Raw genomic sequence first — 144,179 nt, forward strand, 5'->3', positions numbered from 1 at the left:
GTGAAAACATATTATATCTGTCTTTCTCTGACTAACTTATTTCACTTAGCATAATGCCCTACAGTTCCATCCACGTTGTTGCAAATGACAGGATTTCATTCTTTCTCGTTGCCAAGTAGTATTCTGTTATATAAACCACATCTTCTTTATCCATTCATCAGTTGGTGGACATTTGGGCTGTTTCCATGATTTGGATATGGTTGAGAGTGCAGCTATAAACATTGGGGTGCATGTTCCCCTATGTATTAGCATTCCTGTATCCTTCGGATAAATTCCTAGTAGTGCTATTTCTGGGTCATAGGATAGTTCTATTTTTAATTTTTGAGGAAACTCCCCACTGTTTTCCAGAGAGGATACACCAGTTTTCATTCCCACCAACAGTGCAAGAGGGTTCCCATTTCTCCACATCCTTGCCAACATCTGTTGTTTCCTGAGTTGTTCATTTTAGCCACTCTGACTGGTGTTTTTGATTTGTATTTCCCTGATGATGAGTGATATTGAGCATCTTTTCATGTGTCTTTTAGCCATCTGGGTGTCTTTGGAAAAGTGTCTATTCATGTCTTCTGCCCATCCTTCACTGGATTGTTTGTTTTTCGGGTGTTGAGTTTGATATGTTCATTATTAATATGGATACTAACCCTTTATATGATAGATTATCTGCAAGTATGTTCTCCCATTGTGTCGGTTGCCTTTTAGTTTTGTTGATTGTTTCCTTTCCAGTGCAGTTTCCTTTGATGAGGTCCCAATAGTTCATTTTATGCTTTTATTTCCCTTGCTTTCAGAGACTTGTCAAGTAAGAGGTTGCTGTAGCTGAGGTCAAAGAAGTTGTTGTTGGCTGCTTTCTCCTCTAGGATTTTGATGGTTTCCTGTCTCACATTTAGGTCTTTCTTCCATTTTGAGTTGATTTTTGTGTATGGTGTAAGAAAGTGGTCCAGTTTCATTTTTCTGCATGTTGCTGTCCAGTTCTCTAAGCACCATTTGCTAAAGAGACTGTCTTTTTTTTTTCCATTGGATGCTGTTTCCTGCTTTGTCAAAGATTATTTGGCCATACATTTTTGGGTCCAATTCTGGGTTCTCTATTCTATTCCATTGGTCTATGTGTCTGTTTCTGTGCCAATAACATACTGTCTTGTTGATTACTGCTTTGTAGTAGAGGCTAAAGTATGGGATTATGATGTCTCCCACTTTGGTTTTCTTTTTCAACATTACTTTGGGTATTGAGGATCTTTTGTGGTTCCATATAAATTTTAGGATTGTTTGTTCTAGCTTTGTGAAGAATGCCTGTGAAATTTTGACGGGGATTGCATTGAATGTGTATATTGCTTTGGGTAGTATTGTCTTTTTAACAATATTTGCTCTTGCAATTCATGACCATGAATGTTTTCCCATTTGTTTGTGTCTTCAGTTTCTTTCCTACATTATAGTTTTCAGAATGCATATCTTTTACATTTTTCATTTGTTTTTTTCCTAGGTATTTTGTGTTTCTTAGTGCAATTGTAAATGGGATTGATTTCTTGATTTTCTGTTGCTTCATATTGGTGTATAGAAATGCAACTGATTTCTGTACATTGATTTTGTATCCTGCTACTTTGCTGAATTTATGTATTAGTTCTAGCAGCTTTCTGGTGGAGTCTTTTGTGTTTTCCTTGTAAAGTATCATGTCATCTGTGAAAAGTGAAAGTTTGACTTCTTCTTTGACAATTTGGATGCCTTTTATTTCATTTTGTTGTCTGATTGCTGAGGCTAGGACTTCCAACACTACGTTAAACAACAGTGGTGAGAATGGACATCCCTGTTGTATTCCTGATCTCAGGGCAAAAGCTTTCAGTTGTTTCCCCACTGAAGATGGTATTAGCTGTGGGCTTTTCATATATGGCTTTTAGGATGTTTAGGTATGTTCTTTCTATTCCTTCTTTCTTGAGGGTTTTTATTAAGAAAGGATCCTGTATTTTGTCAAATGCTTTTTCTGCATCTATTGACAAGATCATATGGTTCTTATTCTTTCTTTTATTAATGTGATGTATCACATTGATTTGTGAATATTGAACCAGCCCTGCAGCCCAGGAGTCAATCTCACTTGATGATGGTGAATAATTCTTTTTATATGCTATTGAACTCGATTTGCTATAATGTTGTTGAGAATTTTTGCATCCAAGTTCATCTGTGATATTGGTCTGTTATGCTCTTTTTTTGTGGGGTCTCTGTCTGGTTTGCGAATCGAGGCAATGCTGGCTTCATAGAATGAGTCCGGAAGCTTTCCTTCCATTTCTATTTTTTGGAATAGCTTGAGAAGGATAGGTATTAACTTTGCTTTAAATGTCTGCTAGAATTCTCCTGGGAAGCCATCTGGCCCAGGAATTTTATTTGCTGGGAGATTTTTGATAACTGATTCAATTTATTTGCTGCTTATGGGTCTTTTTGAACTTTCTGTTTCATCCCATTTGAGTTTTGGTAATACGCAGGTATCTGGGAATTTGTCCATTTTGTCCAGTTTGTTGGCATATAATTTTTCATAGTATTCTCTAACAATTGTTTGTATTTCTCTGATATTGGTTGTGATCTCTCTTTCATGTGTGATTTTATCTATTTGGGTTTTCTCTCTTTTCTTTTTGAGAAGGCTGACTAGGGGTTTATCAATTTTGTTTATTTAAAAGAACAGGTTTTAGATTCATTGATCTATTCTACTGTTTTTTTGGATTCTATATTGTTTATTTCTACTCCAATCTTTATTATTTCTCGTCTTCTGTTGGCTTTGGGGATTCTTTGCTGTTCTGCTTCTCGTTCCTTTAGGTGTCCTGTTAAATTCTGTATTTGAGCTTTATTTTTGTTCCTTGAGATAGACCTGGATTGCAATGTATCTTCTCCTTAAGACTGACTGCCTTTGCTGCATCCCAAAGGGATTGGACTGTCATGTCATTAAAGTCTCCTGAAGTTACCATATTCTTACCAATAAGATTTCTTATGTTTGTGTTAATTGATTTATATATATTTGGGTTCTTTCAAGTTGGGGGTGTAAACATTTACAATTGTTAGCTCTTCTTGATGGATGGACCCTGTAATTATGATATAATGCCCTTCTTCATCTCTTGTTACAGTCTTTGGTTTAAAATCTATTTTGTCTGATAAAAGTATGGCTACTCCAGCTTTCTTTTGACTTCCAGTAGTACGATAGATGGTTCTCCACCCCCTTACTTTCAATCTGCAGGTGTCCTCAGGTCTAAATTGACTTTTATAGACAGGATATAGATGGATATTGTTTTTTCTTTTCTTTTTTTTATCCATTCTGATACCCTGTGTCTTTTGATTGGAGCATTTAATCCATTTACATTTAGAATTATTATTGAAAGATATGGATTTAGTGTCATTGTGTTACCTGGTGTTACCTGTAGGTTTCATGCTTGTGGTGCTGTTTCTGGTCCTGTGTAGTCTTTGCAGTGTTCCACTCACAGAGTCCCCCTTAGGATCTCTTGAAGGGTTGGTTTAGTGGTCATGAACTCCTTCAGTTTTGGTTTGTATGGGAAAGCCTTTATCTCCCCTTCTATTCTGAATGACAGCTTTGCTAGATAAAGGGTTCTTGGCTGCATATTTTTCCTATTTAGCACATGGAATATTTCCTCTCATTCCTTTCTGGCCTGCCAAGTTTCAATGGACAGATCTCCTACTACCCTTATCTGTCTACCCTTGTGGGTTAAGTCCTGTTTGTCCCTAGCTGCTTTCAGAATTCTCTCTTTAACTTTGTGTTTTGCAAGTTTCACTATGATATGCCATGCAGAAGACCTATTCTTGTTAAATAAGAAGGGAGTACTCTGTACCTTCTGGATTTGGATGTCTGCCTCCTTCCACAAATTAGGGAAGTTCTCAGTTATAATTTGTTCAAGTACATCTTTTGCCCCTGTCTCTGTCTCTTCTTCTTTTATAATTCCTATCATATGTATATTATTATGTTTCAGTGAATCACTTAGTTCTCTAATTGTTCGCTCGTGGTGTAGTATATTTTTGTCTTTTTCTTGGCTTCATGGTTTTTGACCAGAAAGAGAATCAGAGAAACCATATGGCTTAATCCAGGTGGAGAGAGAGAGAGGGGAGAATAAAGAAGGAGATACAGAAGAGGTGTAAAAAGAGTAGATTCAAAATGTCTATGGCCTACCAAGTTGTCCTCCAATGGGCCCCTGGAGATGTTTCTGTCACTCCATGGTCTGGATTCCTGGAATTTCCACTCTTCTGGCCTCACTACTGCTGTATTTGAGGGATGAGAGAACTTTGACCCCCTCTGCCCCACTTCTTTGCCATGTTGACCCTAATCCAAGAATGTAGAGTCCTTGATTTTAGGTTTTGGATCCTTGGGTCCATGACGTTGACACTAACCAAAATGCATTAAGAAAAGAAAAGAGAAAACAAGTTTCAGTGGTAGGGAATGAGATTTTGACTATAACATTGCATGTGTTGAGTTTGAGGTGCTCATAGGCTAGCCAGGAGAAAATATCTCACTAAAGTATAGTTTGAAGATCAAAAGACATATCTAGTTTAGAGATGCAAACTTTGGTGTTATTATCTGATAAGTTATTAAATTCAGAGATTGTTATTCAAGATAGTTTCATTAATCCTATACATAAGACTTGTACTAGAATTGTTCTAGAAATCTTCAGGAACTCTCATCCCATTTCTGCACACTGAGTGGAACATGTGAACTTAGGCATTCTGTGTGATGATTTTTATCAAGAGGTTGTTAATATGATCTTAAAAAGCACAAATGACAGTTTACAATCTTTGGAGACTCACTTAAAGTATCTTGGGTGTTAGGGATCTTAAAGATAGATTTTAAGACCATATGCTGTGTATATGGGGTGGGGGTGGGGGAATCCGTAGTCTCAATTCATAGCATCCCTTCAAGTTTTATTCTTTTACTCTTGAAGTGTTGAAAAATTCTTGGGAACACAATTTTATGCATTTAATTTAGAAGATTAAGTTGGGTTTGTCTTCAAAAAGCAAATGGAAAGTAGAAGGATTACATCTTTTCTGCTCTTATTCTCATAAGAGTTTCTGCACACACCTGCTACACAAAGCAGTAGGCAAGTGTTTCAATGGAGTTGAGGTTTATTACGATCCATAAACCTCCATCCTTGGCACTCACACACATGCACACACATGCATACATGCTCACGTACACACAGTTTTTAGGATATGGGTTCATAAGTTTGACAGTGTTTTTCACTTTTCTGGAGGTCTCAAGGATGCCAGGGGATTCTAGCAAGATAATCAAAGAACTGAGAGACTTCCTATTTTACTCAAAGGACATAATTTTCATCTCTTTAATTTCCATGATGGGGTATGGATTAAGTTTTTGTATTTAAGTGATTTTACAACAACAGCCACTTGTGACCAATAAACCAGACATACTGTGACCCACATTCCTCCTATCTCTGCAGCCACTCACGTCTCTGCTTCTACTTGGAAGTAGGGGCCGCAGTCCCATTTGGCATGAACCTACTAGGACATTGCTGAGAGCGGCTCATTATTCAAGACCTGTTTTAATTTCTCCACTTGCACTAGATTCCCTTTAACTGGCCTTTCCGATAGCATAGATCATTTTTTATTTTGACTATGATCTGTCTGCCATGCCTCTCATCCACACTCTGGTAACAGGTTGGTTTTGTCCATTTTGGGATGCTATCTCAGAAACCTGCCCTTTATCAGATTGCAAAATAGCCCTTACTCCTTGTTTTCTGGAAATAATTAAGGTTCTCAGAATGTCCCCTGTAGTTTTAGGTATCCCCTATAATTATTAATATTACATAGTATTTTTTAATATTACTAAATGATCTTGAGACCATTAGTATTGTTATCACCTGGAAAAATTTTAGAACTACAGAATCTCAGGTCCCACCCCAAGACTACAGAATCAGATCCTGTATCTTAATAAGATCTTTATATTATTTGTATGCACAGTAAAATTTGAAAAGCACTGCTGTGGTGCATGAGCACAGCCTTTGCTAGCTGGTGGCTTTTATCACCTTTCTGCTCTGTTCTCTTCTTCCTCTTGTTCTGAGCAAGTTCTGCCTTCTATGACCCATCACTTAGTCACTGAAAGATATTAGCAAGCATTACCTATGGTTGAACTGCCAGACTGTGAATTGCTTCACTCAAACTAAGAAACCTGAACTATATTTCCAAGCATTTTGTTTTAATCTTATTGTTCTATAATATGGTCTTTACTCTTAACACGTGAGTGAACGTCTCTTTTCTAACAGTCTGCAAAGTGGGCAGGAGGCTTCACTACACAACTCTCTGCTTCTCTACTTTACTAAATCCTTATTGGAATAGTTGATGATTGTCATCAAGTGTTAGTCACTTTGAAACTAGAAGTGGTCTCAAATATTAGGCATGAAAAGCCTTCCTTAATAGCTGTTGTCTCTGCCTTTTAAATTCTTCACTTTTTCAAAAACTCATGCATCAGATAGCATGTATATACTATGTACTTTTTCAGATTTTCTTGGCTCATCTGTCTCCTGGAGCTTCAGGTGAAATACTTCACCCCAGCAATTACCTGAATGACCAACTCCTTGTGTTTGGCAAATGTTTTTGCCATCTGAAACCAATAGCATCTTGAGTCTGATAGCTCTCCTGACTTCTGAACTTGGATAAAACATCACATGATAAGGCATGGCTCTTTTTCTTCCAAATAGATATATTCCAACTGAAGGTGCTGGAATATATGACCCAAGACTATTACGGAATTAAATCCAATTGGAGAGAACTTTGACCAATTGGAAGACAGAAGATGAGAAGAAACTGAGTAGAAATATTATCTTTCTTTTGCTCCCTTTAATGGAACTTTCTTTTTTTTTTTTTTAATTTTTTTTAATGTTTATTTATTTTTGAGACAGAGAGAGACAGAGCATGAGCAGGGAAGGGGCAGAGAGAGAGGGAGACACAGAATGCGAAGCAGGCTCCAGGCTGTCAGCACAGAGCCCGATGCGGAGCTCGAACTCACAAACCGTGAGATCATGACCTGAGCCGAAGTCGGACACTTAACCGACTGAGCCACCCAGGTGCCCCTTAATGGAACTTTCAAAAGCACAATTTCTCTATTCGTTTTTTGAACGGATTTCTCATGAAGATAGGCATGTGCATATGAAGAACTTCTCGTTAAGCAAGACCAATGAATATATAAATCACACTGTTTCATTTCCTGTTTCTCTCTTTTTTTTCCCTCGGACTCTACCTTCAAATAAATGTCTAATAGTTAATCCTTGCCACAAGGTCTCTTTTCAAGGAAACCAGAGTGGTTCTAGAATGCAAACCCTTAGGACAAGATTTAGAAATAAAATGGTCATCTGTGTAAAAGGAGTAAAGAACCCTTGGCTGGTGATAGTGGTGTGATATTAACTTCTGACATTTAGTGGCATCACAATCACCTCAAACTTTAATGTTGTTAATTTGGAAGAAGTATAGTTACAGGAAAGGCATTTAGACATCAAGTACCTGTGGTACTTGATTGTTACAGGACAATGGTAATTATAAGGGTAATAAAATAGGGTAACGGCTTTTAATGTCACAGCCGACTCTGAAAGGAAAATGACAGGTATAGTGCAGTTAATTGCAAACTGAAAAGTACTGTTGTAAAGCCAGGAGGCCTCTAATGGCAGCTAAAAAGAGATTTTTATTTCCTGAAGCCACAGGGCAAAATTGCTCAACATCAGTCCTAGGGTTTGGTTATATACCAAAAGGGAGACTAAATTCTCAGTAAATCTTCTTTCAACAACAGGGTTCTAATGGAGAAGGGCTGGAATTCTGACACCTGGATAGTGATGTTTTAGTGGGTGAGTTTGAGAAGCTTGAACCCAAACTCAGTCTGCTGAACCTCCTGTCTGGTAGAAGAAGTCCTTTGCTCGTTATCAGAGTCTCATTGCTTATAACAAATTTTTGTTCTCAGATACATTCTAAGATGATGTTTGCTTTCCACAGGACACATTACCACCACCACTCATTGTTCCTGGCCCTGTAACAAAAACCAAGCCTTAGAACAGCCTAAGCAGGGAAGTATAAGTCCTTTGCCATTAAGAAATAGCCTATACTCCAAAGGAATTGCAGTACCTATGTAATATGAGCTGACAGGATCTGGGGGAACCTACGTAGAAATGCATTTTTATGGTGTTAGCCTGGAGAAGGGGTGAATATGACGTTCACGGAGGAAGAATTTGAAGTAAAGGTGTAGAAAATTTCATTTTTTTTCAAGATCCCCTATAGCTAGGGAATCTAGGCTAACATAAAGTGGTAACGAGGGTTTGAACATTCTGTGATAGAGTACAACATCCTGAGAACTCTTTCAACTTTTGATAGTGATAGTCATTAGTAAGAATATGAATAAATTATGGTTTTGAGGGTTAAACTATGGAGATTGCTCATAGACCTAGTCTAGAACTATTTAATAAACTGGTCTTGATACAACTCTTAGGTTTTTAAAAATACCACATTATTAGAGATAGGCTTATAGAATAATTTCTATGTTTTCAGTAACTTTCAATGAAACCTCATTTGACAGACAAATACTTAAGTAATCATGAGCGTGTCTACAATCTCTAGTCACAATACCAAACAGTAACTTTCCTAGCACCAAGAAGCTTGGACATGTATATTTCCACTTTCATACTGCTTCTGTATATACTCCTCTCAAATTAGGTCCAAGGAAGAATGAGAGCTGTACTGATTTAATCTAAGATTACTAAAATTACTTACCTACTTATTGGATATTCCTTTCTAACTGAGATGCCCACCAGGGTTCTAAATCCTAACACTCAAGTGTCCATGTATCCAAATTAACATGAAATCCAGTGTTTCCTATGCCTACCTCACTCCTGTCCTCCAGCCAAGAAAACTCTAAAGGTAGTAGTAATTGGGTTTTGTGTTTACTTCTTCTTAGTACCTTGAGATGAACTCAAACATTTTTCATAAATTAGGCATGATTTCATGACTGCTATTGGATATTGGTTTCCCCAAGATATGTTTCCTGTTATAAACCCCCTAGATGTATGGTCTAAACATATAACATTATTTAACATAGTCTATCTGAATGAATTCAAAACCCTTTTCTCTTTAAAAGTAGGAGTCAATTCTTGATCTCATTTGTCCCATCAGGTTCTCGGACTTCTTAGTCAAATTTAATCTGTCCCCTCCATCTTTCTTTAAACGTTATATACCCAATATATACTCTAAGGTAAAATGACAATGAAAAATACCTTCTTAGCTGTATAATAATTGCTATTTATTAGCTGTCTGCCCTGTGACATTTAATAGGCTAGAAGTTTTCCATATAGTCTCCTTCAGGTAGACATTGCTATTCGTATTTTGCAGACAGGAAACTGGGGCTCAGAATGGTTAAAATTGTCATTATCACATAGTCAGTAAATACCAAAGCTGGGACTGAAATACAGACTTTTCTAACTTGATAGCTTGAGCTGTTTCTGCTTATCACACCATCCCGCACTTGTTTAAAAAGATGAAGGTTTTATTAGAGTTGTGTTGAATGGAGGGAATGTCATCCTACACTTGGATCATTTAATGACTGAATTTATCTGGTGGGACTGAACTCTGACCTACCAAACTTTGTGTTACCCAGCTAACGAGAAACTTCTTTCCTTCTAGAGCAACAGCAAACAAGAGGGCACAATTAATGACCAGCCCCCAAATGGGAAACGGTGCTTTGCTTTGCCTTACTCTTTTTTTTTCAGCCTGTAAGGAAAGGATTCCTTTAGACTTCTTTTATGACATCAAGATGACATTTGAGACTAACTTGGAAGTCAAAATGCTAACAATTAGCTATTAGTAATGGAAAGAAAGGAACCTACACCCAAGTCTGGGAAAACGAATTCAGTGTTGAGCAGTTCTCATCCCTGGAGTATCTAAGAAAATGTCCAATCTACTTAACAGTCTCAATTCATAAGTTTTTTTTTGTTTTTGTTTTAGTTCAAGTGAGAAGTGTCAGATCCAGTATTGGAGCAAGAATGACTCAGAATTAGGGGGAAGAGCCGTAAAATGCTGTTGGTTTCTGGGGTTGGTTGTAAGAACAGCCCTAATCTTCATATTTTGGTGGAACAATATTAAACATTACAAGGTCACTTGACAAGTAGCTCCACCGCAGCATTACTAGGGAGAAAACAGAGACCTCCTTGAATAAATAAAAATGCACGTTCACACCCAGACAATATCTTTCGTGACGTTTGGATCTAACAGTCTCATCATCTTTCGCATTGCTTAGAGTATTAACTTTCTAAATAATTTGTCACATTTTCAGGGAAAATCTGATTGGAAGAAACCTGATAGAATTCAATGACATTTCCAGCAAGGGAAGTATTGCAGTTATGAAGCTTCTAGAAACCTATATCGTCTCTACTCTTCTCTCCCATTGAAACATCACCTATCAATCAGTTAATGAGTATTGACTGAATCCCTACTCAGTGACTACATTGCTGTACATAAAAAAATAGAGATACAAAGGAAATCGCAGGTCTGGTAACTACTTTCAGTATTCCTTTTAACTTAACAAATTTATGAAAGAAACGTGTCATAAAGGCCAACTATGTTTTAAGGCAGAATTTCTGAAACACTGGTAAAAACTGTTGAGGGCTCTCAATAGAGTTTTGAATGTAGTTTATATCTATTAATATTTTCTATGTTAGAATGAAAATTGAGGCACTTAAAATATTTAAAATAGCAATAATGAACCTATTATATGTTAGTGTAAATAGAAAGTTTTTATAAAAAATGTTTTCTGAAACAAAAATAATTAATGGTGAGAGTAGTCTTGTTTTGCATTTTTGCAAATCTCTTTAATGTCTGATTTGCAAATGCTAGCTGGAATCGCATATCTATTTCTATTGTAATATCACATGTAGCCTCTGTAATAGTTCACTCTGCACTCATGAGAAAATGAGTGCAAACCAGAGTGTATTATCTTAGTATTACTATAAAATAGTTTTGATATCATAGACCTGTTGAAAGGGTTTCAGGAACCCCCAGCGGTTCTCTGGACCACACTTTGAGAATCCCTGTTTTAAGACTGAGAGCAGTCACTCAAGATTATCTATTACTGTAAAGCTGAAAAATATGTGTATTTAGGCGTGATGGTATTTATGCTAAACTCTATCTCTGTTATTGAGAACTTTTTAAAAAAAATCTATATTAAGTATGACCAATATTAACAAAAGGAATACAATTTGAGGCATTACCCTGAATTAATTTCATGTTGGTAACTATAGGAAGGTTCCTTTGCAGATATAGATACTTTGCTTACAGTCTATTTAGTTAAATTTTCAGACTCTATGAGCAAAAGGCACTCAGTTGCCTTCTAATTTTCATGTTTTCATGCACAAGACTGTTTCAGTGTTAGACAGTTAGCAATGTTGGTGAAGAAACAGGCCATTCTCATTTAATAGCTCATTTATTACATGATTTTATTGTATACATCTGCTTTTAACATCGGATCTCTGAAGAAAGGTTCTCTTTTTAGGTAACACTAATCAGCAGAGCCACCCACTCTTTGGAGTCAAACGACACTTGAGAACAGAATGAACTCAGCAGACAGAATGACGTACGTTTTGCAAAGAATAGCTGACCAGATGACAACCAAGTAGTCTGAAATTGTTATCCAAAAGAAGAAAATATTAATAAGTATATTTTTGTTTCACAACATACTTTTTCACCTGAAATCTCACAATAAGATGACAGATTGCTTCTCTTGGACCCCCAGTTTCCCCCAAGTTTGTAGGTCACAATTGTCAGAATTTACAAGGATGAATGGAAAACATGCCTAGATGGCCCTGGAAAAGCCAGTAATGATTGATATTCACGGAATGCAAAGGATCAAAAGAATAAGAATGTTCTTTTTCCTTATCACATTTCATTTCTTCTGATACCACCCTGGTAAAATCCCTGATAAAACATTTTGGGAAGCAATGTATTTAGTTCTCAAAACAGGTTTTGCAACAGTGGGATAAAGGGCTGTTTATTTTGTGGATGGTTTTTCCGTACAAAGAACTGTGTGTTATGAATAGTAACACAATAGTCCAGCAGGTAATAGAAACTTATGAATAGAAGGAAAGAAAGTGGCAGTAGAAGCAGAAGATAATCTGCATTTCATGTCAAGTACAAAGGCAGCCCTGTTCAATCATGTAGTGTAGACCTCAGAGTCCTATTTGCTAGGGCATCTATGGCCTCATCAGTACAGGCCTCGGACATCCTTTTTTATCTTGTGTTTGAAATGTTCATGTTAAAAAAAAATATGTGAGAAGTAGCTAGTTTTACACCATCTAGAAAGATGTCATCTTTCTTCTTTTTATTTGAAGTGAAATTCATGGAACATTTGAGAAATCCAGTTACTGTGCAGACTCCCCACACGGCCAAAAAAAAAAAAAAAAAAAAAAAACTGTAATGAGAATGATGATTTTTGTGGAGATTTTATAGTCCAGCTTTAAGAAACTTGATCTTCATTCATTCTTCAGAATATATATGACCATTCATAATCCCAGCCAGAGAACAGACTGTTCCCAGTTGCCTAAAGATGATTATGATGGAATTTAGCATCCTGAAAGAAGAAAGATAAAAGGTGCATAATTCATGGATGATATAATACACATAACTGCTGGCACAGAAAGTCTTATGTAATAACTTTTAAAAATCTGATCGTGGTCACTATACTAACATTCACATATAGCATATGAGAAATACATAATTCAACTAAAGTTAAACACCTCCTTTATGCTAGGAAAGTGGCAAGGTGTTTAAAAAAATAAGATTAAAGGAGACACATGATTATACTTTAATCATTGTTTCATCTAAAAGTTCTGGTTAACAAAGTATTGCCAAGTTGAATCATTCATCTTTGACTGCAATTCTATCCTTGGGCTATTTGTCACTAAACTTTATAATTTCACATGATTCACCTATCTTAGAATCTTTTAACAATTAGCTTTCTTGCTAGTTACCTGTTTTGAGGCACTTTTTTTCCTTTCTGTTGTGCATTTTAATTTTTTAACTCCTCTACCATTATGGATGGGGTGTTTATGTGTATATATATGTGTATATATGTGTGAATAATAGACATTTTTTGTAAAAATAAATAGCAAATATGTATAGCAACTTGTGTGTAGCATATATGTATGTATACATAAATGTGTATTTGTGTATATATATGTATGTGTGTGTATACATGTATAATACACACATATGAGAGACCTACATAAAGGTCTGGAATGATAAAAATGAATCAATTAGTAATAGTTGCACAGATTACCCGGTTGAATTTGCATGAATTTCTTTTTCTCTGTCATTTTTTTGATTGTTTCCAATGAGATCCATAATCACCACTCAACTGTGACCTTTCTGTCTCTCTCTTTGTGGGAACCTCAGCCTTCTCCTGCACACAAAGGCTATGTCAGGCCCCTAGAATCTGGAATGCTTTGGACAATGGGCGAGCAGTCTAATCAATTTGCTGCTGATGGAGAGAAAAGGAGAACAGAGAGACTGCTTTTGAAGTTGTCTCCTTTGTGGGTCTGAGTCACCAGCAGCTGTAGGGTTCCAGCCTGTTTGTTCTAAGTTTTATAGGAGGAGCAGGAACTTCAAGTTGGATACTGTGTTTATTTTCTTCTGCCAACTTGAGAGATTCCTATAGTGCAAAGACAAACCTCGGAGATTCCTATAGAGCAAAGACAAACCTCGGCATGGCATTTTCATCTCTAAACCAAATGCTCAGATACCCACAGGCCTTACGTGAGTTGGCTGGCAAGGGAATCCACCTGTATCTGCAATTGCCTGAAAACATATTTATCTTCCAAAATAAAATCGGGGTCTTCATGCTCTCCTTTCTCTACCATGGGGGAAAAATTAATTTACTGGAAATACATAAGCTCCTTCCCTCATTCCTTTTTATTTTTTTAATTTGAGTGTAGTTGATACACCATGTTACATTATCTTTGTTCTTTTTTCTACACAAGGTGAAATAATGTGCTCTAGGCATCCCAAGTAATTTGTAGAGCAATTACTACCTTCTCACCTTCATTCTCCCTCCCCCTTTGTGTGGCTCCAGTAGGCTGTAAAGCTATAATGGCACTGAAGAAATGGAATCTTCCTTGTGAGCGCACAAGGAAGCCAGGGCTCCGTGCTGTGAGGTGCGTACCCTGCAGCATTTAGCACAGGGTTTTATTTCTTGTACCTTCGGAAGATAAACCGTCTTCTTTTAATGAGAAGGTTTTATCATTGTGTTTTCCCTCTTTGATGGTATTTAAAAATAATTTCTTGATTTTAGTCTTTTACATAATGAAAAGATACCTACTAACAGAAAAAAAAGTATTTGCATATTATCCGTTCGCCTAAATTTTATTTTGTACCATCTTCCTGTAAATTTCATAATTTTCTTATATGTCATTTTAGCAAATTAATTTAAAGATCACATGTTTGAGTTAGAGAGTTACTGTGTATGAAAATATAGACCAAATTTCAACATGTGTTAGCATGCACACATCAAAAGAACTGTTTAAGTGAGTTAATATTTGTAATTCTTGCATTTAATAGTTCTTTTTATTCTTGATTTTATTTCTAAATAAAGTTGCTTTGCAAGTATCAGTAAAGATAAAATATTTTTACAATAAAAAATCTAAAATGAATTCAGTACTTTCTCCTTTTATGTTGTTTCTTAAGTATAAGAAATAATGGTGTAAGAAATAAGCTTTATACAAAATTGTTGAGATAAAGATGAATTATGGATCTTGTGGAAAGGATTCGGAGGAGACAAATTGGCAAAACTATTATTTTATCTTCTCCATTACTTTGCATTGCAATATCCATACTTCTTCTCCTTATGTCTGCAAGCAGTGGTCAACTTTGTGTAGAAATTTTACCATTACATGTCTTGGCTAAAGAACAATTCAGATCTCTGTATTGTTCCAAGTTACCATGGGAGTCAGTGTATCATGGCTCAGCCATCAGAACAAACACACTGGGCCTTTTAGGCCTTAACTTTCCCAGAGGCTCTCAAACTAAGCTATTTTAAAGGGAAGGCATAAATGAACATTTTAGGTTGAATTTTGTTTTAATGGAAAAAATCAACAGATGTGGTTTATCCCTGTAGAGCCTTGGTCCTGAAATTCTGAACTGTCTTTCTAAACTTCATGTGAAGTTTTAGGAAGAGTGGTGTAGGAATTATGCTATGTGTTTGAGTAAATATAGCACCCAAACTTGGTCTTGCTTTTTAAAAGCTGTGGTTTGTATAAAGACAGCAAACTTCTCTTCCTTCCTAGGAATGCATTTGTGTTATAGGTATTTTGTTTTTGTGATTATGTAAATATTCTCTTGTGAGAAAATTTGAAAAATCCCTAAAACCACACCAAGCAAAAATTAGAATTTTTTCTGTTTGTATTATCCAGGGATAATTTCTGTTTTAATTCTGATGTTTATATGTGCATTTATTCCTCAAGTATCTATTATGTAATATTTTGATAAAAATTTGGAATTTCCATGTAAATATGGTATAGTAATATCTGTTTACACATGGAACTAACATGAATATACACGTGCTGTCATATGTACTTGTTTCCAGGTGTTCTATTTCATTATATGGATGTAGTATAATTTTTACAAGATCTTTGGTGTTTAATATTTACTTAGTTTTGTTTGCTTTTATAAATCTTTTTAGAGATAATGTTTATGTTAATGTCTAAAGGCCTGTATATATCTCTCATTATTTGCTGTCAGAAATTCTTTTTCGAATTAAGTAAGTAAGAGAGCTTGCGCACATGTGCATGTGAGCAGGGGAACAGCCAAGAGAGAGGGAGTGAGAGAATCCCTAGTGTGAAATTATGACCTGAGCTGAAATCAAGAGTCAGATGCTTAATCGACTGAGCCACACAGGTGACCCTGTTGTCAGAAATTCTGGAAAAATCTTAAAGACTTCATAAAAGTTTCCCTGTACTCATTCATGAGAAATATTTTTGGGATACTGACTATGGTGCTGGAAAGCATTCTGGTATTTTGGTTATACAGCTATGAACAAAAGAGACACAAGTGTATATACTCAGAAGAATATTGATTTCTGATGGGGAGACAGATAATAACTAAGATAGGGAAGTAAAATATACAAGAGCCAAGGAGAAAATTTAAGTAGAAGAGGTCGATAGAACATGAGTACAGTGAGGGCAAAGAGGGACAGGTGCTGCACTTTTCTACAGGTTGGCTAGAGAAAGCTCTGCTCTTTGCTTCCTGAAGAAGATATGAAGGTAAACCCAAAGAAAGACAAAATACCTGTACAGAAAGAGACTTTCTGCCAGAATGACCAGCGAGTTCAAAATGCCTCATCCAAGGAGGTACCTACTCTCTGGAAGGAACTGGGAAGAGGATAGTATGGCTGAAGCCAAATGAAAGGGAAGCAAGTAATAGAACGTGAAAAGAAGAAATGGAGATTGATTAAGTAGAGTCCTTTGGGCTGTGGTAAGAATGTGGCTTATACTCTGAGGCAGATGGAATGCCATGAGGGTTTGAATAGAGGAATGACATCATCTGACAGTATTCTGACTTCTGTGTTAAGGTTAATTATTTGGAGTAAGATCATCCGGGGAATCCAGTTAGGAGACTATTGCAACACCATGGAAAGAAATAATGTCAATTGAACACAAGTAATAACTGAAAATGGCAATAAGTGGTTAGCCTAAAGCTAGAACTGCCAGGGTTTACTCAAAGATTAAAAGTAGGGAGAGAAGGGGCACCTGACTGGCTCAGTCGTTGAACATTGGACATGGGCTCAGGTCATGATCTCACAGTCCATAGGTTTGAGCCCCGCACCAGGATTTGTGATGACAGCCCAGAACCTGGAGCTTGCTTTGGATTCTGTGTCTCCCTTTCTCTGCCCCTCCCCCGCTCGCATTCTGTCTCTATCAAAAATAAATAAACATGTCAAAAAATAAAAGTAGGGAGAAAAATAATCAAAGGTGACTCCCAGTTGTTTTGTTTGTTGTTTTTTTGGGTTTGTTTTTTTGTTTTTTTGGTTTTTTTTTGCACTGTGTAATTAGAAGTGTGTAGTACCAATAACTAGATGAACAAAAACGGGGAGAAACAGAGTTGAGGAAGAATGTCAGGACTTCAGTGTTGAGCATGACAAATTTGACATGTTAGAAATGTTGAGTCAGCAGTAGGAAGTGGACTTAAGGAAAAAAGTCAGGCACAGAGAAATATTTTTAGGAGTCATGAGCATTGCGTTGGTCAGTTATTGCGGTGTAAGAACCCCCACAGAATCTGAGTAGCACGCGGTAAGATTTTAGTTTCTTACATACCTGTACGATGACTTGAGGTTGGCTCAATCTAGTCTGGGCTTCTCTGCAGAGCTCCCCTTCATCTAAGGGTCAGGCTGGACTTTGCTCCTCCCCAAGGCTGGGTTTTGGCCTTCTCCGTGCACTTATATTCAGGGACGAAAGCTTCAGGGGAAGCAACTACCCTCTTCTGCGGTGATAGCAGTGGCATGAGAGGTAAGTCCAGTGTTCAAGCACATGTCTTCTATCATCCCATTGGCTACACTCAATGACAAGGCCGATCCCAAAGTCAGGAAGTGGGAGTCATTCTTCTTTCTTGTCCAGTAAGGGGCAAAGTTGCATGGCAAAAACTGTGATACAGAGACAAGTGAAGATGGAAGAAAATAATTCATTGCACCGTGGGCATATGCATCATATTTAAAGGCAGAAACCTGGATGAGATCTAAGATGATGGTGCCAATTTACTCTTTCTGTAGCCATAATGGAGTTTCTGTTTCCTTTGCTAAGGCCAGATCTTTCTTATTGTTTTAAAATGATTTGCCAGTGTTAACAATGAAAATTGCACTCTTGTTTTAACTACAGTAATTGTACTTTTTAAAGTTGATTTTTTTTTTTTGATAGAATGTGTGTGCTCAAGTGGGAGAGAGGCAGAGAGTGAGGGGGAGAGAGAATTCCAAGCAGGCCCCACACTCCATGCTGGCCTGATGCTGGGCCTCCTTATCACGACCATGAGATCATTATCTGAGCTAAAATCAACAGTCCGATGCTCAACCGACTAAGCTACCCAGGTGCCTTGCAATAATTGTACTTTTAAACAAATCATAAAACATAAAAATATTCGGAGTCAGTATGTGATTTTGATCTTCCAGTAGGATTTTCTTTCAATGGTTCATTATGCCATGGCCTAGTGAACAGGAAGAAAATTTCCCAGTAGATTTTGTTCCCTTTTGGATTCTTTAACCACCTTTATCCCTTGGTAATTACTAAAAAGGAATGAGAATGAATTTCAAATAAGTATGGCTTATAATTCTAATCTAATACCTACAGTATACTTGTAATTACCATTTATCAGAAGAGATCACTTCTTGGTACCAAAGGAAACAATAATAAAAATAGACTCTGAGAAACCCTATTGAATTTTTGACTCACACATAGGACATTGACAATATGATAAATTATAAAGCTGCCACAGAAAAAACTCACCATGCTTCTCTGCAGATGGGGGGGGGGGGGTTGCCTTCTTCTATAAAATCATTATTGTGAGAAAGTGACCCATGTGCCTGTCTGTAGCTTAAAGGCTCACATTGCCTGTTCATTCTCAGCAAAGAGCATTATGCACAAAATCTGTTCAAGCCTTTTGAAATTTATTATGCGTGGGCTGTGTATTTTTTTCAATGAGTTGAAAACATCCTTAAGATTTCTGAGGTACTGTAAATTACATGTTTTTAGTGACTAGAATATTTATCTTAGAAAAGAGATTGTAATATTAGAATATTACACATTGTTCACATGCAAGTGGCACGTGAGGTTAGCAATAATCCTGGAAATAAATACAGGACTGGGAGCCAGGGGAAAGCTCCGAAAGGAGAGAAAGGTTTTGTTTTCAGCATTTATACTGGAAAACTAGGTTTTCTTCGTGCATGTAATAAAGAGCACAGTACTCCATACTTGCAGGATAAAAATAGAAAATCCATTAAGAAATAAAAGCACTGTTGATTCTGTTCCTTGAGAAAAATATTCCTCTATTCATCCACAGTAGATTTGTGCTCCCAGAACAAGACTTCTGGTGTTACCCAAAAGAAATATATGGAATTGGACCCAAAGAAATATATGTGCTGAACTCTAACTAAAAATAGTAAATGAAAATTTGTATTTATTAAGCAATAGATTTATGATTTGATGTGCCCTGTTTTAATATTAAGCAGACTTGATCAAAATACACATGCTATATATAACTTTTGTAGTCTTTTTATTGCAGATGCATAGCTCCCCTTTCTTTGTAGTAAATGCCTTTTTGTACTTAAAATTTTTTTGATGTTTATTTATTTATGAGAGAGAGAGAACATGAATAGGGGAGGGGCAGAGAGAAAGAGAGACACACAGAGTCTGAAGCAGGCTCCAGGCTTTGAGCTGTCAGCACTGAGCGCAAAACAGGGCTCAAACCCATGAACTGAGAGATCATGACCTGAGCCGAAGTAGGACACTCACCTGACTGAGCCACCCATGTACCCCCTTTATTTCATACTTTTAGTGCTAAATGTTTGTTTTTGAAGACAATGAAAAAGTTGTTGGGCCTTTATGGCTTGAGGAGATCAGCAAGGGGAAGTCAAACACAACTGAATTCAAAAGGAAACCAGGTCTCTACTGGGAGAAATTTCCTCCAACGGAGGCAAAGAGCAAAGGCTTTATATGTATATGAAACAAAAACAAGATAGTTGCAGTTAATTTAAGTGTGTTAATATATTAATTGAAACTAAATATAAGGGCATGAATTTCCTAATATAGCAGGCATCAAATATTGCCTAATGAACTGAATAGTCAATTCTGTAGTGTTTTATATATAGACTATGGAAGATGATTACACTCTGTAAGATGTGAAGGACATTGAAAGCAAGTCGTTTTCAGCTTTGTTGTTTCAGCCTCAGTTTGGTGGGAGGTTACATAGATGGTGAGAATGAATTTTATAAATGGATTTGTTTAGCACCCACCTCTCATTTTTAGAGCTCATATAGGAGGAAACAGTGTAACAGCAATAAATATGTGGTTTTAAATGATACACAAATTCTCAAAGGTACTCTAAGATCAAAGATCATTGTTTCCATAAACGTCTTAAATGTCTGCAAATGCCTTTTTTGAAAGTCCAAGTGTCCATTTCATCCAAAGTTGGCAAGTGAACAGCTTATATTATAAAATAGAATATATATTTTATATACAGGGTGGATTGGTAAAAAATACAAATGTAATGACCTAAGGTATGTATGTATGTATATATATATGTGCATATATACATGTGTGTATATATATATATATATATATATATATATATATATATATATATCTCTTATATATATCTTAAATATTTTTAATGGCCTAAAGAGAATGTATATGTTGTATGCCTTTCTACAAGTATGCATACATATGAGAGAGAGAAATGTCAGTGAATTATCAATTACACTGTTTTATTGAACAGTAGGGATATGCTGAGCAAAACATTGAAAATAATAAACAGACCCTGCCTTGAAGTCCCAGGTACTTTCACACATCTGTCTTTACCAAGATGCTCTAAAATTAATGCTTAGTTCTGATTTGTGCGAAGGTCTATATGTAGTTAAAATTCCTCCTTTTACATCAATCATAATCTAAAATGCATGATTTTGGCTTGGTACATCTTCACATTTTAAGGCCATACCGTTCACAATATGTATATTCTCCAGTACGGCTTGGAAGAGAACATGGCATTTTGTTGTGATCAGTTGAGCAATTAATTCATTTTACCCAACTTGTTGACTCGGATAGCCCGTTGGCTTGGATAAATCTCAGCATTAAGCTTTACTGTTAAAACTGCAACATACCAGTGAATGGTATCTCAAACAGGATTTCATTATCTACATGTTAAATGAACTTTTTTTCTCTATTTGTTTCTGTGAGGGGATAGGGTAAAAAGTTCTCACAGCTGCCAGACAAAGAATGACTCTATTTAAAGAGTGGTTGGAAGCACAAATGTTGATTATCTGAATGAAAGAATTTAATTAAGTTTCCTAAAGAACAGGATACTACTGACATCATTGATTGGCTAAATGAAGAAGGGAAATACAGTATTTAACATTACAATATTTTTCACTTAATGATGCCAGTATTAGATCTTGGCTGGTGTCCTGGAATATGCACAATGGCTTGGCAACCAATTAATTATTTTGCAATTGCAGATGTGGAGCTTTGGGGTGTGAAAGTCTCTTTGCCAAGACGGTTTTGGGAAAATAACCAAAGCAATCATTGTATTTCCTTGTCTATGCGCACATCCTTGTTTATGAATATGGTTAAATTCTCGAGGTCACATGATCACAATATTATAAACAACATTCAATTAACCTCTGGAAATGGTTCTTTAACACAACAGACTGAGGACAAAAAACCCAACTGGCCTGGGTCATAGTCCATAAGAATAGCTTAATATTTGCATAAAATATCTTCCCATACTTAACATTTTTATAAAAATAGATAATCATTCCTGGATAATTTTTATTTTAATGAGGATATTTATATTTAAGGTCATACTCACTTTGACTGCAACTGAAAATTACTGTGGCAGTCAAAGTTAACCAGAGCCACAAAAAGCCATATGAGTGGGTAAGGAAACTCAACATTAAAGTCATCAACATAAAGAACATTGATAATGATATTAGGTCTTGGGTATCAAATGATAATTAACACAGTATTAATTATCATTAATATATATCCCTGTAATCAGTTTAATACTTAGATATGTCTCCAACTGAGAAAAATAAGGTGGCCATGCTATTTGAAAGTACAATTTCTTTTTTTTTTTGTCATAGACTCCAAAAATATCAGTTATAGTGAAGAACAATGCATTCATCTTTCTTTGAATAAAATTAAGTCCTACACTATTATTAACCACATAAGTGTTTCAGGGTGATATTTATTCTAGGACTGGCTCTACCACTTGTGGTGTGATGTCAAACAAGTAAAATAATTGATCTGAGACTCAAGCTTCTAATAAAAAGGAAATAATTAAATCTTTCTTAAAAGATTTTTGAAAGATTTAAAGAGAATAATATGGGTAAAGCATTGAATACATTCCCAGAACAAAGTTGGCATTTTTAAATGCTCGTTACATAGTTTTACATATTTCTTTATTCATAAATGTATCTGTATCCATTTTATATACATTTATAAATGCATAGTTAAATGTGTATGTATATTATCAAAATATACAAATCTGAATGTGTATTGAAATCTTGTAGATTTCGTATGTTTTGGAGAAAGCATCCATCAAACAAGTAGAATGTTGCAACAGATACGTGGGTCTTTGTTTACCCGCATTCAACCATCTATTCCCACAGCACCCCTCATCCAAAACGTGTAGTTGTTTATGTAATATTATAAATTCAATGAGAGTTTTTTTCAAGTACTTTGAAATTGTCCTATTTTGATTTTTGCTGGCTACGCCTTTAAATGAAACCAGAGATAGTAGAATAGCATCCATTTCAGAGTTGACTTATTTAAAGTGCACTGCACTACTTTTGTTAACATCAGGTTAAACAACATGGTCTCCCCTTATCAATTAGCTTATAGCATGAACTTGACACAACACTGACATAAAGGAAAATAAGAATACAGGATGAACATTATACTTTCATAGAAGCGTATCGACTACACATCCCCCAATAATGTGATGCTGGCAGAAACAAACTGATATTTTTCTTTGTGGCCTTCTCCAAAATTCTACCAAAGAATCACTGTTTTATCATAATTTAATCTGGGAGATGAAAGTATAATCTTTTTGGCCTGATTATTATTTGAAAATGACTTTAGATTCACTTGCTACCTTCCAAAATAATTGCAGACTTCGTTGTAGTTGTCCTCCAATCTAGTTCTGAGGGGTGTAAGTTCAACAGCATGCACTGTAATCATTGCTCAAGTACCAAGGCTACTAAAATGTGTGTGTGTGTGTATGTGTGTGGGTGTGCGCGTGAGCCACTTCTAGTGTTTATCTCCTACATCCTTTCTGAGAAGAGCTATTGTCAAGAATTTATCTTTTTATGGATATCCCAAATTATATATCCTCACATTTTACTGGAAAAATAAAACCACTATCTCTTACTGTCCTAATGTTTGCTAATGGATTCTCTATTGACATAATGAGTTTGGGCCTTAATGAAGATTCACATTAAAATCTAATAAATTGGAATAGGAAAGAACTAAAATTTCCAGAAGCATTTTTAGAAGAGTTTGTACAAGAGCTGTTGTAAAACAGAATTTATGAAAAAAATTGCATGGCTATTCTAAATTTAGCTAGCATATTATTGAAGCACTTGGGAAGAAAATCTACCTCTGTGTTGATACTAAGAATCCTTTGGTTTGCTTTTAAAATTGACCATTGTTCTGAGTTTTACCTCAGGGATATTGTGAAACTAACCTGAAAGTAAAAATGATGTAAAAACACCACCTCCTTGAAACTGAGCCAATGTAAGTTACAATTTGTATCTTTTCTGCTCATCACTTGCTTATACTTTTTTTTTTTAAGGTAACTGTTGGGTATCTCTGGAAATTGTTTAAGGTATCTCTAGAACATCTTCATAGTTAGAGTCCATTTTTTTCCAGAATGAAAAGGTATAATCCCAGCTTCATTTTCGTACCTTCTGTCTTGAACTAAAAATATAATTTAACTACATAACAACTAATGACTGTATGAAGAGAACTATATAAACGGAAAAATGTCTTTAGTATAAATAATGAGAGGGAATTCATTGTGAAGCTGAAATACATTGTATAATGAGTCAAAGTAGCTTTAAATTCTTGGCTTCTAACATCATTACTTGTTCAGACCATTATGTGATGAGACCATTGGTGGTTCCAAAATATTTCACGTTAAGCAAGGCTTCCCCAAGGATCTGTGAAAGAGTCATAACCTGGGATGTGTTCTCAATTAGAATCTCCTGAGGCCAGTCTTAGAATGTCTTTGAATAATTCTTTACTTGGTCCTTAATATGTAGATTCATCAAGTGACCTTTGATTTTTGGTCCCTACCAGGGGGATCTGGCCAGAAGTTATTCTGGGTTAGGGAACAGGAGACGAGCAAGGGAGCTATTTACTACGGCTGCCAGGACATCTTAGGGAGATGCTATTACATCTGGTTGTGTTTAATGTTTTTGTTATTGATATGGAAGACCTTTTTTTTAAGTGCATTAAATTATCCTCATGGGAGATACTGTAGACTACAAAGGCATATGAAAAACAGTACAAACAGGATAACAGGAAGGGAAGTGTATTTTCCTTAGACCATAATTCCCAGCCCCACTTTTTTTTTTAGTGGAATAGAGATACATAGACCCCCTTCCCAACACTTCCTCACCCCCAACTCTTGCAGCTTAGAGAACTATGAAGTCCAACTAAAATTTTTGATATTGGCAATTTATACAAATTTAACTGATTCTCCACAATAACGCTAAGAGGAGGTGATGTCAGGGTCATGTTAAAATGAGAGGGTTGAGCAAGCAACCTGTCCAAGTATAATCTAGCTACTAAGTGGCAGAAACTAAACCTGAGCTCAAGGCTCTCAGACATCAAATTCATTCATACTCTCCTTCCCTGGATGGCTTTGCTTCACCAAAATGTAGAATTCAGAGCACATACACTTAGCTGGGTTTTACTGGTAGATAAGGGAAATAGTATTTTAGAACTAACTAGTTGTCTCTACTCTATGAAGTCCTAATAGAGCTCATCTGGATTATTATATTTTCTGAATGCTTGTTAAAGCTAGAAATATCATGGTGATTGAATTTCCTAAGCTAATAAAATGGTAATTGGCAGAAGATATACAAGGAAGATATGTACTATAATATCTAAGGAAATATTAGCATGACTTGGATTTTTACGAACAAAAGAAATGAGGAATATAGTAACAAATCTATCTTATTGTCTATATTAATATCCTATTGTAAATTATTTCTAAATTTTCACAAGCCATATTGATGGTTAAGGGAGTAATCTCTGGAGTTAGACCACATGTGTTTAAACAGCTTACCAACTTTCAGCAAGTTGTATTGTTTATCTAAGTTACATAGTCTTCTTTTGTATTGTTTTTTCATCTGTAATATGGGCATAATAATTACAAATAACCAGTATGCTATGGTAAAAATGATACAGTTAATACATGTGAATCATTTTGAACCAGTACCCAGCATAAGTCAGCTGGGTTATAACATTGAGTAAGTGCTGGGTTTTGTTATTATTATTAGATATTACTGTATATTCTAAAATTTGTGGAATAATTACCGTGTTCCAAACTAGACTTGATAAAGTGCAAATATATTTGACTTGACTAAACTGCTACCAAATACGTTCCAACTAACCTATAGTATCATCTCTGTTGAAGAGCAACTGGGCTCAGTAAAGGCTAAATAAAAGTATGCTTAGCAGAGCCATACAACTATTTTCAGAATATTACAAAATATATATCCCAGGGAGTGGGCTAACATTCAAAGTAATCTCTCTTGGGGAGATAGATAATCATCTGCCAGGAGACATTGCCTTTGTCGTCAATTATTTTTGAGATATTCTTCTGGAATTTGCCAGCGGCATTTGCAAATATATCTACAATGAGTCAGTAATTGAAGATCTTCATACTTTGAACAAGAATTCAATTTGAGAAAACACATATTTGGAGCCAAACTTGATGAATAAGTTGGTTGATCAGGACTGGGTGATGAGATTGATTTTTGTGAGTGAGTCATTAATAGTTCTGAGAACAATTCCAATATTTGGGGTGTTGGCAGCAGTTATTCATATGTACCAAGAGCTTTGCTCAGGACTTGACATGCTGACTCTTGCCTATGCCCAGAGTGACTTTAGGGTGAAATCATACCTTTTTTGTGTCAATAACTTTGAAGTTTGTGTGGAAAAGCGATGTCCACTAACTTTTATTCACATGTTATTTTTGCAAATTGTATTTTAAACATACATTGGAAAGGGGCAGTTGTTGAGTGATGCTCTCTTAACAATTATAGTTGTCTGCTAGTGAGGAGGCTAGGAGGTGAGGAGGTATTTTATTTATCCACAAGTTTGAAGCTGCTTTGCCAAAGGGACCCTGTTGGGAGGGAATAGTATGAAAAGAAAGGCAAGCATCACCCCATAGAGACTGGGAAGAATTTTGCATGATAAAAACCAGTTTCCCTGGTCTCTGGCTAGAACACTTGTTAAGAGTGAAGCTTTTAGGCACATAGTGACTTGACCTCCCTCAGCTATGTGACCTTCTCCTTGAGGACACATTGTCTTCTAGCCACCTTCATGCTCAACTTGCGCTCTTTGAGTCTAGAGACAATATAGGTATGGCTGCTTCTTTACGTGGTTTTCCCAAATGAATGTACTCAATTTAATTCTTAAGACCTATAACTAAAGTTACAAAATAAAATACAGGTTAAAAATATCCAAGTCTGTTAAGAAACACACTAGGAAATACCAAAATATTTTATTACCTTATCTTTGCTGTATTGCTTTGCCTTTGGGGCTATGTTTGTAATTACCCTTCCAGTGACCTTCCTCATTGTTGCTCCAATAATAGTCTCTGTTTTCATGGGAATTGGGTAAAAGAAGTCAGACTGTGCTGTGAATGGAACACTTCTCCAACCTGATTAATTTGCAGATGGATGAGGTGACGTCTTTTTGCCACCTGCTGAGGAACAGTTAAGAGGCTGCCTCCTCAGTCACCCAGAGAGCCCCTGTTGTCCACAGGCTCTCAGGCAGTGATTATAAATGAGACTCCTCTGTGGCCTGTTTCTTTAAAGCCTGATCAAGTCTTTATGCGATACGCCATAATTCTTTTCTCTGGCCACTGGCATCAAAGTCTCCTTCTAAACTAGTGTCTCCACAGCCAGAATCAGGCTGGCTTTCTCTCCCTAGAAAATATGTTGGTTTCTATATAAAAAGATGATCTCAGTTCCCTACAGATGATTTAAAACTATACGTCATTAACATGTATATTACATCAGCTGCTGTTTGCCTCAATATGAAATACAGAATCTTCAGACTTCAGACTGCTTTCTTAGGTTGATTGTATACACATTTCTTCCTACAGAGAGAACCTCTAATGGAAGCAGAATCAAAACTGAACCCAGGTTAGTTATTATTTGTTTCAATGGACACTTTTCTTTATTACTTGCTTTTTTTACTTTTTTTTTTACTTTTGTTTTTTACTTTTCTACTTGCTTTTATTACTTTATATACAATGCCTGTAGGAGTTTAGTACTTATTTGTGTTTAGGGAAGTTATCTGAAAAGATATTTGTGCTAGTAGAAACTTTATGTGAAAAGGAGCGTTAACTTAGTTAAGTAATAACCTTGGAACAGTTCTTACTTATTAAACAAAACCATGAAATGGGGGCAGTACATGGAGGGCCGCCTATCACTTTTACAGCAGTGATGCCAGAGTTTGTTATTTGGGAGTCATAAGGCGAGCAGCAGCTGTTATAGTTTCTAAATGTTTGTTTTCTCTCTTGGATTGAGTCCACAGTGTTAGGGAGAACAAATTTTGCTTAAGCTGCATTGGATTGTAATGAGACTTTTTGGAATTAAAAAGACAGCAAGGGTTTGGGAGGCTACCCCATAGATTTTGTACCTTATTTCTGCTGTTTACATATTGGATGATCTTGGGAAAGATACAAATGACTTAAAACTCGGCTTCCTCAAAAAAGCAACCCAATTCAAAAGCAGACTGAGAATTTAAATAGACATTTCTCCAAAGATGTAAACTGGTCAAACAAGTGCGTGGGAAATGTTAAACATCACTAGTCATTAGGGAAATGGAAATCAAAACCACAATGAGATATCACTTTACACCCATCAGGATGGCTATTAACAAAAAAAAAAAAAAAAGAAAGAAAAAAAGAAAAGAAAAGAAAAAGAACAATTGTGTGTGGTGAGGATTAGAACACTTGAGCATTACTGGTAGGGATGTAAAATGGTGCAGCCACTGCAGGAGTTTAGCTCAAAAAGTTAAACATAGAATTACTGAGGCATCTGGGTGGCTCAGTCAGTTAAGCATTTAACTCTTGACTTGGACTCAGGTCATGATCTCATGGTTTGTGGGTTCAAGCCTCTCATTGGGCTCTACGCTGACAGCACAAAGCCTGCTTAGGATTCTCTCTCTCTACCCTTCTCTCTGGTCCTCCCTGGCTTGTGCTCTGTCTCTTCCTCAAAATAAACTTAAAAAAAAAAAAAAAGAAAACATGCAATTACCATAGGATCCAACAATTCCACTTCTAGTTATATACCTAAAATGGTTGAAAGCAGGGACTCAAATACTTGTACATCAATATTCATAGCAGCATTATTCACCAAAAGGTATATATAGCCAAAAGGTAGGAAAAACTCAGATGTCTATTTATACATGAATGAATATACAAAATGTGATTTATACATAAATGGAATATTATTCAGCCTCAATATTATTCAGGACTCAAATACTTGTACATCAATATTCATAGCAGCATTATTCACCAAAAGGTATTATATAGCCAAAAGGTAGGAAAAACTCAGATGTCTATTTATACATGAATGAATATACAAAATGTGATTTATACATAAATGGAATATTATTCAGCCTTAAAAAGAATGAAATTCTGATGCATACTACAAATGGGTAAACCTTGAAAACTATGCTAAATAAAATAAGCAGACATAAATGGACAAATAAAAAAGACAGATATAAAAGGACAAAGGATAAAGGTTATTAGGGAATGGGAAGAAAGAAATGGGGAGTTCTAGTTCTTGTTAAATAAGTACATAGTTTTTGTTTGGGATGATGAAAAAATTCTGTAAATGGAGAATGGGGGTGGTTGCAGAATATTATAAATGTATTTAATGCCATTGAATTAAATGGCTGAATGATAAGCCTTAGGTATGTTTCATCACAATTTTAAAAATCTCCTCAATTTCCTTCCCAATAAAATTAGAATTCACCTCATGTTTGGGAATTACATAAAGAAAAAAAAGAATCTCCTATATTTGGTAACCATCTTGGGACTAGAGAAGATTTCCAAAAATGTAGCATATGACTAGCAGACAGAGAAATGGAAAGAAATCTCTACTAGTTCTATGGAATGAATGACCAGATCAGGCAGGTTGTACTAAAAGCCAGTCCTATCTATGTATTTTTCAGTTGAGTAAATACATTATTCATTTCTTGCCTTTTTTTTCCTTGGCTTGGGTCATTTGGATTTTCATTTTCTATAATTATTCTTTATATGGTAGACATTTAATAAACATTAATATTATCTTATCTCGGGGCACCTGGGTGGCTCAGTCATTTAAGCATCTGACCCTTGATTATGGCTTAGGTCATGATCTCACAATTCTTGAGATCAAGCCCCGAGTCAGGCTCTGCACTGACAGCATGGAGCCTGCTTGGGGTTCTCTTTCTCCCTCTTTCTCTGTCCCTCCTCTGCCCAGGCATATGTTCTCTCTCCCTCAATAAATAAATAAACATTTAAAAAAATTAAAAATGCTATCTTACCTCAAAATATATTTATCTTATCTCAACATCTAAGAATCATTTCTCCCTAGCTCCATGCAACTAACTCAGGGCTAATTCAATATACTCTTAACTAGGCCTCTTAATTAAAAAATAAAATGTGTGATGATGGGATGGGATACTGCCAGAGAAAGTGAGAATGAGAACAGTAATAAACATTCTCATCTTCTAAAATATCACATGGATTGTCTGAATTCTTAAAGCTAAGAAAAGGTGCCGTTCAATCTTGAAAAAGAAACAGGTAGTTTATGTTTTGCTTATTGGTGACTACTAGTGAATCATATGCCTCTGTCCTAGTCTTCTTACCTCCTTGATGGCAGATAAAAACCACTTCAGCCTTATGACGTTATTAAGATTCTATAGTTAAGTGTCATATTCAGTGACCATGGCTACTCAACATATGTGGTATTTGATCCCAGATAAGAAAACCTTAAAAGAATGTGTTCTCTGTTAAGAAGTCAGTTATTTTAAAACCTTTAGAATATAGCTGAAAGTCAAGAAACAAATACCATGTTCTCAGCAATCAAATTGGATGCTAGGCCAATGCACTGATGCTCACTCTCAAAACCCATTTGTACTTATAAGTTACAGATGTTTTGACTGAGTATGGTTATCTGTTTTTTGGACATTCAGTGCAAGTTACCTTTCAGGTAAATACTTGCCGTATTGACAGAATGTTACCTGAGGTTCAAGATGGAGATGAGAAGATGGTCTAGTGTGTCAAAAGTATAACCATCTGGGACTATATTTCAAATATTCTCAGTAGATCCAGAGAATGGCTAAATTCCTTAACCGCCTAATAGCGCTTATGTTGAATTTTCTATATTCAATGATCCACGATTTACTTGGCAGCTATGGCAAGGGTACAAGGTGAAAAATTTATAGTTCCTGTCTTGAAGCCATTAAGAAAAAGCTGCTGTCTTGAGTATGTCTTTCCAGAATCAAAGCAAATAGGTTTAATTAAAATGGCTCTTCCGAAAATTGTTAATAACAATTGAACTCTGAGAAAAGTCAACTTTCTTAAATGTGCAATTCCTCAAGGATATCTGAGGTTTGGTTATATATTTTTAAGTAGGCCCCACGTCCAATGTGGTGGTTTAACTCACACCTCTGAGATCAAGAGGCACACGCTTTATTGACTGAGCCAGCCAGGCACCGTAAGGCTTTATAATATTTAAAAGTGATACACTGAAGTGATGTTTTTTCCTAAGGAGACAAAAGAATTTAGTAGTAAATATATATGTATACATATAACTGAATAGTGTTGGTCAGGGCTTTCTAAACATCATTTTTTTTAACCTGTCATCCATGAATCATTTCTATTATACTCCATGTTTGTTAAAAAAAAAAAAAAAAAAGATTTGAGAAACAGGCCTGGTAAACTGAATTTTAAATTCTCTTCCTAAAGGATTCTTAGGCGAATTAGAGCTTTAAAATCTCTGCTGTAGATCAAGATGAGCAAAATGTCTACATTAACCAATGTGTCTAGAGCCGACTTAGAATGGATCTACAAAAGATCTCAATATTTCTTTATACTTTAATTAGAAATTATTATCCTGACTTCTGTTTGTAAATCTTTTAGAGAGATAATACACTGGAAATCCTACTGTATTGTTTTCATCTGATGGTTAACATATTATCTATGTGCCACCCCACCTCTCCAAATACCTAGAATGTTTCCTGCTCATGGTCTTGGAGAAGGACATGATAGAATATAAAATCAAGGAAAAAGGAAAGGGTCTTCTCATTGATTTTGTTAGTTTATTTTCTTCTTTAAAAAATTTTTTTAATGTTTATTTATTTTAGAAGGAGAGACAGGGGCGCCTGGGTGGCGCAGTCGGTTAAGCGTCCGACTTCAGCCAGGTCACCATCTCGCGGTCCATGAGTTCGAGCCCCGCGTCAGGCTCTGGGCTGATGGCTCGGAGCCTGGAGCCTGTTTCCGATTCTGTGTCTCCCTCTCTCTCTCTGCCCCTCCCCCGTTCATGCTCTGTCTCTCTCTGTCCCAAAAATAAATAAAAAACGTTAAAAAAAAAAAAAAAAAAAAAAAAAAAAAGAAGGAGTGACAGAGCATGAGCGAGGGAGGGGCAGAGAAAGAGGGAGACATAGATTCTGAAGCAGGCTCCAGGCTCTGAGCTGTCAACACGGAGCCCGACGCGGGGCTGGAACCCACAAACTGTGAGATCATGACCTGAGCTGAAGTCGGATGCTTGACTGACTGAGACACCCAGGTGCCCCGTGATTTTGTTACTGTAAAAGCTAAAATCCACCGGGGGATCAAGCTAATCTTGGTTTACAAGAGCCTACATTAGTGGTTCTCAAACTTAGTTGTATAGAATAATATGGATACCTTGTTTAATCCTGGATTGCTCTACCTTTCTCCCATCCCCAGATACTGTGTGTAGACTTTTGGGTTTGTAGTGTGGAAGATTACTTTTTTTGTGTGTGTGTGAGTCTCAGGTGCTGCTGCCCTTGTTGAAGTAGCAACTTTACTTTGAGAAATGCATGAACAAATCATCAAGAGGAGGCAGCAAAATCCAAATTGGTTTGTGTGATCTGAGAGAAAAGTGGATTCTCTGCTCCAAGGTTTTAATGAGACCAAGCAGGCAGAACCTTAGGCACAATCACAGGGTAGCTAAATGACCTAGGCTAGCATGGCACATGCAACATGATTTCCATTGCCCAGCGTTTGGAATTAAGGAGAAAATCATTTGGATCGGAAAAGGCCTAGTCGTGACCAACAAGGGAAATCTTCATAATGACTCTAATAATAAATGTCAGGGACCAGAGGGGTGAATACCTGTTTTAGCAGATAGCATTGAGGATAGACAAATTTGAGAACCAGGTGATTCCTTCTCCAATCCTTTGAAACTAGATAAGGACCTTGGGCATGACACTTGACCTGGGAAAAGAGAGAACCCTCAATTGAGTGATACTAGATTTGTATCATTCCAGTAGTAGCTGAGAAGCTTCAAATAGAAACTAAGATAATTTTATAAAATTAAGTTTCATTGCTTGCACACCCAAGCAGTGTAATGGGTGAGTGCCACAGCCACTCGATGGGGAGGACAACTTGAAGTAATGATACGCAGTTGGTACATTTCATTTTGTAATCTCTTGGCCAATATTATTTTCTAAAATAATTCTAAACTCATTAGAGGAAACTAGATCTGAGATACCATATTTTCCTCTCAAATGATCATGGTTTAGACAGAAATGGGTTCACTTCACACCTGCTGCTGCTGCTGCTGAGTCCTCTCATTCACTTAATTTGTGAACCTTGTCTCACATTCACACGTACAATATTGCTAAAAAGGACTTTAACAGAATCATATGACATTTGCTTGCTGTTGTAGCATTTTGCCCAAGCTAAAGTAGTTTGGTTTTCAGAGGAAAAATAAAGAGCAAAGACCCATTTGCTCCTGCCAATTGAAGGGATTTTAGCCTGTGTAAGATGACTTTAACCTGTGAGAATTTATGGAGAACAAGTGTCTGTGCTTTGACTCAACACTTCTTGTCCAGGTTAAAGCTGACTTTGAGTGAAAATTCCTTCACTTAAAGATTTTGAGAGATGAGAAAGAAATTTGGAGTACGATTCTGTTGACATAGGTGAAGAAGAGATATTAAGCCATTAATTTTAAAAATGCAGAGAAATGATTTTTTTAAAAAGTCTGCAACAGCAAGTCATTTAGGGGACAAGATGAAGTCTCAGACTGAAACAATTAATATTGAAATAATTAAGGCAAAAAAAATAGCATTGCTTTCGTGATCTGTTTGCCATTAATTTAAATTGATTTTATAGCAGGGAGTGTTATTAAATTAGCCAAAGTCTGAGGACAAGCTGGAGTGAAAATCAGTTGTGTTATCAAAAGGTGGTTTTAAATATTTAGAAGTCAAAGTAGTGAACAAAGACGTAGAAGAAAACAAAAGCAAAATAAATACATAACTGCTAAGAATTTCATTCTTTAGCTGGTTAGCATTCCACAGTGATATTGCAGTTTTTATCTGTATTAAGTGATGAAATAAAATCTAAATCATCTATTTGTTGCCTTATTAAATTACTTAGTTAAAATCAAGATATAGTTGGGGCGCCTGGGTGGCTCGGTTGGTTAAGCGTGTGACTTCAGCTCAGGTCATGATCTCACAGTTCGTGAGTTTGAGTCCCACATAGGGCTCTGTGCTGACAGCTCAGAGCCTGGAGCCTGCTTTGGATTCTGTGTCTCCCTCTCTCCCTGCCCCTCCCCATGCTCGTGCTCTGTCTCTGTCTCTCTCTCTCTCTCTCTCTCTCAAAAATTAACTAAAAAATAAAAACAAATAAAATCAAGATATAGTTTGGTCCAGATATTGCACAATGATCAAGGAGAGGAAGGTTTACTTGTGGGAAATCTATTATTATGTCACATTTCTGCCTTAGGTAGCCAGAAATTTCACTTTGTAATTGTTTCACTCTCCTAAAAAGGGAAAAAAAAAGAAAGAAAAACTATTTGAAAATAGTCATGAGAAGCTTTATGTTCAATATTTTAATATATTAAAACATATGGTTTTAAAATGTAATCATTATGTTGAGCCCTGGGTGTTGTATGTAAGTGATGAATCACTGAATTCTACTTCTGATACCAATATGACACTGTATGTTAACTAATGAGAATTTAAATAAAAAATTGAAAATAAAAGAGTAAAAGAAATGAAAAAAATTTCTAAGTCTGAAAAAAAATGTAATTGTGTAACATTAGTCACTATCTCCGTCATTGCCTCTTCTCTCTAACTCTTTATAACTATCCACACTTTCTCGTAGCTTATTTGCATTCTTCAGGTTTTTATTTGTTGGTTGGTTGAAGATGGTTGTGGTCATTGTCATTGTCAGTGTGTGTGTATGGGTTTTACTGTTATGCTGTGTGCCATTTTATTCTGAGATGGAGTGAAGGTTAAAATAAAGGCACAATATGGGACTAAGTACTTGCATACTTACTTAAAAAAAATGTTTTAATGTTTATTTTTGAGAAGGAGGGAGGTGTGGGGGGAGGGAGGGAAGTAGAGTGCTGCAAGCAGGGGAGGGGGAGAGAGAGAGGGAGACACAGAATCTGAAACAGGCTCTAGGCCCTGAGCTGTCAGCACAGAGCCAGACATAGGGCTTGAACTTGTGAATCAAGAGATCATGATCTGAGCCAAAGTTGGCCACTCAACCGACTGAGCCACCCAGGTGCCCCTTTGCATACCTACTTTCAAAGAACTGGAATCATAATATTAAGGGGGAGTTCATTTCCTTTGCCATCTCATGTGCATATTATTTTGCGAATTATTTTAGATGTCTGCTTTTCATTCCTGGATTTTCCATTTGGTTATCGCTTGTAGTTTTTATTTGTCCACTTAGTTTCCATATTTATTGAACCATTATCATTATATTATCCTTTATTTTAACATAGTTTTCTTTAACATAGTTTTCTTAAATAGTAAAACATATTTGTAATAGCTACTTTGTAACTATTTTGTAGCTATCTTTAATAAATCCAATATCTAGGTCCATTCAGGATCAGTTTCTATTGGCTTCATTTTTTTTCACATGTTTTGAAAATACATAATCCCATGACTCAAGTATTTGTTGAAACCAGACATTTCTACATAATGTAGCAAATCTGGGTTTTGATTGCTTTTTTTTTTTTAATTTTTTTAATGCTCATTTATTTTTGACAGAGAGGGAGAGAGACAGAGCATGAGCAGGGTAGGGTCAGAGAGAGAGGGAGACACAGAATCCGAAGCAGGCTCCAAGCTCTGAGCTGTCAGCACAGAACCCGTTGCAGGGCTCAAACTCATATACCGTGAGGTCATGACCTGAGCTGAAGTCAGACACTTAACCGACTGAGCCACCCAGGCGCCCCCTTTTCTTTGTTTTTTAAGAGTTTAATTTGAGCAATCTCTACATCCAACGTGGGGTTCGAACTTACAACCTGAGGATGAAGAATCACTCTATTGATTCTATTGACTGAGCCAGTCAGGCGTTCCTGATTTATTTGTTGTAAGGACTGCTGTGTGCTGTTTTTTTATATCCTCATTGTATGTAGCTGCTGATGTCTCCTTACCATGTTTTTCTTCCTTTCCTCCCCCTTCCCTTCCTTCCATCCTTCCTTCCTTCCTTCCTTCCTTCCTTCCTTCCTTCCTTCCTTCCTTCCTTATTAGCTTTCTGGGAGCCCCTCCTTTGTCTACATGTCAGTTATCAACCAATGATTTGGGCAAAGATTGTGTTCAAACACCTCAAACCTGTACGGCTTTGATAAACTTTCAATATTGTGATTTTGGATAGGTAAAGAAATATAGTAAAAGGTCCAGCAATTTTCAAGTGTGTCAGCTCTGACTTTTCCCCATGCCTTTGAGTCTCCCATGCACATGGGGGTAGTTTCTAGGTCAGTCAGGGATTTGTACAGAGCTATGTATTCTTTCTATGACTGTCTTATTTATATAGTCTTTTTGTCAAATGTGTAGATCATCCATCGTTTACCCCGAGTAGTACTGCAACCTCATGGTAGCAAGCTGCAGGCTCTATCATTTGTTTCTAACCAACTGCTTCTTTCGTCAAAAGCAGTGCTGGACATTTTATTTTATCCTCTGCTCAAAATCACATCCATCCTCTATCAGTGATACTGCTGGGTTCTCCAGCCAGTAATGCCCCAGTAAAACATCTGAGCTGATGGATCTGGGGTTGTGTCATGAGGGGAGGTAGCATGTCACTGCAAACTCCCACTGTTACTGCCCAAGGATCTAGTACACCGTTTTCGCGGTGAACACTTCTAACTTCATGCTTTGCCTTGGGTCAAACTCCAGAGTCCTGAAATGAATTTTTCTCCATTTTTCTACATTGTATGGAGGAAAGGATTCTTTGACTTACACTGACATTGTTGGAACTCTTGGTCCATTCTTTTACTTTTTAAAAATTCTTTTCTGAAATAATTTTAGATTTATAGAAGAGTTACAAATACTGCAGAGGAAGAGTTCCTGTATACCTTATACGCTGCTTCCCCTAAAGTTAATATATTATGTAACCATACAATGGAGAAATTAACACTTGTACCATCTTAGACTTTCCTTGAGTTTCAATTATTTTTCCATTGATGTCCTTTTTCTGTACCAGGGTTGAATCCAGGGTGCCATGTTGAATTTTTGTTGCCAAGTCTTCTTAGTCTCCAATACACTGAGATTGGTCAGATCTTTTGTAGGTTGTCCCATAATCTGGGTCTATCTGATGTTTTCTCATAACTAGACTGGAGTTTTGGAATTTTAGAAGGGATACCACAGAGATGAAGTACCCTTCTCATCACTTCATTTTGAAGTGCATAATATCACCATGATTTATTACTGGTAATGTTACCCTGATCACTTGGTTATAAGGTGATATCTGCAGGTTTCTCTTCTGTAAACTTCCCATGTGTTCCCTTTCTGTACTAGATTTATTAGAAATGAGTCACTCAGTTCAGTGAAGACTTAAGGGAATTAGGCCATCATTCTTGGAGGGAAGAATATCAAAATGTGGAGATCCATTCCAACTACACAGTATTTAATAAATAATTTGAAGGAGGTCTTTAAGGCTATGCAAAAACCATATTTCTCCTTATTACTCTGGTATTTAATGATATTTCCATTTTTTCTCATTCCTTTAACATTATTAAAATTCTCCTAGAAAGAAGCTTTTCCATTATTTTTTGAAACCACCTTTTCTACCTTATCGACTTCAGAACAGCATTGTCCAGATGCACCATGATTTTTACAATTGGGCAACTTCATTTCTTTGCCATTAGTACTGTATAGAATACCTTTCTCTACCTTCGTTAGCAAACATTTTCTCCTTAAAGAAGTAAAATGCTGCTTTTGGGGCCTATACTCTTAACCCCTACATCATATTGCATCTCCATACACAACCTTATTTGTTTTATCCCTAACATAAGAGTATTACAGTTTTTTATGTCCTCTGGAAAATTCTTACGCCATGGGTTGAATTGTGCTCCACCAAAGATGTGTTGAAGTCCTAACCTGCAGACCCTAAGAATGTGACCTTATTTTCAAGTACAGTCACTACATCTATAGTTACATAAGATGGAGTTACATTAGAGTAAGGTGTTTTGATAAGAGGACACAGGAAAGTAACAGGAGAATGCCATGTGACCTCAGAGGCAGGGGCTGGAGTAATGTAGACAGCTACCAGACAAAGGATGCCAAGGGTTGCCAGTAAACCACCAGAAACTATAGAGGGGCAAGAAAAGATTTTCCCTTCTAGGTTTCAGAGGGAAATAGCCCTTCTGACCCTTTGATTTTGGGCTTCTCCTTTCCAGGAGTGTGAGACAATGAATTTCTGGTGTTTTAAGCCATCCAGTTTGTGGTAATTTGTTATGCATTCCTAGAAAACCGACACGGCTTGGGGCACCTGGGTGGCTCAGTTGGTTGAGCGTCTGGCTTCGGCTCAGGTTATGATCTCGTGAGTCCAAAGCCCCATGTGAGGCTTGCTGGTATCAGCACAGAGCGTGTTTCAGATCCTTTGTCTCCCTCTTCTTGCCCTTCCCCCACTTGTGCTCTCTCAAAAATAAATAAAACATTAAAAAAAATTGATCAAGGTTACAAGAGAGTTTAGACAGAAATGTGAAATAAGTTAAATTTGTCACAGGCTCAATTTTAGGACCTTAGAGAAAGGTTGGCTTTTGTTTGTTTTTTGGCATTGAGTTCTGTTTTAAACATCAGTTACTAAACTCAGAAGATCTGTAGTATATGCATGTGATATGCCAGTGAGAGCACATGCCGTTCTAAGACGTATATGGATTTTGGAAACTTCCTAATATGGGTTTAAATTATCAGTAGTATGAAAGGTGACTTCCTTTGACATCACTGTGAAGGAAGAATTGAAGGAGAAGTGAAAAAAATGAGTATGCTTTAAAAACAGGAAGATCATTTATAGTGGCTTGTTTCAATATATTTTTGAAACAAGAGACACAGAAGAGATTATAGAGTGCTTCTGTTTTTTTTTAATTTTTAAAAAATGTCTTATTTATTCTTGAGAGAGAGAGAGAGAGAGAACGCACCTGAGCGAGGGAGGGGCGGGGCGGGACACAAAATCCGAAGCAGGCTCCAGGCTCTGAGCTGTCAGCACAGAGCCAGACGTGGGGCTCGAACTCATAAACCGTGAGATTGTGACCTGAGCCAAAGTCAGATACTCAACCGACTGAGCCACCCAGGCACCCCTAGAGTGCTTGTTTTTAAAGATGGATTTATAAATTTTATATTACTAATTCTAACTACGAATTACTAGGTAATTCTAGTATTAAATCTATGCATTCTTTAATGTAACCAACATTTATTGGTTATCTAATTATGTACCAGGCACAGTGCAAGAAGATGGAAATATAAAGATGCATAAAATGATCTTATATTTTTCATCTTCTGACTAAAAAACAACTTAAAAGTAGAGAAAGCAAAATAAGAATAACAGCCAGGGTGCCTGGACGGCTCAGTTGGTTGAGCATCTGACTTAAGTTCAGGTTATGATGGCACAGTTTGTGAGTTCGAGGCCCTCGTAGGGCTTGGCACTGACAGCAGGGATTCTGTTTTGGATTGTCTCTCCCCCTCTATCTCTGCCCCTTATCTGCTCACCCTCTGTCTCTCAGAAGTAAATAAGTAAAATATTTTAAAAATTAAAAAAAAGAATAAAAAGAATAACAGCAAAGTCACTAATATTTGCCATCATGTGTTTTCATGAATGCTTGAAGTGCATCCTTTATTTAAGCTAATACATTCATAAAACTGCATTTCAGGGAAATTCACCAAAGTTAGATGCTGCAGAAGGAAAACTAAAAAAATACAATGATTTGTAATTCTATAATGATTTTAGGTCTATTTCAAACAGACCATTCTGATGCTGATAATAATACAATATTAAAGTGCATTATGTGCAATGGTGTGAAAATACATGCAATAAAAAAGGTTCAAATTGATACAGAAGTTATTCAGGCTACATAGGAAGAACTACAACAGAAAGGCAATACACCCTTCGAGGGAAACACGAAGTAAGGAAGGTGGATGGCTGGTGACCAAGGTCTGATGGAACTGGGTGGTGTCACACTTTTCAATGATCAGGGTGACAGACTTTGAACAAAGTTAGTAAAGAATTGAGAGAGTAAATTACGCAGAAATCTAGAGGAAGAACTTTCCAAACAGGGCAACTAGTAACAAAGTCCCTGAGGCAGGAGCCTGTTTGCTTTTTTTGAGGAATTGCAAGGACTCCTGGGAAGCTAACACAGAGTAAGCAAGAATGGAAGAAGTAGATTGAGTCAGGGAGCGAGTGAATGGCCGGATTGTGTAGGACTTTACTATCATAAGGACTTCTGTTTGACTCAGACACAGGAAACTGTGAGAAAATTTGAAGAGAAAAATGATGTGATAATCATAGAAATGATAGTACATGTAATATTAGAAAGAGACCGGTTTGTTTTCTCTGGACATGAAGCTCAGGGAGAGAAACCTAAAGGGGAGAACTGAGGGTTAATTGCACCCCTGTGTAAGTGACTTTGTTGTCCTCCTTTTAAATGTTCATAACCTTTCAGGAAGCATGCTTTTTTAATTTTTTTTTGTCACTAAATCACAGATCTGGGCTCTGCTAGCCCAAGACTATGTTTAAACTTGATTATAAGACAGCTACTAGATATGACGGCTATAATAACACCCTATCACCATTAAATATAAAAGCTGACGGTAATTACCACCCCATCTTGGCATATGCTGCATCCTTTTCTGCAAAACATGTTTTGTTGCTTGCTGCTTTAGGAAACCAAACGTGTTGGATTTTGGACATCATCATCAAGATGTCATTTTTGGATAGTTTAAATATTTTATGTTCTAGGATTGGTTAAGTAACACGTCTTAATTTCCATGAGTCACTAAGTTTAACAGAGAAAATTCTTTGCTGAGACCCTGCTAACCTTGACTTTGTTAATGTCTGCCTTCTTTTTCTATCACAAGTAAAGCAGTCTGAGCAACCAGTAGTGATCTAAATGTAAAAGAAGGCATTGAGCCTAATCATCTTCTGTTAAATTTCCAAATATGTAGTTTGAATTGATAATTTTTGTTCAGTTAAATGAGTAGTGGACTTGGGTATGACTGAATGCACATAGAAGTCGGCTAGTGGAACTCAGGATGGAAATAGGCTATTCCTATAGGCTCTGCGATGAAGCATCTCCAAAATGAAAAGGATTCCCCACTTTTTTGCCCCTGTCTCAAGTTAACGTTTTTTGCCAATGCACATAGGGAAGAACTGGTAGCCAGGAGATGAGTTCTCAAACAAGCACTTAGGCCCCTTAAGCCATTTGATGTATCGAGGGCAAACAATGAGAACTCAAACATGCAGGGTGTAGATTACAATAGAAAAAAATATACCTCTTTTCCTCATCCTTTACTCATCAGAGACATCATTAAAATAAGGCTATTTCCCTTACGGTTGGAAATGGCCTCAAAATCTTTCTCAGGTGCACCTGGGTGGCTTAGTGGGTTAAACATCTGACTCTTGATTTCGACTCCGGTCATGATCTCATGGTTTGTGAGATCAAGTCTTGCCTCTGGTTGTGCACTGACAGCACGGAGCCTGCTTGGGATTCTCTCTCTTCCTCTCTTTCTGCCCTTCCCCACTCTCAAAATAAATAAATATAAAAAAAAAAATTAAGGAATAAAAAAAAGAAAACAAAGAAGAAGAAACACTTCGAACAGCTCCCACCTATTATTGTGGACTCTTAAGATTAAAATTTATTAGAGGTACCTGGGTGGCTCAGTCAGTTAAGCATCTGACTCTTGATTTCAGCTCAGGTGATGATCCCAGGGTCGTGGCCTCGATCTCTGTGCTGAGTGTGGAGCCCTGCTTAGGAATCTCTCTCTCTCTCTGTCTCTCTCTGTCTCTCTCTGTCTCTCTCTGTCTCTCTCTCTCTCTCTCTTTCCTGCTGCCCCTCTCCCTGGCTTGTGCTCTCTGTGTAAAATAATAATAAAAACACACGACAAACAACCCTTTTGTCATTCTTGACCTAGAGCAAGTTCTCTCAACATACATACTTTTGGCGTTATGCGCCAAGTAACTCTGTTGGGGGGGGGCGGGGGGAGGGTCTGCTTTGCACATTGTAGGTCATTTAACGGCATCTTTGGCCTCTATCCACTAGATGCCAGTAGCAGTTCCTTCTCCCACCCCCCCCATCCCTACTTGTGACAGTTAAAATGTTTGCAGACAACAGCATCCTGAGTTGGCAACCATTGTCCTAGAGATAGATATGCCTAATAAATAAAGGAATTAAAGAGAAGGCATAGAACAAAATTCCTAAACTTATTTTTTACGAAGTTGCTTTAGTTTTCCTAATTTCATATCTAGGCATAATCTCCTTAACAGTTTCTGCTTAAGAATCTCCTGATAAAGTATTGAAAAAAGGCATTACATATTAAAAATAATCATTACCTTGTGCATAAGTCTTGGATTGGGTGAAAATCCAAAATGTTCCATGGATCCACATAAGTACATTCATTTCCAGAGATACAAACACATACACAACTAGCCCAGTTTGTTAACTGACGTGATCGTTTACTTAACTATTTAATGTAGTTTTTAAGTCTAAAATTTTACAAAAGACAATTCAACAATGATTGTATTTGAAAATCTTAAAAGATTCTAAAGGCCAACAGAGAAAGGAGAAGGTGAAAGCTTTACAAATAACACAGTTTTTCTTTTGCCATTTTTTTCTTTTGCCGTTTGGAGCTTTTACTGCTTTTAAAAAGCTAATGTTTAGTAAAGAAACAGTAAAATTAGGGGTTAAAGGGAATGAATATTTATCCTCTCTTCAATAGCACCATGGTTCTTCCACACATAAAGCTGCTTATGCAATCAATGGGAGTTCTGTGCCAAGGAGAGAGTCACAATGATTGCAAAGAAAATGAGCATCAAATTGAAATATACACTTGTGGTTTTGATCATTTTGGTAACCATGGTGATGGAAGACTAAAATAGCACTTGAAAGTAACACTCAAAAAGGAATTTGGGAAAAATTTTATTTATCGAAATGCTTGATAAGTATAATATTGTTACATTTGAAATACCAACATTTTTGTGGCTGAACATTTTGGGCTTTAACTCATTGGCAGTTTAGTTTTTCACCTTTCTCTTTCCCAAACTACAGGCAGCAACCTTCACAAAAGATAAAATATTTTTAAAGAATTCAGTTATTTAAAGGAACAAGTAAAAATTATAAATAAGGATTGCAGAAAGCAAAAATATATTAATAACACAAGTATATACAATTAAATTTGTTTTTCAACTTCCTAGTAATCAGGGTATAAACATATAAAATTCTTTAAGCTGAAATTATGCAGAACATTAAGAACAATATTCTGAAAAATAACCCTGACTTTAAGGTATTTATTTAAAAATTTTGTTTTGTTTTGTTTTGTTTCCTCATAGGAAGCCGTATTACAAAGATAAGAATAAGGTTATTGACATCTTTACTATTGTTTCTTGGCGTAGAGATAAAATGCTCATTCAAAGACATTTTTCATATGTTTTAAAAACTTTATTTTTATTTTAGAGAGAGAATGAGCAAGGGTGAAGGGCAGAGGCAGGGAGGGAGAGAGAGAGAGAGAGAGAATGAATCTTAAGCAGACTCCACACTCACAGCAGACCCAACACGGACTCCATCCCACAAGCCTGGGATCACAACCTGAACTGAAACCAAGAGTCAGTCAACTGACTGAGTCACATAGGCACCTATATTATTTAACTGCACATTCGTGCTAACAAAATATTTGCGATGTAATTTGGTAAATGTCTTTTTCTAATAACACATTTTAAAATGAAGCATGTAACTTTACAGAAATATATATATTTTATATATATATAAAATATATATATTTTATATATATATAATATATATATTATATATTATATATTATATATATATTATATATTATATATTATATATTATATATTATATATTATATATTATATATTATATATTATATATATATTATATATTATATATTATATATTATATATTATATATTATATATAATATATATATATTTACCAAGAAGTTTGGGCCTTACAGCTTTCCATCATCCAAATAAGGCTGTCATTCAGACCTTCACCTGGGCTGGGAAGCTAGCAGTTTATGGATTGGATAATCATTCTATTCAGTACATAACTCTCAAAATCTTTTGATTAGATTTATTCTAGAATATATAAAATATTCAAAGCTTTATTAAAACGCTTTTTCTCAATGACTATTTCAATTTAATTTCAGTAAAAACTCTGTGATACAGTGTAGTAGGCATTGTCACTGCTTCAGGAAACAGAAAAAATACTGAGGCACAAAAAGTGAAAAGTGGCAAAATAGCATAGATGAACTTAGAGCTCAGGGGTTCTGACTCTCAGCTCTTTTTCACTATGTGACTCTGAGTGAGCTAGCTAATTGATAGATATAGATACAGGTAAATATACATACATATATATTGTATTCATACATACATAGGTGTTTTAATTTGGACAAACACATATGACTTTTATATTCTGTTTTAAATTTGATTTTTTTTTAAGCTTATTTTTGAGAGAGACAGACACCGTGAGTCGGGGAAGGGCAGAGAGAGAGGAAGACTCAGAATCCAAAGCAAGCTCCAGGCTCTGAGCTGTCAGCACAGAGCCTGACATGGGGCTTGAACTCATGAACCACGAGATCATGACCTGAGCTGAAGTTGGACGCTTAACCTACTGAGCCACCCAGGCGCCCCTGTTTTACATTTGATTTAGTGGGTTCATACCACAATGAAATTTTTTGAAAATAATAAGAACTGACGCCTCCTTTAGTAGAGGAGCTTATTGAACAGTATAATATGTGATTTTTGTTTAACATTTAGGGCTCAAAACTCAGTAAAATAGATAGATGATAGATAGATAGATAGATAGATAGATAGATAGTGTTATACCTACATACTTAGGTTGACCAAACATCCTAGTTTGCTTGGCATAGTCCAGAGTTTTGCCTGTATTCCTGGGAAATTATTCATAATATTCTTTCCACTTAAAAAAATACCTTGGTTTGAAAAAAATAATGATATGGTTATTTTACCAACTTTCTCAAAACCTCTGGAGAAAATGGAACATTGCAAATATTTATAAAATAGGAATTTAATCAATTCTAAAGTGAAATGAAGACCAACTTGTTCTTTAGGGACCAGAGATTTACCAGAACAGATAGTGGAATGGAATTTTTGAAAAGGAAAAAATTACCCCAATGTATTGAGCTATTTTGAACAGAAAAATAGAAGCTAACAACATTGTCAGTCTTTGCAAACTTTATGACAGAAATACCATAATCACCTTCTTTGTGGCTGTTCTTCCTTCTAACATTTTCAACATGTTAACTTCAGGCTCTCATCCTCGGCAAGACCATACCAAAAAAAAAAAAAAAAAAAAAAAAAAAAAGAAAGAAAGAAATCATGACTCTCCCACTTTACATTTTATGAAATACGTCATTAAGTTCAATTTATAGGACTTGTGATGATTTAAAGAAGTGAGCGCAATTTTTACCCCAGGAAAAAATAAGGTTGGGAATATTATTTTTTTCATAAAGAGGGAAAAAATAAGATGAAATAACATTTACTCTTTACTGGAGAATCCCTCAAACCATGAAACAATTTCATTAGATATAACAACATCATGTGATTGACTTTTTCACCGAGATTTTCTTTAAATGATAATAGTACCTTACATGCATATGTGGAACTGATTAGTACAGGATAGAACAACAACAACAACAAAAACTTTAAACAAGATTCAACCATTATAGCTTCTCTGGTTTGTTCACATTAGGTAGAATTATACCCCAAATGCAAGGGTAGTTTTAAAATAAATGACTAAAATAGTAGCAAAATCTCCAGCAAACTAATATATTGAATTGTTTGGGTTTGCATTAGATGTGAAGATAACTAAAGACAAAAACCTGACAACTCTCAGTCGCTTGGTTTGAGCACTTAGGGTCTTTTACCGCCTACCTGGTCTCAATTACTCTATCCTGACACATATCCAAACTCCAAGCCATCCCCAAATGGATCCTTAAAAACAAATCCCAAATCTAATAATGTTTCCTTTTTGCTTGAAAATCCTTCACCCCTTTGCATGAATACCTTTACCATGCTGATAAACAAGGCAGGAGAGAGATTGTACCAGAAAAAAAAAAAAAAAAATCCCTTGGGAAGAGCAGGAATGTTAGAAATGATAATAACAAAAGCAACCACACCTAGTTTGTGAATTTTCCTTCTGAAAAAAATTTTCCTTCTAAAAAAAAAAATACAGAAATGGTGCAGAGTTCCTGGTTAAACTATCTCTATCTTGCTAAAGTGTTAACGTCTATATAGCCGAATTTTAGTTATGTACGTTATTACAGTTATTAACCAGGAATATAGCATGCTGACTGTTTTAATTGCCTAACGCTGCCACAACAATTCTTATAAAAGTAAACCTATATCTGCTTCTGACCCAATAGCTCCATCCTTAGATATTTATTCAAAAATAATTAAGGCATATATGTACACAGACACCAAATAATGAGTGTTCATAGCAACTTTATTCATAATAGCCTCAAACTGGAAAAAAAAAAAACCCAAAATGTTAATAAGTGACTTGAAAAACTGTATTATATTTATCAATGGAATACTATTCAAAAATTAAAAAAGGGACAGACCGCTGATACATACAACACCATATACGAAACATGATGTGCTTCGGAAGATAATCGACACAAGGTTGTATATCCTATTTGATTCTATCATATAAAACTCAAGGTAAGACAAATCTAATATATTGTAGAAAACAGACCAGCGGTTGCCTAGGGCTGCTAGAGTGTGGGTATGGCAGAGTAATTAACTGCAAAACACAGAATTTTGGGAAGTACTGAAAGGTTTTATATCTTGATTATGATTATAGTTACATGGGTGTATATACTCTCAAATATATGCTTAAAATGTATACATTTATTCTATGTTAATTGTCCCTAAACAAAGCACTCTGATTAAAGAAATAACCTATGATAATAGAACTTAGATAAGCTGAAGTTTGACTCCTGTCAAAATAAAAGTTCCATTTAATGCAATGATATTAGACAACTCTTCAGAGCCACTATATTTTTTTAAGTGTTTATTTATTTTGAGAGAGAGAGTAAGAGAGAGAGTGCATGTGTTAAGGAGCATGAGCCGGGGAGGAACAGAGAGAGAGAGTCCATGCTGTCAGTGCATAGCTCGATGTGGGGCTTGATCTCAGAAAGCATGAGATCATGACCTAAGCTGAAGTCAAGTGTCAGACACTTAACTGAGCCACCCAGGCACCCTAGAGCTACTGTATTTTTTAGAAAAAGAAAATAAAATAGCATATTGGCAAGAGAGAAATAATTGTTATTTTCAAGGATTTAGCATAAATGTACAAATAATTGTGCCGACGAATTTTTTTTAAAAGCTTTTCAATTAGCACAGTTTTTTTTTTTTTTAATGTTTATTTTTGAAAGAGAGAGTGAGACAGAGTGGGAGTGGGGGAGGGCCAGAGAGAGGGAGACACAGAATCTGAAGCAGGCTCCAGGCTCTGAGCTGTCAGCACAGAGCCCGACACGGGGCTTGAACTCACGGACAGTGAGATCATGACCTGAGGTCGGACGCCCAACCGACTGAGCCACCCAGGCGCCCCAATTAGCACAGTTTTTAAAATGTGCTTTTTTACATGCTGAGGGAAAAAAAAAACTAGGTAAGGTTATTTGGAATCAGATCAACTCAGATAAAACACTAGGTTTCTTGGTTTCTGGGCAGTGGAACATTTCAGCTTAGAATGGTATATTTACACAATGTAGTGTAAAGTGTCACTCGTGTGAGCTTTTTTTTACTCAGTCATATTCTTTGTGAATTTTTTTTAAAATTACTTTAATTTTTCATTACAAAATATCCCCAATACGTTAAAAAGTATAGAGAAGAATATCACACATTTGCATTTTCTTTAAATTTGATTAATAATATAAATTTGCCATATTTGCTTATTTTGTAATTTTAAAGAAGAAAATGTTATAGACAGAGCCAAGGCACTGGGCTCTCTGTTGTTCCTTTATTTTCTCCCAGGTAACGATAGTCTGGCGTTAATACCTATGCTCTTTTTTTTTTTTTTTTTTTGGCGTGTTCTTATATTTTATTAAATATATGTACCATGGAAATAGATTTGATGCTTGATGTGTCTTTGCTGTTTACATAAGTGTAATTTGAATGTTTATTAACCTGTTTGATCTTTTTAATTTTTTTTCAAGAAGTACTCAGTTCAGTAGGTGCATATCTATTCATTCAGCATCATTGCTTATACAGTGGGATATTGCATCATAATACCCCAGTGTACAAATACATTACCATTTATCATGTCCATCAGTAGAACATTTACTTTTATTTCAGATTTTGTTATTTTGTTGCCGTTGCTATTGCTATTAAAAAGCCTCAAAAATGAAACAAAAAAATCTCAGTAAATATCTTTGTGCTTGTCTGCATGAGTTTTTTTGGACTTAGACTTTACACCTGGAGGTAAAATTACTTTCAGTATTTCTATTGAAATACTACCATTTGAAGTTACAGTTTTTTTCCAGCTTTATTGAGGAATAATTGACAAACGTCATTGTAGGTAGTATACAATGTGATGATCTGATATATATATGCATTATGAAATAATTTATACACTGAAGATAATTAGTACATCTATCACCTCAATACATAGTGAAGTCTTTTTTTTTTTTCTTTTGGTGGTGAAAATGATTAAGGTTTACTCTCAGCAGATTGCAAATGTACAATACCTTATTTTTAACTGCAATCACCATGTGTATTTTAGATCCTCTGAATTCACTCATCTTATACCTGAAAATTCATTTTATTTCACCTACAACTGCCCATTAAAAACAAACTGTTCTTTGCAGTCTAAGGGCAGAAAGTCAGAGATCCCATTGTGCCTCAACCTTACCCACCTTGGATGTTACTAGACTTAAAACCTCTTGCCAGTGAGATACGAAATGGTATATTTATCTCAATTTGCATGTCCTTGATTACCAGTAAAGTAGCATATCTTGTGTTTATCGGTCTTTTGGATTTCCTCTTTTGTGAACAAACTGTTCTTAATATTTTGCCTTAGTAATTTTTAGGGTTTTTTTGTTTGTTTTTGTTTTTTTGTTTTTGTAGTTTATATGTTAAAGCTTCATAGGACATATGCGTTGTGGACATTTCCTGTCAGTGGCTGTGTTCACTTTTGTGTATGGTGAATTTTATTCTGCTGAATTTTTAAATATGAATGTAGCCAATTGAAAAGCTTTAGGGGCACCTGGGTGGCTCAGTCGATTAAATGTCCGACTTTGACTCAGGTCATGGTCTCCCAGTTTGTGAGTTCAAGCCCCATGTAGGGCTCTGTGCTGACAGCTCAGAGCCTGGAGCTTGCTTCAGATTCTGTGTCTCCTCCTCTGTCTGCCCCTCCCATGCTCATGTTCTGTCTCCCTCTGTCTCTCAATACTAAATAAATGTTAAAAAAATTAAAGAAAAGCTTTAAACACTTTTTTGTGTGTATCTTTTTAAATTTAATGCTTTGTTTCTCACAGTCTGATTTTTAATCTATCTAGAGTTTTTTTTGCAAATGGTATGAAATAGGGTTATGCTTTTTTTTTCTGTATTGATGTACATTTGTTGAAAAACCATTTAGCTTTTGTGCCTTCAGTCGACATCTGTCATCTATCACGTTTATGTATATCCATAACTTGATTTCAGTACTCTGTTTTCTTTCGGTGACCTTACAGTTCTCTCCCTCAGTACTACACTGTCCTTTATTCAGACTTTCCATGAATTTGTGGCGAGAGGAGGGGTAGCAACTAACTGCCACATTTCCAGAGTTGAAAACTGGGTCATTTGCATTTCATAAACAAATGCCCTTATTATGCATAACTGCAAAGCAAGCAAGAATTTAAAGGAGACAGAAATCAGCTGTCTCAAGGGGAAAAAAGGCAAATCTTGCTTTTGAAAAATATTTACTTCTAGAATGCAATTTGATGATGGATTATGAGTACAAGAATCATATGCCACTGATGTTTATATTGCTTTGGTGTCTCTAGGCAATGTCCTTTATTTACTTCTCTGCTTCCCATCAGTATTTGATGCTTGACTGCACAGTCATCTGTGGGCATTTGGTTTATAGGAATCCGCCCATCTCTTTCACAGAAAACATTTCTTTCCATACAGCCTTATGGGCTATGTGTATGTGTATTCATGTTCATTTCTCCCTTTCTTCTATATAAGACTCTACTGCATATAAATAGCAACACTTAAGATCTTTTACACCCTGAGTTTCTTCCTCATTGAGGACAGCCTCTAATGGCTTTTGGACAACTTAGATTTTGCCTGGTAAACCAATGAATGAATGAGAAAATGAAGGAGGAATGCACACTTTTTTTCCAGGTTTTCCTAGAGCACTGTGTTGTTGAAGTCAGATCACCAACTAACTTCCATGAAAATCTGGGTTTAGGGAAATCATTTATTTTAATTTAATAAAATAATATGCATGTGAAAAATCTTAGGTCTTTTAGTTTTGTTCCTTATGGTGACTTAGATCTCAAATACCTACATATCAGGAGCATTAGGGTAAAAATTCAAGGCAATATTTTTATTTGTTTGCCTGTTATTTGCTTTTGCCATTTGTTTCTAATTAGAAAAATTAAAATTCACAATGCCAGTATTTGGCATTGTGATATAATCACTAAATTATCTGTAATCTGTGTCTTTCTGTTGTAGTTATTTAGAAGTAAATGAAATTATAAAAACTTACCTTCATTAAAAAAATTACTGGGGCATCTGGGTGGTTCAGTCAGTTAAGTGTCTGACTTCGACTCAGGTCATGATCTCATGGTTCCTGAGTTTGAGCTCTGCGTCGGGCTCTGTGCTAACAGCTAGGAGCCTGGAGCCTGCTTCAGATTCTGTGTCTCCGTCTCTCTCTGTCCTTCCCCCGCTCATACTCTGTCTCTCTCCCTCTCAAAAATAAATAAACTTAATTAAAAAGAAACAACAAAAGATGACTCACTTAACTCCTACCTTAAAGCAACATGAAATAAAATTTGTTTCACTCTGACTCTCTGACGATGTCTCATTTCCTCCTGCAAGATAACTCCATGATATGAAAAGTGGTCCTGATACTGCAGAGATTGAAGTGTGTTTGTTCAAGTTACTCTTTGGTAGCTCTTTTGTATGTCTCCTGGTTGCAGCCCAAAAAGCCAATATTAGGAAATAGTGATGTTCTGTTTTAGTGGGTGGCAAAACTGACATGCTTACTATATGTCGAGTTCATTAACCAAGATACAGTATCCTATATGTGTGTTTAACTTTTCCTTCCTTTGATAGTAGTAATTTGGAAACGAGGACTGGCATCCTCTGATATTGTGAACAAAGGCTTGGTTTGTGTGCAGAAATAATATTATAAGTAGTCTCCAACTTCTATGCTTAACTTGCATTAACAGTTATTTCACTTCCGTGCTTTTGCTGCAGATTGCCCCCTATTCCTCCTTATTTATGCCAGTTGCTTCCTGAGGATGTCCTTTTCCCTGCTGCACAGTCCATATTCATGATCTCAGGTGCCATTTTCTGGTACACCTCTACTGCAAGTCAGCTGTGGAAGGACTAAATTGCCAGTGTGTGGTAGGAAATATTAACCCCTATGTATGTTAAATCTTACCTGGTTTTCTGTGCTGGGGACAGTTAAATCCCAGGCTTTCTCTGATTTTTCTGATTCCTAGAACCAAACTTAATTTTAAGCTGGGAACAACTTAGAAACTTTAATCCTATCCACTGGGACTCAATAAGGCACTTCCAGAACAGTTGTGAATTTGGTCTTTTGTCTGATCAAAGGGCTCTGGCTTGCTTCTCTCTGACCGAATGTCTGTCTTAATGAACTACCAACTACCACATTCCCTCTAAGGGAGGTTTCTACCTCACTTACCTTGCTCTCTTTCTATTCTTGGCAGTGATGTGGAGTTCTGGATAGTATTTGGGGGTCTTACTCCCCTTAAACGGCATCCTGACATCTGAGAGCCTATTTCTTGCTGAATTCTCTATTGTCATAATCTATCCACCAAGTGCTGTGTGAAATTCCATTTGCTATTTGTTAGTGGTTTGGTAAGTCTAGTTGCAATCCACAGCCGTGTATGCCTTCTTTCTTGGCCTTTCCAGAATGTCTGCTAAAGCACAGTGTATGATGGGTAGCTAGTTTCTAAGGCCTGGTTAAGTTAACTTCATCTCCCTCAATCATGGCTGTATCTAGGTTCCCCATGCAGTAGGCTCTGGAAGGGGCTTGTGAACTGGAAAGGGCTGTGTGTTTTTCAGTTCCGTCCACACAGAAGAAATATCTTTTTTTCCATGTTGTTCACTCAGATGAGGTACCATTTCCTAACGTTTCCCATTGTGCAGTAAAGGCTGTTTAGCAGCGCAAATGCTGCCCTGCTTCCCCAAGGGTCTGCCAGCTATTGTTTCAGTAGCTTTCAGCACAGTTTTTTTTTTAAATATGAAATTTATTGTCAAATTGGTTTCCATACAATACCCAGTGCTCATCCCAACAGGTGCCCTCCTCAATACCCATCACCCACCCTCCCCTCCCTCCCACCCCCATCAACCCTCAGTTTATTCTCAGTTTTTAAGAGTCTTTTATGGTTTGGCTCTCTCCCTCTCTAACTTTTTTTTTTTTCCCTTCCCCCATGGCCTTCTGTCAAGTTTCTCAGGATCCACATAAGAGCAGCACAATTTTTTTTTCTAAAATGTAAGTTAAATGTATTTTTTTAAACTTTTATCCTCCAGGTTGATTTTTCTTAACAGTTAAAAAGTTAGAAGCATAGAAATACTCATTCTTGCTCCATGTCATTTTCCCTCTGGCTCATTAGCTATAAAAAGTTCACAGAAATTTCTAAAATGGAAGTGTGTGATCATTCTCTTTTGTTGTGGAAGCAGGTTGGAGTAAAATGAGCCCCTCCAGTTAGAAAAAAAAAAACATGGTGATAAGGAAAAGAAAATATTAAACCAACTCTTGGAAACATGAAAAAAAGAAAAAAAAGGAACAAAAATTGGGCAACTATGGAAGCTGATTAAAAACAGAGGAAATTTATCATGCTTCACATCTCTACCTTCCAGCTTCATTCATCTTGGCTCCACAGAGATCTTAGTCCCATGATCCCCAAACCCTGCAAAGTTAGATCTTGCTGCTTCCAGAGTGAAGAGCTCTGCTCTGCAGATTGGGGGGATTTATCAAGGACAGGGGTTGGAGGCATCCTCAACACACTGCTGCTCATCAAGATCCAACTCTTCAAACTCAAACATACAGTATCTCATGTTATTCCAATTCTTTCTGAAACCCAAGATAAAACTACTCTTTGGCTGAAAGCGATTTGAAAGCTTCACATTTATATTAACAGGAAATTCATACTTTGGCATTGTGATTGCCATGTTGCATAGCTAAGAAATTAATTAACTTGTTTAATTTTTGGCTCCTCGACAGAAAGGCAAGAGGCAGGTAGGCAGGCCATGGTTTTATTTCCCACTGTATCTTCAGTGGTGAATATACATGGAAAAAATGAAACAACTGAAGAAAAGAGAATTAGCAAATAGAGGAGTGTACATTCTCATTGCATTATAAAGATGAAAGATGACCAGTTTCCTCTAGCAAAATTGTTTTTACCTGTGATGTGTGTGGAAGTAATGATGCTATCTTATATATGCTTACATAATGATTTCAATCATGGACTAAATTTATTTTTGTGAAATCTGGGAACTAAAAATTGTCCATAATATTTCGGTAGTAATATCTATAGTGATTTTTATTTAAGTTTTTAGAGATCATATGCACACAGGTACAAGCTGAGGAGGGCCATAGGAAGAGCCTTAAGCAGGCTCCCAGCCCAGTGTAGAGCCTGATGCCGGACTCCATCTCATGACTGGGAGATCACAACCTGAGCCGAAATCAAGAGTCGGACGCTTTACAAACTGAGCCATGTAGGCGTTCCTACAGTGATTTTTAGATACATGAATGACAGTCTTTGAAATGTGGTTTCTTTTATGATAGGCATACAGTCAGTGTCTAGTTAGAAAATCATAAACCAGAGACTTAAAACAGGAAGTTGGTTCTAAACATGTTGAAAGGTCTGGAGAAGTAAAGGGGAGGTGTGGTTGTGGAACTTGAAAAGCAGAAAGGGGGCACTGAGAAGCAAATAGGAGAAGAGGGGGTTACCCAGAGACCAGGAAGCCAAGACTACTTCTGGGATCAAACTCATAAACTCACAGTTACTGCTTATCTTCTAGAAGTGCTGTGGTTACTAAAGACAAATCCAGCCTCCTGATGCTGCTGAACCAAGAATTCAAATTCTACAGCCTGCCTTCACCTGCACTTGCTGCTAGACACACATTTGCCCAGAATAGCCCACCCTCTTTCATTGCTGTTGTTCCTGAAGCAAGGCCTGGGAAAGCAGAACAAAAAGTAGCTTCTCCATTCTTATCTCCAGGGTCCCTGACTGTAGACTCTGAGAATTAGCTGGCAAACATCTGGGGAGTGTAGTTTGCACTTCTAGCCTTCTGAGATACACAGGGGACATTGAGAAATAGAAATGCAGATGAGAACCACAGGACACCTAACCTGTACAGTCTACACCTGTGTTCATTGGATAGCTGCCTATATTTAGATTAATTTTGTTAGGACGCATTTTGTTCAAGTTTTTCCAGGAGGAGAAACGGACCCTGGATATTTTTTGGAAGATGGACTATGTTAGAGAGGTGCTGCTGAGCATTCAAAATACTTTAGTGGGTCTGATCATTAGAATTGTCTGATACTAAATGACATAAATAATCCCAGATGCCTGACCTTGAATGTGAGGACTGGAGGGACTTCCATAATATTTGTGTAGAGTAATGTAGTCTTTCACAGGATTTTCAGGTAGTCCATATAGTCAGCTCTGTTATATTTTATATATCAGAAGTCATCTGGAGATTTGAGAAATTATTAAAAGCACTCCTCAAGTTTGTGATGTGTGACCTAATTTCTGAAGAATAAAATATGAGAGAGTACAATGAGAGAGAGGCTAAAACAAAAGCAAAGCAAATCGTTTTTAATGACAATTATGTTCATTTGCTACTCGAGATAGTGGGTAAAAGAAATTATGTCACAGCTAAGACACGATTTTGCCAGAACGTCAGATCATTGTTTCTCATACGAATTCTGGTGAGGTGGTAATTGGGTAACACTAATAAAACCCTGCCCAATAATTAAGTATTTGAGTGCAGCAGTCACAGAGAATGTGGTCGAGTAGCGACAGCACTTCCATTTTTTGGGGGGAATAAGAAAACAAACAAAAACAAGGTAGCCAACTGCAGATCATTTTGTTAAAGGTTTGGATTATGGGATTTCCCTGGCAAAAATCTCTTTCCTCCATTTCAACCATACAAATTGGATGGTACTTAAACTTACCAGCTTCTTTCCGTGATCAGTAACAGCAAAACTTTGAAGGCAAAAATTAAAATATCCCTCTCCCTTCGTGCTGTAAAGAGTCAACTGCCCTGTCTTCTGGTTTTCAACACTTCATTATTTTCTAGTGTAAAGTGGGTGGGTACAATGCAGGTAACTCAGTCAACAGATAATCATTAACTTCAAAAACTATATTAATAGTTTACTTTCTTATTTTTTAAATTTCTTCCTGAATCTACTAATTTCATAAATGCCCTGCCAGTGATGATTATTTTACTTGTTATTTTACTAGTTTTACTTGTTTATTCTATGCATCTGAAAAAGTATCCGTGGTGCATAATATTTTGTATTAGTGAGAATTTGCTCTGTGTATAGCACAGAATCTCCAGGGTTAATGGTTTATAAGATTGTAAGGATGTCAGTGCAACAGTGGTAAACAAAGATAAGCTAGGTGTTGTGGGATCCAAGGAGTAGGACCTCATGAGGGAACAGGAACCAAAGTACCAAAACTGGAAATGAGTTATTTATGAACCAAAAGATTGGGGACATTGAGCTTCAGCTAATCTGATCTCTGTTCTCCCGGCCACAGTGAGGTTTGTAGCTAAGAAGTAGATATCTTCTCCTCTCTCCTGAATAGCTTTTTTACAACTCATAGCTTACGTCTATTCATGACTGTAGTTGCTTTGGAACCCATCAAAGCTCCTGTCTCTGGGGCCTCTCTCTGCTTATCTTTATACCTTCAGCTCCCACTAATTGTTTATATCTTCCACTTCAAAGTCAGACTGAAGAGAGAACTTGATTGATCTGGTGTCTTACCACTGGCTTTACATAAAGTGGACTAAACCATCTTAAAGGCTTTTCCCAATCATCTCTGGTTGCCACGGATAAGAGCATGTTCTAAGTTAGACTCTAGCATTGCCTTAAGCTTCCTTGTTTGCAAAGACACGGTGTGAAGTAGTTTCCCTTAGAAAGGGCTCCAAATATGTGGAATCACAATGAGGATTTCAGCCTCTCTTCAACCCACTTCAATTGGGCTTTCTTCCTATGCACTTATTTGAAACTACTCTCAAAGTCATCAACCACCTCCATTTTGCCAAACAAAATGACCTCTTTTCATTATTTCTCGTATTATTGGCTCTTTCACCAACAGACACTTAGTTGACCATTACATTCTTGTAAAATATTTTTCTTCTACTTTTCAAGACTTCACGCTCTGCTGGATTTCCTCCTCCAATGACTTTCGCTTGGTCTCCTTTACTAGGTACCCCTCCTTTGCTTAACATCTAATTCTAGGACCTCAGGCCTAGTCTCCTATTTTGAGAGAGAGAGACAGAGAGAGAGACAGAGAGAGAGAGAGAGAGGGCACAAGTGTTTGAGGGGCAGATACAGACAGAAGCAGAGCTCACCCAAAGCAGGGCTCATGGTTTTCTTTGTTTTGTTTTGTTTTTTACCTGCAGTGGGGCTCATGCTTACCAGAAGTGGGACTCGAAGTTACAAACCATGATATCATGACCTAAGCTGAAGTCAGATGCTTAACCAACTGAGCCACCCAGGTGCCCTTCAAGCTTAGTCTTAAACTCTATACCCTTTTCTATCTGGACTCTCTTTTTGTATAATTCTCTGGCTTTAAGCAACATGTATACTGGTAAACAATTGTGTACCTCTAGCTGTAAAACTCTCCTCAATATTAAACTCCAATTTGATACAGTCACTTGGATTCCAATCAGGCATTTCAAACTACATAGATCAAAATTGTGCTGTTTATATTACCCTAAATCCTATTCCTACTTTCTCTGTTCTACCCAGATGCCCAAGTCCAAAACAAAGAAATAAGAGACACACCAAAAAAGAAACAGTCTTGATTCTTTTGTCATTCCACATGCAATCCATCAACAGGTGCTCTCAGCTCTGCCTCTCTCCATTTCCACTGCTGCCCCATTAGCCGGAGAAACCATTATTACTAACCTCTCTTTACGTTGTAGATTTTTAACTAATCATTCTTTCCCCCACAATACATGCTCCGCAGTCAGAGTAATAATTTTAAAATGACAATCAAACTGTATCACTCTCCTGAAAAAAATCCTCCACTGGCTTTCACTTATATGTAGAAAAAAATCCAGGGGCGCCTGGATGTCTCATTCAGTTAAGTGTCTGACTTCGGCTCAGGTCATGACTCAAGTTTTGTGAGTTGTAGCCCCACAAGGGGCTCTATGTGGACAGCTCAGAGCCTGGAACCTCCTTCAGATTCTGTATCTCACTCTCTCTGCTCCTCCCCTGCTTATTCTCTATCTCTCAAAAATAAATAAACGTTAAAAAAAATTTAAAAAAAGAAAAAAATGCAGACTCCTTAGCATGTTCTACAAAGGCTCTGTATTATTTGTTCTCTGCCTACATTTCTTACCTCATATCTATTCAACCACATTTTTCCTTCCTTCCTTCATTTCCCTTTGCTGTTTTTCAGTTATAGCAAGTTTATTTGTGAGCCAAAGCCTTTGCGCTTTCTGAACTATTAGATCTTCTGACATGTCTTCAAATAGTTGGCTCCTTTTTCCAATTGGGTCCAGCTCAAAGGTCACCTCCTGAGAAAACTTTACAAAAACTCCAAACAAAATTGGCCACACCTTGAATTTAGTAGAAGAACTTGTTTTCTGTGCTTCAGGTGATGGACCTTGAGGGGCATTGTAGTTTAGATATCAAGAGAAACATGACAAATAGGACTTTATTTTGGAGTCACAGGTCGGTGAAATCTGGAGATATCCTAATTACATTCTGAATTTATGTGTGATGTACTATTTACCCAAACAATTCAATTTAAATAGTAATGTAACAGTGTTTCACAATATGCTTCAATTTGCTTTATATTCATGGAATTCCTTCATTATGTAACATTTTGATAGTCATAAAGTTTAGTCATCAGAGGACTTCACTATCTACCATGTTATTCAGACTTAAGATTAATTAGCATTGCTTCTGAGATTGAAGTTTGATTACTGTAAGAAAAACAGTTTTCATGCTCTGTGCTCGTGGCCACTTCCTCTAACTTCTGTTCTTTTTCTTACTCTTCCTCTTCTTCCTCTTTGCTTTTTTTTTCTTTTCCTTGGTTAAGAAATCAGTTTATTTTTGTATTTTTTTTTTTTTACTTACTATGTATGTTTGCAACATCTAGTCTTCTATTTCTCTTGGAGATTTTTTTTTCTGCAGAAACATGTATATAATTTTCTCTTAGTGGATGTTATTTCAGAGAATCTTCTAACACAGTTTTAAAATAAGCAAGAGCAAGGGGCACCTGGGTGGCTCAGGTGGTTAAGCGTCTGACTCTGGCTGAGGTCATGATCTCATGGTTCATGAGTCTGAGCCCCACATCAACTGTTAAGCGTGGACCCTGCTTGGGATCCTCACTCTCTCCTCTCTCTCAGCCCCTCCTCCACAAATGCTGTCTCTTTCTCTCTCAAAATAAATATATAAACTTTAAAAAAATAAATAAAATAAGCAAGACAGACACTTGAATCAGTAAATACATTTTATTATTGAGTCCTGTACAAGAAGTAAGCAATACTTTGTAATTTAATTCTTATGTTTTATTTGACTTAGTTCTTTTGATTTAAAGGGATAATCAATTTTTAACTTCATACTGGAGTAGGTTCTGAAATGTGATGTTCATTTAATTCATTTTTATATAGATATTACCATAGCTGGATAACCAAAGAGCTATTCTGAATGAAGCAAAGTGTAAAACATTAGATAATTGGCACTTTATCATTGGAGAATATTAAAGTGGATCCAGGTAATAACCTTTATGCCCACATGTCTTCTCATACTCTCTTTATGTGATTAGGATAAAAAAATACAGATACCATTTATAGGATTAACACTGTTCTTGAGTCTGTTTTTTTGGGGTTTACTTTTGTCTGTGTCTCAGGAGCTGACCCTTGAATATTATGGAAACCATCATGTTCTTTGCTAACTGGTTTCTGGCTGAGTTGAGTGAAAGATGGCAGGGAAAGAGCGTATCAAATCCAGGCTCCTCTCTCCTTTCCCTTTTTAGGGGGGCATCTCTTCCACAGTTTCAGCTCCAGTGGGTCAGCCTCTCTCTCTTCACCCAAACAACTTAATTTATACCCTTTTGGCAGCATTACTGATGGCTCCACCTCCTGGGTTCCAGTAACACCATGTCAACCTTGCATTCTAAGAATATGAGCCGCTTTCTGCAGTCTCTGCTCTCTGGGCTGCCTCATTTTCCAGATGGTTTTTGTTTGTTTGTTTGTTTGGTTGGTTTTCTTTTGTTTTGTTTTGTTTTGTACTGCTTAGATCTTCAAGTACTTTAACTTAACTTTACAATTAGGTTGGCTTTGTGCAATAACCTGGTGGTCTATGGCCTCTCATGCTTCATGAATCTTGACTGATACAAATACTTGGTGGAAAGAATAACCAAATAATAACCAAATTATATTTTATTTCTTAAAAAGTGTTTCCATTCAGTACTTAAAAGTTTAATTAGGTAATTATAAGTGTAGTAGAAATTCTTATTATTCAAAGACCCCAAATGTAGAAAATCACAGTGAATACTAAAACTTAAGGGCAAATTCATTCATACTATTTGTCTTTTTGTTGGATATTAAATAAAAGCCTGTTTAGTACATTATAATGTACTAATATTATTTCCAATTCTAGCATTGTTTTCTTGAGTTTAGAAAATTTACCTGCAATTATCTTTTACGTAGCATAGTTTACATTTTTATCAAGAGAATAAGCAACTATTAGTTTATCTTGAAGAATTCTCTGCCAATTTTTGAGATTTTGATGATACTTTTGCTTAAATTAGCTTCTGTTTATTTCTTTTTTGAGATTAATTGAATGACTTATACAAAGTTTAAGGTATACAATTTGATTTGATGCATTTGTATATTGTCATAGGATTACTAACATAATTTTAACACATGTATCAGGTCACGTAATTCTTTTTTTTTTTTTTTTTTTTTTGTAGTGAGAACATTTAGGATCCAGTCCCTTAGCAATTTTACAGTAGGTAATACAGCATTTGTAAGGAAAACTTAGCACCACAATTTCTATGTGGTTCTTATTTTTTAATGCATATAATTTTTACATATGTCAGCATCTCATTTCTGTAATATTTAGTGTTTTCTGTGACCCATTGCTGGGACTTGTTTAATCAGACACTACAGACTATGATTAGTACCTAGTTTTTTTTGGAGAGCCAACTAATGCATCTTTGAATAATAAGTATTCTTATTTTGGTCATTCATAGAGTTCAGTAAATAATAACTTATTTCTTAGGAATAAATGAGGTACCTTGGAAGATATATTAATAATATGACATCAAATAATTTTATTAAAATTGGAAAACTAATGAAATGTGAAGAGAAATTGTAATAAATGATTTAGCAGAGCAATGTAGATGAGCTCTTTCTTTCCTTAAGGGAGCATATCTTTCTGGAGAATTGAAATAAAAGTAAAATTTAAAAATAAAAGTAAACAATGGGATGGCTGGTTGGCTCAGTCGGTTAAGCATCTGACTCTTGATTTCAGCTCAGGTCATGATCTCACAGTTTGTGAATTTGAGTCCTGTATCAGACTCTGTGCTGACAGTGCAGAGCCTGCTTAGGATTCTGTCTCTCTTTGCCCCTCGCTCTTTGTCTCTCAAAATAAATAAACTCTAAAAATAATTTAAAATAAATTTTAAAAAGTAAAAAAAATTCCATACTGCGGTAAAGTATAAAAAAAAGTTGCAATACATATAATTATATTATTGTAAATAAATATGCAATTTGGTAATAAATATGTATATAAATATTTAAAAGTAGAGTTAAATATTAGGAATATCTTCATTGTCATGATTAGTGATTATTTTCACATGTCAAGTGTTAGCATCATGGTAGCAATTTCCCAGTGAGAAAAAAATAATTTTAAGAGAAAATTGTGCAGGAAAAGAACGAAACTAAAACAGAAGATCAAAGACAAGCTTTAAAACTTTCATTAGAAATACGTCTTAATCCTTTACTTTGGGAGTGTTCTACTCTTCTCAATCCCCACAAACCACAAAAGTAAATATTAGCTGTAACTTAAAAAAACAACAAAATCTAATGTGTTTAGTCTGTACTGATCTCCACCAAAGGAATGATTATTTAATGGGGCAAAGTGATGGAGACCACTTTGCAGGAGAGGTGGCCCTGGCTTGGCAGGGAAAGCTTTGGTGGGCAGGGCCATGAAGTACGGGGCATCTCGGCAGCAATAGATGCCCAAGACACTGGAGGGAGGCCACACAGCCACAAAGAGAGGAGAAGAGTTTGATGCCCCTTTTGTCATTACTTCACGGAGAAAAAGGGGAAACTAGTGCATTTAGTAAAAAGGCTGTCTTCCTTGACTTAAACCCAGGAGTTGGGAAGCCTTTTCCCAGACTATCTCACTACCTAATTTTACTTCAAAAAACTCCACATCTTTATGTTCCCTAACTTATTTGCACCTGAGTTTTTACTCCATCATGCCAGTGAGTGGCAAGACACTGAGTAGTGATGTAAGTGGAGAAAAGTGTGGAGTTTGAGACTAAACAACGTACTACCTCCATATATGTTCACTGTGTACAAATTGCTGATGTTCTCAGAGGCTCAGTTTCTTCATGTGAAAATATCCCTATTTAGAAGATTAGTTTGGGATTTTGAAATGCTGGATTTAACTACCTAGTAGATTACTTGCTATGTAAAGTTTCTCAATAAGTCTTTCTCTCATGGAGTCTGCAAACTTAACACCTCAGTTTGCAATTGCTCCAAACTTGTTATTATTAAAAACCCAAAAATCCCCCCCACCTTTGAAAGCTGCTGTACCAGTATGTGGTGAATCTTCAAGGCTCAAATGTGGAGTTGAATGTGAATATATTTTGTAAATGGTAAAATGTCACATCAGCTAGCCTCGTGATGGGTTCCATGGAATTGTTATGAAGGCTATTGATAGCCTTTCCTCACAATATGATTCTGTGATTGGACAGGCCAGGAAACCCAGAATTTTGGACACATGGGAAATGTTAAGATGTCACTATGATTTCTGAAGATCCTAGTAGAGGGTGAGTAGAACATAAAGCTTTTTCATTTTTTTTTCTTTTTTGGTTATGAAACTTTTGTTTTTGTGAGGCTTCTCATGACTTCTCTCCAAGGGAGAAGACTTTGAAGTAAAATGTGTTTATAATTATTGTGAAAGTAAATTAAGAAACACAGTTCTTTCCATTTCCCAGTCATGTCTTTCTTCTGCTAAAGGCATTTTCATCCATTAAGTAGAGCACTACAGAAATGAGACTTTAACCCAGAGCTTCTAATATTCATCTCAACATTAGTTTTAAAAGCAATATGGAAATGCTGTATGACACTACTAAGGCAGAACAAAAAAAACACCTTTATTCAGGTTTGCAGAGTTCTGATTGAATTATATTTCACTGTATTGTCCCATAGGTGAGAATGTCACTGAAGATTATAAGGCGGTGGGGGACAGGGGTGAGCAAAAGATGACTGAAACAGTTTTGGCAATGAGAAAGGCATTTTCTTTAAAAAGATCATTCTTCTCATTGGCACAGCAGGAGTAATATTTTTAGTGCTTCGGATTAGTGTACCCTGAATATTTTTCCTTATATCCCACTGACTATAGGACTTAGCATAGTGTACATTTGCAGTCATGTGAATGTAATTATCTGTATCCTTATTGGAGAGGTGGGGAAAATTGCATCACTACATAATTAAAAAAATCCCTCTCCAGACACCTATGATGTTCCTTGTGAAGTCAGAAATGGAATATGATTCTTAATTCCACACATTGTGTTTTATCCATTAAATCAGTATATTGTATTTGACACTTTATACGTTCTTTAGACCCTTGGATATGTCTCCACAGGGAAACAGAAATATTACTAAGAGTTCTTCAAATACATTTTGATAGCCACAATTGTGTATATTGGTGGTGCTAGTGCCTATGGGGTTCTTTCTGATATTTTAGACATGAAAAGCAACTAAAGGAAAACAGCCTCAAGACAAAAAAAAAGAAGACACGGACATCGGTCATTTCGGGGTTAGAGACTATTGAATTCATGCAGATCTACACAATGGTCCAGCTGGGACTATTTTTTTCACACAGTCCCTCTCAATGAATAGCCTTTTCTATCCTGGGATTAATAGTTTATTTTCATAATAATTCATTCTGTCACAATAGCAATATATTCTTTACAATAATCACTATATTGGCACAAAATGATAGCCTGGGGCAGGGGAAACCATGGAAGTTATAGGTAAGGCTATAATCTTGGCCATATCATAAACTTAGTCCTGAATCAAATCCAGGACTCTAAAAATCTTCCCTGCTTAGTTTCCTTTGATGTCTGATTCATGCAGTTACACAGCTGTAACACTCTTCCCTTGCTAGCAAAGATATTCCCTTCAATATATTTAGAAATTTGTGGCTCTCTTTATTTTGAAGGTGTAGAACATAAAGTAGGGATTGGGGCCAAATCAAAGCAAAACCAGATTGTTGAGAAGACACAGTTTATTTTCCTTAAGATTGTAACCTTGCTAAATGAGCTAATAAAACAAAGCCCAGCATAGAAAGAAGGCTTCTGTGGGATTTGGTCAAGTTGAAGCTCTGTTTGTAGATTGTGTCAACACAAGAGTACAGTAATGGGCAAAGCCCGATGCCTTCCAGCAATCCATCCATTGCAGCAGAGAAGCAAGAAGAAAAAAAAGCCAGTTATGAGAATAAATCTATGAACATCCCAGAAGAGTGGCTGGTGATAAATGTGGAGGAACCGAAGCTGTTATCTTAAGTAATTTTCATATCAATATATGACATCTACTAAAGCAAGAGTCTTTGAAAGGAAATTAATGAGGCAGGTTGATTTCCTGTTGATACTGTACAAAAGAGATCTCCGCCATCTTGAATATCCAACGAATGCTAACTCCTCGCTGGGCATCAAAGTAATAACTTGTAAAAGCTACTTGGATCCATGATATTAATCACTGTGTCTCATTTGGATCCATATATTTTTGATTCCATATATTTTGGGGTCCATATGTTTCTGGTTTAAAATCATTTTAAGAAAGTCTTTGAGACCTAAATGAACTAGGCAAAGAATTTATGGAAAAGAAGCAAACTGATGTATGGATTTATTAAATTAGTTTTACCATGTGAGTTGGGTATGTATTCTATAAGTATAGTTGACCCTTGCACAATGTGGGAGTTAGGAGCACCAGTTACCCCATAATCAAAATTTCACATATAACTTTTGATCCCCCCAAATGTAATTACTAACAAGCTTCCATTGACCAGAAGCCTTACAGATAAAATAAACGGTTGATTAACATGTAATTTGTAGGTTATATGTATTGTATACTGTAGTCCTACAATAAAGTAAGTTAGAGAAAAAAAATGTTACCAAAAAAATCATAAGAAAGAAAAATTACCCTTACAGTAGTCAACTGTATTTATTGAAAATAATCCACATATGGGTGGACTTGTGCATTTCAAACTCGTTTTGTTCAAGCATCAGCTATATATAAATGCTGGGTGTAATACTGATGACACATTTTGCTATCATATTGCATTATTAAAAATAAATTTTATCTCAGGGCCTTTAGGTATTTGCATCTGATTCAGTCTGTTCAGGGTGCTATGACAAGATACTACCGACTGCGTGGATTATAAAAAATAATTTTTCAATATTCTGGGGGCTAGACATCCCAGATCTGGGTGCCAGCATGGTCTGGTGAGGGTCCTCTTTCCAGTTGTGGACTTCTCTATGTATCCTTACATGGTGAAAGGGGTAAGGATGCTCTCTGGGTTCTCTTTTATAAGGGCATCATACCCATTCGTAAGAGTTCTGCCTTCATGACCTAATCACTTCCTAAAGGCTTTACCTCCTAATTCTATCACATTGGGCATTGTGATTTCAACATAAGAATTTTGAAGGAACACAAGCATTCAGACAATAACAGCATAAAAGACTCAGGATAAATCCATATGCCTTTCCTTGCCGTATCCCTCTCTATAGCAGCCTGGTGTTATGACACTTCATTTTTACTGTTCTGTGCTAAAACTTGGGGTGATGAAGGTAAGATAGGTGTACTCAATATTCTGTTTGAAGAGAAAAGATCTCTTGCCTTATAGAACAAAACCTATAATCTCAAAACTTTAAATACTGGACGAACTGAGCCCATGGGATACCTGGGGTACAAAGGGGAACAAATAAACTAGCATTTGTGTAACAGTTTTGCTTTATCCTTAGCTTTCTCTTCCTCTACCACAGTCAACACCAGGCTGCCCCAAGAGGTAAACCACCTTATTTCTTAAGTACTTGGCCACGTGTGGACTTTGGTTTCCCTTTATTGCCTCTAAGAAAAGCTAGAGCTTCCAAAAATCATGGTTAAATTCCATAGGAAAACAAAAGAAAACGGAATCTGAAGAATTTGAAAACTGTGAAACGTCTTACCAAACAGAGATTTGTGAATTTACTAAGCTACGTATTTTCAGAGAGCTGCATAAATTTGTTAATTACTTGAATGGGAACTATATTCTTGATGTTGACTGTGTTCTCCTGGACAGTAAGCACATTTTGACCTAGAATATGGGAGTTTCCCCCCAAGCACTGCAACACTTACACTCAAAACAGAGAGTTGCCTGCTCGTTCAGCTACCAAAGATACTTCTCAGTTTTTATTCACATTTCTCTCAGACACACATTATTGAGATAGAATTTTATAATAAGCACTGGAAACACATTGGTGAATCCCACAGCATGCATGTTTGAGCATACACACACACACACACACACACACGCACACACACACACACGCACGCACACACACACACACACACACTTTCCAATTTAATGCTTAGAGTCTACCATAGGGTCATGAAAAGTAATTGTGCTTTCTTAAATGTATGTAATAAAAGAAGTGTAATACAGTGGAAGACAGCAGGGGGATTACAAAATACGGGTCCTTTTGCTCTTTCTGACACTGATGAGTTGTGTATATATATATATATTTTTTTTTTCTTGACCAGTCTTTCTAGGGATTTATCAATTTTATTAATCTTTACAAAACCCTAACTTTTTGGCTTCATTGATTTTCTCTTTTGCTTTTCTCCATTGTATTTCATTTATCTTAGCTGTTTTCACTTTTCCCTTCTACTTACTTTGAACTTAATTGGTTCTTATTCATTTAATTTTTAAGGTGTATGCTTTGCGCATTTATTTTACTTTTAGTAATATTTTTTAAGTTTTTATCTAAATTCCAGTTAACATTTATTTTAAACCAGTTCCTTATTATATGATCATTGAAGGCTATAAATTTCCCTCTAAGCACTGCTTTAGGTGCTTCCCACAGATGATGACATATTCAGATACCATTATCATTAGTTTAAAATATATTCTAATTTCTCTTGTGATTTCTTTAATTCACTGTTTGTTCATAACTGTGTTGTTTCTACATTCTTAAAGAGTTAGTTAGGAATTTTATGGTTGTGTATTTGTTATTGTTACTGATTTTCATTTTCACCTTCATATTTGAAATATATTTTCACATGCTACAGAATTCAAAGTTGGCAGTTTGGGGGTTTTGTTTGTTTCTTGTTTTTTGTTTTTTTGTTTAGTTTTTGCTTTTCTTCCCCCTTACTTCAAGCACTCCAAAGATATTTTCTTGAGGTCATCATTCTTTGACTTGAGAAATCAACAGTCATTGGGGCATGTGGGTGGCTCAATTGGTTGAGCATCTGACTTAAGTTCAGGTCATGAGCTCATGGTTCCTGGCTTCAAGTCCCACATTGAGCTCTGCACTGACAGCTCAGAGCCTGGAGCCTGTTTCTTATTCTGTGTCTTCCTCTCTCTGTCTCTGTCTGTCCTCTGCTTGTGTGCTTTCTCTATCTCTGCATCTCAAAAATAAATAAATATTAAAAAAAAGAAATCAACAGTCATTATTTTTGCTGTTCTATATATATCTCTTTAGGTTTTGGTTGACTTCAGGACATTTTTTTCTTTTTTTTGACTTACAGCAGATTAATTATGTGTCAATGTTCTATTTATTCTGATTATATTTTATTGACTTTTCTGCATTTTTGCATTGCTTTAAAATTTTAATTTGGAAACATTTTGTCGAATACTTCTTTGAAAATTTTTGTTATTCCCACTTTCTATTTCCTTTTTACAGACACTAATTGTGGTAGGCAGTATGATACTATCCAAAAGTAAATTTTGTTTTTTCTACTTTACTGATACTTCAGTGTAAATTATTTCTTTTGGTCTCACCAGATTCGCTGACTGTTGATTTTGTCATTTTGTCTCTGTTCTAGTGAAATTTATATTTTAAAATACTATATCTCAGTTTTATAATTTCCATATGATCTGTTTGTATAGTTTGCATTTCTGTGCTAATATTCCCTATCTGTATCTCCTCTATGGCCATTTAAAAATTATTTCTGGAATGGGGCGCCTGGGTGGCGCAGTCGGTTAAGCGTCCGACTTCAGCCAGGTCACGATCTCGCGGTCCGTGAGTTCGAGCCCCGCGTCGGGCTCTGGGCTGATGGCTTGGAGCCTGGAGCCTGTTTCCGATTCTGTGTCTCCCTCTCTCTCTGACCCTCCCCCGTTCATGCTCTGTCTCTCTCTGTCCCAAAAAATAAATGAAAAACGTTGAAAAAAAAAAAAAAAAAAATTATTTCTGAATGTGTTTTTAAAAAGCTACTCTCAAGTCCTTGTTGTCTTGTTATAACATTTCATTTTTCTTCAGATATGTTTCTATTGACAATTTTTAGCTTTGAACATGTTTCACAATCTCGTTTCATCACAGGCCATGTGATTTTGATTCAGTTAATGGCATTGTGGACAATATGTTGTAGACCCTGTGGATTCTGTCTTCTGTAAGGTGTTTTGTTGTTTGCTAGCAGTCAGTTATGCTACTGGCTGGTCATTGTGAGTCTGTGGACTTTGGCTTTTATACCTTGTTAATGTAGGTCTGTGTCATTAGTGTAAGGAAAAACACTAAGCCCTAGTACACAGCCTTTACCTGAAAGATGTAACTCTTGTAATTTCATGGAGAGAATGAGATATTTACTAAGCCCCTCTGAGTATGCCCCAAAATCTAAGCTCTGTTACCTTTTTTGGGGGATCAACATCTGAGATAAATGCTCACTCTTTCAGGTTTCTGTTTGATTGTTTTCTGCTAGATTCCCTGAAATCAACCCCCGCCCTGTCCCCAAACAAGTGCATTTCAAGGGCCAATCAATGATAAGAGGGGTATGTAGATACATGTATGGAAGCTCTGTCTTTTGGATCACCTTCATTTATTCTATTTTCATTTTCAGTTGCCAGTGGTTTTGGAAGCCCCCAAATTTCATCTCTGGCACCCCAAGCTTGTGAAATTGCAGCGTTTTGCTTTAATTCTTTGCATTCCATATTGAATGGTCTTGGAGGTGCTCTCAAGGAAAAAGACACATACATGAATATTATCTGGGAGAGTTCCATTTTTCAAGAATTGAATGTTGAATTTATTCTAATTGCTACCTGTTTTGCTTATGTTTAAGTGCTTTTAGACCTTAACTCCCTGCCCCCACAAAACCATATACAATATATATAATATATATATGTTATACCATATATATATTATATATATAATTATACATAGTAATATATATACATATATTATATATTATATTATATATATGTTATATTATATATATATGGAAATCTGAATTTGTTAGAAGCTACTCCACAAGCACTAGAGCCAGAAGAACCTTCAGTGATACATTTTTGTGTATGAGGTTCTTCAAGATGCCAGCCTACCCCAGAAGTACAAACTTTGGTGAAAGTTCCACTATTTCTCATTTGTTCACATGCTTTGAATCTGAGGAAGGCCAGCCCCTTATTCAGCCTGCACCTGAATCACGTATCAGATTTTAAGTTTGCAAGCTGCACATTGTCTGCTTGCTCATGAAAGGTTTATTTTAGTTGAAAATTCATCTCATGAACCCTTTCTTGTATTTACCACTCATTGATTGCCTCAAGAAAAGCATGATTTTTTTTTAAGAGGGAGAGCATGTACATGCTGAAGAGAGAGAGACAGAAAGAGAGAAAGAGGGAGGGAGGGAGGGAGGGAGAATCTTATACAGGCTCCACACTCAACATGGAGCCCAACATGGGGCTCAATTTCACAACCATGGGATCATGACCCAAACCAAATTGAAGAGTCAGATGCTAAACTAACTGAGCCACCCAGGCTCCCCAACATGATTTGTATTTTATCTGTTTTCTTTTTAATTCATAGGGGAGTAAATTTCGTTCATGCTTTTCTACATTCCAGGTAAAAAGGAAAATGCTCAGCCTTCATTTGGAAGAATATTTTGACTGAATATAGTATTCAGGTTGGCAGATATTTTCATTTAGCAATTTAAAGAAACCATTACTGTCTTCATATTTCCATATATTTGGTGAGAAATCAATTGTCACTGTTACCTTTGTTTCAAGGCAGTTAATGTGTCCCTCTTTCTCCTTGCTATTTTTTTTCAGATTGTCCTATTGTTGATTTTCAGAAGTTTTACTATGATGTGATATGACACAGTTTTCTATGTGTTTGTTAGACTTGATTTTCTGGTTTGACTTGATTTCTTGGCTCACTGTCTTCCATGGCTATGGAAATTCTTGACCTCTTGAACTTTCTCTCATTATGTACTACTTTAACACATTTACATTTGTGGACTCCAGTTACACTTTATTTGCTTCTTCTATATTATATCTCTCACTTTTTTCTGTATTTAGAATCCTGTTTTCTCTACATGCTACAGGCTGAACATTTCTATTTATATTTTATCCAGTTCAGTAATCTTTCTTGTGATTCAATACCTAGTCATTTCTTAATGTGCAGTTGGAAATCTCAGTAACTATTTTATTGATCCTCAAATGAGTATTTTTGTCACTAATATTATAATTGTACAAAGCAACAAGTTTAAATTATTTTTGTAATCTTTATTCCTCACATCTCATTCAGTGTTTTCTGGATCTTAACTCCTGATATCTATTTCTATTGAATCTGTCCCTTTTTATGATTTCCATTTCTATTACTTGATTAAATATCTTTATTTTAGATATTTGTTCTATTTAAAAAACATAGTGTTATTTTTTATGCACACCAATCATCTCACCCTTCCAATACATGCTATACATAGACCATCAATTTTATTTTATTAATAAATGTCACTTGCTCAAAAAAGAAAACAAAACAAAGTTTCCATGCGTTAAATCTATGTGTTTAAAACATTTTCCCTCCTTGTGCATCCTTTTGTTAAAGAACAGCTTATTAATAAGTCCAATGTATAAAACAGATAAAACAAATAAACTGTAGTGTGATGGGGATATCAGAAGGTCTCTTCTCTAGGGCTCATTAAGGCACAAATTAAAATCACCTGATGTCAGTGATCGAGAACAAATTTCTTAGTATGCTTTTAGCATTGCCTACAATCTGTTTATATGCTATCTGGCTATCTTATTTCTCACTACTTCTCTATGTAAACAACATTGGTGTCAGTTGGGAACTGGTTAGAAATGTAAAATCTAAGTCTTTACCTTAGACCTACTGAATAAGAATCTATATTTTAATATTAATGTGTTAGAGGCATTGCAGATGGCTCATATACTCTAGATAAGGTTTGTTCTTATTTATAAATATAATTTTTAATTTTCATATTTATTGATATATTTTTCTCTATCTGTAATTATATTTATTCCATCTAATTTATTCCATATTCAAACTAACATCTCTTCTATTTATATTCCAGCACTGACTGGTTTCTGTCTAGCAATAGCTCTTAGCTTATGCAATTCATATAATATCTATTACATGTAAGTTATATGTTGATTATGTACATTTATATTACAACTTCTAGACTATGATCTTCTTGAGTTAAGAACCACATTTCTTACAAGTTGCTGTCACCCACGGTGTCCAACACAAAGATCTCCACGAAGATTTGCTAAATTTTTGTTGTATGAATGAGACTTTGGTTAGTTCAGAGTCCAGTATTAATTTCCTAACATGCATTAATCATAGTTTTACTACATTGTTTTTTACTATATAATTTCTTCGTAACAATATCATCCGATTGTTTGTACTGCTATTTTGGTAAATATTTCCTAAATCCACATTTGTAACTCACAGGCCCAGGAGTTCTAGACCCATAGTTTCAACTGTCTGCCTTGTTGGGATCTCCCCTGGTCAATAAGAATAGCTAATCTCTTGCTTTAACAATTCCCACCTGTCACTGCCACATGTACAGACACTAAACCAGGAGAATCTGAATGAAAATCAAGATCTCATTTACACTAAAACTGTAGCTCTAGTCTTGAGAGTGGGTTTATACACACCATTAAGCTTCTGCATTTTAAACATTTTAGTGTGTAGTTATTTAAGACTGAGATTATTTCTTTATACCTCACTTGTGATTGCTAAATTATTATTATTATTTTCCCTTTAATATGTTGAATATAGGCTACAGGAATTGTCTTTCAAACACATATAACCTCTTACATGAATTTGCTCAAAAACCCAAGAAGTCTCTTTATTGCCTTTAAAAAACCCTTTAAAAATCTTCATTTCCATTCTCCATCTGGTCCCTAATTAGTTTTCTTAAAGTCATTTTTACCTATCCCTATCACAAACAATGGACATATCCTATACACTAATTGTACTAAATCATATTAAAATTAAGAGCAGTTTTTTAGATTGTGCTATGTACTTTCAAGTCTCTGTTCCTTAGCAATTTCTATTTCTTCTGTTGAAATGTTCTTTCCTAAAAGTTTTGTCTATTAATATCCCTCTAATTTTTCAAGATCCAGTTAAAATGCTCTGTAAAACCTTGGCCAATTTCTCAAGTTAAAATTACTCCCTCATCCATGTTATTTTTAAAAGTTTTCTGGCCAGAAAGAAGAACTTAATTTGGTGTTAAAGAGTTTACAGTAGTATTAACTGAGCGCCGTGTAGCGCTTTAGAGACCTTACCTCAAAAACAGTATTAAATTCTCTCTCTAATTGATATGTTTGGAGACGTAAAAACCAACATAATTAAGTGCCTGCCAGGTAAAATAGATTGCAGGTGTTTTATATTCATTATAAAATAATCATTTTTATAACATCAACTTTTCAGATGAGAATACTGAAGATCTGAAATTTTTTTTTTCTTGTCAATATTTTTGAAGGTTTTAAGCAAGCAATGTATTCAGTTATATCCCCTGTTAAGTGGAGTGTGACTAATCTATTTGCTGGTTAAATATAGAACCATGTTTAATAACTAGGCACGGATTTCCTTACTAGAGATGAAAGTGGTTTAATAAATGGGAATGTCAGTATCAGGATTCAAATCAATTTTCCCTCATAGCAAAGCCCATGTTCTTTTCAGAAAATATTCTCTCGATCTGAGGTGAGTTAAATCCTAAGAATGGAGATATGTACACTTCTCCATGATAAATGAGCTGTGTGTTTACTTTTGTCATTGATGTTTTCAAAATTCCTTCCACCTTCCTGTTTGCTACCTTGGAGTTGTGTTTAATACACCACCTAAGTTTTAAACTATTTTAGAAAATTTTACTGATTTTGTACCCAAATGTTTTATAATTACAAAGCTATCTTAATTCCCGAACTTCCATTTTCTTTTCTCATTTCTCTTTTATGTGTTAACAGTTACTCTTCTTTTTGTTCATTCTTCGTTTTCTTTGATACAAAGAAATATTGATTACGTATAAATGTTTTTACTAAGCTTAGAACTAAGGATAAATATAAAATGAAGTAAGATTTGTATCTTTAAAGAGGTCATGGTCAAGCTGAGAGAAATGTGTATAAACAGATTGTTTTTTGGGGGTCCTTAAGATCACACTCTTAGCCAACAGTTAGCAAATATAATTCAGAGCTTGGTGTAACAAGGGAGTCAGCCAACTTCATTTGTGTTCAGTCAATGCTCAAAGGCAGGAAGAGGACTTTAAAAGATGTATAGTGAAAAAAAGAAGGGGCTCCTGGGTAACTCAGTCAGTTATGCATCTGACTTTGGCCCAGGTTATGATCTCATGGTTCATGAGTTTGAGCCCCACATCAGGCTCTGTGCTGACAGCTCAGAGCCTGGAGCCTGCTTCAGATTCTGTGGTGTGTGTGTGTGTCTCTCTCTGCCCCTCCCTAACACATACTCTTTCTCTCTCTCTAAAAAATTAATAAAACATTTAAAAAATTTTAAAAAAAGAAAGAAAAGTCTTCAAGTATACTCTGATTGGAGGTTTCTGGCATGGGGAAGCTGAGATCAGACTAAGTAGAGGTGGGCATCTGAATAATTAGGTTAAACACCTGACTTTCTCTAGTCCATCCTCAGGTGGAAAATTTGAGAAGCTGGAAGTTATTAATACGTTCCTAACCAATTTGATCTAATTGCTACAGAGATAGTGGTTTAACTAAACTGGACTTGTTGCTTTACATTGTGAGTCAGAATTCTATTTTACTATGTGATCTGGTGATTGCTCACTTGTATACTCATTTTCTCAGTGGTATTTAAAGACTTACATAATGACTGATCTACTGATATTTTTAGTCCATACAATGTATAGCATATCAGAGCAAGAGACAGATTTTACGACAATGGAAATGTGACAAGGAGTCCATGTCTACAGGATCCTCAGTTGTACCCTATGCCCACACTGCAGAGGCAGCCATCAAAGGCTGTTAAAGGCTCAACGAAAGTACCAGAATGGGGACAAAATCCAATGGAATTATGTAATAAGTGAACAGATGATATACAATACTCTGTCTGTAACAGCTAAAATACCCAGGTCTCAGGGCGCCTGGGTGGCTCAGTCGGTTAAGCGTCCAACTTCAGCTCAGGTCATGATCTCGCGGTCCGTGAGTTGGGGCCCTGTGTCCGGCTCTGGGCTGATGGCTCAGAGCCTGGAGCCTGCTTCCGATTCTGTGTCTCCCTCTCTCTCTGCCCCTCCCCCGTTCATGCTCTGTATCTCTCTGTCTCAACAATAAATAAACGTTAAAAAAAATAAATTAAAAAGTAAAAATAAAATAAAATACCCAGGTCTAGAATCAAAGGAATGGGTGAAGGACTGGATCTTCGTAACACCTATCCAGTGACCCAAAGCAAACTTTTTGTTTGCTATCCTTGTGAAATTAATCCCAGGTTAAGTTTGAGTTCTGCTTTCATTGTTCCTTGGAAAGCAACAAAACAAAACAAGACAAAACCTGAATTTAGTGGATAAATTCCCCACCCCTCCTTATACTTTCTGGATAAATGGTCTCGGAGTGTAGTTTATATGTCTACTAGAGTGTGTTGTCTGGATGACAGAGCAATTTATGTCTCTTGGTTTGCATCTTCACACTGATTCTTTATTTATTCTTTCTCCCTCACGTTGTCTTTTACTGAAGCTCCATGTGATTGTCCTTACCAATAAAGCAGTAACACAGACCTCTTTGCTTCAGGCTTTGCATTCTGTGGTACCTAAGCTAAGGTATCAGGGTCCCAAGAACAACTCCTAGGCTGCTTCTTTGTGGAATGCGATTCTCTGATTTGGAGCAATTGAACACAGATTAAATTTAGGAGCACAGGATCATTCATTTAGTTGGACTTGATAACTAATTCAAATCTACAAAGGACAATACTAGGGAGGACTTTCATAGATATATATGTACATAACTGAGGAAAGGTGAGGAATGTATATAAAATAAGATGGGAGTCATCAGTGTATGGATTATAACTGATTCCTGATGCGGTAATTGGGATGGATTTTCTAGGGAGAATATGTAGAGAAATAAACAGATCCTGAGCAACCCTGGGAAATAGTACATATGTTACTTGAAATGAAGAAAACAAAATTGCGTAGAAGCAGAGCCGACAAAGGACAGTAGCTCACTTTGGGGTGATTGATAAAACCTTAAATGCTACCACAGAGTCTAGTAAAATAAAGACCAAACAACATCTAGTAGATGTAGAATCATGAAACTTATTGGTGATAGCATGGGAGGGGCAGTGGGGAAGCTAGTTTCTTGAAGACAATGAAGAGGGCAGAGGATGTATTAGGCATTAGTAGATGGCACAGGGGGAGAAAAAGCATGTAATGTCCTATAAACTTCCTATAGTTGGGTGTATCCAAGTATAAAAGTAAGACAGAATGAAGGATGCTATCCACAAACACAAATTTTGTCTAAGAAGACATTTTGCGTTATGAAACCTTTCATAATGTGGAGTATGGAGAGGAGTTTGTTTTCCTAACCTGGAAAACATCTAGTGTAGTAGTTTCGTAATAGCCTGTGGTTCCTAGATAAGAAGGTAGTAAACAAGCTCTTTAAATTTATATGAAAAGGGGCGTGTGTGTGTGCGTGTGCGCATGTGTTTTTTTAACGAGGAAAACAGCATTTATCCAACTTTAAAACAGGTCCAAAAACCCTAAAAGGTAAATAGCCATTTATGTAGCTATGTTCCAGAATCTCTGTTTGCAAAAGATTCAGTGCTTTTAGACATTTTTAAATTGCTGAACAAAAATATGAGACTGTAATTGTAATCTCAAGTATGCTCATGTAGATCAGAAGTGTGAGAAGCCAGGCAGACTCTGATAGGGGCGAGATAATTACAAGCAGCATGCAGAATATAATTGTAGGTATGAATGCCAAGAACTGAGAGAAGCATGAACAAATGAGGGATCTAAAAATGTAATTAATTTAAAGGAAAGAATGTGCTCAAAATACTAGGTAAGTGGGGTTAGGTTTCCCTCGAGCAATTTTTGTAAGAGTTGGCAAAACATCAGTCTGGTGAACTATTAATTATATTGAAAAACAAAAAAAAAAAGATTTAAAATATTGATTAAAAATCAGTTTTATTTCCTTGGGTTGGTGTGATCTACATCTTCCTCAACCTATTTCCTATGATCAACATAAAAAGTAGCCAAAAAAAAAAATGATAATTTGAGAATCATCATAAGACATAAAAAACTTCCAAAGAGAGAAAAACATTTTTCTTTGTAAACTCAGGCTTATAAATACTAAAAACTGTCAATTGTTACATATTATTTCTCCTCTTTCACACCATTTGAAATAGATGCTTATTATCGCTCCAAAGAGTAAACATCAATGCTCTATTTATTACTAGGAAATTCACAGATAGTAGGGTTCTGTGTTAGAGTCTCTGATTTTTGGTTTTGTCATTTTTCTTTTATGTGTTTAGCTCAATTGAGCCAGATTATATTTCCTAGAATATGCGTTTGATAGAGGTAGCTTTAAACCTGTTGCTTATTTTCTCTTTGTTCTGTATCAATTGTATTCTAAATGTGTGCAATTTGTTGACCAAACCTTCCCCAACGCTGTAACTTTTGTCCAGTTTCTTGATCTTTAATTTTCTGGGCTCTTCTTTAGTCCTTCCAGTATTGAGCTTGGAGTTCCTCTGTTCAACCATGGGTTGTGTTTTTTCCCTCTGTAATGTGTCTGTGGGCAAGAAATGGCTTCCATGGTTTCAGCTACCACCTCATGCTTACAGTATGACTAAAATGACACGCCTCTTTAAAATATCTCGTCTTTTACTCAAGTTTTGTGTTTCAGTCGCTTTCAAGTAAATCTTGTTAGTGTCTTTGCTGCCTAAATTAATATTTTCATAGTGAAATGGTAAATTCCTCCCACTACTGTCTCCTACTCTTTTATGTTACAATCTGCTTACTAGTCATAAAAACTGAAATTATGTTTTCTCTCTCTCTCTCTCTCTCTCTTTTTACTGTTTCCACCAGTATGTGTTATTACACAACATTTCTTCATGTGGTCTCTAAAAATTCAAATTTAGGCCCTTTCAGAATTAGAAGAGTATCTTTTCTTATCATTCCTCTGCTTTTACTGAAACAGAGTTCCACAAGCCATGGGAGCTCAATAAATATGGTGCTTATCAATTATTACCAGCTCATTCTCATATGTTATCTTTCCAGATCTAAGATTGATTTGATTTGAGTGATAAGATTTGATTTTGGCTTCAGGGAATACTCGTAGAGTTTACAGTTTTAGAGAAATGTAAGAGTAATGATTTCCAAAGTAAATTGTATCTCTTCCTGATTCACTTTTAAGCTGCATTACTAATTGGAAATTCTTATAGACAGAAGACCCAGAACTTTCAATAGCAATTTGGAAAGATGCTGTAAGAAAGAGCTAAATAGCCAGAATGGGGCCTGAGACGAAAGCAGCTATCATGAGTTAAATGAACAGGTATATCTCCATATTGTATGTATTATTTTATTTAAAAGAAGTGGGCTTAAGTAGACTGTTAATTGCTGTAGGAATACGAATATGTGTATAAAGTATTGTTTTAATTTTGAAGAGAATAGATGGGAAAAAGGGGTGGGAGGGTCTAGAGATGTAGAACAAATTTGACCACTGTGTTTGCTAAAATGTGTTAGTTGAGAGATTTTCCTTTAAAAATTAAAAAAAAAAAAATCACTGTCACGGGTATGCTGTGACATCTTTAAGATATTTATAATGGATACATGTCTAATAAGGGTTCTGAGCTATTAATTTGGTTAGATTCAACATGTCCCAAACTTCTTTGACCTTAGAACTCTGAGGAATATTGATTAATTTCCTATAAAACAAGTATTAAATTGAACATGTTTTGGAAATACTGTGCAAGTCTGTATGTTTGAGATATTCTTCTTGTGATTTAATAATGAAAGGGAATATTATAATGAAAGGACAGCACCCGTCAGTGTGTTTGTTACCTTTGCTCTAAGATAGGCCATTTAATAGTTCAACCTGGTAAACATTGTTTCACTTTTCATATCAAACTGCCAAACATAGTGTGTTATTAACCCGTGACTTAGATTTCATTAGATCTAAAATAAAATCTCCAAGCATTTAAACATGAAGAATCCCAAAGTAGGTTACTACCTTTAACTTTGTTCAAGAAACACCTCATTTTTTGTTACTTTGGTACATACATAACACTATTTACTAGTCACTTCTTAAATATTACCAAGTGAATTTTGGTTCTTAAAAATTTTGTTCACTCTAAGTGTCATTTAATTTAAGTCCTAGAGGATCCATTTTGTTTGGTGAGATACTATATGCAAGGTCAAAACTGAGATATTGAGAAAAATTGTCTCACGTATTTGAAATCACATGGGTACCATATAATGCACACTAATGAAGTAATTTCCTTAAAAAATAATTATAATTGTATCTTATACTTTGAATCCCAATGGTAGTACATTAAAGATGTAAATCTTTGAAACCAGTTGTTTGGGAAAGAGAACCCATAAAAATGATAAAAGATTTTATAAATATTGGGCTTTAGTTACATATCCTTTATCCTTCAAGATCATGTGTCCCATGATTTATATGAATACAAGGAATTATACCTAGATTATAACAGAGAGCTACTGTATCTCATTTCCTTTTCACTTGAGTTCCTGTGAATAAAGTGGAAAAGCATTATTCTTTTGTTTAAATGGTTAAAAGAAGAGACAGAAAAGGATAAATGGCAGCATCGTGATATCTAAATTTCTCTAACTTAGAGAAAATCCATTGATTTTTTTTTTCCAAATAGATTCCCTTTCAAAAATGTTGTCCCTGGACACTGACAAAAACTCAGAATAGATACATAACAGTGTTTTCCTAAATGCCTAAGTATTTAAGTAGTTTATTCAGAAAACTTACTTTCAGTTTAAAAAATGAAATGAAATTTATGTATTTAAATCTGATTTTATCTGTACTACTTGCATTTGTATATATACTATCACTGAAAGTATGCATTATTACTACAAATTTAATAACTTTTATTACATATTGAATACTTCAGAGGTGTAATAGTGAAGCAAAAGTTTAATTTTACCTCCTTAATACATAGAAACTAGAGCAAATCCTTTTCTTAATACCCAGTAAAAGATACCTTCCTTTTTGTCATTTATCCACTGACTGGCTAATACCTGAAGAATTATTGGGGATACAGGAAGATAATATTTTCCATCAAATGTGTTTATGGAATCCTTTATCTGGTTGCTGTTCAAGAAGTATTAACCATCTCTAGAATTCTAACCGAAAATACAGCTCTTCTTTATAACTCTGTAACACAAAAAGGTTACTTAATTTATCAGAACAAAAGTTTCTGGGAACGCTTATTAACAGAAATATATATGTGCAATTATTTATAACAAAAATTTCAAAAGTGTACCAAATTGCTCATTTTTTTTTCCCATTGAGATTATGCAAATCCTCTACGTGAAGCACTTTTTACATGCACTTCTCCATGATCTCTTTTGGAAGGTAACTTTCTCTGTTTCCCTAATGAGCTAAAAGAAAAGGCTTCATGAGAGTGAGGTTTAAAGGTTTTGTTTCCTGTATCAGCTTAATGCTGTCTCATGGCCTGAGAATTTTTTCGGCAAAAGGTCAGAAGACTCTTTTTTATTTTTTTATTTTATTGTATTTAATTAATTAATTAATTAATTAATTATGGAAGGGGAGTCCAAGTTAGGACTGTGTGATCTCAGTGATGAGCTGGACAAACCCTGTTATTTCTGTCTCAAGCCTGGAGAGGCACTCTTCTAGCTCTGCAGACCAGAATATTTGGAAGATTGAGGCCTCTTACCTTCTAGAAGAACACTATAAACAGAGAACATATTAGCATTAAATATAATTTGGACATCAGATTATATAAGAAATGGTCAAGTGGATCTTTCTCTCTTTCTGTCTCTCTCTGTGACACACACACATACACTTTCTCCTTGTCCAGAATTTTCACTGCAAAACAATGAAATCATCACTGTATGGTTGAACTTCAGAGGTTGAAGCATGTCTAAATCTGTGAGATTCTAAAGTGGAAGCATAGGAAGTAAACCTATTGATTACTGAGGATTTTTTTATTAAAAAAAAATGTGTTTGCAAGAGAGCACGTGCATGCACAAGTGGGATGGGTGGTGGGGCAGGGGGGAGAGAGAGAGAATATCTTAAGCTGGCTTCATGCCCAGTGCAGAGCCCAATGTGGGGCTTGATCCTATGACCTGAGCTGAAATGAAGAGTTGGATGCCTAATCAACTTAGCCACCCAGGCACCCCATTTTACTCAGGATATTTTAAAAAATTAATCATGGAAAACACTTTGATCTCTTGGTCACAATGTTTAGTTTGATAGAGCTTTAAAACCAAGACTTTGTGAATTATCCAAAGATGTTTGATGGCACAGCACATTTTTTTAACCAATGTGATCTTTGTGATACTTTTGTATCAAACACTGGTCCCCCCTGTTTTTTCTAATTCTTCCACTTTCTGTAGGATATTCCAAATATCAGACATAAGGGATCCCAGTGTTACATATTACTGCTGTACTGGCAAGAAAAACCCCGCACCTTCGTTAGCCCTATATTTGGTAGACTTGACAGTGAACATTTATGAGACAGTGGTCAGCTTGCCGTAACTATGGCTTCCCAGGTTGAGGAGCCCGTGGTATCCTCTTGCCTACCCTTTCAGCTACTGAGTGCGTCTTGGCCTGGAGCTTGTGATTTTGAGGGGGTCTGTTTTCTGTGGCTTGGGAAGCAAGCTGATGGGAAAAGGAAATTGACTTACCTGTCCCCACCCAGGGCACAACACATTGGTTTCATGCCTGGTGAGAAAGGGAACCAGGCAGCTGGAGGGCCAGGCACATACATGCATTGAGCTACAAGAGAGGGCCCTCGGTATGACTCTGAAGGTCTACACTCAACAAACAAATTAAAAACAGCAAGACAATTGGAGAGAATCTGTAAAAAACATTGTTTTATATTTCAGTGACTTTGGTATTTTTCTTGCTTTTTTGTCCAAGAAACCCAGTATTTTCATTCTGTACTGGTATCTATAAATTATGTAACCAGCCGTGGGCATGGTTGTTAAGTTCTAAGTATGGTTTTATATTTAATATATTTTATTGTGTATTAGGTAATTCTATTAAGGGTCCTGATTTACCCAAACTTTTAACAGTTTCTACCCTACTTCAGTCAATCCAGAGTCTAAAAAAGAACTTGGGTATCTCAAGTAGGGTGGGGTAAGAAGATGTAATCAAGATGGAGAAAGAACTGACAAACGCTGGCATGAGACCAAGTGAGGGGACATTCGTAACTGGCCTACCATGGAGTTTACCTGTTTTGTTAAGATTTAGGGACATTGGTAGGTGAGGGTGAAAAGCCAAGCAGATTTCATATCAAGTGATATGTCATGGGTAGCTTTTGATTATTCTTGATTATTCTAGGGCAGGTGTCTTTGTCTATATGAACATTCTTTGAATAACTACCCACCATAGGAAAAACAGTGTGAGGCTTACGCGAGTGGAGGTAACTGGCATCAAAAGAGTGGTTTGCATAAATATGGGGAATACTTAGAATACACATTCTCTCTCTCTCTCAGTCTCTCTCTCTCTCTCTCTCTCTTTATATATATATATATATGTGTGTGTGTGTGTGCGTGTGTATACATACACACGCACACACACACATATATACGTATGTATAAAAATTATATATAATAATGTTAGTGGAAAGTCTGGGAGTGGAAAGAGAAACACTCATTTCTTTTGGCTAATGATATTTTTAAATTTTGCCAGGTCATCATTTTGGGTGAACTTCACATCTAGAATGGCAAAGAAAGAATAAAATGAAATAAATTTGAGTCACCTAGGTGGCTGAGTTGGTTGAACATCTGAGTCTTTGTTTCAGTTTTGGCTCAGGTCATGATCTCACAACTGAGTTCAAAGCCTGCATAGGGCTCTGTGCTGACAGTGTGGAGCCTGCTTGGGATTCTCTGCCTTCCTCTCTTGTGGCCGCTTCCCTACTCATGCCATCTGTCTCTCTTTCTCTGAAAAAAAAAATAAACATTTTTTAAATAAATTAAATAAATAAATAAGAAATCAGTTGAGGGCTGGGTTACATTGATTAGGCTTTTAGAATGGAGCATTATAAAAATATCTTCCTTAAAACCTTTTGTTTTTGGTAATAGTTATTGGAATAGCTACCTTGAAATGAAAGGAATTATGTTAGATTCATTACAGCATTACCCAACACGACAGTAAGGAGATTAGTTTTGAAATCTAATAAAAGCTTTATGGACTCCAGGCACTTGAGAGTCCTGTTTGCTTTAGAAAAGAGACCCCTGAGCTTGTTGTTTTTCTCTCTTGTTGCTTAAACACTGAATGTATCTTTATCTCTCTGTCATATGAGAGACTTGAGTAACCATATTTTTATTTAAGAAATGTTTTATTCGTTTTGTGTATATTTTGTGTCAAATTATGCTGTCTTTTAATGTTTTATGTTTGTTTTTGAATGATTCATGTGTCTTTACCTAATTAGAATTTGGGAAGTTTTCAGTTGTTACGATCCGAACCTTCAAAAATACTTGTTAAGTTGAAATAAATATGCAGACAACTCCATGCTGTTAACACCAAATGCACAGGAGATAATAAATTAGATTTCAATTACTGAGAAAAGAGGACAACTTATAAAAATGTAAATTTTATACATACCTCATTTAATAGACATTCATAGATAAAGGAATTGATTTGTTTACTGAATTATTTTAGCTCAGATAACATGTACAGTGATCACTGTTATAGATGACACTTTAAGGTTTAGCTCTCATTGAAAGCCACATAGTTGTTTTTTGTTTGTTTCTTAATCCACGTATGTCTTTGTCAGGATGAGTATACATGCCATTAGATTTGGTAGCCAAAGTGAATTCGGTTCCTAAGTATTTCTTGACTGTCTTTAAGCTCAAAATACCTAATAGAGGGTAAATGAGAATGGCTTCCACTCCATGACTTTTTTTTTAATAAGCTTGAGCAATACATACTGGAAAAGGTACACATTGCTTGCAGTATGTGCGTTACCGCCAGATTTAACAGGAGAAGCACGAGGGAACTGGGCACATGGAATTTTAACACAAAAGGGGAGAAAGAGCGGAGGAGACAGTAAAGGTGACTGAAAACAAACTGCCTACTTCATCATTTCCCCCTAAACTCGGAAAGTCAGCTGACAAGACGTTCATGAAGTGTTCATTTTTATCCTTATGAGACAAAATATTATAATCCACCCGGGGCCCTTTTAATCACTGCCTGATATACTTTATGAAGCAAATCCTCTAATCTCTCTCAAAATGACTAGAGGAAATGAAAGAAAATAACCCACCACATCCACTTTGAGATTAGTGGCCTTTTAGTTTTTAATTAAAAATATGTGGAGTGAGATTATATGAACCTCCTTCTCAATTAACATGTACAGATATGACTTAATTAGGTAATGAATGACTTTAATATCCCACAAAGCACTCACGCATTTGGATCCATAGGCTACTTTTGAATCTGAATTTTTGCTTTACTAACATGAGTCCCAGAAGGCAACTTACAGTCATTCCTGTCTCTGAAGAGTTGTGAAAAACAAAGTCAGGTCAGTGGAAGTCGTTGGGACCTATTTCTTGCTTACTCTAGAGATAGAGTACTCTCATGTGTGGTTTATGAATATACTTCAGCAAATCAGTAAACACCTTAAAGTGTACAATATTTTTTGTGGATGTACTTGTGTTTTAGGAGGTTGGATACTTTTCATTAACCACACATAATGATTCATAGTTAAAATTTTGATAACTATTGTATTAGACTTTCTTAGTCTTAGCACTATTGACATTTTGGGCTAGACATTTATTTATTTGTTTGTTTGTTTGTTTGTTTGTTTATTTATTTATTTATTTTATGAAGCACTCAGTTTTCAGACAAAAAAATCTGGGCTTTAGCTTCAGTCCCACTATTTTAAATGATGTGACCTTGAAAATGTCCTGGCTGGGCCTTAATATCCTCATCTATAAGAGAGGATTAACGTTAATTAGCCTGGTCTCATAGAGTCAGAGCATCATGTATGATACGATCATGGACATGAAAGTACTCTGTAAACTGTCGAGTGGTGTTGAAATATAGGGTGGCGTCATTAACATACTGTAGAGAATAGCAAAAAAAGAGAATTGTGTTCTGCAAAAATATTAGTGGAAGGAACCCCAAAGTAGAGTGTACTCCCCTCTCGATGTGCTTGAAATGATCCATATGCTCATAAGTAGATTCATGTTATTTCACCTTTTGTGTTCATGTTAAATTCACCTTTTGTGTATGTCTTGTAAAACGAAACTATATTAATAAAGTATTCCAAAAATATAATTTGTAAATAAGAGAAATCACATATTGCCAGTGTATGCTTAAAAGTATTTTAACAATACTTCTGTGAGCAAAGAAAAATTGGAGCCTTCTCTTCTGGAAAACTGTACTCGAGAAAAATGAGGGCCTGTGGCTTGGGGAGTGCCTTTTCTTTATGTGACTACAAATTATTGTGTTAGCTGCCAAGAGATTAAACTAGAGGTTCTCAGGCTGGCTGATCATCTCGATTACCTGCGGAAGGCTTTTAAAATTGGGCTATCAGAGCACAGCCCTAGATTTGCTGGATCAGAATCTCCAGGGTGAAACACAGCATCCGTGGGTGATTCTGACATGCAAATGTGCAGGGAATTAACTTAAACCCTTAGCAGTTAATAAGCTAGCTGCTAATTCATGTCTTCACAGGTTTAGCAAATACAGGCCAGAGTATATGGGAAGACTTCGAGGGCAGAGGAAAGAGATGCGGATAGGAAAGTGGGAAGAAAATCTTACATTTGTTAGTTTTTCTAGGACAAACACTGGTCGAGGTATTTCTCTGTAACTTCAGCGTCTGTTCTCTTTAAAAATATTAATGTGTCATCTCTGCACCTATGCTATAAATTTCCAAATATCAGAGAATTAAAAATGCTAGGACTTATAGTTTCTATTTCATTGTAGTGTTTTATCTCTACTGAAGAACTATTTTCTAGGTATTGCACAGATTTTACAGCGTGTCAGTTCCTGCAGTTTTACGAATCAGTGTTTAACAAAAGGAAAATAGCCTGCTAAGCCTGGAAACCCACAGGAAACATGTTGTTCTCCAGTATTTGCAAGGATCTAATCAAAAACTCCTCTTAAAAAGCTGTCTGTCTTCTCTCAATCTCTCTTCATTCTCCTCATCTATAAAATAGAAACCGTATCTTCTTTTGAGCCTCATAAGATTTATGTGATTTTTTGGATATGAAGTCTCCTGCCATTTAACTTTCTACCTCTGGGGATAGGTGAGCAATGTCACTTTTGATAAGAGCAGGCCCTTTGATAACGATGGATAAAAAGACTTTGTGGGTAATTGCACCTCAAGGCTAGGATTTTCATACACCTAACCAAACGGCTAAAAATCTGTTGGCTAGTGGGTTCTTATAGGTTTGCATTATTTTAGATTAAACAGTTGGCTTACGATGAGTGTTTGCTTCACTGTTTAAGAATATTCTATTTTGTCTATTGAAATAAGAGAAATAAGGAAGATAGGTGAAACAGATTACAGAAGCAAGTGGCTTGTGAGATGTGTGGACAGAGACAGAGATATCCCATGCATGGGATACGAAGGAAAAGACAACATTAGGGGTTAAATTGTGCCATTTGTCCTTGGATTTGTCAAAGTCCTGCAGAGAGGCATTATCATTAGAATACTTTTTTAATTTTAATTTTTAATTGAAGTATAATTGGCATACAATATTATATTAGTTTCAGGTATATAACAGTGATATGCCAATAATATGCATTATCAGTAGATTATCTATATTCATCATATACCTGTATACATTACATACCTATATTTACTATATACCTGTATATATGTTGAAAATAAATAAATATATATATATGTATGTGTGTATATATATATATATATATATATATATATATGGAGAGATAAAGAGAGAGAGATTATGAGAAATTGACTCATGTGATTATGAAGGCTGAGATGTCCCACAATCTTCTGTCTGAAAACTGGAGACCCAGGAAACTCTAAGTTACAGCCTGAATCTGGAGGTCTGAGAATTAGGAGCGCTAATAGTGTAGTCCAAGTCCAAAGGTAGAAAGACCTATGCTTTGCCCAAGCAGCCAAGCAGAGAGAGAATTCCATCTTCTTCCACCTTTCATTCTATTGGGATCTTCAATACTTTGGATGATGGCAGCTCACATTCAGAAGGAATATCTGTTTAACTTCGTTTCCTGATTCACACGCTTATCCATTCTAGACACACTGTTACAGACACACTCAGCAATAATGTCCCCTGAAATATCTGGGTATCCTATGGCCTAGTCAAGTTGACGTATAAAATTAACCATCACATCCCGAAGTCCCTTTGTTGGAGTCCTAAACCCTAGAACCTCAGAATGCGACCTTATTTGGAAATAGGATCTATGCAGTTGTAATTAGTTAAGATGAGGTCACACTGGAAAAGGGTGGACCCCTAATCTCCTATGACTGGTATCCTTATAAAGAGGGAAAAATTTGGACACAGACACATAGGATAAAAGATGAGGGTAGAGAACAGGGTGATGAAAAAGGTAAGGAATGCCACAGATAACCAGCAAGCCACCCAAAGCTGGGACACAGACACGGAACAGATCATCCCTGACAGTCCTCAGAAGGAACCAACTCTACTGCCTTGATAATCCAGCCTCCAGAAAGGAGACAATAATTTCTTGGTTTTTAAGCCACATGGTTTGTGATACCTTGTGATTGCATCCTGAGCAAAGAATACAGAAGGGCTTAGACACCAAGGATTCATGAAGCCTACAGGAGAAATGAGCATGGGGGATGGTTCAGGAAGTGCCTGTGCCCTGCTCTAAGTGTGTTGACGTGACCCATCTCTTTCCACTAACTTCCTCTCATATGTTTAAGAGTGAGTCAATAAGCTATGTAATTCAAGCATTTTACTTTGGTCTTTAGGCCTTTCTGTTCCCTGATACCTGCATTACCTTTCCTAGCAGTGTATCCAATGGCCTACCATCATATCAGCACAATTTCCCAGACTGATAAGCCCTTTGTGACCCCAAACCCAGTTTTTAGGCACTTCTGAGCGATGAGTGGATCTTTAAGAGAGATGGAGATTCTTTCTGCTATTCTTTATTTTACAGATTGCATAATCAGTATTTCCCATAGCCCTTGCTTCGCTTTTTCTCATTTATATCTGGGCTGTGAATTTATTTTAAGAAACATTACAAGTGTTTCTGAAAGCATTGATTCACTACCATGAAGTCTGTCTTTTTCCAAAAGAAATCATCTTATGTGATGATGATAAAAATCTGTGTTCAGTCTTAACTCCACTTAAGATTTTTACGCTTACTGGAATATTTTTTAAATCTTAAAATATAGTCACAGAGAAGCCCAGAAGTCCTTAGAAATAAGTTTTGTGAGGAATATTCTGTATTTGCCTAAATTAAGTGATGTTTTCTGAGGAGCTCCTGATTGAACTGATTTTCAAGATTTCCCTGACTTTGTGCAACTTCTACGTTTGTAGACAAGTTGTTTATTATACCTGCAAATTTCCCTTAAGGATTTTTAGGTTTGTGTTTGCCTCTTCTCTTTTATATTTAACTCTTCACAAAGCTAAGAGGGTGTTATTTGGCGGTTTGCTTAGTATTTATAATTGGAATTCTCTGGAGGCAGAGTCAAATTAACTCAAGGGTTTGATCGTAGCAATTTACCTTTCCACTGTTTATTTCTTCCCATAAGTAGGAATTTGCCATCCAAGCGTTCTATTTCAGTAAGGGGTAATGGAAGCTAACAGTCTGATTGTTGATGAAACTGAACTTGATTAAATAAATAGCATAGGGTGAAATATACCCTTCTCTAGTGGCAAAAAGGCCTTGCATTACAAAAGTAAAGTGCTGATTAATCCATTTCTTTCTTTTTTTTTTTTTTAATGCTTAAATTTTTTTTTAAGTTTATGTATTTTGAGAGAGAGTGAGAGAATAAGCAAGCATGGGGGAGGGGCAGAAAGACAGGGAGAGAGGGGGAGAGAGAGAGAGAGAGAGAGAGAGAGAGAGAGAGAGAGAATTCCAGGCAGGCTCTGTGCTGACTCAAACTCAAAAACCATAAGATCATAACCTGAGCCAAAATCAAGTGTTGGAAGCTTAACTGACTGAGTCACCTAAGCACCCCTCATTTGTGTGTTTTGTAAAACAGTCTTTGCTTTGGCTACAGGATATTTTGACTCCTGAATTTGTAGTCTAGTTATTTATAAAAGGAAGTTTTGCAAATCAGTTGGTAGCATGTTGCTTGAGAGCTTGAAGCCAAGAGGTAGACTATTTGAATTCCTGGCTTCAGCTACTGTACTCTGTGACATTAGGCCAATTACTTAAGGGCTTAAGTAGGCCCAAGGCTCCCCATCTCTGAAACGAGGAACACAAGGATTAAATGGGATGACACAGAGAAAATTGTTAGCACACTGTCTTTCGTGTTGAAAGGGCTTTATATCGGGTAACTTGTGTTAATTTTCACTTTCTAATATTTAGTTCAGCTTTTCATTTCATTTCTTTTTTTGAGTGAAGCATGTGGCTTAAAAAATATGTCAAATATTGGCCCTTCAATAGAAGCTTTCACAATGTAGATAGGAAGAAAATACCCAAGAAATTATTTCACTACATTAGGGCATGCAGTGGATATACTGTTAGTACACAATATAGGCACTCCAATGTAGAGAGTTAGGGAGGGTTTCCTGGGTAATAACAAAAGCTCAAAATGAAGTCAGGAGTTAGAAGGAAACAGCTTGAACAAAGAGAAAGAGCCACACAACACCACACAAATAGACAAAAACTGCTGAATTCCAGACAGTAAGATACAAAACAGAGAGAACAGGACATGGATTGAGAGAGGTCGCTCCTGGGGACACCATTCTCATGAACACGGGCTTATGCTTTGAGTGCTACAGACCACATGAAGTCCTTAAACTGTGCTGTGCTATGGCGCTCTCGGGATAGTGCATGGAGAGCGAACTTCGGGAGTCAAAGTTGAGACGAAGATACACTGATTAGAAGAGATGGCGGCCTTTTGTGTTGAGGCAGCCACCATAGAGGTGAAGAGGAGGCAGTGTGAAAAGAGTTCAGGGAGTGAAGCAGGCAGGACTGGGCAATTGGCAGAAGTGTGGGGAGTGAGGGACAGAAAGATTGAGGGTAAATCCAGTTTTCTGGGTTGAGTAACAGGGTGGATGGTGCTGCTATTTACTGAGGTTGGGAATTGCAGGAGCAGGATGAAGAGTGGGTGGGGGTGGGGGTGGGAAGCAGTGATGACGTGTTGACTTGGCCCCTTTCCCTCTGACATATGCAGGCGTCTATAAGGATCTGCGGATGAGGGTAGTAGACTTAAATCAAAGAAATGGAAGTGCTTGTTATGCCATAGGTCAGTTCCCCAGTCTCTAAGAAGAAATCATACTTGAGGCGATAGGCAGTATTTAAAACTCAAAGCAGATACGAGTGTTGAACTCGATAGTGCAAATAACTGTCATTTATTGATCATTGTGTTTACACTAGACCCCTCTGCTAATTCTGTGTATTTACCATTTTATCTACTAGACATATCTGTTATTTCTACTCATTTAGGCTAAACGTTTTCTTAGCTACTCTTCGTTTTGATTTCAGATTTCTCAGTTTTATCTTGTTAGGTGAAGACTTTGATCTAAATCTCCTCTTTTAAACAAAATATACATTCTGTTAAACACAACCTATTTTTATGATGTCCTTAAGCTCTATCAGAGACAGAAATGAATGGTTTAAGAACAAAATATAAAATTTTGCATCCTTACAAGAAACTTAAATATTTTCAGTTGTTACCTTCAGTTATTTTAAATCTCTCCTTTCCAACTTTCCGGTTACTTGTATTAAAAATTCAATATAGTTAATTTTAGAAATGATAGTAGCTCCATGACTGGCTGGACTTGTGTTTGAAGAAACTTGGAAAGCCAAGGAGCAGAATCTGTTGTTTTTCTTCCTCTCTGTTCTCCTTTTTCGGGATCTAGCTTGTTAGAGTTGGGGAGAAGAAGGAAGGGTTGGGGTTATCCCACAGAACTGGTTTTCTATTCTGTTCTTGGTTTCAGTCTACTTTGGTCTTGGTCTGCTTTGCTCTGTCTCTGTCTCCTTCTGATGAATTGTGATAAAATGGCTTTAACGTGGTATGGATGATTCTCTAGGAGTAGGGTGTAGCTTTCCTTGTTTCCTCCACGCAACAGACATGTCTTCTTTCAGTCTCCAATCTTTCTTTATGATCCATGCACTTTCTGCGTGGATTATCTCACTTGGCCTCTTATTTTTGGAAAAGAATGCAACCTTTTCCCCCTCTATAACTTTGGTGATCACACAGAACCACGTCAACACTGAGTACCCCTTCTGTGTCCTCTGAAACACAGGTTGTGGTTACCGCTATTTTATTCCCGGGTTTACATCATTAAGAGTTCTTCGTGGCTCACTGGCATTGGCTGCTAAGTGGGCTTCTGTCTCCTGGAAGACATGTGTCACGCACCAGTCTTGTGTTGATATACTCCAAACCACAGGAGATGTGTGACAAGGGCTCACAACAACTCTCCTGTGTTCTTCCCTTTGCTCCCAATGACAGCAGCATGATGAAGGTGCCCAACTTGAACTTAATGGAGCACCAGTTAGGGAAAAACAAAAGGGTCCTCTGTTTGCAGTCTCTCGTCTTTTCAAGTGCTTCCCTCAGAACTCACCCTCAATTTATGTTTGGGAAGGGAAACATCACCAGAAACCCTATACTTCACATGTTGCACTTTGTTCAGATTTCTCTTCCTCCCTTTTACCCCAAATCCAGGTAGTTCCCTGTTCCCTTCCCATACACTTATAGGAAGGGGATGGTTGATGGTGGTAGTGTCAGTTTTGCTCTCTCTTAAAACGACCCTGGGAGATGTCTGGCTCCATTGTTGGTTGCTTTCTTTAGAATATAGGGTGTTTGCTTTAGAATGTATGTTTCTTTATCCTAAGCTTTGAGCCTCAGCCACAATTCCAGGATAACAGGAAATGTTCCATTCAACTCCCTGTTACCAAATTTAACACTAAAACAAACTGAGCATGATTTGAGGAAAGAGCTATTTAAGGACCTTCACATAGAGGACAAATCTCCATCCCTGCAAAGATACCCTCCCTGAGGAAACCACATCCACTTGACCAGAGAGCTCAGATGCTTGTAGGGAACTCTTTTCATGAACAAGGTTGGCAAAGATGTTTTTAAAGGCAAGAGAACATCAGAGGAACTTCAGTGGAAAGATAAATAGCCTAGGATTTGGCCTATTAACCTTGGTTCATTACTCAATTGCCTTGTGGGGAAGTCATTTTAATTCCTTGATCTTTGTGGTCTTTCTGAGGAGAGAAAAAAAATTAAGATGATTTTAAAATGCTATAATTCTATGACTCAGATTTATAATTGCAATAACTTTCGAAATGGAATATGGGCATGAAGGTGGACTTGTTAAAGTTCGCCTCTGAATGGCCACGTGACGCAGCTCTGTGGATTCTTTCACAGCTGGATTTCATCATCTTGATTTGGCTAACCTTGGAATTAAATGAGTCCAGGCCAGATTTCTCCAGTCCCTACAAGACAGAGACATTAAATGAATAGTCACTTTCTGTATCTTTAAAGAGCTGAAACAGCATTGAGAGATGGTGAATATCCGCATAGGGGCAAACCAGGCACTAAGAAAATCTGGTTAAGAAGTAAGTAGCAAGCAGTAACAATAATTGTTTCTAAAAGTCACATGGAGGGGTGCCTGGGTGGCTCAGTTGGTTGAGCGTCCGACTTTGGCTCAGGTCATGATCTCGCGGTCCGTGAGTTTGAGCCCCGCGTTGGGCTCTGTGCTGACAGCTCAGAACCTGGAGCCTGTATCAGATTCTGTGTCTCCCTCTCTCTGACCCTCCCCCATTCATGCTCTGTCTCTCTCTGTCTCAAAAATAAATAAACGTTAAAAAAAAATTTAAAAAAATAAATAAAAGTCACATGGAATTAAAAGAGATAATCTATCAAGGTTGTATTAATTTTTTATCTGTATCTATCTGGACATACATGCAGATATGTCTGTATACATTTATGTCTATCTACATCTATATTTATATTTACATCTATATCCTGAATTTGAGATTCTAGCCGTTTTTTTAAGTTCATTTTATTATTTACTTATTTTTTGAGAGAGAGTGTGCGAGCAGGGGAGGGACAGAGGCAGAGTGAGACAGAGGATCTGGAGAGGATCTGAAGTGGGCTCTGCACTAACAGCAGAGAGCCCGATGAGGAGCTGGAACTCACAAACGAGGAGATCGTGACCTGAGCTGAAGTCAGATGGCTAACCAACTGAGCCACACAGGTGCCCCTACCCTTTTTTTTTTTTTTAATTTTTTAATATTTATTTTTTGAGAGAGGGAGAAACAGATTGCAAGCAGGGGGAGGGGCAGAGAGAGAGGGAGACACAGAATCCAAAGTAGGCTCCAGGCTCTGAGCTGTCAGCACAGAACCCAACACGGGACTCGAACCCACAAACCATGAGATCATGACCTGAGCCAAAGTCAGACGCTTAACTGACTGAGCCATCCAGGTGCCCCTGGGATTCTATCCTTTTAAAATAACTAATTTTACTTTATAACCTTTATTTCTTAAAGAAACCTTTCTTTACCAATAAAGTGTGTGTCGCCTGATATGCAGATGAAACAGAAGTGGATGTTGGGAAAGAGATGTATATTATATCAGGAAAATATTTTGGCAAAGATAATACAACAAAATAGAATTTGTAAAAGAAAAAAATACTATATAGTATAATTTAAAACAAAGTCCAGTAGTAATATTTATACTAATATAGTATTTCTATATATGTACGTATATATTTATACACATGTATGTGTGTGTGTGTATATGTACACAGAATTCTGTATGTGTGTATGTATTTGTATACATATTCACCTATATAGACTAATAACTTTTCCCATGTCAAATTGACAGCATTTTTTTAAGGTTTACCGAGGTTGGCAGTAACACAGGAAAAAACATGCATCTGTACTTAACGTTATTATTTAATCTTTTAAGAATAAATTGGCAACAAGTATCAAGGCACTTGAACACGTCTTTATACTTTGACCTAGGAATTTTCCCTCTAAAACATCATCTTAACACATTAGTCATGGAATGGGCAAATACTTATCTTGAAGGCTGTTTACTGCAATATTTTTTATAATATAGATAATTGGAAAAATGTTCTCTTAGTATAGTTATATAATGAACCATTTATGGGTATTTATACAACAATTATGTTGTAGAGTATTTACATAAGTTAAATAGTTGCAATATTTTGTAATTGAAAAAAAGTTAAAAAAAATTAAACACACTATCCCAGCCTTGTGTCAAAAAGAACCTAAGAACAGAAAATTATTATATCTTCAAAGAAAACAATGGAAGAATATAGACAAAAAAGTTGACAGTCATTCTCTTTTATTGGTAAGATTTGGGGTGATTTGTATTTTTATTCTTTGTGAAAACAATCAGCCCTTCCTGCACTCACAAGATAAAGATTGAGAGATAACTTCATTCATATAAAAACTCCAGATATCTTATACTGACATTGAAAATAAAAATGTTACTTCCTCATATCATAATGACACTTCGTATTTATATAGTAACAGTTTCAAAGGGCCATCATTTCATTTATTCTTCACAATATTTATGCTAGGAAAATAAAATATCCCTTGGTTTATAGCTGAACAAAAAGAGACTGGGTAATAAAGTGAGAAATTATGAATTAATTTCTTTGAGAAGACACACACTGAAATGGTGAGAAAAAACATTTTCTTATTAGGCACTGAGTTTTGAAACTGTTAAAATTTCCACTACAGATGTAAATCAAAAGAGACTTCATTAGGGCCAAAAGGAAAATATAAGCAAATAAGTTGTGAGAATTAATATGTATGATGTGTTTGTGCAACCTAATCGACAGTTTCATTGTAATCTTTTTTTTTTTTTTCAAGCAAAGAAGAAAAATTTTATCTTTTGTCCTCAGTTGTGGAAGATAATTGTAACAAGCGCAGGATTTAAAAGTAGTAAATGTAAACTCACACTTCTCTATTTCCTTAATCATTTCCAGCGTGCCTAAATCTAGCTCTTCATTTCTCTTTTGTTTAATCGTTTTCTCCACTCAGGAATCGTATCATAATTAGCTTTCTGATGTTCTAAGAAGGAAAGGCGCTGACTACCATCCTGGCTTGTTCTTGCTAAGAAACCAATTTTTCTCTCTTTAGCTTTCTATTAAAACATCTTTGTGCACTTGCATATCCACTCTAACTTCTGGGAATAACGATGATGTAACACATCTTTAACAGGAAGGAAGTATCTGTCATTCCATGCACTCATTCGTTCAATACAACAAATGTTTACAGAGCAACATCAGGTACCAGGCATTGAACTCCCCCCAGGGACTGATCTGGAAAAAAGAGACCCAAATATCTACCCTGTGGAGGTTCATTTTGGGGGGTGGACAATAAACAAGAAGATTCAGTAAAATGCCTAAGAAATCAGATCAGTAAAAAGGAGAAAAGTAAGTCAGGGGAAAGTTAAATAGTGTCAGTTTACTTTTACATAGGTTAGCCTGAGAAAGTCTCACTAAAAATGTGAAATTTCAGACAAGCCCCGACGGAAATATGGGTATAAGTCATGGGATAACTGGAGGAAAGGATTCAATACTTTATTTAATTCCATAAGCATTTATTGCATGCTTACTATATGTGAGGAATATCATGCGAAACTACCTAGACCAGATCTTGTCCCCCTTGAACTTGAAATGTAGCTTTTAGTACAGTGGAAATAAGTCTCATCTTTCAGATCCAATGGGTGATTTGGGCAACTTAAAATGAATAGTCCTGTGTGGCTTTAGAAATGCCTAAGAAGCATTTTTAAAAAGAAAACTAAAATTAGAGTTAAACGAATAAGGATTTAACTGGCTTAACTAGAGATTATGCTTCAAAACCAAAGTCAGAATGTTTTGGTGAAGGGGGGTGGGGAAGCAAACAAACAAAAAACAAAGAAAAAATATATGGCAGCCATTGCCGAACATGGAGTCCTTGGCCTTGGTTACTAGTACCAGTTCTGTCTGTAGGCGTGCATGCAATGAAGATGCTGACTGGTCATTTCAGGAGTCTGGGTCAATTGGCTCTGGTGATCAATTAAAAAGAAACAATCGAGGAGTCTATAATTTTAAAGGGAAGGATATAGAATGGAAAATGTGTCACTTTTTGCATCTAAAAAGACTTTTTAAAATTTAAGTGTAATTGACATGACATTAGTTTCCGGTGTAAGATATGATTTAATACCTGTATAAGTTTTGAAATGATCATAACACTATGTGTCATGGATGTCCATCTCCATATATAAGTTACAAATTTTCTTCATGTGATGAGAACTTTTAAGACCTGCTTTCTTGACAACTTCCAAATATGCAATGCAGTATTATTAACTATAGTCAACTTGCTGTACATTACATCCCATGGCTTATTTATTTTATGACTGGAAGTTTGTACATTTTGACCCTCTTCCCTTTTTTCATCCTCCCCCCCCTAAATTCTTTAATCCTGCATCATTATTAGGAAAACTTGTTGCCATGATACAAGTTCAGTCAGGGTCAGTCATAATGTGCAAATCAATACCACAGCACCTTTTTTTGTCAATACTTTCTTCTGCCTTAAAAGTATCATGGGTCCTTCCTGTATGGAAATGCGCCACTCTTCCTGTTAACTGACCTCAGTGGATTTGCTCCATGCGGCTGGGGAAAAGTTGGGTTGCCAGTTACTAGAGACTCAGCAGGAAGCACCTGGCTGCTCTCGTATCTCAGAGAAAGTAAGAGTCAGGAAGCTTCACGTTAACTCTTGTAACTCTTCTTTCGTTTGCAGAAAATCTTTTAAAACTTTTCCTTTGCTCTTTATACAATGACATGTTACCTCCATAAGACCACTTTTGTACACTCAGTGTATGGTAAATAAAAAATATTGTCTTACTTCAGACTAATATGTGGGAAATAATTAGCATAGAGTTTAAGTGACTCGAAGGTAACACAATCACAAGCAAAAGCTTGCATTTTTGTGTTTTTATTTGGGACAAACTTGATTCCAACTAGGGGACAGAAGTGTAAACAAGACAGACCCCTTGCCCACCCTCCATCAACTCCAAGGCATGCAGTGACTGCTTACCTTTAGGTGACATTTGCACAGACCAGTTTCTTAGCCCACCTTCATCTCTGGCCTCTTCTTGCCTTAATACTCTTTACCAAAGTCTTTAAATGCCATCTGTATATTGTCAAAACCAAGTTGTGACCCCTCTTCTAAACTTCAGAGTTACACATCTCACTCAACACTTCGTGTGAAAGTCTTATAAACACCTTAATCTTACCAGGATCAAAAACAATTGCTTGATTTTTAACTCCAGCTCTCCATCTGGCCAGTCTTCCTACACCCATTTCAGGAAATCAAACTCTGTTCTTCCCCCTTGTTCTGGGGAATGACTTCATTTTTTACCTCAGCATCATGCCTATTCAGCAATTACTATCAGCTCTAATGTCAGAATATACCTATATTCTAGTGGTTTTTCTTGACTTTATCTTCATCATCAAGCTAATATCCTCTCTCCTAGAGGATTATTTAAATAAGACAAAGCTTTTATTTTATTCTATATCTGTTGACTTTCAATCCAGGATTCACTTTAAGCAACAAGAAAAGATAAGTGGAAGAAATATCTGGAATCAATATATTAGATTCTTTTAGAAAGGTAGAGCTCGCAGGGGAAGTCTTAAAACACATTCTCACCAGGGCGCCTGGGTGGCTCAGTCGGTTAAGCATCCGACTTCAGCTCAGGTCAGGATCTCGTGGTCCGTGGGTTTGAGCCCTGCGTCGGGCTCTGTGCTGATGGCTCAGAGCCTGGAGCCTGTTTCAGATTCTGTGTCTCCGTCTTTCTCTGACCCGCCCCTGTCCATGGTCTCTCTCTGTCTCAAAAATAAATAAACGTTAAAAAAAATTTAAAAAACCAAAAAACAAACAAAACAACACATTCTCACCATGTAATACATATTCTTATGTCTTAAAAAAAAAAAAAAGACTTCGTAGAGATCCTAAAGGAGTTGTAATGTAACAAAAGAAGCATTTTTTTTAATTGGTAGAGAGAAAATCACTATTTTTAATCCACAAACACTCTATATAAATACTGTCAGAAGTCAGGACACAGAGTGGATTGCTCAGGACCTTGTGTTCCCAAGAATTCATTTGAAGTAAACGCTGTTGGGGAGTAAAATGGAGGAAAACAAAGACTAAAGCAGGAATGGAGGAAATCCTCAGCTCTGCCATGCATGTATAAGTCAGAGAAGATTCCAGGCAGCTGAAGCATTTGGGGAATTCGGCTGCCCAGGATTATGGGCATTAAATCCCCCTCCTCGCAATCACCTCCACTCCCACACAAGCCCACGAAATTTACAGTAAAGATGTTTGTGGCAGCTGTGTAGATGTCTAACCATTAGAAGAGAAAGTGGAGATATAGGAGTCTTCACATGTTGTTTGTGGGTTTTTTGTTGTGTTTTTTTTTTTACCTAGTTGCCCCCAAATTTACTCCTTTAAAAAAAAAAAACTAATGTTTATTTTATTTTTGACAGAGAGACAGAGAGCATGAGCAGGGGAGGGGCAGAGAGAGAGGGGGACACAGAATCTGAAGCAGGCTCCAGGCTCCGAGCTGTCAGCACAGAGCCCGACGCGGGGCTTGAACTCACGGACCGCAAGATCATGACCTGAGCCGCAGTCGGACGCTCAACGGACTGAGCCACCCAGGCGCCCCCAAATTTACTCCTTTTAATGGAAATTAAAGAAAACTCATCTGAATATTCAGATGCATAAATTCTATAGATTTAAGACACTTTAGGAATTAGAGATTAGAGGATTTTATATACTGTGACTTTGTTCCTGTGACAAATATTTCCCCATTTGGAATTTTAAATTCTTTAACAACTTTATCATTCGTGTTTGCCTCATTACCCTAGAGTTATCATTATGGTAGAGTGGAGCAGAAGGGTATTTGGGAAGATGTCTAATTCTGCTTGGCTTTCATGTACCAGTCGAGACAGAGAAATAGTAGGATGGTAGAAATATAAGCCATTGGTGGAGTGGAGTGCAGGGAGTGTGAATCGAGATACTGTGTTGATCAAATGAAATACTGAAATACTTCACATCCGTTAGTATGCTTTGTACCTGTCAGATTTATTTTCTTTTTTGCAAGTCCCATAAATGCAGTCTTTTTAAAGATTCCAATAGTAGATTGGAAAAAATCTATATCCTGCCTCTGATTCCCTTGTTTTTGCAGTTCTGACTCCAGACTGTGTTCCTTTGAAGATATGAAAGTATTATTGGGGTATCCGAAGGGATGATACAAGAAAATTAGCATCTGTGGAATTTCTACTATGTGTGATTCTCTGTATTCAACTGTTTCTATCATCACAACCTAATTTAACTGTCAGATGAATTGTGTGAGGTAAATCTTACAATCTCACTTCATAACTGAGGAAGTTCTACAAATACAGTCTTAGAGCTTTCAAGTGACAGGTAACATGCTTTTCCCCTGAAACACTGTTCAGCAAGGAAGAAGATCAGAGATATCTGGGGAAGCACAAAAATTACACGATCTCACTTTGTGTCTCACTCTTAAAGGAAATCTCAAGGAATATTCCTTTGATAGTTTTCAAAGTCAAGAACAAAAAAAAAATAAGCCTAAGATTGGAGAGGATGAGGAATGTCCTTGTTATATTTATCTACCTATTACATTTATGCACATACACATTTACAAAACCACACAGTATTTTTCTTTTCATATGAGCTGTGTCAATCATCTCTTTTCTGGTTCCAGACTGCAGTAGAATGACTAATAACTGGATTTAGATCCACCAAACTTGTGAGATTCTAAATTGTTCTGTGGTTGGTTTTCCTCCTCTTTTTTATCCCCAGGCTCTTCAATCATGTAAGTGGGGGAATGGTATCTAGTCTTTCTCCTGCACCCCAGTTTTTGATTTATCATTTCTTGTTATAGGTACCCATTCCTGATGAGCTGCCAGTTCATTTAGAAGTTGTTAGTGTAACACAGATGTAATTTGCTGTCTTTGTATTGATTCAGTCAGTGATATTTTCTGCTAGAGTGCTTATCTGCTGAAAGTATCCAGAAGCTTGATTATAGGAGATAAGAGTGTGGAATTCTGGTGTCAACAATTCTGGTTTACCCCTGTGTAGCTACAATGCTACCCTCTAGTGGCACACGAGGGTATGCCCCAGAGTATGTCAAAGTAATTTTGGCAATTCTAGTTGGGGGGGGAAATGTCTGAAAAAGAAATGAGAAAAAACATTCCTTTGAAGTCTATGCTATTATTTCATAGAAAAAAACTATATCTGTGTATGTCTCAAGAATAAATGTAATATGTATCTGTTATTAGTCTGCTGTGTAATTTCCCAACATCTCGGGGCACCTGGGTGGTTCAGTTGGTTAAGGGGCCAGCTTCAGCTCAGGTCAGGATCTCATGGTCCATGAGTTCGAGTCCCGCACTGGGCTGTGTGCTGACAGCTCAGAGCCTGGACCCTGCTTTCTCTGCCCCTCCCCTCCTCATGCTCTGTCTCTCTCTGTCTCTCAAAAATAAATACATGTGAAAAAATAATAGTTCCCCAACATCACTTGGGATTATTTTAGCCAATGTAGGGAATAATCATTGTTAAAAACAACACAAAGCAAATAAAATATGGACTGTTATAACTTCAGTTTCCTATACCGTGGTTAGATATCATGTTTTCTGAATTGAAGAACTTCTTCTTTTCAGTGCATTTATATTTAATTGAATATGGAAATATGAAAAATATGAACTTTTAACTGTTTTAAATAGCAACCTATATTTGAAACATTTCACATTGTGAGTGACAGGCAATTAAATCTACTTTGCATAAACTTGAATGTGAAGTGGAAACCAACTGATTCTTTGAAGCTGGAAAAGAAAGAAAAATGAGTTATTTAATCTTTGTGCTACATGCTGTGGTTCCTGAGAGCAGGGAAGACAATTGATAAGGAATCAGGAGAACATGAATGCTCATTTTTGTAACACTGTTGTTAGCATTATCTAAATGCTAGTGTAAAAAAGGAAAGAAGATTAGAAAAGGAAACAAACTACCTTCTTACTAATGCTGTGGCTTACATTGATCATTATAGATGAACAACAGTGAGCGTCTTGAGTATTCAGATAGGTTTTTCTGGTGTGGCATGATGCTTATTTATATAAATGCTATACTCTATGGGATGTAATGTCATAGTACTGTGAACTTGATATTTGTTATAGCCTGACATAGAAGAATAACAAGTAGAATCAACTTTCTTCTCTCTATATCTTATGATGTCATAGACTTAAAAAAAGATTGGTTTCATTGGCTTCACAGCTCGAGGCCTCTTCCTTGGTAAGGTTGACCCTGATTCACCAAAAGTACATTCCAAATACTTGTTTCTTGTATCTTATATTCCACTGTAAAACTTTCACCTTTGAGTCCATTATCCTTTCAGTACATTTTCTGCCAAATAGATTTCCTTGATAGGGAAGAAAAACTTGGGTGCCAAGAAACGATAAAGTTACTCTGATACACTAAAAGAAAGAAAAAGATTTTGAGTCTAAAAATCTCTGTAGTTTCAAAATCCTTGAAGTTCCTTGACTTGTAACATAAAACCAATTATGTGCCTTTTTTTTCTGAAAAATATGTCTTTGAAAATTAGGTTTTTAACATGAGTTTCTGATATATTTCTTTATAAACATAGCAGGTGTTTATATAGAACTTAGTGGCACTGGTGACATAGATTTCAGACTTTAAAAAGTTTGGAATATAGTTGGAATTGGAGATGGGTTAAACAAATACAATTAGCTATGATATAATCTAGGGGTGCCTCGGTGGCTCAGTCGGTTAAGCGTCCGGCTTGGGCCCCGGTCATGATCTCACAGTTCGTGAGTTTGAGCCCCGCGTCAGGCTCCATGCGGACAACTTGGAGCCTGGAGCCTGCTTCGGATTCTTTGTCTCCCTCTCTCTCTCTCTCTGCCCTCCCCAGCTCATGCTTGTACTCTGTCTCTGTCAAAAATAAATAAAGTTAATTTTTTTTTAATTTAACTATGATATAATCTCCTAAGTACAATATTAGAGGTAAAGATCAGGCACCCTATAAGTTTTCTAAAAACTTCCCTAATAAAACATCCCATAATAAAATATCACTAATGAGGTGACTTAAAACAATAGCAGTTTATTCTCTGACAGTTTAGGAGGCCAGGAGTTCAAAATTAACATGTCACCAGGGTTGTTTCTTCTGGAAGCGCTGAGGGAAATAAGGTAAATGCCTCTCTCCTGGATACTGGCAGTTTCTGGCAATCCTTCATATTCCTTGATTTGAGCATGCTGTCTCCATCTTCACATGGCTGCCTTCTCTATGTCCCAGTCCCTCTTTCCTTTCTCTTATAAAGATATGAGTCACTGGAATTATGGCCCACCCTAACTAAGTCCAGTATGATTTCATCTCAAAATCTTTAACTACAACTGCAAAAACCCTATTCCCACATAAGATCCCATTCTGAGATCCTGGGTGGACATGAATTTATTGGAGAAAACGTTCAACCCAGTATAGGTGGTATGGGTAGATAAAAGAGAGTTAACTAATTTAGTCTGGTCTGGGTGGAGATGGAAGATTCAGGAAAATTTATTGAAGCAAAAGATGCCCAAGTTTAATTGGAAAAGATGAGGTTGAAGAAAGGGAGAGTAACCAGGCTGTGGATGGTCTCATTTGTCGTGCTGAAGAGTATGCACTTTATTCATAAAGTGCACAACTCTGTGTCAATGATTTTCCTCCTTTTTTTTTCTGTGTTCTAACACAGTTAAAAGGATCTAAGACTCTCCCATTAGAAATTAGAAATAGCAGCTCTCTGGAATTGATTTTTGAGTGGGGAGGTCACACATTAAAGTGATGTGCAATTTTACAATGTCCATTGGATATTTCAGACACCACTCTTTCCCTTTCTTTCTCATACAGTATTGATAAGGAAATGCCAAAATAACTTAAAGAGAATATATATATATATATATATATATATACATATATATATATATATATATACATATACATATATATGTATATGTATATATATATATAAATGAAATAATATAATTATATTAATAGTGTTATATGTACAATAGTACAATATGTATATATTACATTACCCTGGTTTAGAATGAAGGAAGATTACAAGGGATTGACTAGAGGCAGAGAAACCAGTTAAAGACCATTAATGTAGGTCAATATTAGTGATTATACATATAGCAATGATGATGGAAATAAAGAGATGTGAATAGATTTAGGAACTATACAGGAGGTAGAATTAGCAAGATTTTACAAACAAAAAAATATAAGTAAGACTTACAGTGATGGTTCTCCAGTTTCTCACCTGTATAAATGCCTGGGGAATGAACTAAGAAAGTTAATAAAAGGGAAATATGAGTATAGAGGCAGAGTTAGATATTTTGGTTTTGGATATACAAAATTTTCTGAGTCTATAAGATATTCAAGTTGAAATGTTAGGTAGCTAGTAGGATAAATGGTTGTAAAGCAAAAAAGAGAAATTTATAGCATATATAGGGTTGTTGAAGTCATAAACAAGAATGTGATTTTTTAGGAGGAACTATGTAGATCAAGAAGATGAAAATACACCTAAAGTAAAAAAAAGAAAAAAAAAAAGTGGCACCTGAGTAGCTCAGTCAGTTTACCATCTGACTCTGGATTTTGTCTCCTTTCATGAAATCACAATTCGTGAGGTTGAGCCCCGCGTTGGATTCTGCGCTGACAGCATGGAGGCTGCTTGGGATTCTCTCTCTCCCTCTCTCTCTGCCCATCCGCAACTCGTGCTAACTCTCTTTTAAAATAAGTAAACTAAAAAAAATATAAAAAAAGAGGATGCAAATAAATCCAGAACAAAAAATTCCCCCAAAAGGAACAGCCAAGAAGCAATTAAAAGATCTAAGGGGCTTAATATATTGAAGTCAAGAAAAGAGAGAGTTTCAAGAGTGAAGGAGACAAGAATGACAATGTCTATGGTTAAGTAACTTATACCTAGAAATCAGTAGTCTTTGTGAATTTATAAAATGTAGTTTTTATAAGCTTTGGAGCAGAAGTGATATTCTAGGGAGCCAAACACTAATGAACAGTGAAGAAGTCGGCATGTATCTCTAAACGCAGAAGCATATTTGGTATGGTGTGTGTGTGTGTGTGTGTGTGTGTGTGTGTGTGTGTGTGTGTAAGTAAATAAAATATGTGTCAGGCCAACCTTGAGTATATTTGGCACTTCAGTCAATTCAGTTTAAAGGGAGAAGCTATATTCTAAAGGCCTGCTGTTGGGGAGTTTATAACTCGGTAGGAATGAAAGCCATCAGGTTTTAATTAATTCATTCAGGTTTTTGTTTTTCAATTGCAGCTGATTCAATTTATACTTAGTTTATAGTAAAAGCTTATGGTGTATGTAAAATATACTTCAGTGAATTTTTGCTTCAGTCACTATAAGGTGCTAGAGAGGGACATGTTGACACTATCTTCATTCTTCTGTTACAGAAAACAAAAGCTTGCCCTGGGGAGTACCGAGTAAAGGATAGATTAAGAGTAGCATTGATATATCCGAGAGTATAAATTATATTAAAGAGCAACTGCTCCCATGACTCCTTCCTTATGTCTAGAAATTTGTGGTAATCTCTAAAAGAAATTGAAGTTGTTCAAGGTACTCTGTGATTTGTATTAGAATTTACCTAATTGATGAAGGCTGCATAATGGTGCTCCACTCTAGGTCAGCCAAAACAATACTGTGTGCAAAGAACATTTTTAATATTAGGGCTTCCAATCTATGTTGTTTTTGTTGTTGTTATTGTTTGCTTTTTGGCCATCACTTACCTATGACTTACAACATGTAGCCATTTCTAACTACTCTGCACAATTTATCTAAAAGAATCCTTCCAGAATTACAGAGCAGGTGTGATGATAGATTTAGAGGTTGTTTTATATTATCCTACACACTTTGCCACATCTGCTCTACAGGTACCTCCAATGTTTCAGACTTTTCATCATATTTATAGGTTGTCTAGTTGCATTATGATTGGTGTCGAGGCCTTGGAAAAGAATTGTGGGTGAAGGTGGTGACAGGTGGAACAGGTGGCAGGAAACCAGCCGTGTATATGAGTTTCTGCGCTTCACCCTGAAAGAGACCATTGAGTAAGCAGAAGCTCGTAGCTGCTTAAAATGTAACAAACAGGATTGGTAGGTATGTGAGATTTTTACTTGATGTATTCATTGGAATAGGTTACTAGTGTATCTTACAAAATTCTGTGGAGACAGACTGCTTTCACTAGAGTGACAAAAATTAATCACCCATGCAGATGATATTGTATCAAAAGAAAAATACTCAGTTTCATAAAATTGTGTGGGCAAATATGCACTTCAAACATACTTATTTTCATCAATAATTTTTATCTCTGATAGATACGTAATAAAATTACATCTCTTTTGTCCTCAACTGAAATCAGCATTAGTAGATGAAGAAGCCTCAAGCTATCTCTCAACCTGATATTTCTTAAAATAACCTCTCTTTAATTACAGAGTTTTTTGTGCAATTTTTTATCAAAAGTATAAAACATTGTCTTAGTGTTTTAGCTCATAGTGGCTATTTGTACATATGTTAGGTGCATGAACAAGTGATGGAAAAATTGGGCCCAGTGTACAGGTATTGTGCAAAAAAATCATAAAATACCTATTGTTACCTAAGTGAAAGAAACAAAACTGTGGATGACTAAAATTTAAGAAATTCTGGACATTCCATAAACCTTGGCATGATGGATTTACCAATATGAGAGGCCAGATAACCAGTCTGCCAGAGGGCAGACTCCTGAGCCTAGAGTCCTGGGTATGAATCCTGAACCACCTCTGAGGAGCCTGGGAGTAAGAGCACTCTCACTTCGAGTCTCCTGGTGTGTAAAATATGGATCATAATGGGGCACTTTGGTGGCCTAGTTGGCTCAGTGTCTGACTCTTGGTTTCAGCCCAGGTGATGATCTCAGGGTTAGTAAATTCAATCCCTGCATCGGACTCTGCACTGACAGCTCCAAGCCTGCTTGGGATTCTCTCTCTCCTTTTCTCTCAGCTCCTCCCCTGTACACATGTGTGGGCAAGCTCTCTCTCTCTCTCAAAATAAATAAATGAACTTAAAAAAAAAAAGAAGATCATAAAAACTATACTGCAGGACTTTATTGGATTAAATTGAATTAATTATATTAAGTGTTTAGAGAAGTCCCTTGTACATGTTTAATATCAAAACATATGGATGTCTTTATAATTAATATTACTACAGATATAAGATGGTATATCTTTCAAACATCTGTACACACAACATGTTTACGACAGAGTTGTGCACTGCTCAATATACTTAATATATACTCTGTATGCTAGATAACTATGCTGTTCTGAGCCATGAGGTCAGAATATTTCTAGCCCAGGCCTCTTTCCTGAGCTTCCAATCAATATACCCATTTAGCTCTACCCAAGCCCTTCCTTGGATGTTCATAATTAAAAAGCCCCTGTATTTATTACTGAGCAGCTTTCCTTACAAATTTCTACTCCCACACTGCTACTGTAAATATATTTCACTGAGACCAACACATGTGTAGATTGTCTGAAAGTTGTTAGTTTTCACTCATTAATCAGCATCATAACCATTAATTTTTAATTTTTGTCCTTTATCTCTACTATGACTGACTCTGCCTCATTTCAGTACCACCTACTCTCCTTCTCTCTCTTCTGATCCAGGAATGGATTAAGGTTGAGGAAGACTGGCTTGGTTGGCTCAAAACATTTCTTGGGAAGTCCCCTATATTTATTAGCTCCACTAAAAAGCCCAACCCCTGAAAATACTTCATTATTTTTTTTTAAATCACACGCAAATGTTTGTCCATCACCACGGTCATGATATAAAATATTTCCGTCTCTCAAAGATCTATAATACTGACATTCCATAACCACACCACCTCTCTCTTCTCTACCTACTACCTCCCGCCCCCTTTCCTAACTCCTAATAACCACTAACGTGTTGGCTATTTTTAAAAATTTGTTATTTCAAAAGTGTTTTGCAAAACTATATCTGACCTTCTGCAATTGGCTTTTTTCACTCAGCATAAATTCCTTGAAGAGTGATCCACGTGGATGTGTCGCTCAATTGTTCCATTTTTGTAGCGCTAATAGTTCCCTTGATAAACTTAGGTCCTGGAACTACTTTATTTCTGTGTACTTTTTTTTTTTTTTTTTTTTAATTATTTGACTATAGTTGACACACAACGTTAAATTAGTTTCAGGTGTATAACTTAGTGATTTGACAAGTTTATACATTATGCTACATTCACAAGTGAAGCTGCCGTCTGCCCCTTACATCGCTATTAGAATATAATTCACTGCATTCCTTATGCTGTGCCTTTTATTCTCATGACTGACTTACTACATAAAGGAAACCTATATTTTGTAATTCTCTTTGACATTTTTCCCAAGCCTGTACTCGTCTCTATTTCTATGTATCAATTTTATTGAGGTACAGTGTAATACACTAAAATGCACTAATTTTAAATGTGCTCTTCAATGAGTTTTGACAAATCCGTATATCCATGTATATACAACCACAGTGATGATAGAAAAATATGTATTATCCCAAAAGGTCACTGGAGTTACTTTTGCCTAATGATTTTGAAATTATAAGCATTCAGATATTATGTTATATATTTGAAAAACTTGAATTTTAACATTATTGCAATTGAGAACAATTACAAGGTTTAGAGAATTTTGGAGGATTTAACAAGTGAAGATTATATACCTCTTCAAAGAACACCTCGCTTATTATTTATAAAGAAGAATAAAATAGTTTAATGTTCTTACAGAAGTTGTTTTATGATTCCCAGACATTGCTATTTGAAGGATTTTTATAGTTTGTTTATTATTTTGATTTTGTGATAGGAGGAGAAATGTTTGGGAGAACTAAAGAAGTTGTAGTTATTTATAATTATATCTGTTCTCTAATAATAGGAAATAGAAGGTGAGTCATATTTTCTATAAATGGACTATGTAGCATAGTAGTTTTGATTGTTTTACTTTCTAATTTGAGTTTTGTAAGTTTTTAATATATTTTTCACTTACTTTGTTTATTTTTTTTTTATTGTAAAGGCAGTATACTATAATAGCACATTTTAGAAATCCAGAGGAGAAAAAAATTGCCACCGTCCTACTGTTACCAATACATATAATTTTATATTCTTTCCCAGTCTTTTTTTTTAATTAGGAAAATATAATAATCAAAAGAAAATTATAAATTAAATTGCCTTCACTTGATTTCATGCTACTTACAAAAACAAAGACAAGAAAGCTTAATTAACTAATCTCTTCCCAGACATATTTATTTATTATAGTCTCAAAGATAATGTTTACCCATGCACTTACACAGTAACGTGTACATACATATACACAATACCTGGTCGTCTGGATTTGACTACCTGTGTCCAAATTCTGGCATTGACAGTTTTCTCTGAAAATGAGTCATTTATCTAAATACTTTAAGATTTAGTCTTAGGGTGTTCAAATTCAGTATCTTCTCTCACGATTTGATATAAGCACACAAGAATGTAGAATACTGAATATTTAAACAACACTGTCAACCAACTTGATCTTATTAATGTGTTTATAGAACACGTCACCAACAGTAGAATATATAATCCTTTCAAAACCTCATGGAGTGTGTACTAAGATAGAAGAACATCTTGACCCTTAGACAGGTCTCAAAACATTTAAGAGGATTCCAGTCAGTTAACGTATTTTCTCTGACTACAATAAAAGTACATAAAAATCGTAACAACAAAGTATATGAGAAAATCTTCAAATAATTTTAAACTACTAATACTTTTAAATAATTCATGGGTCAAAGAGGGAATCAAAAGAAAAAATGGAAAGTATGTTGAGGTGAATTAAAATGAAAAATATAGCACATCAGAATTATCAAGAACCCACTAAAGCCATAGTTAAGAGGTCATTTTTAGTAAAAATGCCTATCTTAGAAAACAAGAAAGATCTCAAATGGATTATCTCAGTTTCTTTTATATACAATTATAAAAAATTAAACCCAAAGTAATAAGAAAAAGAAAAAAAATAGGAAACAAAGCAAAGATCAGTAAAATAGAAAACAGAAAAACAAAAAAATTGATAAATCTTTAGCCATAGAAATTAAGAAAAAGAATGTAGTCACAAATTACCAGTATCAGGCAGTAGAAAAGTGGCATCACTACAGATTCTAGAAATTGACACGTATATAATATGGGGATATCATAAATAATTATATGCCAGGGAAAACACCACTTAGTTAAAATTATCAAATTCCTTAAAGACACAAACTGTTAAATCTCAATCAAGAAGAAATAGATAACCTAAATCCTATATCCAGTAAAGAAACTGAATTTGAAATTTAAACTCTCAGACAAATAAACTTCAGGTCCACATGGTTTCCTACCAAACATTTATGATAAAATAATAAAAATCTTCACAAACTTTTACAGAAAATAGAAGAATAAAGAGTAATTCTGATCTCTATATAGTTGTCAGTTCACTGCAAATTGAGTACCAGTTCAACACAATCCTAATTAAAATCCAATAATTTTTTTCTGTAGAAATTGACAAATTACTCTAAATTTCATGCAGAAATAAAAAGGACACCAAGCAACCAAAAAAACTTTGAAAAAAGAAAAAGTTAAAAACAATACATGATGTTAAGATTTATTGTTAAGTTATAGAAATCAAGACTGTGGACTGGAGTTAGGCAAATGGACAGTGGAATGTAATAAAAACTCCAGAAATAGATTCACACTTATCTAGACAAATGATTTTTGACAAATGTACAAAGGCAATTCAGTGAAGAAAGGATAGTTGTATCAACAAATGATGCATAGACATTAGATATCTACGTATTAACAAATTAACTTGAATCTCTACCTCATGTTATATGTAAAAACCAATTCAAAATAGATCATAGACTTAACTGCAAAATTAAAAGATATAAAACTTGTAGAAGGTAACATTTGAACATTTGAAGGTAAAATCTTCATGATATTTGGTTAGAGAACTCTTAGGACATTGACGGCATAATTTACAAAGAGCAAACTTTTGAAATGTAGTTTTCAAAATTAAAAACATCTACTTTTCTGGGGTGCCTGGGTGGCTCAGTCAGTTAAGCGTCCGACTTCAGCTCAGGTCATGATCTCACAGTTCGTGAGTTGGAGCCCGGCGTGGGACTCTGTGCTGACAGGTCAGAGCCTGGAGCCTGCTTTGGATTCTCTCTCTCTCTCTCTCTCTCTCTCTCTCTCTCTCTCTCTGCCCCTCCCCTGCTCATGGTCTGTTTCTCTCTCTCAAAACTGAATAAACTTGAAAAAAATCTACTTTTCCAAAGATACCCTCAAGAGACAGAAAACACCGGTCAGAAGCTATGAGAAGATATTTGCAATACAGGTATAGGATGAAGGCATCCAGAATATGTGAAGACCTCACAAAACTTAATGATAAGAAAAGAAGTGACCCAATTGAATGAAAAAGAGCAAAACATTTAGGCATTTTATTAAAAAAAAGACAGACATACAGATGGCAAATGAGCAAATGACCACATTAAAAGATGCTCAACATCATTAATCACTCGGGAAATGAAAACTAAGACCAGACTGACATAGCACTCAACATTTATTAGAAGAGCTAAAATTAGAAAACTGACCATAACAAGTGTTGGAAGGGATATGGAGGAAATGAGACTTTCACTTGCTCCTGGTGGAAATGTAAAATCGACTACTTTGGGCGATAGTTTGGCAGCCTCTTAAAAAGTTATTTATACACATGCAAGTATCCCTTATGACTCAAGTATTCCTTAGTTATTTATACAAAAGAAACAAAAGCATATGTTCATAAGAAATGTGTACATGAATGTTTGTAGCATGTTTATTTATGATAACCAAGACCCTAAAACAATCTAAATGTCCATCCCAGGATGAATAAATTAATTGGAACATCCATACAATGGAATACTTCTCAGTTAATAGCAATGTTTCATGTTACAACATGGGTTGATGCCAAAACGCTTTAGAGAAAGAAGCCTGACAAAAATGACTAATACTTTATGTGCAATTCTGTAAAATACTTGAAAACACAAACTAATCTTTTAATGATAGATCAGCCATTACTGGAGACAGAGTGGAGGGACAAAAGGAATTATAAAGGGGCATGAGGCAACTAATAAGGTAAGAGATATATTCACTATCTTACTTGTGATAATGGTTTCTTGAGTGTATTCATGTGTTAAGTATTAACAGATTGTATGGTTATAATGTGTAATTTATTTTCTGTCAATTATACTTAAACAGAGCTGTTAAAAAATAACCAAAAAAGTACTTTGAGAACTTCTTCAGATTTATTGATTTTCCAGAATAAATTGAACAATTCTTGAGAAAAAATATTGAATAAATGATTCTAGTCTCCATCCTGGGCCAAAAGATAGTGCCCCAAAATGACATGTATTTGTCAGTTTTGTAAATTTTTCTACAGTGTGTTTTATTCTTAGAGGCATATATGAATAGCTCTCAAGAAATAGTCTAACCTATGCTGAGAATAAAATATGTGTCCTAATTCTTCAAATAAAATATTATTAACATATTACATCCCCTGGTAGTAGATATATTCAAATAGCTGAGACATTAGGACCCCCATTTCCTGTTTTTTTTTTTAATTTAATTTGGTATTATCTAAAAGGGTAAAACTAAAGTGTAACAAGTTGAAATAATTTTAATAACAGTCAAAGTAATCCCTTGCCAGGTATGCACTAAGTTCTTAGAAATGATCTTACTCTCCTTTACATTTTACATTGTATTCTTCAATTAATAAAATCACCGATTTTGAGAATGATGACAAAGGGTACAATGTAATGAGAAGTCCTGGATTAGGGTTTGTCAACAGAAACTATGTTGGAGATGTTATTTAAAGGAGTTTCTGAGTTTTAACATTAAATGGTTAATAGTGGCTGAAAGATCACCAATTTTCAAATGCATATATCTAAATGACAAGTTGTTGTATTTTCAAGCTCTAAGATGTGGACTAAAGTAGACCCCACAATCCAACCATTGGACTACTATGTCATCTTGGAGCTACTATGATTACTGTAAACATTTTATGCCTTTATTTAGTGCTGAAAACATTAACATTTTATACATCCATTCTGTATGGAAAAGCAAATATTCTACATTGTTTTTTTATTAAATATCAAAGTTGAGTAATCTTTTTTTTATGAAAACAACAGTAACTCCTGTGTATTTAATGGTTCACAATCTTTAGTACATTGTAAAAACACTAAAGAAGATCACAGAGTCAGAACATAGTACTTTCATTTTCAAAATAATATTTCCTACTTACTTGCTTTTCTGAAAAAACTACCATATATTTTAAAAAGTAAACTATTTTCGGTAGCTGAAGGATAATCTGTAGGTTTGTTCATCTTTAAAAAGCTGAACCCTTCAGAAAGCACTCAGCTCAGCATGGGACAGCATCAGCGTGCTGTGACCTGGATGAAGAATAATAGCATTTGAATAACTACCTCTGATTTGTTCAAAGTGATTTCTCAAACAAAGAGAATTTTGGAAAGGGCATGAAGCCATTTTCTTTGTCGTTGAACTCCAGTCTGAGGGATGTTAGGCCTTGGGTTTACAGAGGAAGTAGTTTATGGTCTTTTAGTTCCGTCTTAACTTCCCTTAATTTCTAGTTGGGTGATGAATACAATAACTAATTGACGTTTCCAAACCATCTTTAATTAATACACAATTGTTTTGATGTTTTACAAATTTAAAACTACTCGTGCTGTGTGTCATGATGACAGGTGTCCTTTATTTGGGAAATATAATTGAAAAGGTCTTAAGTGGCCCTGAGGCAAACATAAACACATTTTCAAGCCTCCTAACTCAAGTATTCAGACATTCAAACATGGCATGCTCTCTGTTCTTCATATTTACAAGACCCTATTATAAGGCAGAATATTTGAAAGGCTCAGAGCTTATTTCTCCGTAGCTAGCCAATGACCAGGTAAGAAGACAAACCTTTCTTTGGAATGTGCAGAGTTGGAGCAACCTAGGTCTACTAAGACCCATTGCCTGCATACACCATGGGTCTATGTTTTGTGTGTCACATTTCTTCCACTTCCGCAATATGTTCATGAAATTTATTTATTTTGTTATCTGTGGTTGAAAATCCTTTGTTGTCATTGTTCTAATATTCTGTTGCCTGATTATATCGTACTTTTTGACCTGTTCTCCTGTTGATGAGTATTTGGCTAGTTTCTTTAATTGTGTACCATGCAGCTATGACCTTTCTAGTAGAGTTTTTTGGTGACAATGGATACATATTTGAATTGGAAGTATGTCTAGGAGGGAAACTGCTGCATCATAGCAGATGAATATATTAAGCCTACATAAATACTTCCAAAACATTCTCCAAAGTATCTGCAGTGTTTTATATTCTCACAAACAGTGGGTTACTCTTGATTATTACGCAGCCTTGTCAACATTTGATGTTATTGGTTCCTCACTGTATCCATCCTGGTAGGTGTGTAATAGTATTTCATTGTGGTTTTAATCTGTACTTTGTAATGAAGTTGGACATCTTTTCATAGCTTACTGATCCTTTGGGCATCTTTTTTTGGAAAGTATTCATTTAGTCTTTTGCCAAATTTTCTATTAATTTTTTTCTTGAGGTTTGTAGGACATTTTTATATATCCTAGATTGTTTGAAGCAGTTATGTGTATTGCAAATACCTTCTCAGGCTGTGGATTTTTTCTCTGACTCTCTGGTATTGTTTAATAAAAATAAAATCTTAACTTTAATATTATCCAACATTTCAAAATGTTTTTATGGTTAACAACTGTATATCTTACTTTAAGAAATTTTTGCTTAGGGGGTGCCTGGGTGGTTCAGTTGGTTAAGCTTCCGACGTTGGCTTAGTTCATGACCTCCTGTTTTGTGGGTTCAAGCCCTGTGTCAGGCTCTGAGCTGTCAGCCTCCTTTGCATTCTGTGTCTCCCTCTCTCTCTGCTCTTCACCTGCTCTCAATGTATCTCTCTTTCAAAAAAAAAAAAAAGTAAACACTTAAAAAAATTTAAAAATTAGTAAAAAACATATAAAAAAGATATTTTTGCTTAGTCCATGATCACCAAAATGTCCTCCTATGTTTTTATCTGAAAGTTTTTTTTCACCTTTTACATTTAAATATGCAATCCTTGAAGAATTGATTTTTGTGTTACGTGGGAGACAGGGATCAAGGTTCTTTCCTCCCCCCCCCATGTCATTATCTATTGAATTGGCATTATTTATTATAAAGATTATCCTTAAGGTAGCGTAACAATTATTATAAATCAGGTGACTGAATATGTGCAGCCTGATTCTGAATTTTCTATCTTGTCACGTTGGTGAATTTGTCTATTCTTGTGCTAATACCACATTGTATTATTTATATAGCTTTATAATTTGCCTTGATTCTTCTATGGCAGTCCTCCAGTTTTATCCTTCAGATTTTCATGTGTTACATTACATACTGAATTTGTACTTTCCTCCCATGAGTAAGTTTACCTGTCCTTTTAATTTTTTATTATCTCTCTAAAAATATCTCTTTATACATCTTTCTGTTAAAGATTCATTTATTTTGTTTTTTAAATTTATGTTTCTGTGAGCACTACTTAAGTTTTATTTTCTACTTTTTAGTGCATGTATATATAAATTATATATATATATATATATATATATATATGGACTGATCATCTAAATTTAAATTAATAGTTTGTATGTAGATTCTTTGGAATAGCTATTATTAAAATTATGTCATGTACAAATAATGACCGCTTTATTTTACCCTGCCAATCCTTAGGTCACTATTTCTTTGCCTTACCACACTTGTTGAGATACCAGTACAGTATAGAATAGAGCAGCATTATCAGGCATGCTTGTTTTGTTCCTCGTCTATGAGAAAATGTTTCAGAATTTAATCATTTTAAATATATTTGTTTTGGGGCTTTTTCTAGATTATGAGATTAAGAAAGCTCCCTTCTGTTTCTAGTTTACTGAAGTTTTTTTTGTTTTTGTTTTAATATTTGTTTATTTTGAGAGAGAGAGAGAGAGTGAGCGAGCTAGCTAACATGTACCTGCATGAAGGAGGGGGGGCAGAGAGAGAGGGAGGGGCAGAGAGAGAGGGAGAGACAGCGCTCTGCTGTGAGCACAGAGTACAACATGGGGACGCTCTCACCAACAGTGACATCATGACCTGAGCCAAAATCACGAATCCTACGCCTAACCCACTGAGCCAACCAGGTGCCCCTAAAGTTTCTTTGTTTTTGATTTAATCACAAAGGTTAAATTTTATCAAGAGAGTGTTCTTTATCTAAGAAATGTTCATATAGTCCTTTTTCTCTTAATGTGGTTAATTACATTGTTGCATTTCCAAATATTAAATCATTCTTGCATACCTGAGTAAAATATTGTGATGGGGTACCATTTTATATATTCCTATATTTGATTTGCTAATATTTTAAGTATCTTTGCATCTGTATTTAGAGATATTCATTTATAATTTGCCTTTGTGTTTGAGGTCTTTGAAAGTGTTCAAATTAAGGTTACACTTAGTTCATAAAAGAGGTTATAATGGTTCTTCTTTTTTTTTTTTTTAATATTCTGTGGATGAGTTTGTGCAAGACTGTTGTTATTTATTATTCAAATGTTTGGAAGAAATTCACCTGTGAAGCCATTTAGAACTGACATTCTTTTTTAATTTTTTTTCCTCCAGTAGATTTAATTTCTCCAATAGATCTTACACAATTGCAGTTTTATATTCCTTCTTCTGTCAGCTTTGGTAAATTTTATTATTCAAGGAATTTGTCTATTTTATCTAACCAATTCATATTATTTTCCGAAAAGGCAAGAGGGTTAATGATAAAAATAACGGAAGTTTTTGAAATAGGTTAAAGTGGAGAATGCCATTTTGAACTTAGATGACAATTCAGATATTATTTTTAATACTTTTATTATCATCAAGCTTATAAATAGATTTGTTCTCTAGATCTAATATCAGTGGAGGGTATGATCGGATTGCCAGGATGCCTCTATCCTGAAGTAAAATGTATTTCTTCACTTTTACATAATGTGGACTGTACATTCTCTTTTTCTTTAATTAAAAAAAAATATTTTTTTTTTTGAGAGAGAGAGAGAGAGAGGGAGAGAGAGAGTGCACAAGCCAGGGAAGGACAGAGAAAGAGGGACACACAGAATCCAAAGCAGGCTCCAAGCTGTGAGCTATCAGCACCGAGCCCAAAGCGGGGCTCGAAATCTAAATGGAGAGATCACGACCTAAGCCAAAGTCAGATGCTTAAGCAACTGAGCCACCCAGGCGCCCCTGAAGGTTGTGCTTTCCATTCCAATTATGATTGAATTATCTCCTGTCACATTAGTAACTTAACAGGAAGCAAGTGAAAGTCAAATAATCAAAATTTATTGTAATTTTGCATAATATTAGAAGAATACTGGGGAGGAAATTGTTCATCAATGTTAAGAAGTTGAAAGATTAATGAAGGATGTTTTCAGATTCAGATGGTAACTTTTCAGAAGTAAAATGCAATTTACCAAAACCTATGTGTCTTTCTTTGTTTCAATATCTTATTGATGAGGATGGCAGAGGGAGTGATTTTTACAACCTTTGCACGTTCTAATGGAAATATGAAGACTCAGAATATTTTCTATGAAATATGAATTTAATGATTTTAATAAAATATACATAAAAGCAAACTATTACTATACAAATTAATTGATATTGCATTTGTTAAAAATCAGTAGCCTTGGGTTAAGAAGGTCAGAATTGGGATAAGCAGTCTTTTATATTTAGATCACTTATTTCTATCTACTTTAAGTATTTTGTCCTAATGTGTGTCTAGGCAAACTATTACTGACTATGAGTAACTTGAATAAGCCAGGCATCCGAAAAATGGGGGGCAGAAAACAGTGCCAAGGTAGCCCTACTAAAGCCATTTTTTAAAATAAAGAATACCATCTCAAAGAAATAAAATCTTTTTATTTTATTAGATAGAATAAGTCTGTAGAAAAATTCTTTAGATATCGTAACATCTGCTTCCTAGAACATGGTCTCAGTATTGCGATCTGCCAAAAAGAGTGTATGTGAGAAATTAAGACCATAAATGTCAAACTGCTAAAAACATAACACTTTTCATGGTTTGCAGTAACTGTTCTGTTAGCCTAAGAGCTCATTATAAAAATATGGTAGAAAGTAATATCATTTACTAATGATATTAATCATTAATTAATCAATTATTAACTTTTTAATCACTAATACATAATGAATTTTCACAAATCTAAAAGAAAAAAAAATCAGAATGCTTTAGAAAACTGGGCAAGTCATGCAGATGGTGATTGACGAAGGAATACAAAGGGAGTTATAGCATGTCTGCCTCAAAAGTACTAATGTAACCATTTAAATGAAGTAAAATTACTAAAATTTAGGCAAAGCTCTTACGATACTTTAAATGAAAGTGCTAATGAATTTGTGTGTATAGACACATATATATAAAAATACAAGAATTGGCATGGCAATATATATATATACTGAAATATACATATATGTGCACACACATATCTCTCATACACAGTCTCTGAGACGTTCTGCTTATTTTTTAAAGATAAATTTCTGGAGGTATAATGTTTGCACCATATCTCAGGTATATTTTAAATGTAATTGGTGTTTATTGCAACATTGCCCTTCAGAAGATTTTATCATTTTACATACCACTTTATAGACAGAATTTAAAAATTAAAAAAAAACACTGAAATATTAATACTAGTAGTCCTCTCTGAATGGATTATAGAAAAATTCAATTGTATTTTTTTATTCTTTCTGTAGTACAGATCTCTTGTGCCAAGAGCTTGGAAGGCAAAGGAGTCCCTTTGGCTCAGGAGGCTGAGGTGGACTGGGTGTGGATAGGTGATGCCCTAAGTATAGACTGCAGATCTCCTGAACATACATATTCTGCTGTTCTTTGGCTACAGTTGTAGATACCTGTTACTCTCAGTTTGCCTCTGGTGTGAGCAATAACAATGTGTATCTGCCTTTCAGACATAGATTTAGAATACAAATAACCCCATCCACACTCAATGTTGTCATTCTACTAAGTATTTCAGCAGTGCTTGAAAAAAGAAACTTAAGGAGTGCCTGGGTTGCAGTCGATTGAGCAACCTACTCTTGATTTCGGCTCAGGTCATGATCTCATGCTTCAAGGGATCCAGCTCTGCATCGATTGTGGAGCCTCCTGGGGATCTCTCTCTCCCTCTCTCTCTGCCCTTCCCCCAATTGCGCTCTCTCAAAATAAATGAATGAACGTTAAGAAAAAGAAACTTAAAAGAGAGCCCTCATCCTAGCCATTACATATTTATAAACAGTCCTTCAGTGAAAGTTACATATAATCCAGTTAATATAAGGAGGTACCACGTCTGGCACTTTCACTATTGGAAATAACTATTTTGTTAGTCATGAATTCATGATGAAAACATGATAGGAAGTAGAATCATTTAATGTTTCTGAATCACCTAGTTGGCTAAATGGAACAGAAACCTGTGTAAACATAAAGCGTGATACTTGCAGTTCTAGAGTTTATATACACATAATCTTGATCGCTAGAGGTGGCAAACGTATTTTTTAGAAGCATCAGGTGCTTGCACATCTCCATAACATTGAATAATTGAGATGTGACATTATTAGTACACTGAATTACCTACTTAATTGCTGAACATATACCTAATGGTGAAAGTGTATTTCCACCTGCTTCAATTTGATCTTTTTGAAGAACCTGAATGTTTTGCTGTGACATATCACTAAATTAGAATAGATGAAACTAGGAATGAGAAAGTTGAATTTGAGGTAACTTGAGGGATTTTAAAACTCAAGTGGGTCATGCCAATCACGATTGAGAACAAGAAAAAATGACTTTTTTTTGAAAATAGTTTTGCTAAGTGATTTTAGGGCAAAAATGTATCCTCTAAATAACCTCAAATCGCTAACAGCATGCAGAAAAATTGGAGAACACTTAAGTTTGCAAATGAAGATAAATAACAGTAATAAACTTGGAGAGAACATAACGTTATGTTTTACAATAATGACAAGATCTTGTTTGTGTTCCATGGTATAACAGAGAGAAACACAGAGGACCAAACAGACCCTGATTTAAATTCTGAATGCACAACTTGTAGGGTGTAGGACACACATGAGTTCCCTAGGAACCCTCTGGTGTTCAGGGAGTCAGAGCCCAGAGGGAATAGACAAGAGACTGGGCAGAGGGATAAACATTCATGGCCGTATTTCCCTTGACTTGCATTACATTGCCAAGGTCAAAAAGGAGCTGAGGTCTCTGAGAAATGGCAGCTGTAATTTGTGTGGCCAGGTGTCAACAACTAAATCAAAGCAAGAGGCTTGGATGAGTAATAAAATACAAGCACTTGACTGTGGTATTCTGAAGAGTAAACATGCATATTAGAAAACCAAGAAACAAAAACATAAAATCTGGTCACAAGTGTGAGTTCCTACATTAAAATCCCTATGATCTTGAGCAAACTTATAACCTCTCAGAAACTCAGTTTCTTTATTTCTTCTTTGTATCTCTGGAGGCTATATGAGCCAGGAATGAATGAACGTATGGAAAGCTTTTCTGAAGAAAATAAAAATAATACACAATCCTTGCAGGCAGCTTAACATAGTAGTTCTTAGTCTTGGCTCTAGTTACAAAATGAAAGGAGTTCAAAGCTAAAGTTTCTTATTTACTAGGCATGTGGCCATTCGCCTTCTCTCTTGGTTATAGTTTTCTTAACTTTCAAATGGATGTCAGTGGTGCCTATTTTCTCCGTTTTGGTGATTAGGTAAAACACCACAGGTGAAGCATTCAGTTCATTGCCTAGTACATGGTATGCCTTCAAAAAATACTGGCTGCAGTTATAAAAATGTGAAGCTGTCCTTAGTCACTGGCATGTTCAGAAAGCCCGATAATTATAATAATAAGTGTCAGAAATGATAACAGTGACTCTAGTCAAATAGTAAAATTGGATTATTTTCAGGAAATGTCCTCTCTCTCTCTCTCTCTCTCTGTTTTTTTTTTTTTTTTTTAACCTAGCTGATTTTATTTTGGTATAAATTGTCCTAACACAAGAGAACCATGGTTTCTTAATTATGTGCCTATGAATTCTAGAAAAACAAAGGTGAAAGGCCTTTCATAGTTAATATTATACTCTGATTTCTGTGTCATTACCATCACAATAGGCTTTTGTATTAGTTGCTGGGAAGCATTAGCGAGAGGAAAATATATATTTTTATTGGCATCTATTAATCAGTACTGGAGAAGCAGCTGAAAGGAAATTCACAGCAGTTTCTCTGTTCACATCAACCAGGAAGTTTCCATAAATCCTTGCTCCTCTAACAATTGTATGGTGAGAGCGCATGTTATAAAGTCAGGTTGCTGGGTGTGAATACTGTCTCAACCAGTTGCTAGCTGTGTGACTTGGGGCAAGTTGTTAAACATTTCTGGGCTTCAGATTCCACAGTCTTAGAAAGACAGAAGAAAAGAATGAATTTAAAGTGTTTAGCGTGCTGGATGCTATATTTTATTTATTTTATTTTTATTTTTGTTTTTTATTTTATTTCCTTTATTTTTTATTTAAATTTTTTTAAAGCTATATTTTAAGACACCTGCAGAAAAATACTGACTTGAAGGGTTACATACACAGTGATGTTTATAGCAGCGCTATCAACAGTAGCCAAATTATGAAAAGAGCCCAAATGTCCATTGACTGATGAGTGGATAAAGCAGATGTGGTGTACATATACACATATGATGGAATATCACACAGCCATCAAAAAGAATGAAATCTTGCCATGTGCAACAACGTGGAAGAATTTAGAGCGTTGTGTTAAGCAAAAGAAGTCAGAGAAAGACCAACACCATGTGATTTCACTCATATATGAAATTTAAGAAACAAAATAGATAAACATGGGAGCGGGGGGCAAGAAAGAGAGGCAAACCATAAAATAGACTCTTTGCTATAGAAAACAAATTGATGGCTATTGGAAGGGAGGAGGGCAAGGGGATGGGTTAAGTGTATGATGGGTACTAAGGAAGTCACTTACGATGAGCACTGGGTGTTGTATGTAAGTGATGAATCACAAAATCCTACACAAGATACTAATATTACACTGTAAACTAACTAGAATTTCAACAAAAACTTGAAGGAAAAACAAAATCCCTGCATGGCAAGAAGTAAAACTGACAGTCATTATTAGTTATCATCCTCAATATTCCATTAGAATCTACAAAACTGACCATTGTGGAAGGTATTAGAACATGTGGCATCAACAGAGATGGCCCATCTGGAACTAAGCGGGCAGAAATCCATTAATGTTTGAATATCCATATAAGATCTTCTGTAACTCTGAAAAGTTGTGATGATTTCACACTAAATAGATTTCATACTAAATTCCCACAATGAGATTTTATTAACCATTTTATACAATAAATTTAGTTTAAAAGTCCTCTGTATTAGCTTGGAAAAAATTATATCAGTGAATAAAATACTACTACATATTTATAATCACTTTTTTTTATCAATTGTATGAACAAAAAACCCATAATTTTTACTGTTTAGGAAGTGAATACTAGTGGAGGAAAGCAGAATGACAATTGCCCTCTCTTACTCTTTTATTTCTTTTTCCCTTAGATCTGACAAAAATAAAATTACCTTATTACAATTTTAATGACTAGGTTATATATCAGAACTGCAGGACTTTCTCTTCCTAGAACCAAAAAGTACAGATAATATGGAAGAATAGAGTAGACCTTTGAGGTTCATGAAGAAAATATCTCAAGAACTTCTGGTATCCAATATTTTCATCTTTTTGTTAATACTCTTTTTTAATGTTTATTTATTTTTGAGAGAGAGAGAGAGAGCATGAGTAAGGGGCGGGGGGGGGGGGGGGGGCAAAGAGAGAGGGAGAGAGAATCCCAAGCAGGCTCTGAACCCCATGTGGAGCTCAAACCCATGAACCATGAGATCATGACCTGAGCCAAACTCAGATACTTCACCGACTGAACCAAAGGGGTGCTCCATCGAATATTTTTAAACACAACTACTGTAAAGCATAATATCTTCCCAATAAAATAGAGCAGAAATGAATTAGTTTTATATGACCTTTGAAGGTTCATTATTAGACTTAAAGGTAACAATAATGGCAACATGTATGAAGCACTAACTACCTGCCATGTACCATTTCAAGCCTTTTTTAATCCTCACAACGATCCCATAAAGTGGGTTTTTATTGTTCCTGCTCTCATTTTAAAGTTTAAAAAACTGAAGTAAGAGGAGTTAGGCAATTAGCTTTACGTGGTGCTGATGACCTGTTCATCCAGGCAGTCTGGTTCCTGAGGGCACTTAGGTGCTGGACTGTTCTCCCTCCAATATAAACAGTATGAAAGTCCTTTGAAAAGCTCTTGTCATAGATAAGGTCCACATGCTTGTTGATATGCAAAGTCTTGCACAAAGCCTTATTGTACTATAGATATTATGCTGTCAACCACTTATTAAAGAGTTTCTCCCACAGGATTCTAATTCATGCCTTAGGAAACTTGCACATTATCATAGTCAGCAAACCATCAGGCACTTGCAAAATACTCAGAATTGACTGACAGGATTATATTCGTGATTCTCAAAAAGCTTCCATATAAATAATGGTAAATTTATAGCTAGTTAGGGTAACCATATTTTGGTGAAAACAATCTATTTGACCTATTTTTAAAGGGAAAAATAAAACATTTAAAATGTCAAATAATGAAATTCATCAACACTTAGTAGGTTTCCTCTTTTTTGTGAACTATAGATAATTTTATGCCCCCTCCCTTTGTTTTCTAATCATATTTAAGAGCTATGACAAGCCTCCAGGACTTTATGGACAGAATCGGGCCACTGTGTGGGTAGGTGGAGCTTTTGATGACAACAGAAAACAATGGTATTATTTCTCTTTCTGTTCATTTTTGCTCTCAGGTCCTTTTAGATCTATATGATAAAGCTTGAATGTTTTTTCCTCCTTGGAATGTGCTACTCATACTTTGATTGAGATTGGAATGTGACTCCTAAAAAAAGAAGGTGAAGGGCAGGTTGCTTAGGAATTTGTCTTTCCTGAATATCAGAAGGGAAGGACAAGGGTGAGGAACAAAGGTGACCATAAACTACATTGTAGCACAGCAAGGAAGGGGAGTGTATAAAGACTTAAGGTAGAACTCCTTTCATGAAATAAGTAGGTTGAAGCTGAAATCTTCTGCATCTCATTTGACTAATCCCAATTCAGTGTAATGCACTAAATATATATTGAGCTCTTACTGGCTGTTAATAGAGCGAAGAAGCAATATGCTTCTTCATGGTGGCTAGACTTTACCTTGGATCAGGATATATATTTTTTTTTTTTAATGTTTATTTGGGAGAGAGAGAGCATGAGCATCAGCTCTATGCTGATAGCAGAGAGCCCAATGCAGGGCTTGAACTCAGGAACTGTGAGCTCATGACCTGAGTCAAGGTCAGACCCTTAACTGACTAAGCCACCCAGGCGCCCCAGAGTGGATATGTTAATTATAGTTCCCAATGAAGGACCATAGTGTATCTTCACCTATCTGTGGAAAGCCTTTGTGGAGATTTCATAGTCTTTTGTATTTTCAGGGTTTTTTTCCTCTTAATTACAACTATCTTCTTATTTCCTCCTTTGTGTAAAAGCTTATATCCTAATCTGTTGTGATTTTTACTTTCTTCCCAGTTTAGGTGATATGATAGAGTTAAAACTGTGTATTATTCACCACAATTGCTCTTTATGTAGAAGATAAATCTTGAAATGTACTTAGAATGGGGAATGAGAGGAAAAAGCAATGTCCCAGAGTGGAAATGAAATATAAAATAATCTTAGAGAGACTAGAAGTAGAATTTGCTTCTAAAAAGTTGAGCTGAGGGAGTGGAGGTAGGCAGGAGGGCAGTGGAGAGAGAGGGCCAGGCACAAAGTGAGCTTGTCCTAAATAAATTCTTGTTAACTGAGTGTGGAAACTTGAATCTTTGCCACAATCACTAAATTAGTTAAGCTGAACAAACCCATAAGATGCTTATTATGAGTATGTGTGTATTTGTAGGTAGGTGTATAAAACAATGAAGGGACTGAATTTCAATTATAGTGAATTTCTGTTACAGGAGATGAATCAGATAAAGAACCTCAGACAGAAGATTATGGGTATGTGAGAGTTAAAAATGAATCATTTCCAGTTATATTTGCTTTGACAAAGATTACTAATTCCAAATGAAAGAGTATAAAAAGAGTCCTTCTTTAACCTGTTGGAGTTATTTTAAAGGTCCCTAGTAACAATTAAAAAAATCTTATCAATACAAAGTACATCCATTCTCATATTTCTGGAAAATGAAACCATTTTTATAACACTGTATAAAACATTATGTTGCAATACAATTTATTTGAAAAAAATATTTTCCCCCTTAAGTTTTCATTCAAGAGAATTTTAATTGTAACACATGAGCTTTGCAATTTGCACAGAGTCTGTCACAGAATATAAAGTTTGGTTTTGACTTAGATTCTTAACAGACTCTATAAGTAAACATCATATGCCATGTCCAAATAATGTCACAGAACTTTTGGTATATTTAAAAACATAGTGGGGGGATGCTTTCTACAATGAGGTGTGGTCTTTTCTGCTTTGAGTATTGTTGTATAAATTTTAATGACTCCCCTAGTAGATGGAGCATGAAGAGCAATAAGCAAATAGCTTGATCAAATAATTGAAAATTATGTTACAGTTTACAGAAGAGAATGATGTGTTTTAAGAGCTGGCATTAGTGAAGATTATATTGAATATAGTAGTGAGGAAAGAACTGTAAGCATTTCAGGCGGAGAAAAGCATTAGAGCAGAGATTCTCAGTTTAATCTTTTTGAAAGAGAACTGGGGCCATGGAGGTGGAAACATTGAGAAAGCTGAGATTTGACAGACTGGTAGAACAATTATGATAGCACATTTTACACCATGGTAATTAGTAGGATTGTTTTCCTGAACTTATATGTGTGTGTATTCTTTAAACACCACATTGCTCTCTCTAGAGGAATGAAAAATATAAGAATTTTTTTAATAAGAAAAGACCAGTGCCTTAATAATGTGTTATAACTCTTAAATTATTCCACTTGCATTATTTCATGACTCCACAAGCATGCTACAAGTTACACATATGTTAGAGATATGAGCTCTAGTCCATAGGTAAGGAAACTAAGTCAAAGAAGGTAAGTGGGTAATCCATGATCACATGTTGCAATCAAGACTAGAAGTTAAATATCCTGAATAGCTATCATACCAAAATGTATACTCTCATACTTCAGTCTGTTACCCATTGATCCACGCGACATGAGATATTATATAAGATTATTAAGAAACTATTGAATACTTCTTTTTTTTTTTTAGTTTTCTTTTTTAACGTTTAGTTTTGAGAGACAGAGAGAGACTAGGCTTGAGCTGGGGAGGGCCAGGGAGAGAGGGAAGTACAGATTCCGAAGGAGGCTCCAGGCTCCAAGCTGTCAGCCCAAAGCTCAACGATGTGTGGGGGCTCAAACTCACGAGCCCCAAGATCAGGACCTGAGTCACCCAGGTGCCCCTTGAATACTTCTTTAATAGTTCTTTGATATGCTTCAAAAAACTGATTTCTTCAATCTGCTTGATTAAGTATCAGCGTTGCTAGGATTTTGAAATCTCTGTAAATTAAATGAAAATCCACCATAGTCCTTATCTTTTAATAGCTTATAATCAATTCTAATAGAACAGTAAGGTAGATTACCAACTAAATATGCACAAATCATGCATTGAAACAAGTTACACATACAAATCTTACATTTTTATATCTGATTATTTAAATAAAAAACTTGAATCAAGTTTATTTTTCTTCCCTTATGAAATGTTAAATGAATGAGTAAATAAACAATGTTAAGGGGGAAACATTTTGGGGGAAGTAGACTATAAGAATACATGGAGGAGAAAAACTGGGCATAATTTAAAAGAAAAAAGTTGAGAATCATGACATAAACATTTTTCTGAAAGAACCATTGATGCTTTCTTAGTGGGGAGGTCATGTGGCTAGTTGTTTGTGGGACCACTGATTTCTTTGACTTGCTTTAATCATGACCTGTAATACGACTTTCAAGAAGTTCAACATAACAATGTCCATTAATCTTGTAGTTGCCTTGTTCTGTAGGTTGGGTCATAGGATGAGAACACGTGACCATGCTAACTGCAACACCAAAACATGGTATGGGTTTAGGAGGGGAAAAATAGGACAGTTTGGCACGTCCATGACCTTGGCACTGACCTTTCTCTATCACTCTTGACACTGCTTTCAAACATCCTTCCCTCCCCGCCCTCTGTCCCCAGGAGCATAAAGGGACTGGAAATCATTCATAATGACTTCCAATCCCTCTTTTTCAAATGATAATGGCATCAAAGGACCAGATTTTATAAATAACTGACATGATGTCCTAATCATTGGGCTGTATGTATAATTCTCCACTGCAATGGTCAGAAAAGAGAAAGTTCCTGACAGTGTTGATGACTGGAGAGTTAGAAGTTAAAAAAATATATAAACAGTGTTCCAGCTTATTATAACATTTGCTTTCAAGCATAAGCCATACCAAATAAGGTTCCTTGGCTGGATGTAGAATGGAATGCAGTTTGAAAACACCTATTTGGCATGTTTCAATAAAATATGTGCCAAAAACTAAAAACCTTGTAAACATCTGTGGTTCCGGAGACATTTTGTACTTTCATGCAGTATAATCACTCAAAAATCACTAAATAGAAGCTTTCTTTTGGATAAAAAGCTTCCCTTTTTCTGAAAATAAAGAAAATTGTGCCAGTTTTTACTTGACAGTGGAATTTTTCAAATTCTTTATTAAAGCAAGTAAAAATAAACATTTTAATTTTTAGATTTTTCTTTGAATCAGAAACATTGTCCAAAGAGCTTCTCTCTTGGAAATGCTTCTTATGGTAACAGTATTTTGAGGGTTATCAACTGTTCTACGCTGAATTGCAATGGCTTATACTTTCCTTTTTATGTTCTTTGACTGATAGTGCTTTAAAAAGTAAATGTTTATTCCTCTACTGATAAGTTATGGAAAAAATAACAAGGCATAAGTATAAAGAATTTGCATATATATATGCTAATTAATCTTTACATCAATTACATGATTTGATCAACTGGAAATAAACATTAGAAAACAGTACTGATGTTACTGATGTCTATTAGACCATACTTTCAATGAAGTACAGAGTCATATTTTATTGGTATGATCCAGGTTTACTGTTCTGTAGAGGTGGTATGGGACTATTAAGAATAAAAAGTCTTTGTTGGATACCTAAGCCTATAACAGAGACTGCCTTCTGTCCTCAATTTATGCATCTCTACAGCCTTGGGAACAACTGTCACATTGTAATTAGCAGTAAATGTTGGTGGAATGAGCACGTGAATTGTCTAAACATTAGGAAGTAATGAAGCCATGAGCTTAGACCTCTTTACTGCATGGAGATCTAGTTAGGAATACACTGGAATTTGAAAGACGGTGTTATACAATTACTGTAGTATTAGTCACAGTATTAATGTAGCCAAGGAAGTTTTTTAAAAATATCAAATGTATCTCAGTTGAGTGATACACCATTATGCTTATCATCAGGAATAGTAATGTAACAGATATTATTTAGGGAGCACATATAAATGATTCAAAAAATCTGTCTAACTGAATCTGTACAAATATTCTATTTTAAATATGATGAACTTCAAATATCAGGAAGCTTAAATAACCTGTCTGTGGATTATAAATAACAGAGATCTGAATCAGGAATCTGAAGCAAGTTTTGTTTATTTTTACAGCCTATAGAACTTCTATCTATGCAGCTGTTTCTCCTAGGAAGACACACAGAATATTATGTATCACTTTAATCTCACATAAAACACCAATGACCAATTTACCAAAGCTAGGCCATGTATCAGCGCACTGCAAGGAAGCACTCCATAGAATTAATCAATTAAATCTCCATATACATCCAGACACTGCCACTAGACTCCTATACTTGGGTCATACATTACAGATTAGTGATTACAAAAGGATATGTGTCCTTTGAGAAGATAATGGGAGATGAGGTACCAATGTGACATCACCAGAGAAGTGAAAACAAATAGTGACGTATTTAGATTTGTGATACTCCGACTTTGTCAGTGCCTTGTGAGAACTGGCCTTGGTGTTAAGATAGTTATATCAATAGTTGCTGTGAGTTGTTCAATGCCTCTGGCATTGTTTATTGTCCCTCATTCCCTGCTCAGCATTCCACGGATTGCTAATGGGTAATTTTGACAATAACATGCCGGAGACCAGCTCCAGCAACCAGGGGTTCCTGAAGGAAGAATGGCGTCGGTGAAAATAAAATAAAACTAAAATAAAAAACTGGAAAATAAAACACTAAAATAAAAAACTAAAACTAAAATAAAAATGGACACAGACAACAGCAGTGTGTTGAACTGGCCGATTTATTGCAGTAAACGTAGCATTATATTTGCTAGTGATTTCCATGTAACATATCATCTATGTTTTTCTAACATTACCTAATTCTAAAATTGTTCTTTTGTATAATCACCCAATAAGGAATAACATGATTGTTTTGTCGTAACGTTTCCTCCTGCCCTTTGCTTATTGATTAATTTTTTTTATTGTTTTTATTATGTATCTACGTTTATCTATAATTTACAGAGTATTTGCTTTGCTGTTTTCACGAAAGGTCGTTTATCTCTCAACATCTCAAGTGGAACAGTTATAGGGACATGACCTCTTAGTTGTTTCCCTGAACCATTCGTGGTTTTGAAGAACAAAAGTGTTCGCCTGAGTCCGAGGTGCCAGGAAGGGGGCCAAGAGGGCCTTAGAAACCCATGCCTTATACATTCTCAGAGAGACAATGCACCTAGGAACCAATGAACCATTCTGTACTTTAACCGACTAAGTTCAATTATCATCTGGAATGCCTCTTGGGGGCCACGTGGGCCCAGGGGTCAGAGTGACCTGTGTCCATAGATACACTCCTTAGTTACCGAGTGGGGCTTTCGGATCCATATGTCTCTCCTTCGTTGGCCGCCTTTGCTGGCAAATGCATGAGGCTATCCTTCCTGCAAGTAGAGGAGTCTCCATAGGGAATGGCAAGGGCTACACATAAGGCTGCACAATTTCTTGCGGAACCTTTTTTTCTTCCCTAATGGTTCTTTTCCCAGGGGGCCTGCCGAGGGCAATTCCCAGTAATTTTAAGGCCAAATTACCTAAAAGCAGGAGTACAAGAAGCTTCACTGTCGGCGGGCCGCCCTGCAGTCACCAATCCGTCCACAGCCCGGGCTTTGCCACTCAGGCTGGGTAGCCCGGCTTCCAGCAATAACAGACAAGATACTAATTGGAGTACATGCTGTCACAAAGAACCACTGGCCATTTTTGAACTTTAACTATTGTAGCACTGATGAATTTACCTAAAAAAATTGTCCATACATGCATAAAAAAGAAATATCACACATATATTTCCACTCATTGATGGCCAGTTTAAAACTACCTAATTTGTTTTTTATAAAAAATGCCATTTAACTTGATCTGAAAAGAAATTGAATGTTGATCCCTAAAACAAAGCTTTTTGGCCTTTCACATCAAATTCAAGGATAACCTTTTAGTATGTAAGTAAGATAGCTATAACAGAACTTGAACATAGGCACTTAGTAAATATTGCTAAGATTTACTCTTCATGGCATTTATATCCTTAAATTACATGATTTGTGGTTAATTACTGGTTGATTCATTAGTAATAATTTCAACACAACAAACTTATTATTTTTTCTATTATATAATACACTATATTAAGAAATATTATAATTTTAAATAACTATATGCAAGTTTTATGAGTATTTGATATTAAAGTCATTGGTTAGTCATTATAAATTGTTCAGAATACCTTTGGGATCAATAGAAGCAAAATATTTAAAACCTGACGTTATTTTAAAGCTTTTTTTTTCTAGAAATCTAGTGTTTACTGTTTTGGTAATTCATATTCTAATCATTTAAAGAACCCATCTTCAGCCATAGTGCACATTAAACAATCTAATTGGTGAATCAACTTAAAGGCCAGAAAATATAATCAAATATGAATTAGTTTATTTTGGATCACACTACTACCAGTGTAAACACCTCACATATTTATAGGATTATATAAACCCTGGATATGTTTGAGTCTTTAAAACTTGATTTAACTGGTGTGGTATTAATTTTAAAGTTATTATTGAAACTGGTGTCCCCATGATAAGATTTTACAAAGCTCAAGATCTGGTGCATGTAAACAGATAATTTTTTATCAGAACTAGATACATTAAGCTAATTTTGTACTCGCTTGCAATGTTTCGATAGTTTATAATAAGTGAAATAACATACTTTTGCAAATCTTTTTCATAAAAATGTCTTAATGGGGTCATTGTATAAAGATAATTTTTACCAGAGTAGGGGTATATAGCTAAACAAAAATAAGCAAACTACAGTGAGAGATCCTTTCTTTTTTTAATTGAAGTCCATGCAAGTTGTATTTGAAGGTTTGAAATCATTTCCAGCTCAAATAATTTCCATTTTCTACAAAGCTTTCCCCTTAAATGACGTTGCAAGAACATGTGATTAATGCCTGTAAATGAACATTAGTTCTCCCATCAGACCTGAGAGAGGGTTTGCTGAGGGCTGGTACCAGGGATGAAGCTCGCTCCCATGAGATTTCTTTTGTCCCATCTTCTTCCTTAGCATAGTGATCCATAAACAGTAAGTTCTAGCCTTGATGCCAAATTTAGCAACCTCTACAATAACCGCATGACTAGAGTGAATTTTTATTAATGCTTTGGATTAAGTGATGGAGATGGGCCCTTGAAGAGTACGAAGTTGCTGAGATTCAGTTTGGGGATTTAGAGAAACTTCCTTTGTTCCAAGTAAGTGGCATTTTTTTTTTTTTTAGCTTTCCCTTAGGTCCATGGAACTTTGACTTTTGGTGGGTATTAAGTTATGATTAAAGAGCAGTTCCTTAAATATTCTGCATCATGTGCGAGTTTTGGAGATGAAGACATGTGGTAGGAGTTGAAACATTAACGGGACCTCGTCAGTAAAGTCAGTGTCTATGAGGAAGGGTGAACTGGCCTCATTCGCTCAAAGAGCCATTGGCCAAATATCGCTGCTTTAGAGGAAGCAGCAGTACACATACCACACGAGTATATTCTCCTTAGTTTACAAAAATGTTCCTTTTAATGATTAAAAAACCTACTTTCTTACCTACTTCAGATTTCCAGGCAGCCAGTGGTGGTAGTATCGTAATTGTTTTTATTGTCATTATTATTAAACATTATTTTTAATTGCTGGTGCCACCTTGAGAGTCTCCATATTTTGTGCTTCATCTGGGTTCACCCTTCTGGAAGCTGTGCTTTCCCTGTCATAGCATTCCCATCAGATTTGCTTCTGGAGAAAAGCCCGATGGTGTGGTGCTATTTTCATTTGAATAGAATTAAGTGAGCTTTGATTTTTCTGAACTCTTCAGGTTTTGTCTTGTACAATGTGAATGTGACATTTTGATCTGACTTTCCCAGGTGCCTCCTTCCTGGTTATTTTGTCTGCTTTTCAGCATTCTTTAAGTTGACAAAGACATAAATATACAAATTATGTAACACTGAGTTTTGAATTAAAAAAAAAAAATCAGGCTTCATTCCAATATTTCTAACAGAGGGGAACAAACATAAGAAATATGTTGTAAAGGTGTTGGGAGAACCAGACTAAAAAAGAAGAATAGGTGCAGTCCTAAAATTAGGAAGCTGATGGGGTACCTGGGTGACTCTGTCAAGTGTCTGACTTCGGCTCAGGTCATGATCTTGCGGTTCGTGAGTTCAAGCCTCCACCACTGTCAGGCTCTGTGCTGACAGCTCAGAGCCTGGATCCTGGTTGGGATTCTGTCTCCCTCTTTCTCTCTCAGGCCCTCCCCTGCTCACACTCTGTCTCTCTGTCTCTCTCTCTCAAAAATAAACATCAAAAAACATTTTAAACAAGGAACCTGGTAATGCCATTGGTGTGGAGGCTGACAGGTCATTGCTGACCCCTCACTGCTACGTGGATCAGTAGCTGATGTGGATGCCTGACCCCAGGTACTGATCCTTTCGTTCTGCCTTTATACCTACCTCCAGTGTCTCCTATTGGGAGAAAGCAAGAGAAAAACAACTGGCAAAGGAATCAGACAAATTCAATTTTCTGTCTTTTTTTTTTTTCTTAAATATACTTTATTGTCACATTGATTTCCATACAATTTTTGGGATAGGAAAAAAGAACATACAGAAACAAGAAAAATATATAAGTTAATGGTTACAGCAAATTACAAACCCAGTATCTACCAAAGCTGCCAGTGAGATTTTTAGATTTAGGCTTGAAGCATCCTCAGATGAGTGTGGGAACAGGTAGCAGGAATCAGATTGGTCTCTCTGGTTTGTAACTCAAATGTCTGTGGTGATCCTTTTGAATGGCCCATTGTAAGAAGGAATTGTTTGTATAAACTGGAAAGCAGAACTAAAAAGAAAAGTACAACCATCCTAGGAGAAGTTTCAGGTGTTCCACAGGTTCACAGGAATAAGAAGGCACATTAGTTTGCTCTTGATTTCCTGTAAAGGAGGTACAGGTTTTATTTAGATACAGGAGCCCATGAAGAATGTCCCTCTAACTTAACTACAGTGGGAGTACATAATAGTACCCAGTAGGGGCCCTTTTATTTTGGAGTTAAATCCCCTTTTTTAGACTTTCCATCCTTTGAATAAACCAGGTCTTTGGGCATTAAATGGGGTGAGTTTGTAGTAACTGTCAGATCATGTTTAGGGAGACTTTCGTTTACATATTTAGAGATTTAGGAATTAATCCAGCCTCAAGTGAGTAATAAAGCACTGTAGTCTTTATCTGTTGATAGGTCTACGATGAGAAAAGTCTTTGCATATAATTATTGGGGGAATACATCCAATTTTCCAGTTGTTTAAATAATCATATGCCCATGGGGTCTTATTCTTATTTCCACAGAATAACAAGCACAGAAGATTGTCCATACATGGAATATACATGAAAATTGTGACAATTTTTCTGAGGTTTACTCAAGTTGTCTAGTTTAGGCAAACAACCAACATTTAAAGACAATCAGAACTAGAATTTAATATCCATAACAGTGCATTTTGAAACAGTTTTTCTCTCTAAAGACTCCCATTTCCAGAGATAGCCAAATCAAGACCAATTCATTTGTAGAACAAGTCCAGTTTTAACAAACATGGCCTAATTATTTACATAAGCTCAGCAAGAGTAACAATTGATCTTAAGGATCTTTTAAAGTTTGCTTTTCTGGAAACTTTTATAAGGAATCTCCAGATTGAACTTTTGGTAGCCTCTCCATGCCAGAAGCCAAACCGAGTCAGATATGCCTGAAACACCTGTAGAAGTGGGTGAATTCCTCTTCACGAAGTCCCCAAGATATCCTGAGGTTCCTGCACCTGCCAGTAAGGGACATTCTTTATTCACCTGGTAAAGTTGCTGGGAAATCTGTAAGTAAGGTATCAGGCCAACATTTCCAAGGGGTTTTATGGCTCCATGTTTCAAAAAGTCAACCTTAGTTCCTTAAAGCTGTCGGGTCATACCCGAGTCTATACATGTCCCTTTTAAATAGGACATTCCGGTCAAAGCCTTGGCAAAACAACCAGTATTTCCAATGGTGTCCGGTTACCAGGAGAAGATTCTTATTGCACTTATGCAAATAATTATAATTGCCATGAAAGGAAAAATACTCAATGAGAGTGTTTGAATTACAGAGGGTTTAGGTAGAGAGAAAAGTTAAATGCTTCAGTTTACAAATGAATATTTCATGACATCTCTGTGTATTACAGATATCTTAAGAGAAATTTTCCTTAATCTGGAAGAGCAAGCATTAGAAAACCAGCAATATTTTGAACAAGAGTCACAAAAACTGTAATCTTCCTTGGTTTATTTAGTTCCATGTTCCTAATTCTTACTCAGTTTGAATGCAGCTTTTTAGTTCTGGAAATTCTTACCCATTTTACTATTAATCTTAAAGAAGTCAAATACATGTATTTGTCCTAAAAGTTCTTTTTTATGAATCTCCTTGAAGATAAAATGCATTTTATGAGAGAATAAGAATAATTATAAATGACAAAATCTCCAAAATGGACATTGTTAAAGATCCGATGCAATTGACAAGGAAACTCGGTTATTTCTGTGACATATAACACCTCAATAATCAGAATATCAAGTGAGGACCTTATACCAATAGCAAAACATTAAAACTTTAGGAATTGAATATATATTTGAGCTCTTACATTATTTACCCATGCAGTACAACCTGTGGTTTACCATTATTTGACAGTGCTTTTCCAAATAACTTAACATACAGAATACAAAGGCCTAATTTGTCAAAAAGACTTCATTTACAATTTAAATCTTGGGAAAGTTTGTTAAAACCTTAGAAAGTTATAGAGAACATTTTAAATAGGCTTATAGATCATTACAATCTTAAAACGTTAAATTATTTATTTAACCAAGATGGCAGTAAGAGATTCCAAAGGCAAATGTATAGCATTATATAGTTGTGAGCAAAACCTAGCTCCTTTACCATTGGGAAGTTTCAACTTTAAGGGATCAAAGACTTGATAAAGATGAAACCTAAAGCTTTGGTTTTCCAAAGTTCTCTGTGCCTCTTGGATTTCAATGCCTTTTTCCTTCCCCAGTTCAGGGAAGTTCTCAGCTATAATTTCTTCAAGTACCCCTTCAGCACCTTTCCCTCTCTCTTCCTCCTCTGGGATACCAATTATGCGTATATTATTTCTTTTTAGTGTATCACTTAGTTCTCTAATTTTCCCCTCATACTCCTGGATTTTTTTATCTCTCTTTTTATCAGCTTCCTCTTTTTCCATAACTTTATCTTCTAGTTGACCTATTCTCTCCTCTGCCTCTTCAAGCCGAGCCATCGTGGTTTCCATTTTGTTTTGCATTTCGTTTAAAGCGTTTTTCAGCTCCTCGTGACTGTTCCTTAGTCCCTTGATCTCTGTCGCAAGAGATTCTCTGCTGTCCTCTATACTGTTTTCAAGCCCAGCGATTAATTTTATGACTATTATTCTAAATTCACTTTCTGTTATATTATTTAAATCCTTTTTGATCAGTTCATTAGCTGTTGTTATTTCCTGGAGATTCTTCTGAGGGGAATTCTTCCGTTTGGTCATTTTGGATAGTCCCTGGAGTGGTGAGGACCTTCAGGGCACTTCCCCTGTGCTGTGGTGTGTAACTGGAGTTGGTGGGCAGGGCTGCAGTCAGTCCTGATGTCTGTCCCCAGCCCACCGCTGGGGCCACAGTCAGACTGGTGTGTGCCTTCTCTTCCCCTCTCCTAGGGGTGGGATTCACTGTGGGGTGGCATGGCCCATCTGGGCTACTTGCACACTGCCAGGCTTGTGGTGGTGGGGATCTGGCATATTAGCTGGGGTGGGTAGGCAAGGTACACGGGAGCAGGAGGGACAGGCTTAGCTCGCTTCTCCTTAGGTGATCCACTTCAGGAGGGGCCCTGTGGCAGTGGGAGGGAGTCAGATCCGCTGCCAGAGGTTTGGCTCCACAGAAGCAAGAGTTGAGTGTTTGCGGGAGCGAGCAAGTTCCCTGGCAGGAACTGGTTCCCTTTGGGATTTTGGCTGGGGGCTGGGCGGGGGAGATGGCGCTGGCGAGTGCCTTTGTTCCCCACCAAACTGAGCTCTGTCTTCCGTGGGCTCAGCAGCTCTCCCTCCCTTTGTCCTCCAGCCTTCCCGCTTTCTGAGCAGAGCTGTTAACTTATGACCTCCCAGACGCTAAGTCGCACTTGCTGTCAGAACACACTCCGTCCGGCCCCTCCGCTTTTGCCAGCCAGACTCGGGGGCTCTGCTTGGCCGGCAGGCTGCCCCTCAGCCCCAGCTCCCTCACGCCAGTCCGTGGAGCGCGCACCGCCTCTCCGCCCTTCCTACCCTCTTCCATGGGCCTCTCCTCTTCGCTTGGCTCTGGACACTCCGTTCTGCTAGTCTTCTGGCGGTTTTCTGGGTTATTTAGGCAGGTGTAGGTGGAATCTAAGTGATTAGCACGACGCGCAGTGAGCCCAGCGTCCTCCTACGCCGCCATATTCCTATCCACCTGATGCTGATAACTTTAAAGCCAGGTACAACAAACTTATACTTTAGTTTAAATAAGTATGTTCCACTAGGGTCCACTTAAAAGACAATCAGTTTTTTCACATTGTCAGTTTTTACCTGGGATACCAGTAGGGGAATCTGAAGTGGGTGCCCCAAGGGGGTGCTCTTTACTGCTTGACATTTAGGGTGGGAAGAGGAGCCAATGGTGCCTGAGGCACTGAGGATGGTATAGGAACCGGTTATCTAGGCTGTACCTAAAGAGGTACAGAAACAGGAAGGAGAGGGGAAGGCAGAAGAGGTGAGATGCTACCAGCAGGTAGAGAGAGCATTCATGGTTCATCAACTTTGTCACTGGGACAGAGGAGCAGACACTAAGTTTTTTGTTTTTTTGTTTTTTCCATCAAAGTGGAAATATGGAGTCCATGTTAGGCTGGAGAAGACGGGGAGTTTTCCTGGAACAAATAGAGTTTCATCAGCTCCTTTGGAATATTACTGAAAGCCCCTGTCCTGAGGTAGACTACCCATAGTTGGCTACAATTATAGCTGTTAATCCAGGAAATGAATGAGAGAGAAGCCCTTACATCTATTAGGCAGAGGAACAGAGAGAAAGAGTCAGCGTCCCTTTTGTCAGGGATGGCCTGTGTTGCCTCCAGTAACCTGGGTTCTTTTAGGAGGCCTATTTAGACAGTTATCATCCAATATATCAAGAGGGAGTTTACTGGCCTGGTGAATGACTGAACAGGTTCTGCAAGAGGCCCTGGGATCCAGGTAGCCATGAAGGCCTGGACCTGGGGTACTTGCATCCATTTCCCCTGTTTACTAAAGTCATGCAGTGTTAGAGGAGATCAGTCCTTTCTCCATTTTGCAAGCTATATTGTTTCCAGTGGGTTAAAAAGGCATCCCAAGGGAGACTCTTTGGGGCTGGAGGAGAAGCTCCCAGGCTCCTCCTAGACAGAAAAGTAGAGAGAAGTTCCATTACTCCTGAGAATCCCCTCTGACTCCTGGGTAGCGTCCCATGCTCAGGTTATGTCAGAGGTTCCTAGTGTCAAAGTCACTCAAGGCATCCCTTGAAGGAAGTTGCTTTGACCACCAACCAGCCAACTAAGGGTTCCTCAAGCAGGGATGCTAGTGTCTCTCTGCTTCCCCATTACATTCTAGATTACAGATGAGTGCCTAGTGTATGGACCGAAATACCGTACCCTCAAGGCTGTGCCCTAAAATGCCATGCCTTGAAGAACATGCCCTGATGGTCATGTCCTGATTAGTCTCTGAAGAGCATGCCGCAGAGGCCATGCTTTAGTTTCTTGAAGAACCTGCCCTTTTTAACCTATGGAAAACACTAGAAAAGTTTTACAAGGGGGGGATTACCCAATTTTATAATTTAAGTAGTAGTTAGTAGAGGACATTTACTGAAAACAGTAAAGGCAGAAATCCATCATGATCTAAGTGACATTCCAACATGAGGAGTCTTTACAGCCAACCTCCCTAGGAAGTGGTTCCCTGTTGGGTTTAATTCAATCGGGTACTGGTTTCAGCTGGCTCCACCTCCCAGTGGAGGTCCCACAGCCAGAAGGGGCTAGACCAGGGATGTGGGAGGGATGTTAGATGAAGGAAGAGGAAAATTCACAGGGGAGTCATATGATTGGCAGCTGTGCTAGTCATTTAGGTGGCTGTCCCATGCCCAAGACAGACAACTTTGTATAAGGGTGGGAATACACAGAGGATATCAAGTTTCTGGGTCTTATTACGGTTCAGCCAGGGTACGAACTTCCAGCTGAAAGACAGACTTTCTCCTCCCCATGGAGTAGCCACGGGCTAGTTGATTGCAGCCTAAGCAATTGGAATAAAAGCGTTCCAATAAGACCATACTCTTCAAAAAGCCCCTGAAATGAGAGTAAAGGGGGAAAAGAGAAAGTATACTCACCATATTTTCACTGGCTCACAGTTTACATGAAAAGACTCATAGTCCTACAAGTTGGGTGCCATGTGATGAAGTTTTGGGGTGATGGTGGATGGTCCAGAGCTGACAGCCAAGAAAGAATTCTTGAAGATGTCTTTGGTGCAAAAAAAAAAGGTGATTTTGTTAAAGCGTGGGACAGGACCCATGGGCAGGAAGAGCTGCCCTGGGATCGTGATGGGTAACTCATTATATACCCGCAGGTTGGGAGGGGGTCAGGGATAGAGTAAGGCTCTAAGGAATTTTGGAAGCAAGGTTTCCAGGACTTTGAGGGGCTAGCTCTTGGTAGGGAAATGCCACGTATTACCATTTGATAAAAACCTCAGTCATTGTGGCACCTGGGTGGCTCAGCTGGTTAAGTGTCAGACTTTGGCTCAGGTCATGATCTCACGATTTGTGGGTTCAAGCCCTGTGCCAGGCTCTGTGCTGACAGCTCAGAGCCTGGAGCCTGCTTCAGATTCTGTCTCCCTGTCTCTCTGCCCCTCTCTGCTTATGCTCTGTCTCTGTGTCTCTAAAATAAACAAAAATTTTTTTAAAAATAAAAAAAAAAACCACCTCAGTCGTGAGATCCTTCAGATGTATGTCTGAGGGCCACAAGTTTGGAGTATGATTGCCAGCATATATCTTGGGACAGATGAAATAAAGGAGGTAGACTTACAGGATCTTCAAGGTTGGGATGATGTTAAGCTAAGATTCTCTTTTGCCCCTAGCAAAGTGTCTTCATCGAGGAAGCTGAGCTCCTAGAGGGAGGTCACTCTGTCAGTTTCAGGGACTTGTCAGTGGGCTGTAGGCAATAAGGGAATTTAATTTTTCATTTGCTTTAGTTTCCCACATTACTGTGGCAAACACTTAAACCCCCTTACATTTTGAGGAGGGTGATACTTGGGCTCCAGGAAACAGAGTCTATAGGTTTTTGGTGATCAGACTATGGATAAAATTGCCTTTTTATTGCAGTTTACTAAGTTGTCCGTAAACTGAGGGAGACTCTTGTCTTGCATGACTGTGATGTCTATCAGTCAACCATTTGTTTTCTTTCCTTTCCCCTGTTCTTGGGCAGCCAGAAGGGTCCAAGGAGCATCACCCATATCCCACCTTGAGGAGGTTAGGGGTGTGCCAGCCTGTATTTTGGCCTCAGCTTGCCCCATGCTCCCTCGTTATTCTGAGACCACTTGGTGTTTTGGAAGGTGGCTTTTGATCTGTGACTGTCCTTGAATGAAATACGGACAGTGTTTGTGCAGCTGCTGACAGTTTTATCAACTCTGCCCTGGGAGTAAAACTTTAATGGAAAAGTAAAAGGAAGAAATTTCCCTTAGTTTAGCACATTTATATGGTAACCATATTTGATATTAATATTTTTCTTTTCCCAAGTCCTGGATTTCATGTGACAATTATATTTTGCTCCATTCAGTCAGCAGAAAAGCATTATTTTTATCTGGAGGATGTTAAGTGTAAAACTGCTAATATTTTCCTGTATGATTTTCAAGCTATCTAAATATGGGCATGTACATGTGCATGTAAATCACTCCCCCACATGTATATCAATAAAGGCTCTTTGCTATATTTGCTTCTTGATATTGGCTCTTACAAGTTGTAAATGAGACTTTCAACAAACCATGTTGATTCATCTGCAGATTCCTCATCAGAGCTCAAATCAGTTGTTTTCCTGTTTCATTCCCTTAGTTATTAATGTTGTCACTGAAGCAGGAATTACCCATAATGATGAGGAAGGGAGAGAGAAACAATTGGGGAGGAGGAAGAAGGGAAGAAGAAGGAATAGGACATTTTGTGGAGAAGGGAGGTAGGGAAAAGAAAAGAGGAAGGGAGGGAAGGTGAGAAAGGGAAGGAGGAAGAGGAGGGCAGGTGAGAAAGAAAAGGGGTAGGTGGAGGAAGGTGAGGAAGAGATTAAGAATCACCAAAGTTGCCCATGTGCTTTAAAGGCATTGTTAGCTCATTAGATGAGATAGAGAAAGAACAAAAAAATGAAGCAAACAAAAAAACCGCTGAAAAGAAGGAGAAGGTTGGTGGTACTGAAATCTAGCATACAGAAATGCACTTGCGTACAAACTGAGAGTAAATTAAAATCAAAGATAAATAAGCTTTCTATAACAATCTTCATGTGGAAAATTGTTGGGGTTCAGAGCTGATGGCCAGGAAAGAATTCTTGAGACATCTTTGGTGCAAAAAGGTGGTTTTATTAAACACAAGGACAGGACCTGTGGGTATAAAGATCTGTTCTTGGATTCTGAGGAGTAACTGATTATATACTTGGGAGTTGGGGAGAGAAAAAGGTGAAGGGAAGTTTCCAAAGGATTTTTATATGCTAAAGAAGACTCAAGGGATACTGCAGGCCTAGCTTTTGTCATGCTAAAGTTGTTTTTCCCTCTAGCAAAGCCTTAAGAGTAAGATAGTTGTGACTTCCTGGAGGAATGTTATCCTCTATAGGCCTCAAGTATTTGTCAATAGACTGGTGGTCATAAGGAAATTTAGTTTTATCTTCATTTCCTTCTGCCTTCCTTTTTCACATCACACCTGAGAAATGGACTTTTTTTTTTTTTTTTAATGATGGCTGGCATTTGAGAAATAACTCATATTTAGACAACTGGCTTTGTGGTTTTGTTTAAAGAATGATTTAAATTTCACCTTGTGGGACCCAAGGAATTTAACAAAAATCCCCTACCCCTGGACAAGCAGAGCAAGACTAACTCCATTTTGTGCTACACCCCAGGTGACCTACTTATTGCTTAAGACACTCCCCCACCCTAGTCAAGCCGCTGAGCACACCCTTACTGGAAACCTGCTCGTATAGGAATGTGGAACCCCTAACCACCAAAGAATGTAAACCCCGTCTTCTTCTGCCCGCCAAACTTGCGCACCAATTCTGACCAGAGTGATAGGCTAATTCAAACAGTTACTATAGGGTAAATTGTAATTCAATTGGCCACCTTTGTGTGGACTGACATCACTATGCAACTTTCTGTGTGTGTTACAATCTCATTGGCCACTGGCCCCTATAAAACTGCTATGCCTCTTAACCTAGGGGTCTAAATCCCTGCTCCCCTGTGTCAGGTATACTTGGGCCCAAGCTCGAGCTTGCAAGTAAACCCTCGTGCGTTTGCATCGGCATCGGCTCCTTGGTGGTCTCTCGGATTCAAAATCAGGGGCATTACAACCTTTAGTTTTTGGTAGCAGTATTTGTTACATTTTAAGCTGAAAAAAGACTAAGTAGATATGTCATAAGACTAGAGATATTTATCACATCTTTCAGTACGGCCATAGTGATTTAACTTAGAGCTAAATAAATTACAAGTTTGTATCACATATTAAGCGAAGCTAACTTATTTTGTTTAAAGAACTTCAGGAAAAGTTTTGACTAACAGAGAGAAAGAAAACATAATGGAGCAAACCCAAGTCTTGGTAAACTAGACAATATAGCTTTTATTTTCCTTTTCCTTCCTTTCTTCTTTTTTTTTTTTTTTTAGTTCTAATTTTGGTTTCTAAGTTCATATATATATATATATATATATATATATATATATATATAACATGCAATTCATCTCTCAAACATCTGTGCATATAAATAACTAAACATACATTATAACTTCATGGATATATGATTCCTCAAATGTTCTGGTTGAGCTCTTCATCTGTACTCTCTTCATCAGTGACAACTTACAAAATTTAAAGAAAAATCTTGAGTGCTACCTTGAAAGGAGAAAATTTGACTTTTGTTAAACCTTATTTTAATTTTGACAACCTAATTGAACTACTGGGAAGTGAGAACAAAATGAGCAGCACTTCTGTGTGCTTTTATTAGATTGAAGCTTTTACAGAACTTGTTTGCACTTGTAAAGCTGTTCACATCTGAACTTCTCTTCACCTTGTAAACCTTCAAAAAACCAAACTGGTCAGTGAATTCTGTTAAGAGCTAATGTTCAGCCTGATAGAATGGAGTTGTTTCAATTCTTTATTCTGGTACCTGTAGTGTTCACATACCTCTTTATTTCTCATTTTACCTCTTTTCTTATAAAATACCATAAAACAGTAGCATGTAAGTTTATAGATGTAGGTTTATAGATAGATGTACAGACTTTGATAGGTTGGAGTTTTAATTTTTATTAATATGAAAGTAATGATGACTTCTTACGTCTATTTCAACACAACTGTGTGTTGTTGCAGGTGCAGTGCTGTGGTTAGAGACTGGTGAGCTCAAGGCCTGGGGACACATTGCTCGGACAGAATCCAATGATTCTGAGTATGACCTTGAGATCTATAGACGTAGAATCTGGATGTTTCTCTTGTACTCAGTAGAAATCAGTCTTCCAGAGACTGACTGACATGTTATCTCTTATTGATGATGGTTTGGAGTGGTTGGGGGCGGGGATCTGGAGCCAAAATGGCTAAGAACAAATTCTTGAGACACCTTTGGTGCAAAAAAGATGATTTTATTAAGGCATGGAGACATGACCTGTGGGCCCGAAGAGCTGCCCCGTGACCACGAAGAGAAACTAATTTTATACTTGGGAGTTGGAGGAGGTAAAATCAAGGGGACGTTTCCAAAGGGACTTTGATATGCTCAAGAAGACTCAGAGGATACTGGAGGCTTAGCTACTATTGTGAAGCTAAGGTTGTTTTTCCCTCTAGCAAAGCATTATCCTTAAGGCAGTAAGGAGTTCCTGGAGAAAGTTTTACTCTGCCTGCCTCAAGCATTTGTCAATGGGCTTCAGTTTATAAATAAATTTAATTTTACCTGCCATTTCCTTCTTGCCTTTGTTTCCCACATCATTATGAAGAGGAAGGTGATTTTAGGGGCTCCAGGAAACTGAGTCTACAGGTTTCTAGAGATGAGACTATTGATAAGATTGCCATTTTCTTGTAATTTACTAAGATGTTTGTAAACTGATGGAGACCCATATCCTGTATGATTGTGATTTTTATCAGTTAACCATTTGTTTCTTTCCTTTGTTTTGGGGCAGCCAGGAATGCATAGGGACTATCACACTATATCCCACCTGGGGGGAGGGGTTGTACTAGCTTGTGCTTGGCCCTCACCTTGCCTTATGCTCCCTCATCATTAGGTAGTTGGTTTGTAATAGTGAGAAAGGTGACTAATGAGGAATTTGGTGACTCATATCTGCCTAACAGTCCATTATCTGCAAGTTTGCATACCTTCCAAGGCAGCAATTTATGTTTATTTGGAATTAAATTAAATTTATTTTACTTTATTTTAATTTCTGTATAGTTAATACAGTGCTATATTAGTTTCACGTGTACAATATAGTGATTCAACAATTCCATGCATCACACAGTGCTCACTATGGAGTTAAATTTAAATAGCTAGTGTCATCAAATCATGACGAGAAAGATTTGTGCAATGCCACTATAGGATAAATTGTGACTCTTAAGACCTGAGAATATCATTCCCTGGTCGGAGCTAAAGACCATGCAAATACATGGTCTTCTGTCCCTGTCTTCTCTATTTCTTTCTCATATTGAACATTAAATATGGGTCAGCAGGGAAACTTGCCTTTTTGGATACTTTAAGGACCAGGCTGATAGAAATTCTTTTTAATATAAGCTTCCAAAACAATTTCATCAAGGATAAAGGATTGCTACCCTGACAATTAAATGCCATTGCCCAAAAGTGGCACGTGACGTCCATTTATGTTTCATTAGTCAATAAAGGCACATAATCTCACCTCATTTTAACAAGGGCAACAAAATGTCCTTTCATAGATATGACAGGAGAATCAGAGTATTTATAAACATCCCCAATGACCAACACAAAAATCCAAGCAGATCTTTAGAATGTCAGATGATAGCATGTATCTTTATCCTCAAACAAAAGAGAATGTATAGGCCTGAAGAGGTAATTGTGCAATGGAGGTTTCTGAACATCAATTGACCAGAGAGAATGTCATTTTATGTACATCAAGATTGCATAGGTAAAGTGGATTGAAATCGAAAACCAACTTACTTAGACATTTTATTTTTTAGCAGGAATACACTCATATGGGTAAAATATAAAAATGAGATTAAAATGGCACATGCTTTAGTAAATCCTGTTTTTACTTGGTCCCTGTATACCTTATTCCTAATCCTTTCCCCACAGGCAGGTTTTTGTTATCCTTCCAGTATATCTTTCTACAAATATTAGCAAATATATTTACATTTTTTATTTTTTTATCTCTCTTCTTTTCTTACACAAAATATGGCACTATATTCACTCTACTGAACCTTGCTTTTTTTCACTGGTTCTAGAGAGATTTTTCCATATCACAACATCGAATCTTCATTTCCTTTTAGAGATGTATCATATTCCACAGAGTGAATATTTCATAGAAGACACTTGGTTGTCTCCACCCTTTGTCCACAAGAATCTTATAAACCTCATTTCTTGTATGTGTGACAAGTACCTGAGAGATAAATGCCTTGAAAGGATATTGCTGAATAAAAAGGCAAATGGATTTTTATATGTAATAGATATTTCAAGTTGCTCTCCACAGATGAGAAATTCTCCACAAACTTTTCACCAAAGTGTATTAGAAAGATTCTTAACTTCTGTTACTCTGACACATCCGAACTGTCCGTTTCATCAGAAATCAGTTGATTAAAGAGCCAATGACATGTTGGAAACCCAAAAAATATTCTTACAGATACAAACTAAATGAGCCTGAAGTTGGAATTTCTTGGGGAGTCTCTTTCCACTTCACTGACAACC

This window comes from Panthera leo, chromosome A2 (genome assembly GCF_018350215.1).
Source record: "Panthera leo isolate Ple1 chromosome A2, P.leo_Ple1_pat1.1, whole genome shotgun sequence".
NCBI lineage: Eukaryota > Metazoa > Chordata > Mammalia > Carnivora > Felidae > Panthera > Panthera leo.